General features: G+C 36.2%; 2 protein-coding genes, 1 long non-coding RNA gene and 1 pseudogene across 9 annotated transcripts; 1 reads left to right on the plus strand and 3 right to left on the minus strand.

Annotated features, from left to right (window-relative positions):
- Positions 1-15,383: 15,383 nt before the first annotated feature.
- Positions 15,384-26,314, minus strand: LOC140711488 (uncharacterized). 2 transcript variants are annotated; one of them, XR_012092716.1, is made up of 3 exons: positions 23,104-26,314; positions 16,473-16,729; positions 15,384-16,377 (listed from the first exon to the last, which is right to left on the minus strand). It is a non-coding gene; the product is annotated as an uncharacterized lncRNA (long non-coding RNA). The 2 variants fall into 2 exon arrangements; XR_012092715.1 differs by lacking the exon at positions 23,104-26,314 and having other exon boundaries at positions 16,473-19,420.
- A 19,273-nt stretch (positions 26,315-45,587) lies between these two features.
- TMEM161B (transmembrane protein 161B) lies at positions 45,588-118,730 on the plus strand. 6 transcript variants are annotated; one of them, XM_007977722.3, is made up of 12 exons: positions 45,589-45,743; positions 73,531-73,634; positions 86,132-86,215; positions 88,747-88,844; positions 93,785-93,941; positions 107,402-107,553; positions 108,082-108,142; positions 108,622-108,762; positions 111,529-111,642; positions 115,673-115,847; positions 117,046-117,142; positions 118,328-118,730. In XM_007977722.3, exons 1-12 carry the CDS (start codon positions 45,741-45,743, stop codon positions 118,603-118,605), a joined length of 1,464 nt encoding a protein of 487 aa, XP_007975913.2. In that variant the 5' UTR covers positions 45,589-45,740; the 3' UTR covers positions 118,606-118,730. The 6 variants fall into 6 exon arrangements, with proteins under 6 accessions (XP_037838117.1, XP_007975913.2, XP_037838121.1 ...); XM_037982189.2 differs by lacking the exon at positions 117,046-117,142 and having other exon boundaries at positions 45,588-45,743; XM_037982193.2 differs by lacking the exons at positions 73,531-73,634; positions 88,747-88,844.
- A 15,097-nt stretch (positions 118,731-133,827) lies between these two features.
- On the minus strand, positions 133,828-134,292 carry LOC103224271 (large ribosomal subunit protein eL31-like; annotated as a pseudogene).
- Positions 134,293-135,413: 1,121 nt separating this feature from the next.
- On the minus strand, positions 135,414-136,730 carry LOC103224264 (gem-associated protein 8). The gene has a single exon (XM_037982187.2). The coding sequence runs from the start codon at positions 136,382-136,384 to the stop codon at positions 135,656-135,658; it is 729 nt and encodes a 242-aa protein (XP_037838115.2). The 5' UTR covers positions 136,385-136,730; the 3' UTR covers positions 135,414-135,655.
- Positions 136,731-144,179: the final 7,449 nt, after the last annotated feature.

Below are 144,179 nucleotides of genomic sequence, written 5' to 3' on the forward strand. Positions count from 1 at the left end.
CATTAATTAATACATGTAAGATTTACATTGGTTCAATATGGAAGAGCAGGACAACTGGAGGCAGTGAGGGGTGGGATGGGAGGGCTTCCAGGTCATAGACAGATTTAAATATATTCTGATTGGTTGAAAGAGTTACCACTAGAAAGGAATCTCTGGGTTAAGATAAGTCTTGATTCAATCACGACTGAACTGTGTAACCCTTGCCAACCCCTCATTCGGGGCCCAAATCTTGTCTCTTGAATCACTAATTCCTCATCATGTGGTAGATTACTCAGAACCAAGATTCTTCCCCCTGCCCTAATGAAAAATGACCACACTGGAGATTTCCAGTGCTGCAGTTCACCTATCAACTGATTGAAGTCTCCTGAGGCAAGACATCACCCTGAGTTTGCTAAGCTCTATGATTTAAACGATGCCACCGTCTTTGAGGCCAATCCTTACAGCTAAGATTATTTCTGAGATCCTTCTGCCATTTCCGAGCTTGCTTTCTGACAGCTGCTGAGTTTCCTGCATGCCTCGCAAGTAAGCCTGCACAATATTTTGCAGATGCGCAGAATCAGTATTTATTTAGAGCTGTGTTTGATAGTGAGATTTGGGTAAACTGAACCGCTTCTCTGAGTCTCATTTTAAAATCTGTAACATGAGGAAGTTAAAAAGTTTCTGAGTCCTAAAGTTTAACATGTTAAAAATTATCCTAACCAATGATTTAAATATACTGACAAAGATCAAGATGAGCTCATCAATCCGCTTATCTCTTCAGAAAAAAATATTCCTCAGAAAAAAAAAATAAAGAAAAACAAAATGAATCTCATAACTTTACTTAAATCAGAATAGGTACGATTGGCAGACTAGAATTTTAAGGAATCCATACAAGCACAAAAGATAGAAGCCAGAGAGGATCAGACTGATACTCAAAAAAGAATTCCTACAAAGTTGAGAGTAGACTTGGAATTTTTCATTCATTCATTCATTCACTCATTCATGTATGTATTGATTTAGATATTATGTAAAAAGTGCCTACTACATGCCAGGCACTGTTTTTAGCACTAAGGATAACATAGTGAACAAAACAGAGTCCCTCTCTTCATGAAGATTTCAATCTTGTAAGGAAAACACACAAGAAGCAAGCAAATAAACAATAAGCGATATATGCTTGGTAATGATGGTAAGTACTATGAAGAATAAAATAAAGCCGTGTAAGGAATTAGAGTGTGAAGTGGGGCCAGAAGATGCTATTTTTCAATGGGTTGGTCAGCGAAAGCCTCTCTAAGGAGGTGACATTTGAACGAAGAACTGAAAGAAGTATGTGAGCATGCCAAGTGCTCATCTGAGGGAAGAGCATTTCAGGCAGAGTGAACAGTAAGTGTAAAGACCATGATCCAGGAGTGTGTTCGGTGAATTGAGGACTGAGAAGGTCCCAGTGGCCAAAGCAGAGTAAACACCAAAGGCAGAAGGGACAGATCATTAAAGCCTTCTAGGAAGGCAGGGTAAGGACTAAGGGACATGGAATTTTGTTCTAAATGTGATGGCATGCCAAAAGAAAGTTTTAAGGCACAATTGGATTTGTAGATTTTTTTTTTAAATATATATATAAGAGACAGGGTCTCGATGTGTTGCCCAGGTGGGAGTACAGTGGATTATCTACAGGAGTGATCATAGCACACTACAGTCTCCAACTCTTGAGCTCAAACAACGCTCTTGCTTCAGCCTCCAGAGTAGTAGCTGGGGTTACAGGAGTGTGCTACCACAATTTGCATTTTTTTTAAAAAAAGGATGACTCTTGCTTTTATCTGGAAAATAAAGAACATGAGGGAAGGGGTACAGAAGGAAAGAACCAAAGTAAACAAGCCAGTCAGAGGTTACAGGAAAGGTCCAATCAGAGATGGTGATGGTTTGTTCTAGGGCAGTAGCCACAGAGGTTATGTACAAAAAAAAAAAAAATATATCAGAAATACCTACAATTAATTCTAAACAATTATTTGAACTGGAAATAAAATTAATAAAGTAAATTCCAGATTATTATCACCTGGAATGATACAACATGGCAGTAGTAGGAGAAAGAGGACCAAAGGGAGTGAAATTGATCAAGGGCAAGACACAGATGCTGTTTAATTATAGGAGTTGAAGAATAATATAAGTAAAATGGTGGTTAAAATTGAAATATTTGTGCGCAGAAGAAAAATCAGATGTATAATTTCTACGCTACTAAAATAAAGAAGAAAGCAACTTAATTTCACAAATGGCAAAAAAAGAAAAAAGTAGTAAATCGTATAAAATGGCAGGAATAAATAAAATCACAATTAATACAAATAAATTAAATCCTTCTAATGAAATAAAGCCCATATATAATTGGGCTTTAAAAATCCAGCTATAGGGCACAGTGGCTCATGCCTGAAATCACAAAGCACTTTAGGAGGCCAAGGCAGGCAGATCACTTGAGGCCAGGAGTTCAATGCCAGTTTGACTAACATGGAAAAACCCTGTCTCTACCAAAACACAAAAATTAGGTGTCGCGGCACATGCCTGTAATGCAGCTACTCCAGTGGCTGAGGCACTAGAATCTCTTGAACCCAGGAGGCAGATGGAGGTTGCAGTGAACCAATATCTCACTACTGCACTCCAGCCTGGGTAACAGAGCAAGACTCTGTCTCAAAAGAAAAAAAAAAAATACAGCTATATTGGAATACAGTATCAGAACCACCTGGAAACTCATTGTCAGAATCAATATTTCATAAGAATCAAGGAGTAGACTTTTGGATAAAGGGCTTTTTCTTTTAGGACCCTAGAAAGTTAAGCAGGGATGTTTGGCATATCTGGGCCCTGACACTTGTGATTTCTCCTGGAGAAAAGAAACGAGGGCTGAAGAACAGGCTAGAAGGTACGCTTATTTCTACTCCTCAGGATATAGATTTTGTGCCTTTTTGAACTTAGTTTTTCCTTGTATTTATTTTTTGCTTATTTTTAAAAAAAGGCAGTTGAGTAAATTGTTCACTCAAATAATATGTTTAAAATAACATTTTGGGGAGATTATCACACATATAAAATTATGTGATTTTTGACAAAGGTGAAATTCAGTAGCGAATGGATGAGTTTTTGAATAGATGGTTCTGGATCAATTGGATATCTATTTGGAAAAAATGAACCCTGACCCCTTCCTCACATTATTCACAATATTAATTAAAAATAGATCAAAGACCTAAATGTGAAGAGTAAAATAATGAAACTCTAGAAGAAAACAGAATATCTTCATGTCCTTAAGATAGGCAATGTTTTCTGGCTGGGCACGGTGGGGCCTATAATCCCAGTACTTTAGGAGGCCGGGGTGGGCGGATCATGAGGTCAGGAGATTGAGACCATCCTGGCTAACACGGTGAAACCCCATCTCTACTAAAAAATACAAAAAAATTAGCCGGGCATAGTGGCTGGTACCTGTAGTCCCAGCTACTCGGGAGGCTGAGGCAGGAGAATGGCATGAACCCCAGAAGCGGAGCTTGCAGTGAGTGGAGATCGCTCCACTGCACTCCAGCCTGGGTGACAGAGCGAGACTCCGTCAAAAAAAAAAAAAAAAGGATAGCCAATGTTTTCATTATTATTATTATTATTATTGTTATTATATTCGAAGTTCTAGAGTACAGGTGCACAACGTGCAGGTTTGATATGTAGGTATACATGTGCCATTTTGGCTTGCTGCACCCATCAACTCAGCACTTACATTAGGTATTTCTCCTAATGCTACCCCTCCCCCAGACCCCCACCCCCAACAGGCCCCAATGTGTGATGTTCCCCGCCCTGTGTTCAAGTGTTCTCATTGTTCAGTTCCCACCTATAAGTGAGAACATGAGGTGTTTGGTTTTCTGTCCTTGTGATAGTTTGCTGAGAATGATGGTTTCCAGTTTCATCCATGTCCCTACAAAGGACACGAACTCATCCTGTTTTATGGCTGCATAGTATTCCATGATGTATATGTGCCGCATTTTCTTAATCCAGACTATCATTGATGGACATTTGGGTTGGTTCCAAGTCTTTGCTATTGTGAATAGTGCCACAATAAACATATGTGTGCATGTGTCTTTATAGTAGCATGATTTATAATCCTTTGGGTATATACCCAGTAATGGGATGGCTGGGTCAAATGGTAATTCTAGTTCATGATCCTTAAGGAATCACCACACTGTCTTCCACAATGCTTGTACCAATTTACACTCCCACCAACAGTGTAAAAGCATTCCTATTTCTCCACATCCTCTCCAGCATCTGTTGTTTCCTGACATTTTAATGATTGCCATTCTAACTGGCATGAGATGGTATCTCATTATGGTTTTTGATTTGCATTTCTCTGATAACTAGTGATGATAAGCATTTTTTCATGTGTTTCTTGGCTGCATAAATGTCTTCTTTTGAGAAGTGTCTGTTATATCCTTTGCCCACTTTTTGATGGGGTTGTTTTTTTTCTTGTAAATTTGTTGGGAGTTCTTTGTAGATTCTGGATATTAGTCCTTTGTCAGATGGGTGGATTGCAAAAATTTTCTCCCATTCTGTAGGTTGTCTGTCCACTCTGATGGTAGTTTCTTTTGCCGTGCAGAAGCTCTTTAGTTTAATTGGATCCCATTTGTCTATTTTGGCTTTTGTTGCCATTGTTTTTGGTGTTTTAGTCATGAAGTCCTTGCCCATGCCTATGTCCTAAATGGTATTGCCTAGGTTTTCTTCTAGGGCTTTTATAGTTTTAGGTCTAACATTTAAGTCTTTAATCCATCTTGCATTAATTTTTATATAAGATGTAAGGAAGGGATCCAGTTTCAGCTTTTTACATATGGCTAGCCAGTTTTCCCAGCACCATTTATTAAATAGGGAATCCTTTCCCCATTTCCTTTTTTTTGGTGTGTGTGTGTGTGGTTTGTCAAAGATCAGATGGTTGTAGATGCGTGGCATTATTTCTGAGGGTTCCATTGGTCTATATATCTGTTTTGATACCAGTACCATGATGTTTTGGTTACTGTAGACTTGTAATACACTTTGAAGTCAGGTAGCGTGATGCCTCTAGTTTTGTTCTTTTGACTTAGGATTGTCTAGGCAATGCAGACTCTTTTTTGGTTCCATATGAACTTTAAAGTAGTTTTTTCCAATTCTGTGAAGAAAGTCATTGGTAGCTTGATGGGGATGGCATTGAATCCATAAATTACTTTGGGCAGTATGGCCATTTTCACGATATTGATTCTTCCTATCCAAGAGCATGGAATACTCTTCCATTTGTTTGTCTCCTCTTTTATTTCCTTGGGCAGTGGTTTGTAGTCTCCTTGAAAAGGTCCTGCACATCCTTTGTAAGTTGGATTCCTAGGTATTTTATTCTCTTTGTAGCAATTGTGAATGGGAGTTCACTCATGATTTGGCTCTCTGTCTGTTACTGGTGTATAGGAATGTTTGTCAATTTTGCACATTGATTTTGTATCTAGAATTTGCTGAAGTTGCTTACCAGCTAAAGGAGATTTTGGGCTGAGAGGATGGGGTTTTCTAAATACACAATCATGTCATCTGCAAACAGGGACAATTTGACTTCTTCTTTTCCTAACTGAATACCGTTTATTTCTTCCTCTTGCCTGATTGCCCTAGCCAGGACTTCCAACACTATGTTGAATAGGAGTGGTGAGATAGGGCACCCTTGTCTTGTGCTGGTTTTCAAAGGGAATGCTTCCAGTTTTTACCCATTCAGTATGATATTGGCTGTGAGTTTGTCATAAATAGCTTATTATTTTGAGGTATGTGCCATCAATACCTAGTTTATTGAGAGTTTTTGTCATGAAGGGCTGTTGAATTTTGTCAAAGGCCTTTTCTGCATCTATTGAGATAATCATGTGGTTTTTGTCATTGGTTCTGTGTATGTGATGGATTACTTTTATTGATTTGCATATGTTGAACCAGCCTTGCATCCCAGTGCTGAAGCCGACTTGATCATGGTGGATAAGCTTTTTGATGTGCTGCTGGATTTGGTTTGCCAGTATTTTATTGATGATTTTCGCATCGATGTTCATCAGGGACATTGGTCTAAAATTCTCTTCTTTTGTTGTGACTCTGCCAGGCTTTGGTATTAGAATGATGTTGGCCTCATAAAATGAGTTAGGGAGGATTCCCTCTTTTTCTTTTCATTGGAATAGTTTCAGAGGGAATGGTACCAGCTCCTCTTTGTACCTCTCATAGAATTCAGTCGTGAATCCATCTGGTCCTGGACTTCTTTTGTTTTATAGGCTATTAGTTATTGCCTCAATTTCAGAGCCTGCTATTGGTCTATTCAGAGATTCACCTTCTTCCTGGTTTAGTCTTGGGAGAGTGTATGTGTCCAGGAATTTATCCATTTCTTCTAGATTTTCTAGTTTATTGGCATAGAGGTGTTTATAATATTCTCTGATGATAGTTTTCATTTCTGTGGGATCAGCAGTGATATCCCATTGATCATTTTTTATTGCATCTATTTGATTCTTCCCCCTTTTCTTCTTTATTAGTCTTGCTAGTGGTCTATCAATTTTGTTGATCTTTTCAAAAAACCGGCTCCTGGATTCATTATTTTTTTGAATGGTTTTTTGTGTCTCTATCTCTTTGAGTTATCTGATCTTAGTTATTTCTTGCCGTCTGTTAGCTTTTGAATTTGTTTTCTCTTGCTTCTCTAGTTATTTTAATTGAGATGTTAGGGTGTCAATTTTAGATCTTCCCTGCTTTCTCTTGTGGGTATTTAGTGCTATAAATTTCCCTCTACATATGGCTTTAAATGTGTCCCAGAGATTCAGGTATGTTGTGTCTTTGTTCTCATTGGTTTCAAAGAACATCTTTCTATCTGCCTTCATTTCGTTATTTACCCAGTAGTCATTCGGGAGCAAGTTGTTCAGTTTCCATGTAGTTGTGCGCTTTTGAGTGAGTTTCTTAATCCTGAGTTCTAATTTGATTGCACTGTCATCTGAGACACAGTTTGTTGTGATTTCTGTTTTTTACATTTGCTGAGGAGTGCTTTACTTCCAATTATGTGGTCAATTTTAGAATCAGTGTGATGTGGTGCTGAGAAGAATGTAAAGTCTGTTGATTTGGGGTGGAGAGCTCTGTAAATGTCTATTAGGTCTGCTTGTTGCAGAGCTGAGTTCAGGTCCGGGATATCCTTGTTAACTTTCTGTCTCATTGATCTGTCTAATATTGACAGTGGGGTGTTAACGTCTCCCAATATTATTGTGTGGGAGTCTAAGTTTCTTTGTAGGCCTTTAAGGACTTGCTGTATGAATCTAGGTGCTCCTGTATTAGGTGCATATACATTTAGGATAGTTAGCTCTTCTTGTTGAATTGATCCCTTTACCATTATGTAATGGCCTGCTTTGTCTCTTTTGATCTTTGTTGGTTTAAAGTCTGTTTTATCAGAGACTAGGATTCCAACCCCTGCCTTTTCTTTTGTTTTTCATTTGCTTGGTAGATCTTCCTCCATCCCTTTATTTTGAGCCTATGGTGTGTCGTTGCACGTGAGATGCGTCTCCTGAATACAGCACACTGATTGGTCCTGACTCTTTATCCAATTTGCCAGTCTGTGTCTTTTAATTGGGGCATTTAGCCCATTTACATTTAAAGTTAATATTGTTATGTGTGAATTTGATTCTGTCATTAATGTGTTCACGGGTTATTTTGCCCATTAATTGATGCAGTTTCTTCATAGCATGATGGTCTTTACTATTTGGCATATTTTTGAAGTGACTGGTACTGGTTGTTTCTTTCCATATTTAGTGCTTCCTTCAGGGCCTCTTGTAAGGCAGGCCTGGTGGTGACAAAATCTCCCAGCATTTGCTTGTCTGTAAAGGATTTTATTTCTCCTTTACTTATGAAGCTTAGTTTGGCTGGATACGAAATCTGGGTTGAAAATTGTTTTCTTTAAGAATGTTGAATATTGGCCCCCACTATCTTCTGGCTTGTAGAGTTTCTGCCAAGAGATCTGCTGTTAGTCTGATGGGCTGCCCTTTGTGGGTAACTCGACCTTTATCTCTGGCTGCCCTTAACACTTTTTCCTTCATTTCAACCTTGGTGAATCTGACAATTATGTGTCTTGGGATTGCTCTTCTTGAGGAGTATCTTTGTGTTGTTCTCCGTATTTCCTGAATTTGAATGTTGGCCTGCCTTACTAGCTTAGGGAAGTTCTCCTGGATAATATCCTGAAGAGTGTTTTCCAACTTGGTTCCATTCTCCCATCACATTCAGGTACACCAATCAAATGTAGGTTTGGTCTTTTCACATAGTCCCATATTTCTTGGAGGCTTTGTTCATTTCTTTTTACTGTTTTTTCTCTAATCTTGTCGTGTCACTTTTTTCATGAATTTGATCTTCAATCACTGATACCCTTTCTTCCACTTGATCAAATCAGCTATTGAAGCTTGTGCATGCATCACGAAGTTCTCATGCCATGGTTTTCAGCTCCATCAGGTCATTTAAGGTCTTCTCTACACTGTTTATTCTAGTTAACCATTCATCTAATCTTTTTTCAAGGTTTTTAGCTTCCTTGCAATGATTTTGAACATCCTCCTTTAGCTCGGAGAAGTCTGTTACTACCAACCTTCTGAAGCCTACTTCTGTCAACTTGTCAAAGTCATTCTTTGTCCAGCTTTCTTCTGCTGGTGGCGAGGAGCTGTGATCCTTTGGAGGAGAAGAGGTGCTCTGATTTTTAGAATTTTCAGCTTCTGCTCTGGTTTCTCCCCATCTTTGTGGTTTTATCTATCTTTGGTCTTTGATGTTGCTGACCTACAGATGGAGTTTTGATGTAGATGATCTTTTTGTTGATGTTGATGCTATTCCTTTCTGTTTGTTAGTTTTTCTTCTAACAGTCAGGTCCCTCAGCTGCACGTCTGTTGGAGTTTGTTGGAGTTCCACTCCAGACCCTGTTTCCCTGGGTATCACCAGCAGAGGCTGCAGAATAGCAAATGCTGAAGAACAGCAAATATTGCTGACTGATCCTTCCTCTGGAAGCTTCACCCCAGAAGGGCAGCTGCCTATATGAGGTGTCTGTCAGCCCCTACTGGGAGGTGTCTCCCAGTTAGGCTACACGGGGGTCAGGGATCCACTTGAGGAGGCAATCTGTCCATTCTCAGAGCTCAAATGCCGTGCTGGGAGAACCACTGCTTTCTTCAGAGTTGTCAGACAGGGACGTTTAAGTCTGCAGAAGTTGTCTGCTGCCTTTTGTTCAGCTATGCCTTGCCCACAAAGGTGGAGTCGAGAGGCAGTAGGCTTTGTTGAGCTGTGGTGGGCTCCACCCAGTTCGAGCTTCCCAGCCGCTTTGTTTACCTACTCAAGCCGCATCAATGGTGGACACCCCTCCCCCAGCCAGGCTGCTGCCTCATAGATCGATCTCAGACTGCTGTACTAGCAGTGAGCAAGGCTCCAGGGGCATGGGACCCAATAAGCCATGCACAGGAGAGAATCACCTTGTCTGCCAGTTGCTAAGACCTTGGGAAAAGTGCAGTATTTGGGCAGGGAGTGTCCCATTTTTCCAGGTAGCCTGTCATGGCTTCCCTTGGCTAGGAAAGGGAAATCCCCAGACCCCTTGCACTTCCTGGGTGAGGTGACGCCCCACCCTTCTTTAGCTCGCCCTCCCTGGGCTGCTCCCACTGTCCAACCAGTTCCAATGAGATGAACCAGGTACCTCAATTGGAAATGCAGAAATCACCCATCTTCTGTGTCTATCACGCTGGGAGCTGCAGACCTGAGCTGCTCCTATTTGGCCATCTTGGAATACTCCTGCCAATGTTTTCTTAAATACGAAAAGCACTAACCATGAAAGAACAGTTTGATCAAATAGATTTCATTAAAATTAAAAACTTCTGTTCATTGAAACACATCATTAAGAGAGTGAGCAATAATCTACAGATTAGGAGAAGAAAAATATAAAACAACTATTAACATATGACTTGCACCCAAAATACATAAAACTTGACTACAAATCAGTAAGAGAAAGAAAACTCAATGTTTTAAGAAATGAACAAAAGATTCAAGTAGGCCTTTCATAAATGTAGATATTTAAACAGCCAATAAGGAAATTAAAAAGAATTCAATATAATTGTTTATCAGGGAACTGAAAATTAAAACCATACTCAGATTCCATTACATACTTTCAAAATCAGCACTACTACTTCTATACATTGTTGGTGGGGTTTAAATGGGTACAACCACTCTGTTCCTCCCATTTCTAAATCCCCTATACCCATTAGCAAATTTTCATTCTGCAATAAAATTCCTTTGCCTAGCACAAGGTGATAGTTTTTTTTTGTTTTTTGGTTTTTTTTTTTTCGTACATAGCTTTTCCTTTCTAGTTCAACTGGCAAATACCAAGGACATAATAAAAACTAAACTTATAAATCTGTACCAGCCTCCTTCCTTGTCTATTCATCCTATCTTTACTTTCCTTGGTTCCTTACTACAAGACAAAGTGGCCTGTGTTTCCTCACTTATCATGGAGATACCCTTAATCTAGCATGTCTAGTTTAACAGGTACATGATCTGTGTATATTGATGAAATAATTACTAGTAGAGAGTACACATGGAGAGCTCCCCCAAAACTGAAAACTTAAATTTTTTTTATTACTTTCAAGGGACTTTGTATATACTAATCACTTTATAAACAGGGAATGAATTTGGCATAATAGTAATCAGACAAAAACTAAAGACCAGAATATTTAGGGAAGTAAAGTTGCTCTCACATTCTAGGTATGAAAAGATAATGACCCTCCAATTTTGTCTGAGTGTCCCTTCATTTTACCTCATCGTAGGTAACATGTTTCCTTTCTTCTATTATAGATGTTCAGAACAGCAAATTTAAAAAAAAAAAAAAAAATCCACTTCTTTTTCTCTTTTTCCTCATAGTCTTTACACATTGAAATCACTGTTTTCCATGGCCAGAGATTTCCTGCTAGCCTCTCTTCAAAAGTAGTCTGTGCTCTTCCAACCTTTTCTCTCCACAGCACACCTACAGTCAAATCTGAACTTCAGGAGCCAGTGTTACCTCTTAGTCTTAGTGCTTTCAGGAAATACACTTTCAGGAAAAGGATTTGATAGAGAATTCACTTTTTTTCCACAGGTGACTGCTTTAAGGAATTAGCTTTCAAAATCTTTTAAATTATGTTTTAAAATGAATTTCTGATGTTGGAATTTTAAAGTCTGACAAACTAGTAGAAGGATGGTGGTTGGATTTTTAGGTTAGTAACCTTCCCTCTAACCTTCCCTTTGCCCCTTATAGCTACAACACACAATCTTTTTTCCAGTAAAGCTAGTTCTGTTTTCAACAGACTACAAAGTATAGCTATCTGATCTGCCCTTAGTCCCATGTAACTTTGATCTATTTTCTTTCAGAGGTATCTCCTTCTCAAAAAGCCAGGAGGAACTGGCAAAGAGTTGAAAAGAGTTCTTTTTTTTTTCACCCAGACTGAAATGACCTAAGTTGCAAGGACTGGGTGATCTCAGTTTCTTTGCAAAGTACAAAGTGTTGTTTTTCGTGGTTGGTAGTAAACAAAGAACAGAATGCATCACTGGTAACACTTAACCAAAAACAACTCTTCAGTTTATGACCTATTGCCTAAATCAATGGCAGCTTACAATGGACATGTCTGTAAGTGGAGACCCTGAATATAATAAAATGCTAACATTCACGACTTCTGTAAAAAGCATTAGCAACTAAATAAATCCAACCATTGCTGCCTTTGCACTGAGCATGAAGAACATTTCTACTGTTTAATAAGAAAGAACATCATCTCAATAGCTTCTAATATATAATGTTCAAATTTATAAATCTATTGCTTTAGTATTTTAAAGTCAGGGCCTTAGTGTGGAAGGTCTATAGCCCAAAGAGATCAATAGCATTTTGTATGATGTTAATATGTTACCATTATTTGAGGTTCAAATAAAGATTAATAAGGGAATCCCAAAAATTAATAGCCAAAGCAAAAATTTATGGAGAGATGGTGGACTCAACTCTTTGTGATGCATTACTAAAAGGTAGGTATAGAACTCTTTGAGGCTCTCTCTCTTTAAATACAAAACCTGCTCCTTTGGTCTCTTTGTATAAATAGTAAATACCAAATAAACATCAGTGATGTGGGGGTTAACATTAGCATCCTTATACCTAAGTCAATATTGCACCACCTAAAAATAATTATATGCTCCCATCCTCAGTTTGTGTCTTTGACATATCTTCTTGTTTCTTACACAGACACTTGAAATTTGGCATCTACAAGTAAAGAATGAATTTACCCAAAACAGGTGGCCATGGCGTAAGGAACTAGTATGACAAATTGACTAGGGATGTTAATAATCATAATTGTAGCTATCATATATGCATAAAGTACTTGCTGTGTTAAGGATTGTTTTAAGCCCTTAATGTATACTAGCTCATTTAATCCTTTCAAAACTCTATAAACTAATTATTATTCCCAATTTACAGAGAACAAATAGAAGGAAAATGAGATAAAATTGTTCCTATCATTGCAGTTAGGAACTGCCAGAATGTGAAACTAGGCACTCTCACTCTGAAGCGACATTAGTAGCCACCTGAACTATTTAAATTTGTTAATCAGTTATTCATATTTTCATCAAATATGCACTACATTTTCAGCACTGTGGTAGACTCCATGGCATATATGAGTGAGTGATATGAGATATGGTACCTACTTTTATAGAATGTAAGGCCTAGCAGTCACCATGAATATTAATCAAATTGTTACACAAACAAATGTAAAATTGCAATGTTACTGGTACACAAAGGAGGGATGTATGATGCTATGAGAATCAATTAGAGAGATTAGGGAAAGTTTTGCTGAGGTACTCACATACGCACTAGATATGAAAGATAGGCAGATTTAAACTAGACGAAGAGGAAGAGGAGATTTCAAGGCAGAGGCAACACCGTGTACAAATTCTCTGTGGTAAGTGGCAACAGAAAGAGTACTAGTAATTGAAAAAAGGCCAGTGTGAGGTGGGATCACAGAGAGTGAGAGAAAGAAGAGTACGAGACAAGGCTGGAAAGGTTTTATAGGTCATGGTAACTTACATCTTTGCCTTATTTTTCAAGCACTGAAAGATTTTATATTATTTTATTATTGCTATTCTTAATTTTTTAGAGATAGAATCTCACTCTGTCACCCAGTCTGGAGTGTAGTGGCATGATCATGGCTCACTGCAGCTTTGAACTACTGGGCTCAAGCAATCCTTCCACCTCAACCTCCCTAGTAGCTAGGACTACAGGGCTGTGCCACCACACCCAGCTAAATATTTTATTTTTTTATTTTAATTTTTATTTTTTTTGAGACGGAGTCTTGCTCTGTTACCCAGGCTGGGGTGCAGTGGCATGATCTCGGCTCACTGCAAGCTCTGCCTCCCAGGTTCACGTCATTCTCCTGCCTCAGTCTTCCGAGTAGCTGGGGCTACAGGCGTCCACCACCATCCCTGGCTAATTTTTTTTTTTTTTTTTTTTTTTGTATATTTAGTAGAGACGGGGTTTCACTGTGTTAGCCAGAATGGTTTCAATCTCCTGACCTCGTGATCCACCCGCCTCAGCCTCCCAAAATGCTGGGATTACAGGCGTGAGCCACCGTGCTCGGCCTGAATCTTTTATTTTTTAGAGATGAGATCAGTCACTGTGCTGCCCAGGCTGGTCTCAAACTCCTGGGCTCAGGTGATTCTCCTGCCTTAGCCTCCCAAAGTGCTGGGATTACAGGTGTGAGCCACCATGCCCAGCCCGAGTACTGAAAGATTTTAAATGGGGGAAATTACATAAATAGGTTTGTATTTTTAAAAGACTCCTCTAACTTTAATGCTGACAATGGGATGGAAAAAGACCAATGAAAATGCATAAATCAGTTAAAAGGTTATTGTAATAGACCAAGTGACAGATGACTGGATTGGAGTGAAGAGGGTGATAAAGAGAAGTAGATTGAATCGAACTACCATAGGCTTGGCTTTTTATCATAGAAAAATCAATAGGGCTCTCTTGCAAAACGATCTAAGCAAGTTTGGTCACATACGACTCTTTTGTTCCTTTTTGACAGGTAAAGGTAGTCACCAACTGTTGAGTGAAAGGGTTGGCTACTAAGTTACGATAAAACAAGTCTTGGGCCAAATTGTGTTGTACACACAAATATTTAAAAACTATGGCCAAGTGTGGTGGCTCATGCCTATAATCCCAGCACTTTGGGAGGCTGAGGTGGGCAGATTACTTGAGGCCAGGAGTTCAAGACCAGCCCGATTAACATGACGAAACCCCGTCTCTGAAAAAAAACACAAAAATTAACTGGATGTCCTGGCCCATGCCTGTAATTCCAGCTACTCAGGAGGCTGAGGCAGATAATCGATTGAACCTGCAAGGCAGAGGTTGCAGTGAGCCGAGATCGTGCCACTGCACTCCAGCCTGGAAGACAGAATGAGACTCCTTGTCTGAAAATAAAAAATAAACAGTTATTGACAGGGAGTCATACACACAACAATTCATATAATCTCTTCAATAAACTCAATTAACATCGAACTCTCTCTTTCATGTATTAGTTATCCATTGATGCACAACAAATTACCTCAAAATTTAGTGACTTGAAACAACAATAAATATTTATTATATCAGAGTTTCTGTAGGTCAGGGATTTGAGAGTAGGTTGGCTGAGTAGTTTTGGTTCAGGGTCTCTCATGAATCAAGATATAGGCCAGAGATGTTGTTACCCAAGGCTTAACTGGGACTGGATGATCTGCTTCCAAGATGGCTCACTCACATGACTGACGAATTAATCTTCATGTTTCCAAAATATCTTATTGGTTACATAGACCAGCTCTATTTGATATGGGAAGAGACTATAAAAAGAGATGAACACTAAGGATCACTGGTGTTAGGTCACTGAGGGCCAAGGAGGCTGGCTATCATATATGACTACCACATGTATGATAGTTCATTTAAGGCAAACACGGCAATATTGAGGCAGGATGTAGTCAACCAGAATCCATAGAATCAATAGCTAGATACAGGACATTTTAGAATCAAACCTTGGATGCCATTCCTAAGGATAAAGATTATGATGCTTACTAGATTTTTACACCCCATTTTGCAAAGGCAGAATGTCTAAAATATATTAGCCAATGCACATACTTTGAACAACACTAATTTCACCAGTGAAAACACATTGCCACATCGCTTATATTAATTATGCTAATTAGAAAAATTATAGTGTTGTTCAAGACAAGTATGACTTGAGCCCTTGACATAGCTTCCTCTGGAATGTAGCCTTTTGATTAAATATCTTCTGACCACACATGGGAATGTGACTTCTTAATTATGGCAAGCAAGTGCACTTATAGCCTAAATTAACACATATAATATCACATACATATATATCCACAGAATATCATATTATCTATGATCATTTATTTGAAAGTAAATTAAAGACATCATAATACCATCCATTATTTAGAAGATGCAACCCATGAGCTAAAGTAACTATCTTGGCCAATGACTATCACCAAATGGGGCTGTTCATGCTGGATAAAACAACTTAAACAATGGAAATTACTGAATGGTCATTAGTAAAGCATTCTGGATTGGAATGTGTTACAGAAAAGGCACTTATACTGATTTTTATTTTTGAGGACAAAGCATTTAAGATTATATTATAGGGTTAACATGAGAATTACACAAGTTAATATATTATTTCAAAGCACTTAGGACAAGTGCCTGGCACATACTAAAGTTGTCAGTAAATGTGATGATGAAGACAATGATGATGATGATGGTGGTGGTGTGGTGGTGATCATCTAACAACTTCAGATAGATACATGTCTCTTTATGATTATCAGTTGTACTGAACACAGTTATACTACCCAGATTCCTTTTCAGGGCTGAAAGAGTTCTTTGCTCAGCTTCTGGGAATGACATTAGCTGACAGCTCTCAAAATATCAGCTCCATACAGGAACTGCTCTCAACCTTACTCAAGGTCACAATCATTTCCAGGAGTCAGCCATTAAATAAATGAGTGGGCACTGATGTACATACAGAGGTTCAACCCCCTGCTTTCATTTGGGATGCCTCTAAAGTGCCACTCTAGCTTTAGAGCCACCCTAGGGTCAGCTTAGGCTTTATTGTAAGTACATCACAGCCAACTTCTTCCTCTACTCAATCCTGCATTTCCCCAGTGTTGATTATAAGAGCATTCTCAAATAAATATTCCTGCATGCAAATCTCCATCTCAGGGTCTGTTTTCCAGGGAACATGATCAAGCACATCAACGTTATTTAGTAAATTAGAAAGCTGTAAAGCTGGGTGTGATGGCTCATGCTGTAATCCCAGTACTTTTGGAGGCTGAGGCAGAAGAATCGCTTGAGGCCAGAAGTTCAAGACCAGCCTGGGAAACAGAGCAAAACCTTGTCTCTACAAAATATTTTTTTAAATAATATATATTTTTTTAATTTAAAAAGAAGACTGCATACACAAACGTACCTGGCTGAGCGCAGTGGCTTACGCCTGTAATCCCAGCATTTTGGGAGGCCAAGGCGGGTGAATCACCTGAGATCAGGAGTTCGAGACCAGCCTGGCCAACATGGTGAAACTCCATCTCTACTAAAAATACAAAAATTAGTCAGGCGTGGTGGTGCGTGCCTGTAATCCCAGCTACTCAGGAGGCTGAGACAGGAGAATTGCTTGAACACAGGAGGCGGAGGTTGCAGTGAGCTGAGATCATGGCATGGAGCTCCAGCCTGGGTGACAAGAGTGAAACTCCATCTCAAAACAACAACAACAAAACAACAACAATAAAACAACAACAATAACAACAACAAAAATGTACCCTGTCTATTGCTTGGTACTGATTAACACAAGGTATAAGTTTGAGATAAAGTTATACACATAATTTAAAATATTATTGTTCACTTAGATTAGAAATTTGAGATCTTAAGTTGGTACTAGAGACTAATAGAAAAAGTTATTAATTGAAATGTTTATCACATTAAATACTTTCTTACTGGAAAATTTGAAAATGTACATACAAGTGTTCATCTAATGTATGAGAGCACAAAAGGCCATGACAACTTTTAACACAACAAACCAAGTTAGCATACGGGTTCTATTTGTCAGGATAGGCTAGGTAATAATGCTCCTAGTTATAAACTATACAAAAATCTGAGAGGCCTATCACATGACAGTTTCTTATTCAGGCAAATCTGCCAAGAGTGCAGGAGTTTCTCCATGTCAGCCCTTCACACAGTGACTCAACATTCCAGATTGCTCCCTTTTTCTGGTGTCTCCATTTCAATGTGATGTCTCAGGGCTCTTTGTTCCAGAAAAGACAGTATTGATGGGCAAATCATACACTGACTCTTACATGCTTTGGTATGGAAGTGATACATATCACCTTTGGTCACTGTCCATTGGTAGAACTAGTCACATGGCCCTGCTCAGCTTGCAGAACTAAGAAATGTAGAATTTTGTGTATCCAGAAAAGAGAGAAAGACTGAAAGTATTGGCAAATATTGGTAATATCATTGACAGGGGAAATTATACCGTCCAAGGAAAGCTAATATTTTAGTACCCATAAGGATTGTCTTATTAAAAATCTGCTTTTTATGTTGTTTTTGAGATAGGGTCTTACTCTGTCGCCCAAACTGGAGCACAGCAGTGTGATCAGAGATCACTACAGCCTCGACCTCCTGGGTTCAAGCAATCTTCCCACCTCAGCCTCCCTTGTAGCTGGGACTACAGGTGCATGCCAGCACACCCAGTTAATTTTTAAAAAATTTTTTGTAGATATGGAGTCTCACAATGTTGCCTAGGCTGATCTTGAACTCCTGGGCTCAAGGGATCCTCCCACCTCAGCCTCCCAAAGTGCTGGGATTACAGGCATGTGCCACCCCCCCAGCAAAAATTCCTCTCTTGAGACAAACTTTCTGCATAGATTTTATCCTAGAAAAGTAATTGTAAGCTCCTATGTTTATTATGTAATTTGCATGAAAGCAAATGTATTAAGTATATAGACAGACTCAGCAGCTAAAGTAGAATTTAGCAAGGCATGGATAGTCTCTTCAGTTGTAAGATAAACAGTAAAAATAGACCACTTTGAGTGGGGAGTGAAAATTTTGGTATAGTTTTTTTTCCAGAGGTTTCCTTGAAAAGATAATTGTAAAATTTAAAAATAAGAATAAAATACAGTCACATGTTGCTTAACAGACAGGAATATGTTCTGAGAAATGCATCATTAGGTGATTGTATGAAAATCTTAGAATATACTTACACACACCTAGATGGTATTGCCTACTACATACCTAGACTGTACAGTACAGCTCATTACTCTTAGATTATAGACATAGCATGTTACTGTACTGAATGCTGTAAGCAATTGTAACACAATGGGAAGTACTTTTGTATCTAAACATAGAAAAGATTCAGTAAAAATACAGTATAAAAGATTAAAAATAGAACACCTGTCTAGGGCACTTACCATGAACACAGCTTGCAGTACTAGAAGTTGTTTTGGGTGAGTCAGTGAGTGGTGAGTGAATGTGAAGGCTGAGGACATTACTGTCCAGGACTGTAGACTTTATAAACACTGTACACTTAGGCTATCCCAAATTTTTAAAAAAATATTTCTTAAATAATAAATTAATCTTAGCTTACTATAAATTTTTCATGGTTTTGTTCCTTTTTAACTTTTAAAATATTATTGATATCTAATAAATATACATATTTCTGGGGTACACGCATACAATGTATAAGGATCAAATCAATGTATTTAGGATATCCTCACCTCAAACGTTTATTATTTCTTTGTGTTGTGAACATTTCAAATATTCTCTTGCAGCTATTTTTAAATATATAATAAATTATTGTTAACTATAGCCATCCTCCATGCTATGGAACATTAGAACTTATCCCTTCTTTCTGTGTGTTTCTACCCTTTAACTAACCTTACTTTACTCACTCCACCACACCCTTCCTAATCTCCAGTAACTTTTTTTCTACTCTCTACCTCCATGAGATCAACTTTCTTAGCTCCCACACGAATGAGATCACGCAATATTTGTCTTTCTGTACCTGGCTAATTGCACTTAACATAACGACCTCCAGTTCTGTCCATATTGCTACAAATGATAGGATTTTATTCCCTTTTTGTTGCAGAATAGTATGCCATTGTGTATATATAGCACATTTTCTTTATCCATCTGTTGAGGGATGCTTAGTTTGATTTCATACCTTGACTATTGTGAATAGTGCTGCAATAAACAAGGGAGCGAAGATGTCTTTTTGATATACTGATTTCCCCTCTGGGGAGATAAATACCCAGTATTGGAATTGCTGGATCATATGAAAGTTGTATTTTCAGTTTTTTGAGAAACTTCCATACTGTTTTCCACAATGGCTGTATTTTTTTTTTTTTAATTTGTGTGTGTGTGTGTGTGTGTGTGTGTGTGTGTGTGTGTTTGAGATGGAGTCTCACTCTGTCACCCAGGCTGGAGTGCAGAGGCATGATCTCGGCTCACTGCAATCTCCACCTCCCAAGCTCAGATGACTCTCCCACCTCAACCTCCCAAGTAGCTGGGATTACAGGTGGGTCCCACCATGCCTGGCTAATTTTTGTATTTTTAGTAGAGATGGCCAGGCAGATCTTGAACTCCTGGCCTCAAGTGATCTGCCCACCTTGGCCTCCCAAAGTCGTGGGATTATAGGCATGAACCACTGCACCTGGCCAATAGCTGTACTAATTTACATTCTCTTCAACAGCGTATGTTTCCTTTGCTCTGCATCCTGGCCAGCATTTATTTCTTGTCTTCTTAAAATTGTTTAATTAGTAGTGTTTTTTTAGAGATGGGGTCTCATTATATTGTCCAGGCTAGAGTGCAGTGATCACAGGTGTGATCATAGCACGTTGCAGCTCAGATTCCTGGCCCCAACCTTCCGAGTAGCTGGGATCACAGACATATGCCACCACACCTGACTATTTTTTGCCTTTTTGATAATAGCCATTCTAACTGGGGTGAGATGATATCTCACTGTAGTTTTGATCTGCATTTCCCTGATGATTAGTAATGTTGGGCATTTTTTCATGTATTTGTTGGCTGTTTGCTTGTTTTCTTTTGAGACATGTCTATTCAGATCTTTCCCCCACTTTTTAATGGGATTATTTGTTTTTTTCCTGTTAAGTTTCTTACATATTCTGTATATTCGTTCTTTATCAGATCAATAGTTCGCAAATACTTTCCGTCACTCTACAAGTCGTCTCTTCACTCTGTTGATCATTTCCTTTGCTGTGCAGAAGTTTTTTAGTTTAATATAATCTATTTATTTATTTATTTTTGTTTCTGTTGCCTGTGCTTTTGAAGTCTTAGCCATAAAATCTTTGGCTAGACCAAGGTAGACTAATGTCCTGAAGTGTTTCTTCTGTGTTTTCTTTTAGTAGCTTTACAGTTGGTGTCTCATATTCAAGTTTTAAATTCATTTTGAATTGACACTTGTATACGGTGAGAGATAGGAATTTAGTGTCATTCTTCTGTATATGGATATCCAATTTTCTCAACATGATTTATTAAAAAGAATATCCTTTCCCCAATTTATATTCTTGGCATGTTCATCAAAAATCAGTTGGCTATAAATAGATGGATTATTCTTAGGTTCTCTATTCTGTTCCACTGGTATATGTGTCGTTTTTATACCAGGAATGTGTTGTTTGGGTTATTATAGCTTAGTATATTTTGAAGTCTGGTTGGGCAATGCCTCTCACTTTATAATTTTTGCTCAGGAATGCTTTGGCTACCCAGGGCCTTTTGTGGTTCCATACAAATTTTAGGGCTGTTTTTTCTATTTCTGTGAATAATTTTATTGGTGTTTTTATAGGGATTGCATTGAATCTGTAGATTACTTTGGGTAGTATGGTCATTTTAACAATATTAATTATTTCTATCCATGAACATGAGATATCTTTCTATTTGTGTCCTTTTCAATTTCTTTCATCAATGTTACGCTGTTTTTGGCATAGAGGTATTTTACTGTCTTGGTTACATTTATTTCTAAGTTTTTTTTTTTTGGTAGCTATTGTAAATGGAATTGCTTTCTTAATGTATGTTTCAGCTTGTTTGTTATTGGTGTATAGAAACACTACTGATTTTTGTATGTTGGTTTTGTATCCTGAAAATTTACTGAATTTGTTTATCAGTTTTTAGAGCTTTTTGGTGGAGTCTATTTTGTCTTGTTTTGCTTATTAACAGTGTCTTGCTCTGTCACAACCCAGGCTAGAGTGCAGTGGCATGATCATTGCTCACTGCAGCCTTGAACTCCAGGGCTCAAGTGATCCTCCCACCCCAGGTTCACAAGTAGCTAGGACAACAGGCATGTGCCACTGCATCTGGCTAAAATTTTAAAATTTTTTTAGAGATTGGGGTCTCACTATGTTGCCCAGGCTGGTCTTGAACCCCTGGGCTCAAGTGATCCTCCTGCCTCAGCCTCTCAAAGTGCTGAGATTACAGGTATGAGTCACCATGCTCATCCTTTTTGGTGGAGTCTTTAGGTTTTTCTAGATATCAGATTATGTTGTCTGCAAAGAGAAAATATATGACCTCCTTTTTTCCAGTTGGATGTCTTTTAATTCCTTCTCTTGCCTGATTGCTCTGGCAAGGACTTCCAGTACCATGTTGAATAAGAGTGGTGAAAGTGGTCATCCTTGTCTTGTTCCAGTTCTTCGCAGAAAGGTTTTCAGCTTTTGCCTGTTCAGTATGATTTTAGCTCCGGGCTAACCATATATGACCCTTAATATGTTGAGGTAAATTCCTTCTACACCTAACTTGTTGAGAGTTTTTATCATGAAGGAAGTTAAATTTTAACAAATGCTTTTCTGTATCTGTTGAGATGATCATAAAGTTTTTGTCCTTCATTCTGTTGATATCACACTTATTAATTTGCATATGTTGAACTATGCATGCATCCCTGGGTAAAGCCCACTTCATCATGGTGTATTATCTTTTGATGCGTTGTAACTTTTTTACTTTATAAACTTTTTATTTTTAAAAACTTTGTAACTCTTTTGTAATAACACAATTTAAAACACAAATGCAGTGTGCAGTTGTATAAAAATATTTGGTTTCTTTATATCCTTATGCTATATGCTTTTTTCTATTTAAAAAGTTTTTAATTTAAAAAAATGTTTTAAATACTGTAATCCCAGCACTTTGGGACGCCGAGGTAGGTGGACCACTTTGGGAGGCCGAGGTAGGTGGACCACGAGGTCAGGAGATCGAGAGCATCCTGGCTAACACGGTGAAACCCCGTCCCTATTAAAAGAACAAAATTTAGCTGGGTGTGGTGGCGGGCACCCATAGTCCCAGCTACTTGGGAGGCTGAGGCAGGAGAATGGCATGAACCCAGGAGGTGGAGCTTGCAGTGAGCTGAGATCACACTACTGCACTCCAGCCTGGGCAACAGTGCAAGACTCCGTCTCAAAAAAAAAAAAAAAGAATGAAGACACATACAAACACATCAGCCTAAGCCTACACAGGTTCAAGATCATCAATATCACCATCTTTCACCACCATATCTTGTCCCACTGGAAGTTCTTCAGGGGCAACAACACACAGGGAGCTGTCACCTCCTATGATAACAATGCCTTCTTCTGGAATGTCTCCTGAAAGACCTGCCCAAGGCTGCTTAACAGTTAACTTTTTATAAATATAAGTATAGGAAATATACTCTACAATAATAAAAAGTATAGTATAGCAAATACATAAGCCAGTGACAGTTGTTTATTATTATTATCAAGTATTATATACTGTGGATAATTGTGTGTGCTAGACTTTTATACTAGACTGGCAATGCAGTAGGTTTGTTTACACCAGCATGACTACAAACATGTGCAATGTGTTGTGCTACATTATGATTACTACAATGTCACTAGGTAATATAAATTTTTCAGCTTCATTATAATCGTACGGGACAACCATTGTACAAAAGGTCAGACATTGACCCAAATACTGTTATGAGGTACATGGCTGAAGTTGTTGTATGTATAATAAAAGTGAGCTTTGCCTAAATTTAATTCCACATTTAAGCATTCACTTCTTAAAAAGGACTCTCAGGGCACTGTAGCTCATACCTGTAATCCCAGAACTTTGGGAGGTCAAGCAGAAGGATTGAGTCCACGGGTTCAAGACCAGCCTGGACAACACAGCAGGACTCCCATCTCAAAAATAAATAAGTAAATAAAAAGGAGTAAAATTCCCCTGTCAAGTAAGTACACCTCACACCCTTATTTCTATGGCATTCTTCAATAAGAAAAACATTCATATGAGAAACATTCCATATTATAGATTATAAGAAACCGCATACCATGAAAAGTTCAAACATGAAAATAGTCCATGAAAACAAAAGTGAATGAAGATACAAATTTCCATGCTTTCCAGACCTTAAAAATAAACATACTAATTTATTTTTGGCTTACAGTCCTATATAATTTTATCACATGCAATTGTTTAATATAATGATCACTACAATCAAGATATAAAACTATTCCATCACTCCAAAGAAATTCTCTTATGCTGCCCATTCATGGTCACACCCTCCCCACAACCCTAACCCCTGGCACTACTGATCAGTTCTTCATTGCTGTGATTTTATCATTTTGAGAATGTTATATAAACAGAATCACATAATAGATAACCTTTTGAGATTAGCTTTTATTTCAGTCAGCATAACAGCCTTGAGATGCACTCAAGTTGTTGTATGTATCAATAGTGTTTTCCTTTTTATTGCTCAGATTTCATGATAGGGTTATGCCAGTTTGTTCATTCATCAATTGGAGGACATCTGTTTCATTTTGGGCTATTGCAAATAAAGCTGATATGAACATTTATGTACATGGTTTTGTGTGTAAGTTTTGATCTCTCTAGAATGAATATCCAGTAGTTGTATTATTGGGTTGTACATTAAGTGTATGCTTAACTTTATAAGAAACTGCCAAACTGTTTTCTAGTGTGATGGTATCATTTTACATTAGCATCAGCAATGTATGAGAGATCTAGTTACTCTGCATTTTGTCAGCACTTGATATTATCAGTACTTTTTATTTTAACCATTCTAACAGGTGTGTGGTGATAGCTCACTGAGGTGTTAATTTGAATTTTTCTAATGGTCAATTATATTGATATATAATAATGCTTTACACTTACATCATGTTTCGCATTTTTGCAAATAATGTTTTAAACATCTCAATTAATCTTCACAAATACGGTGTGGCTATTTTATTTTATTTCATTTCATTTCATTTTGAGACAGAGTCTCACTCTGTCATCCAGACTGGAGTGCAGTGGCTCAGTTTCGACTCACTGCAACCTCCACCTCCTAGGTTCAAGCAATTCTTGTGCCTCAGCCTCCTGAGTAGCTGGGATTGCAGGTGCCTGCCACAATGCTGGGCTAATTTATGTATTTTTAGTAGAGATGGGGTTTCACCATGTTGGTCAGGCTGGCCTTGAACTCCTGACCTCAAGTGATCTACCTGCCTCAGCCTCCCAAAGTGCTAGGATTACAGGATTACAGGTGTGAGCCACTGCACCCGGCTCAGGGTGGTTTATTTCAATTGACAAAAAGCTGATATATAAATCTGGAAGAGAGCAAAATGTTGTCACTCCAAAGCAGAATCAAAAGAGTTTAAAACTCAAAAAGAAATGAGGCACTTTAGTCAAAATTCCCCATTTTACAGAGAACTAAGTTCCAGAAGGATTAAATGGTTTCTCGCACAGCTGGAATCACACCCAAAAACCACACTTCCGATTCTTGAATTTCTTCCATAATGTCCTATCAAGGAATTGATAATTTACGCTTGAATCTTTCAAGTGACTGGGAAGCCACTCATTTTTTTGCTCTATTCTTTTTGGATGTGTTTCCTGATATTGAACTGAAATGACATATAAGCAAGTGACTGTCGGCAAGTATTTTGACATCGAGTTGAAATGGCTTGCTATAGCTCCTGTCAATGGGTCTAGTTCCATCCTCCAAGACCTTCCAGTGGAAGCATGATCACTTTTTAACATGGCAAGATGTCAGATGCCTGAAGACAGTCATCATGATCTCATATATATATATTCCAGGCTAAGCATTTACATTTTCATTTAACTGTTCTTAAGGTGAGCTGCTTCTTCATTCTGCTTGCTTTTATGTAAACCAGTCCTAGATATCTTATGGTGCAAAATACTGAAGAAAATATTCCTAGTAATATAGCCAGAGTATATACATTTTCCAATTATTCATATCTACTGCAAGAAATAATGTAATGTCCTTGCCTTTCACTTAGTATGAGTATTTCTTTATATCGTTAAAAACTATCTGTAAATGTATTCTTAAAATTTTAAGTTGAATCTTTTATTTTTAAATTATATTTATTTTTTGAATGTGTTACATGCACATGGCACAAAATTCAAAACATTCAAGAGGTTTTACAGTAAAAAATCATTTTTCCCAGACTTCTAGTTGACTATAACATGCTACTCTATAATGTGACATAATATTTCAGACACCCATTTTTTAGAGACATAACTCTTTATGATTATGACACTATCATATGGCTATACTGTCTTTTTAATCATCTGTGCTAAACTTTTTTGCCATTATAATTTTTTATAAACTTCCTTTTATATATATAACATTATGAATGTATTTTAGATTTTTTTTTAAAGTAGATTCTTAGGAGAAAATTGCTGCATTAAATAGTATGGCTTGTGCATAATAACTTTCCACAAAATTACTATTTTATGTTTGCAACAGTAGTATATGTTTATGGTAAATATTATTTTTTCCAGCTTATTAAATGTCTAAAGGTGTTTCACACATGCTGGTGCCTGTCGATATCACACAATTAAATGTGGTTTTTATTTTTTACCAAATATAATGCCTTACAATTAATATTTGTTATATTTTATCTGTTTATGTTTGTTTTATTCAACAGATTTTAAACTCCTGCAGTCCAACATACCTTATTCATATTCTAAAGCCTAACATAGACATTTACCCAGGTAGATATTCCATAAATTTTTGACATCTAAATGAGTGGATAAACTTAAAATTCCTACTAGTTTGTTGGACTCTGCCTATATTGTTATAGACTCTCAAAATTTTATTGATTCTAATTATGCCTATATAGAATTTAGCCCAGAGCCAACATCAAGCTGTTCCAAAGTTTGGGAAAAATACTATCCTTCCTGATTTTGTGAATCAGGTAAAAATTTGATAAATATGGATTCTATGTTTTCATTTAAGTCAATGAAACACAGATGACCCAGGACTGTAATTCTATACTAAAAACCTCTGGAGAGGCTGACTGCCAACTAGGAGTCAGTATCCTTTGGATGCTAAGTCCTTCTCTGACAGTACTACCATCTAACCTCCCCAGCCCCTCCAACTTACTCACAAGGATATGATTAAAAAAAAAAAAAAAAAAAAAAAAAAAAAGGTAACTAATACCTCATTGGCCCAGATAAATATTACTTACTGAATTTTATTGGCTGACTAGTCTAGTAACTCTATCAGGAATCAGGAAGAAAATTAAATTAGACTGAAATAAAATGTTATAGATAAACCCGTGCTGTTGCTCCCAAAGCATCCTTTAATTATTCCTTTTAGATTGTTGTCTAGGATCAGCATGGTCCTGGCTGGTTATCAGGGGTGTTAAGAGAATCTCAGTTGAATGAATAAAGTCTTAGTCAAATAAAGATTGATTATTTATTTGGGAGGGTTTCCATGTGATATGGGTTATCATTTTATATCACTGGCACTCCTGTAGATGTCCATAATCTTTTCCGTATTTCTGAGAGTTTGTGACTACTTAGATTACTGAAAAATACTTTTTCCTATTAGTAGTCTGGATAGGGTCGAGTAAAGTATCTGCATACAGACACCTGTGACTCCTGCTACACATGAAGGGGATGGGAAGTGGGAAGCAGTTGTCAATTAAACAAAGACTCTCTCTGATCACATGAAATAATCTCTGGGGGATCTTTGGATATTAGCTTGGCTGCCACATGACTTCCCGGTTCTGGTAACCTGTAGTAACCCTATCAGGTCTATTTCAAACTCTGGCAATCTCTGTCAGAGCAGAGACTGTGGGGTCTGTCATTTGCTCATTCCATTCTGGTTCACATAGTCCAACCAAGAAGTCCCTCAGACTTCCTCTACCCTCCAGCACCCATTTCATTATCTCCCATTCCCTCCAAGCCAGGAAAACCTAACTGTGATGGTTAATTTTACGTGTCAACTTGACTGTGTTAAGGGATATCCAGATAGATGATAAAACAGTATTTCTGTGTGCCTCTGTGAAGAAATTAGCATTTGAATCAAGACTGACTAAAAATCTGCTCTACCAATGTGGGTGGGCATCATCCAATTCACTGGAGGCCTGCCCAAATAGAACAAAAAGGGCAGAGAAAAAGTGAATTTGCTTTCTTCTTGAATTGGGACCTCCATCTTCTCCTACCCTTGGACATCAGAGCTCCTGGTTCTGCAGTCGTCAGACTCTAGGACTTATACTAGCATCCCTACCCCACATTCTCAGGCCTTACATTGGGTGTTAAGTTATTGGTTCTCCTGGTTCTCAGCCCTTTGAACTTGAACTTAATTACACCATTGGCTTTCCTGGTTCTCCAGCTTGCAGATGGCAGATCTTAGGTTTCTGTGATTGAGACATTCCCATAATAAATTATCTATCTATCTATCTATCTATCTATCTATCTATCTGAAAAAGATAAGCGGAGGTACAATAAAATTTTAAAGTTTATTTGAGCGAACAGTGATTCACAAATTGGGCAACTCTAAACCAGAAGTGGTTTGGGAGCTCTGCTGAAGGAATGCAGTGGGGAGGATTTTATAGGAGGAACATGAAAGCAAAGACAATATTTGATTGGTCACAGTTATATCATTTCCGTCTTTGGTCATCCTCTTGGAAAGTCCCTAGCTACATAATTATAAAGCTGCTTCTGACTGATTGAGCTTAAGTTCTGTGTTATATTCATTTACCATAAATAGCTCAAGTTAAGTTTTAGATTATGTTTGCAAATCAAGCAAGGTTAACTTATGAGGCCTAACTGGGTTGGTCTGCACAGAGATTCGTCAGGCTTGGTCTCCATTTTTAATTTGCTTTAACAACATGTATCATTCTACTGGCTTTGCTTCTCTGGAGAACCCTAATACACAAGTCTCTTAAGAGATATTACTGTATTCTCTTTGAACTCTTGTGTATTAACTTTATAGGGCTTCTGTAACAAATTACCACAAACCGATGGCTTAAAACAATAGAAATTTATTCTCTTAGTTCTGAGGCCAGAAGTCCAAAATCAATGCATTAGCAAGGCTGTACTTCTGCGGGAGGATCAAAAATCTGTTCTTGGCTTTCTCCAGCTTTAGTGGCTGTCAGCATTCCTTGATTTATGATCACATTACTCCATTCTCTGCCTCCAGGGTCACAACTACCCCCTCCTCTTCTCCATGTCTTCTCTTCTGTCATATATGAATACATGTCATTGGCTTTACAGTCCACCAGATAATCCAGGATGAACTCCTCATCTCAAGGTTCTTAATTACATCTGCAAAGACCTTTTTATCCAAATAAGGTACCATTCACAGATTCCAGGATTAGGAGGCAGGCTTACCTTTTGCAGGGGCCACCATTCTACCCCTACATCTTACCTAAGAATACAGGTTTTTCTTCTTTCAAGCTTTGCCTCTTGAAGCTCTGAAGAAATTTAAGACTTGTTCTTCTCTCATCACCTTAGCTTTGAAGACTTATGTCTCCATTTTAAGCATGCCTTTGGCAAATTCAGTGTATTCTTTTGTTTCAGGTGATTTTTTTATTTTTTTTATTTTTTTGGAATTTCTTCTTCTTTTGGTTAAATGACACCAATGGGCAAAAAAGTTACTTAGTAAAAAAAATAATAATAATAATTCAGGGATTGAGATTTCCACTTTTCAACCTGAAGGCAGATGTTTTCCCATGTTTAGTGTTCTATTACATTTTCCATAATTCCTCAAAGATGAGTACCACTGTTCTCAGATCTCACTTGTACTTTTTTTTTTTTTTTTTCTGAGACAGAGTCTCGTTCTGTTGCCCAGGCTGGAGTGCAGTGGCCAGATCTCAGCTCACTGCAAGCTCCGCCTCCTGGGTTTAGGCCATTCTCCTGCCTCAGCCTCCCGAGTAGCTGGGACTACAGGCGCCTGCCACCATGCCCGGCTAGTTTTTTGTATTTTTTTAGTAGAGATGGGGTTTCACCGTGTTAGCCAGGATGGTCTCGATCTCCTGATCATTTGTACTTTTTACCCCAAAGCCTGTAATGTAAAACACTCAGAGCAAATGTTATAATCTAAATTCAAACTGTTAAGTACTCTCTTAGAAAATTTTTTCCCCTAATTAGGAACAGTATTGCTTTCTGTCAATATCTATATGCTTTTGAGTAATATTAACAGGTTGCTATTTGTTGTGAGCCTGGCTCAGTGTTTTGAATATGTTACTTCTATTAATGAGAAAAATCCTATGGGAAAGGCATCGCTATGTCTATTTTACAGATGGGGAAAAGGATACCCAGAATAATGTAACTAGTAATGTTGTCAAAGACAAAATTTCAACAAATGTAAAGATCTAATTGGTTTTTATTAGTGATTCTAGAATTGGGCAGCATCTCATTCTATAAAATAGAATAGTGCTTCAGTAAGTTGAGCAGAGGAAGTGGACTTTATAGGGAGAAAGGGGCTAAAGAAAGCAGAACTAAGGAATAAAAAGTGTACTGATCATTTCAAAACGTTACTTTCCTTACAGGGTTAAAAAAGAGGGGACTTCCTTATCACACTGATTAAAATTGGCCTGTTTGGAGATTTGGTTGTTTTTTCCCTCCTGATTTCTTGGAAGGTCAGATAAACAACTTAGTTTTGGTTTGGTGACCTGGAGTTTTAGTATGAGTGACTCCATTTTGGTTTGGTCTGGAGGGGCCTAGTGCAGGAGCCCAATCCAAAACAATAGCCTCCCATAAATTTTGTTAAACACTGCTGAAACAGAATTAAACCTAGGTTTGCCTGGCCCCACAAACACATGTTCTTTCTATGATGTTAACCCACTTCTCTAGTTTCCTTTGTAGAAAATGAAGCAAATAGTAGTTAAGGAGTTCTTTCTCTGTCAGCTCTAACCTTACAGTAGAAGCTGCTAGTGGGCGTTTCCCTTTCTTGATCTTCTGGTTCTGAACAGAATTTTAAAAGGCCTGTTCTTTGTCCTTCCTTAGCATTTTTTTGCAAGTCTCACCTCATTTGGGGGTTTCAGGTTTCTTGACACTATCCTTTAGGGCCCATGTTACCTTCTTATAATTATCCTTGGTATGTGGTTGCTTTCTCCCAAGGTTTCTGTCACTTCCAATTAGCCAAGCAATTCCTCCTTGTTGGTCAGAATTAGGTTCCCAGTTGCTCTGCTGGGACGTTAAATCATGAGTAAGGCAAGTCAAAAACTTGTCAGATGTTTTTGATTTTAGCCCAATAAAACTTTTAACGTGGTCCAGCTATTTAAATTTTTTTTGTTTGTTGCATTGCTATAGTTATTGACAAATAGTATACTGAGGGCATTGTGTTATCAACAACTAATTCCTTTATGGAGAATTGCAATGTAGCAATATATATATTTGAAACCAGTTTTTGTTGTTTTTGGAAACGGTCTCACTTTGTTGCCCAAGCTGGAGTGCAGTGGCACGATCATGGCTCATTACAGCCTCAACTTCCCAGGCTCAAGCCATCCTCCTGTCTCAGCCTTCCAAGTAGCTGGTACCACAGGTGTGAGCCACTATGCCTAGTTAATTTTGTAATTTTTTTGTACTGGTGGGAGTCTCACTATGTTGCCCAGGCTGGTCTTGAACTCCTGGCCTCAAGCAATCCTCTCACTTTGGCCTCCCAAAGTGCTGGGATTACAGGCCCGAGCCACAGTGCCCAGCTGAAATTAGTTTTAAGTCTTTTGTATAAAACACTAAAGCAGTTCCAAGCTTCCCATTGTCTATATGTACACATGGCTATTTTAGCACATTCCCATTTGTTAGCCTCCACTCAAGTTCACCATGTGGAAAAATATTTTCTAATAAACTAATCTATTTGTATATCACATCTTGAGTGTAATCCCAAACCAGAAAATAGGAAATGGGATGGGGAATATGACCTCTTTGAAGCAAAACATGTCAGAAAGCCTATGAATAAGATCATAAAGTAGAGGGCCATGAATTGAGATGGGAAAAATATTATAATTCTTGCTAACTTCTAAGTAAGATTTAGGATTTCTTTCCATTGTGAACATATGCAAAAAACCACAGTGTTATTACAACTATTTTGGTGACTTTTTCACTTACAAAAATCACAAACATTTTTCTATCACATTACTATCTTTGTAGATATCTCAAGATAAAATTAGTATTATTTCAAAATTATACATTAGACCTGCTAGATTTTATTTAATGCAATAATAAAAAGTACATGTATAGTATACATTTATTAAATATTTTGATTACCATATTTTAGTATAATTGATTTATAATCCTGTGCATTATATTTGACGTACAAAAAACATTACTCTAAAAAGGACTCTCTAGGCTTCACTAGACTGTCAAAGGGATCTGTGGCATAAAAAAAGGTTAAGAATATCTGTTACAGACTCTGGCATGGTAGTTAAGAGCATGTAGTCTGATGTCACACTGCTTGGGTTCAAATTCTGCCCTGTCACATATGATATGACTTTGGTTATATTATGTATAATCTTTGTGTCTTAGATTCTTCATGTGTAAAATGGAGATAATAATGCCTACCTAAGTCTTACTATGAATATGAATATCAGTAACAAACTTAATACAATGCCAGCATATAGTATGTTATTTATCCTTGTATCCACCCAGATGAAGAGTTTCATTTGGATCCTATTTACATTTATTTATCTTACATACTAATTTTTTTTTACTGTGTTGTCACTAACACAGTTACTAACGCTGACTGAAGTTTTTAATTATATTTTAAAATACTGACTAGTTCTAAATTATATTTTAAAAATACATGTATAAGGAAGAATGATAAAGTCCCACATGCCCTCCATCCAGTTTAAGGAGAAAAAAGTTACTTTTACTCTAAAAAGGATGCATATAATTTATTATCCAAACAGTGACAATTTGGGGAGTGACAATGCTATTAATCATTACACCAGAAAATCAGCAAACCAGAACTGTGCTAGGTAAACCAGGACTGTTTGGCCAAACCAACACGTATAATTATCATACTCTTAAGCTCTTTGTTCACCTATTCCTTACTTCATTCCCTTCCCTCTGTAGCTAGAGGAAATCACTGTCTTGAATTCAGGCTTATCATTCTTTTGCTTTCATTTATAGATTTACTTCCTATGTTTGTACTCTTATGCTATTTACTTTCATTGGTTCTTTATATAAGTGGAATCCTACTGTAAAATTCTTTTGTGAATTGTTTTTTTGCTCAACATTTTGTTAGAGATTTATCTATGTCCACGAATTTGTAATTCATTTTTTCCACCACTATATTCTACTGTATGAGCATATACAATGTATTTAATCACTCTACTGTTGATGGACAGTGGATTTTTTTTCCATGTTTTACTGTTATAAATGCCGTTATGAATTTTCTTGCTCATGTCTCCATTTTTCCCGGGTCACAGAAGATGTGCATCTTCAGTTACTAGATAACACCATATTGTTTCCCAAATTGATTATATCAATTCATACTCCAACCAGCAATTATAAGAATTGTAATGATATTGCCAGACTTTTACATTTTTGTTCATCTGGTGGGTGTGAAATGGTATTTCCTTGTGGTTGGGTATCTTTTCAGGTTTTCTCCTGTATGAATTGCCTGTTTGGGGTGGAGAGCATTATCTTCATTTTTATTGAATTGTAGTGGTTCTTTACACAGTGTGAATACTGATCCTTTCGATAGTCATATGTGTTGCAAAGATCTTTTCTCAATTTGTGACTTGTCTTTTATTTTCCTATGGTGTCTTTTTCTTTTTTAACTATTTATTATGGAAAATGAAAACATACCATAGTCTCCTTTTATTTATGGTTTTGCTTTCCACAGTTTTAGTTACCTGCAGTTACCTCCTGTCCAAAAATACTGAAAAATTCCGGAAATAATTCATTCGTTTTAAATTACACATCATTTTGAGCAGCATGATGAAACCTGCCATTCTGCTCCATCTTGCCCAGGATGTGAGTCTTCCCTTTGTCCAGTGTATCAGTGCTGTATATGCTACCCACCTGTTAGTCACTTAGTAGACTTCTTGGTTATCAGATCAAGTGTAGCGGTATCTCAGTGTTTGTGTTCTTTATTTTACTTAATGGTTCACAGCGTAAGAGTGGTGATGCTGGCAATTTTGGATATGCCAAAGAGAAGCTGTAAAGTGCTTCCTTTAAGTGAAAACATAAAAGTTCTCAATAAGGAAAGAAAAAACACAGTATATATAGGGTCCAGTACTATCCTCAGTTTCAGGCCTCCCCTGGGGGTCTTGGAACATATTCCCTGAAGTGGGGACTACTGCGTGTAAAAGTATGCAGAACAGAATACTAAATCCCCATATACTTATTATTCAACAATTCTCAACTCATAACCAATCTTGATTTATACTACCACCCACTTTCCACATCTCTTATCTTGAAGCATATCCCAGACATTGTATCACTACATCTCTAAATATTTCGATATGTATTTCTAAAAGGAATCTTTAAAAATTACTATGATCACACAAAAATGGTTAATTCCTTAATATCATAAATTAAACAAGCATTCAAATTTCTATCATAAATGTGCCCTTACAAAATTTTTCAAAAAAGCAATTTGAATAATACAGATAAAATCCTGTGGTAGACAACCTCCAAAATGGCACCCAATAATCCCTTCTCATACTGTACTTGGTTAGTTTGTGTGTCTGTGTTAGTCTGTTCTGCACTGCTATAAAACAATACCTGAGGCTGGGTAATTTATAAAGAAAATAACTTTACTTGGCTCACAGTTCTGCAGGCTGTAGAAGCATGGCACCAGCATCTGCTTCTGGTGAGGGCCTCAGGAAGCTTTTTGTCATGGCAGAACGGAAGGAGAGCAGCATTTCATATGGTGAGAAAGGGAGCAAAAGAGATGACAGGCTCTTTTAAACAACCAGCTCTTGTGTGAACTCACATAGCGAGAACTCATTGTCGCAAGGACAGCACCAAGCCATTCATAAGGGATCTACCCTCATGAACCAAACCAGCCCTACTTTCAACATTGAGAATCGAATTTCAACACGAGATTTGGAGGGTACACACATCCAAACCATGTCAGTGACCCACAGTTTGGCCACATATCTGTGTAATATGTCACTTTGGGGGCTAGGTCAAAAAAGGCATTAAAAAACATGGTGGCTTCTGCTTCTTTCTCTCTCAGATTACTTGTTTTAGGGGAAGCCAGGAAGCTCTATGAAGGGGTACATGTGGGGAGGAAGTGCGGTATTCAGCTAAATAGCTAGTGAAGAACTAAAGTGTCCTGCCAATAGCATGTGAAAGTGAATCCTCTAGTACTAGTTAAAACATCAGATGATTACAGTCTCAGCTGATGGTTTGATAACTTCACAAGAGACAATAAACCAGAGCCACTCAGCTATTCTGCTTCTGGATTTTTGACCTTCAAACACTACATGAGATAATGAATGTTTATTGCTTTACATGTTGTATTTTGGGGTAGTTTGTTGTGCAGCAAGAGAAAATTAGTAGACATTCTGGTACTCGGAAGTGGGATGTTATCAAAAACCTAAAATGTAAGTGTGGTTTTGGAACTGGCAGTGAGCAGAAGGTAGAACTTGGAGGAGTTAATGAAAGTTTGAAGAGCTTTGAAGAAATTTTTTTTATAGAAGCATAATAGATAACCTTTGAGGAGGCTGCAGGTGACATCTTAACAGATTTGAAATCTCTTGTTGGAAAGTAGAGGGAAGGAGATCCTTGTTACATAATGGCAGAAAGTTTAGCAAATTTGTTACCCACAGATATGTACAAAGTAGAAAATATGCCTAATTAACTGACTGATCTAGCAAAGGAGATTGCCAGCCAAATGTTAAATATTTCATGTGTATTTTTTCTTGTTGCTTATAGTAAAATGTGTGAGGAGAGAGACAGTCAAAGGAAGAACTGTTAAACAAAAAGGAGCCACGGCTAGGCATGGTGGCTTATGCCTAAAATCCCAGAACTTTGGGAGGCTGAAGTGGGAGGAATGCTTGAAGCCAGGAGTCCAAGATCACCTGGCCAATACAGCAAAAACCAGACTCTATTACAAACAAACAAACAAGTCAAAACTTGCTGGATTTGAAGATTCCTAGCCTGTGCAGATGACAAATGATGCTAAAATTGGGGAATGTCTCCGAGCAAAAAGCAAATCCAGGACACTGCCAAACATAAAGTTGAGGGTGTACTTATAAAGTCCTTTAATAGCTCACAAAGATCTTAAGTTGTGCCTCAGAGTATTTTCATCAAACAACGTGTCTCAGAAAAATCTCTGAATAACATCACAGGTTTTAAAAAAGTTTAAGGGTGTTTTCATCAGCAAAAGCCCGAGGTACAGGAGTTTATGTGGAAGAGATGTGTGGTTGTTGCTTTTGTCTAATGGAGTGAACTCAAAATTCACAAGTGAGCCACAAAGTTTTTAAGAGAAGTCTTTTAGCAGAAACACAGCCAGCCTGGACTGAAAGGCACAGAGAAGACCAAATGGAAAGAAGCTTGTGGGACATTCAAGCTTCTATAGGCAGAAAGCAGGCAGAACTGTAAACAAGAAAAAGAAAGGGTGACTCAGTGAGTAGATCCAAGATCTACTCACTAAGATAATTCTAGCCTTGAAACTTGACCAAGGAACTACCACTGTGCCCAGGTGGGTTTCAGAATTTCCGTGAACCTATGTACCTCCAATGTTCCCTCTTTTTAAATATACATGTCCACATTTATTATTTGATTCATTTTCTATTACATGTGGAAGCAGAGACTATGTCTTTAGTGTATGGGTCTTCACATAAAAAAGAACTCTTCTTGAGGAGCTGTACTTAAGTGCACCTATGAGTGGCATCCACAATTGGAACTGATTTAGATTTCTAGACTTTGAACTAATGGTGTAATAAGATGAGAGCTTTGGAGAGCTTTTGGAGGGGATGAATATATTTTGCAAATCAAGAACTATCAATCATTGGGGCCAAATTGTGACAGCCAGCTTCCCAGTATTCATGCTCTTGTGTAATCTCCTCCCATATATTGTCAGGGAAATGTCTGTGTGACTAACAGTATAAAGTAGAAGTAATGGTTTATCACTTTGAGTGATCACGGTTTCTCTCTTGGATCACCTGTTCTGGAGAAAGCCAGCTGCCACGTTGTGAGAAAACAAGGCAGCTCTAGGAATGAGCCCTCCAGGAAGTGGATCCTCTAACACCAGTCAAACTTTCAGACTACAGCCCAGCCAACATCTTGACTGCAAATTCATGAGACCTTGTGCCAGAATATATGGCTAAGACACCCATGGATCCCAAATCCTAAGAAAGTGTATAAATATTTTTAGATTTAAGCTAGGGTGATTTGTTATACAGTAAGATAACTAATGCAAGTTCACAGGCTGTTTCATATTGAACTAAGTCTCTTGCAATCTACAGTTTTCTCCACTTGTCCTTCTCCCTCTCCCTTTCTCCTGCAACATATTTGTTGAAATTAATTTGTCCCAATATTCTCCAAAATTGGATTTTTCATTTATATTTTCCATTCCAAAATATTACGTTGCGGTAGGTCTCATTGGCTTAAGGTTTTATTGGTGTTTATATTTCCTGCAAATTGGATGGATCTAAATACCTGATTAGTATCAGGGTCAAATTTTTGATAAGATTTTAAAATCAGTAGTGGTGTTTTTCCATTAAGAAGTATATGTTTTCTTGTCATGTTAGCAGCTGTTGAAATGCAATAAATAAATCCATGTGTTCATTAGGAATTTCAAAATGGCAATTTTCTATCACTCCTCCATTTATTAGCTGGAATACGTGTATAAAGAGAACCCTCCCCTCCTCTACTATGTGGTTACCTACAGTTCACATAGAAAAGGCAGGACAAATGCCTACTGAAAAAAAAAACAAACTGGTTTTCAAAATAATGAATTGATGCAACAGCATCTTCTACTGTCGACCAACTAAACGCTGTTTTACAATCATTACGTACTCATAGATTTAAAGACGCTTGATATGTTCCAATCAATTGGCATTTACTGTCCTTATTGACACTCAAATGGTCTCATCTATGGCCAGAAGGATGCTTTTCAGTTGTCTCCTGAGTCCATTTGATATGACACCCTCATAGTCTATAATAGCTTCCTTGCTATCTAGCACAACACCAGGCTCATCTTGTACATTTCCTGTGCATGACTGAAATTAACCGCTATTCCAAGGGATTATGGAGTCTTTTGAACAGGGGTTTTTAACTTTAACGTTTTGGACATACACATTTCCCTTTATACATATTACATTTCCCTACTATAAGATCATAAAAATATTTTGCAATCTTTCTTTTGAAGGTTTAATGTTTTCCTTTCACACTTACATCTTAGTCACCTGAAACTACTTTTTCTGTATGGTATTAGGTAGGGAGGACCAACTTCATTTTTCCCCCTATGAATATCCAGCATTTAAATGCTCTAGCTTTTCCTGCTGGTACGCAATGCCATCTCTGCCATAAGTCAAGATTCCTTACAATCAGGATTCCTTATAAATCAATTTTTCCATCTCTAAGTAGTATTACAATATCCTAATTACTATGGTTTTAACAGATTTATTGAGGTACAATTCACATACCAATTTACTCATTTAAAGTGCACAACTGAATTCATTTTAGTATATCTACAGAAACGTGCAACTACACATTTTAGAACTCTATTGCCTCAAAAAGAAACCGCACCCTTTAGCTATCACTACCTTGGGCCCCCATCACCCCAAACTTTGCAAGCCCTAAACAACCACAATCTATTGTCTCAATACATTTCCTACTTTATACATTTTATTTAAATGGAATCATACATGGTCTTTTGTGACTGGCTTCATTTCAGCATGCTTTCAAGGTTTATCCACATTACAGCAGGTATTAGTACTTCATTCCTTTTGCGGCCAAATATATCCCATTATATAAATGCGTCACTTTTTGAGTATCTTTTCATGGATAAACATTTTATCTTTTGATGGATATTTGAGTTGTTTTTATGTTTTTGCTGTTATGAATATCTACAAGTCAATTCCATCTTAAATTTGCTTCTGAAATATCCTGAATTCTGCTCTTTGTCATAGAGACTTTAGAATCAGTTTGTCAAGCTCCTTGATAAACTCATTTGGGATTTCTATTGCAATTATCTTCATTGTGTAGGGGAGCATTGCCATCTTAACTTGAGTCTTTTAATAATTGAACATGGCAATTTTAAAATTAGATATTTTTAAATGTCTGCCAATAGTTTTGTAATTTTCTACAGACGTCTTCTATACCTTTTGTTAATTACCTTTAGATAATTTATATTTTCAAAGCAATATAGTAAATGGTATGTCACAAAAATCATTTTCTAACAGTTCATTTCTGCTGGAGAGAAATGCAATTCACTTTTGTATACTGATAGTCATATCAGTCTGTTTTCACACTGCTATACATACTGAAGACTAATTTATAAAGAAAAGGGGTTTAATTGGCTCATGGTTCTGCAAGCTGTACAGGAAGCACAGTGGCTTCTGCTTCTGAGGCAGCTTCAGGAAGCTTCCAATCATGGTGGAAGGCAAAGGGGGAGCAAGAGCAAGAGACGGGGAGAGATACCACACAATTCTAAATTACCAGATCTCCTGAGAACTATTTCAGTTCTCAGAACTATTTAGTACCAACAGGATGGTACTAAACCACTAATAAGAAACCCATTCCCATGATACAATCTTCCACTAGGCCTCACCTCCAACATTGGGGATTACAATTCAACATGAGATTTGGGTAGGGACACAGATCCACATCATATCAATAGTATATTCAGAATCCTTGCAAAGCTCTTAAATAATTTATCTGTAGACTAAGTTATGTTTATTTCCAATTTTTAATCTTTTATTTTTCTTGCCTTATAATGCTGGCTAGGATCTCCAACATAGCACCTGTTCCTGATTCTAATGGACTGCTTCAAATACTTCATCTTAAAATATTGTTGCTGTAGTTTTATTGGCTTAAGGAAGTTCTACACAATTCTAATTTGCCCAAAGGTTTATCCATGTCTGTTAATTTTTGCAAATAGTTTTCTTTTCCTGCATCTGTTTAGATAGCCAGATAGTTTTTCTAATCTTTTAATAAAATACATTCCTGGGTTAAATTCAACCTGACCATGTTTTATTGTCTTTTCTTAAAAACAAATTTTCTGAGGTCTGTTTTATTCAGGATTTTTGTCTTTGTGAATATGACAGGGTTCTAATTCTTACTGCCCTTATCAAATCATTACTGCCCTAATAAAATCATTTTATTAGGCTTCTGTGACCTTGATGTTAAATTTGATAAGGGCAGTAAGGGCTAATTCCACAGTATATAAGTGGAATATACTATGTATGGAAGTAGAATATACTGTGGAATGGTTTGTGTAAAATTGAAATGATCTGTCCTTTGAAGGTTTCACAAAAGTCTCTGGGCATCATGATTTCTTACATCAACATCCCATCATTTATATTTTCCATTACTTGTTAGCTTTTGAAAAGTTACATTTTTCTGGAACTGTCTACCTCATTGATATTTTCCCATTATAAAGTTGTTCGTAATTTCTCACCAATCTCTACAGCATTTGTAACAATGTCCCCATTTTCACTTCTAATATTTATTTATTTATTTGCTTTTTCCAAGAGACAAAGGTCTCATTATGTTGCCTAGGCTAGTCTCAAATTCCTGGCCTCAAGGGATGCTCCTGCCTTGGCCTCCCAATGTGCTGAAATTACAGACGTGAGCTACCACACTCAGCTTGGACAAAATATAAAACAAACATCTGAGAGCGTTAGAGACAATAAAGTATTCAAAAGGAAAAAACAGAGTTGTTGAATCCAGCATTTATATTAGCTTTTCCTCTGGAGTATCTTCTGATTCCTGAGATGATGGCTGAAAAGTTGAACAGAGCTGCTCACCCATAGAATTAAAAAGACAAAAACTGAAGTTTAGGGCCTGGTCTGGTAAACTCTGCATGCTTGAGTTAGAACTTTAGAGGTCTACATTCTGAGAGAAAGTATGAACAGTAAGTAGACCTGCCTATATTCTAATTGTCTCTATCACTAACTGGATTAAGATGATCTTGGATTACTACTGTCCAAAGGTCTTGCCAGGAGACATAAATTCTTTCTTTAGAAAACATTATCATATTGGACTTCAAAGTATAGTTTCCCCATAAACAATTCAATCAAAACAACTCTGACATTCAATTAAAACATAGCCTAAACCAAGTTTTATATATTTATAATGTTTATAAAATAAATAATATAAAATAACATAAAAATAAGGGACATAAAAACAAGAAAATGTGATAACAACAACAAGAAAAGTGTCAGATAATAGCAGACACCATAGTTATTAGATACAGATTTTAAAGTAATTATGATTAGTATGTTTGAGGAAATAAAAGATGAGATATTGGGTAAACAACTGGAAACAATAAAACAGAATCAAGTAGAAATGTTTGAACTGATAACCAAAAATATAACTAAAATAAATGCTTCAAGAGAGATTTTTTTTTTTTTTTTTAAACAGATTAGAGACTACTAAAAGAAAGTAGTGAACTGAAAGTTAAGAAGAAATATCCAGGATGAAACAGAGAGGAAAATAAATGGATACAAGGGACAAAGTGAACTCTCAAATACACATGTAAGGGGAATATCAAAAGAAGAGGAGAAAGGAGAGTGAAGGCAGAAGCAATGTCTGATGAAACATACCTAAGAATTTTCTCAAACAGCCTAAGGACATCACATCCAGATTCAAGAAACATTACAAATCTCAAAGAGGGGGAAAAAAAACACACACACACACACACACACACACACAAACAAACACAAAACACATGTGGGCACATCAAACTTAAGACAAACCTCTTAAAAGTAGCCATTCAAAAAAAGAGATTATACTGTGGCATATACTTTGAAGAGAAAAAAACAAAATGGACATCATGTCTCAGAGGACATAATGGAAACCAGAAGGAATAAAATATATCTCCAAAATGATAAAATAGCTGCTAATTCAGCAAAAAGGTTCTTAAAAAATAAAAGTAAAATAAGACAGTTTCAGGACAGAAAATCTGAATGGAATTGCTACCAGTAGACATTCAAAGAAATATGAAAGTACGTCCTTCAAGAAGAAAAAAGATCTTAGATGGAAGCTCAGAATCCAGGAACCACAAAACACAAGAGAAAAAGTTAATGTTTGGGAAATGTAAATTCATACCGTATAAAAAAAAGTCTTGAGAATTTAGGAAATACATATCAAGAATATATAATATATATAACATGAGGTGGGGCAGTAAATGAAGTTGATGTGTTCTCAGGTCCTTTCATTGTCCCAGAAGAAGTACAATACCAAATTATCTTAAAGATGATAAACAAAGGTTCCATGTTTTAATACCTGAGGTGAACAGTAAAAAGATACTGAAAGATATCTGTCAAGCTTATGAGGTAGAAAAAATGGAATAATTAAAAATAATCTAAAAGGTCTATATCCATACCACCCTGAATATGCCTGTTCTCATCTGATCTGGGAAGCTAAGTAAGGTTGGGGCTGATTGGCACTTGGATAAGAGTCTGCCTGGGAATATCAGGTGCTATGGCCTAAGGAAAAAAAAAAAAAAATCAAAAAAGCAAAAGAGAGAAAATGAAAATAGGAGAGGTGGGATAGATAAAATAAGAATAATGACAAACTTAAATCCAAATATGTTAGTAATTATGTAACATGTAAGCAGACTCTTTACTCCAATTAACAAATTACCAAAGTAGACTTTAAAAATATATTATCTATCACTCTTTGCATTAAAACCAAACTACCATAAACTGGGTGACTTAAACAACAGAAATTTATTTCTCACAGTTCTGGAGGCTGGGCAGTTAGAGAAGAGTGCCAGCATGGTTGGCACAAATCAGGCCCTCTTCCTGATTTGTAGTTGTCTGTTTTCTTGCTGTGTCCTCACATGGTGAAGAGCAAAGAAAGAGGGGAAGCAAGCTGTCTAGTGTCTCCTGTAGTAAAGGCACTAATCCCATGGAGGGCTTCGCCCTCATTATTTAATCACCCCCCAAAGGCCCCATCTACTAATATCATGTCATTGGAGATTAGGGTTTCAATATAAGAATTTTGGTGTGGAGGGAGAGGGGACACAAACATGCAGTCTATAAAATGCCTGTAAATTTTTTGAGACAGGATCTTGCTCTGTGGCCCAGGCTGGAGTGCAGTGGCATGATCTTGGTTTACTGCAATGTCTATCTCTTGGGTCCAAGTGATCCTTCCACCTCAGCCTCCTGAGTAGCTGGAACTGTGGGCACACACCATCACACTCAGGTAATTTTTAAATTGTTTAGAGAAGAGGTCTCTCTATATTGCCTAGGCTAGTCTCTAACTCTTGTGCTCTAGTGATCCTCCCGCCTCAGCCTCCCAAAGTGCTGCAATAACAGGAGTGAGCCACTGTGCCAGGCCTAAAATGCTGTTTTAACTTAGACAATAAACATTTCCATTAGAAAGACTAGTCTAATGACTCTTTAGAAGAGCTAGATAAAATTCCACTAAGCATATATAACAATTGATCAATCTTATTGTATGTAAGACTGCAACAAACTTTTTACCATTATAGGTATTACTACAAATAAGTATTTGTCATAAAGCATTTTAAGGGCAATTTAAATGATGTAACTTTTGCAACATTCACTTAAATGATATTTCTTAAGGGGAAGGCGGGAAAACAAAACAAGGTCCCAGCCTTGGAGGAATTTATAGTCTAATTAGGAGAACAGTATACATTAGGAAAAAAAAAACTACAATGAAAGCATACGACACTTATACTTCTTCAGAAACAGCAGAAATTTCTTAGCAGAAAAACTAATCAGAACATGTTGCAAAAAATATGGACTGAACTATGAAAAAGTGATATATCTTAATGGCTGAAAGAGTTCCAGGTCAGTGTGGGTATCATAACTTTTTGTTGGTCTTGAAAGCATTTGAGAACAGTTCTCACTCAGGATATTTCAACTCATCACAAAGCCGGAATGGTAAGCAACCAAGACTTTTCTCAAAGATTATGCTCCTAATTCCCTTGCTGAAACTACTGAATTTCTTTTCATCTCCATCATCTATCTTTTCTTTCCTTTCATAACCGTGCCCTTTCTCTGTATCTTCGTCAAAGACACCCACCTATTTTAAATAATGGAAACACGAAAATTATTGTACTTCAAGGCAGGCAACCAACAGATAATATTATTATTCTACAAAATAAAAAAGACTGGGTGGCACTTCCTTAAAACATATGTCCATTTTAATCATTAAATAGCATTACTTATATTACAGATTTTTCACATGTAATTGAGAGAACTGTGTGAAATAGAACATTAAAGGATATTAATCAAGTTATTTATCAATTTGATTAAATAAGGAACATTGAACTCCATGATCTATTAAAAATGATAAGCAGATAATCAAAACTACGATTTCTTTTTATGGTTTTACTATGGCAGGAATGGATTCCATTCTGATAGTAATCCCAGTTTTACTGTCACATAGAAGATACTTTGTGAACTTCAATGACTGCCAGGTTTAGGACAGATATTAAGGACCACAGTGTCAGAAATGAAAGAACACAATTTCACAGAATGTGTTGTTTCTGACAGGTTGATAGCCACTTACCTTCTCCATCTTTTCCTCATGGATAGCAGCTACTTCCCACAGATACACCAACAGACAATTCCAGCCCCTCTCTACCACACTTACCAGTTGCAAGTGCCCTGTGGCTTGTCTATTTACAACCCTGTCCCTACACAGCAGAAGCGGAACCCTTCAGGAAGTTCTGGATTCATCCTCAGCAGGATCTGTTTCACAAACTATTCTCCAGTCTCACCTCCCCTCCAGCTATTCTGTCAGTACTTACGATTCCTAGATCTTCTTTAATTGTCACGCTGTTCGTCCCCTCACAAAACCAAATTTAAACAACAAATCCCTCATACACTCAGTCTGTGTCCCTTTCCTGACATAAAGCAACTGACCCTGTGCATGCTTCTTTTGGATGGCTGAGAACTCCGATTCCTTTGGGTCATTTACAGCTTGGATACCATACCCTCCAGGTACTTTGATAAGGAGGGTGAAATTTAGTATCTATACACCTGCCTACTCAACCTTCTTAACTTTCCTCAAAATTTCCTAGTTTCCCTTCCCAATTTCAACTTTATAAAAAACGTCACACTATGGCACAAAGTGAATTCATGGATGAAATTACTAACAGCTATAACTTAAGTAAGGATCCCCAAGTCGTGAGACAAATTTCTGGGTTGAAAGTGCTCTGTATATCCATTTCAAGCCTGCCTCCAGTACGACGTCTCATTATAATCAAATAAAAAGGCAGAAAAAGTTGACTGGAATAGAGTTTGGGAAAAACACAAAATTAAAAGGTGTATGAGAGTTTCACTTATTTGCATCTGATATAGATATATATCTATATATCGATAGATATCTAGGTATCTATCGATATATCTATAGAAAAAGAAAACCCCTCATACATTGTCTGTATCCCCTTTCCTGACATAAAGCAACTGGCCCTGTGCATGCTTCTTTTGGATGGCTGAGAACCCCGATATATCGATACATATCTGTCTATATCATAGATATAGATCACAGATATAGACAGATATCTATATGGAAAACGTCCATATTGGAACGTATTAAACAGGCAGAATTTTCTTCCTGGTTTCTCTGCTCTTGGTAGATGTTCTTCCGACTTCAATTGCCACCTGTGAATAGTGAAGAAACTTCTCACTATGAGATTCCATTGCCCTGAGGGAGGGAGAGCTACGGTACCCACTAAAGCAGGGAACAGAAGCAACTGAGGGGCAGGTCTGTGGAAATGAGGATATGCTAATAAGGGACCGAGTCGGGAAAGCTAGAGGGTAAAAAGAGGGCGTCAGTTAAGCTGAGACAAAACGACGGCCAAACGCGGTCTTTACACTCTAAATCACCTGGGTCTGGAGTCGACTCCCTTCGCGCACCCTCACTCCCAATCCCGGCCCCCTCCCGCCCCTCTCCCGCTCCCCACACCAACGTGTGCCTCCGTCACCTCTCAGACAGCGGATGCGTTCCTGCTGAAACCACCTAACCTACCTCAGGGTCCTCGCAAGCGCAGCCACTGCGCTCCGCCCGCCGACGTACCTGTGCTGCGCCTGCGCCTCCTCAGCGCTCTCAAGGTCAGCACCGCCCCCAGCCCATAACCTGGCACCCACGGAAGTTGCTTTAGAGGACGTCCTGCGTATCTTCACCTCTGCGTGGCGTGGGGTCGACGGAGCTCTGGAGAAGGGAGGAACTTCCTGTCCCGCGCGCGCACAACTTCCGGCAGAGCCGGAAGACCCTCTCTTTCGCTGTTTGAGAGGCTCCCGGCTCAAGGACCGGGAGGTGAGAGGTTTGGGAGTGTCCCGACGACTCCGGGGTGTCTGGTCCACGACCTATCCTAGGCGCCATGGTGAGTTCTTCTGTGAGGGCAGGAGTGACAACGGTCGGGCGAAAAGGGTGGGGAGGTCAGTCCTGTGAAAAGAGCCATCAGGTGCTCTGCTCAGAATGGAGTGAGTTGAGACGTTGGGATGAGCTGCTGGGCAGGACCCACCACCTGTCCTAGGGTGTCTGAGCCCCTGAGGAAGCACCGTTACGCCTGCCTGGCTGGGAAACTAGCGGGCCGGAGGTAGGGGCGTATCTGTCAGGGAGTATGGACTGGGTAGCCTGCCTGTTAATGGCCCATTTACTGTGTATGGCCTGTGGCGCCAGGTGATCCCAGAGTTGACCTTGCCGGGTCAATCACCTTTTCTGCGCCCCCTTCCCCAGCCGCAGAACAGTGGCCAAGAACTTCAGATCTTAGAAATGCGTTTAGCCTCTCCAGGTGGACACAGCGGGTCTCCTTCTTGTACAGGATCAACACCTGTCATTTAAAGAAACGGCAGTCCCCTTATTCTTTACACTTAGCCATTTCATAATTGAAAAGGATGTCAAATAGAAAACCCGAATTAGTAAGGACAGACTTTATTCGAAAAGAATATTGCAAGGGTGTGGAGGAGGTTGAAGGAACTGTTGCAGTAGGGAAAAGGACCATAAGATTTGCATGCCCCTTAAAGATTAGGCAGAAAGGGTTTGTCTTTTATAGGGAGGGGTAAGTAAGACGTCAGGAATTGGGGTAAAAAGGTGGGTATGATCCGACAGTAACCAGATAATGTTTTACCCTGAGCCCATCTATTCTGAGGAGGAGCTGTTAAGAGAGGTTTGTATATGTTGTTTCAGACTGAGGGAAGGACAAAATTCAGGTACCCCACGGAAGAGAATCTTGAAGTTTGGCTAAGAAGTACTTTGTTCCGATTGATCTGTGGGACAGGTACTTCAGCAAGTCATTTACGGAGCAAAGGATGGGAATTAGAAGGGTCTGGTTATGGCCTTGTTTTAGGTAAACAAGGGGTAGGGGAGGTATGGATCGACCCTTAGGCTTATCTGAGTTCTACAGGAAAGGTGATTCTTCGCAGCAAGCCAATTTCTCAGAACACAAACAGGGGCAAGGGGTTTCTTACCGTTTGCTGTTTTTCCAAGATCACAGGGCTCTGGTGAAGTTCATTATTGTCATTTTCTTCACTGTATACAAGATTTCAGACTCTCGCCTGCAGAGGCATCTGTCCTGGAATTTAACTTCAGTTTGCTATGTATTTTCAGGGCCAAATATTGCCAACGAACGTTATTGTGTGTGGTGATTGGCTTTTGAATGACTTAGAAACTTAACTGAGTGTAGAACAAAGACCTTCAAAATAATGTAGTTCCTGGTCCACTTTAACAGATAACCTCTCTCTTTAAAGTGTTGTTTTTTTTTTGTTTTTTTTTTTGTTTTTTACCTCAGTGGATAATATGGTTTTTATTGAGTTGTTTTTCTTTTGTATCAGTGAAATTAGACAAGGATAGGGAAAACAGAACTGGGAGGAACCAAAGCCTAGTAATCACTCTTCCATCCCCATTTTTACAGAAGAAAGAATCTGGAGTCTAGAAATTGACAGTGATTTATCTAAAGCAACAGTAGTTTGGCAGTCTGGACTAAAACTCATATTTTCATTTTTAAAATTTTAGATTAACTTTTGACTTGTTGGTCTGAAAAGTTGAAGATAAAGTATAATTAAAATACTTAAACTCATCGTAGTCACAGAAAAGCTGAATGTGAGCTTGTTCTCAGTGTTTTGGAATACTAGAAGTAGAACTCTTCTTATCCTGTCAGTTCAGAAGAGGTAGTTAATGTTTGGAACTAATGTAATCTTACGCTGTTTTTCTGAATGCCATTTTAGAGCTAACTAGTTGGCTCTCTTCCTTCTGAAATTGCTTATATTTCTGAGTTAATTATCTTGGCTGAGTTTTATCTTTCCCAGCTATGAAATTGATAATGTCTGTATATGCAAGTGGGGTTAATGCTTGGAATTTTTCAAAAGAAAGAGTTTAACCATTAAATGAAGTGAACATGGGCTGAATTTATTGAGGTTTCAGCTCGTTGAAATCAGAACTTGTTTTGCATTGCTGGGGCCCAATGATATTATGGAAAGAATATTAGTATTGAACCCAGAGGACCCAGATTCTGCTCATTGTTAGTTATATAGATTTGGAAAAGTCACTCAATTTTGATAAGAGTTCCAAATTCCTCCCAGATAAGAGAAGTGGGACTTGATGGGTACTAAAGCACCTTCTTACATTTGTGATTCTGTGACTACTCAGAACATTTTTCAGGATAGTTATGTGTTTCAGATTAAATAAAAGTTAGTCTGATTTCCACTGTTTTGTTTCCGTGCCATTTTGGTTTAAGTTTGATTTCTTTTATCATTCTCTTTTTCATTTTTTTCGTAAGTCACATAGATAATACTTGGAATCTATGTGTGTTTGGCCAAGTCTTTCACTACTGTCTTAAATACTGCTCCAGAATGGAACGCAACTCTTGGAATGTTTTGATTTAATTCTTGTTTTAATTAATGATAAACTAATTCTGTGCTCTCATTCTCTGACACATTATGTAAACCAAAACTCAATAGATACCTGCGTCTATAATAAGGTTTTTGTATTATGAATACAGGAGAATAGGATTATGATACAGACTTAAAATACTGAACCCACCCTTAATTTTTATGCTTTCAAGTTGTGAAGACAAGTCTATGGGAAATTTCCTAATGGAATAAAGCCATTTGCTCTATTGCACTTTCCTTTTTGAAAATTACAGACCAACTTTGATCAAATAGAAATCTTTCTACCATTCAAGCTACTTTGTGGGAGATAGGTAGATTAGAGCTAGCTCCTGGAATTGCAGATATCATGGCTTGCATTTGTGTATCATCCTGTAGTAACTTACTGCTGGAATTGAACAATGGTTTGTGGGCAGGTGTGGGAGAGGGGGCCGTGGGGAGGTTGTAAACCTTTGTCATAATCAAGTGGATTTAATGAGAAGCTTTCTTTTTGAGGGTAGTGGAGGGGAGTGTTGGGAAGAGTGTAGTAAATGCTATAAGAGAAACACATATAATAATCTCAAAGAGTACAGCGGAAATAAATTAATTCTAACTGAGAGCAGGTTGGGTCATGTAGTAGGTCACAGGTTCCCAACCCCTGGGACTGTGGACTCCTACTGGTCCATGGGCTGTTAGGAACTGGGCTGCACAGCAGGAGGTTAGTGGTGGGCAAGTGAGTATTAATGCCTGAGGTCCATCTCCTGTCAGATCAGTGGTAGCATTATATTCTCATAGGAGCGCAAACCCTGTTGTGAACTGTGCATGCAAGGGATATGGGTTGGATGACCCTTATGAGAATCTAATGCCTGCTGATCTGAGGTGGAACAATTTCATCCCGAAACCATCCTCCCTCCACACTGCCCCCACCATGTGTGAAAAAATTTGTCTTCCATGAAACTGATTCCTGACGCCAAAAAGGTTGGGGACTGCTGTAGTAGGTGACTTCAACTGAGTTTTTAAAGTGGGTTAATATACTAGTTTTCAAGCTTGAGTTTGCATAGGAATCATCTGTACTACTTTATAAAAACACTTCTCTGGGCTCATAATTTGTGGTAGCATGAAGTTTTAGAATTGTATTTTTAAATTTTAAAAAAATTTTTACTTTAAGTTCTGGGATATATGAGCAGAACATGCAGGTTTGTTACATAGGTATAAATGTGCCATGCTGGTTTGCTGCATTTATCAACCCATCATCTATGTTTTAAACTCTGGATGCATTAGGTGTTTGTCCTGATGCTCTCCCTCCCCTTGCCCCCAACTCCCTGACAGGCCCCGGTGTGTGATGTTCACCACTCTGTGTCCATGTGTTCTCTTTGTTTAACTCCCACTTATGAGTGAGAACATGGTTTGTTTTTCTGTTCCTGTGTTAGTTTGCTGAGAATGATGGCTTTAAACTTCATCCATGTCCCTGAAAAGGGCTTAAACTCATTCTTTTTTTGTGGCTGCATAGTATTCCATGGAGTATATGTGCCACATTTTTGTGATCTAGTCTACCATTGATGGGCATTTCAGTTGGTTCCAAGTCTTTGCTATTGTAAATAGTGCTGCAATAAACATATGTGTGCATGTATCTTTAGAGCAGAATGATTTATAGTCCTTTGGGTATATACCCAGTAATGGGATTGCTGGGTCAAATGTTATTTCTGGTTCTAGATCCTTGAGAAATTGCCACACTGTCTTCCACAATGGTTGAACTAATTTACCCTACCACCAGCAGTGTAAAAGCGTTCCTGTTTCTACACAGCCTCGCCAGCATCTGTTGTTTGCTGACTTTTAAAGTAATTGTCATTCTCACTGGCACAAGATGGTATCTCATTGTGGTTTTGATTTGTATTTCTCTAATGACCAATGATGATGACCTTTTTTTTTGTATTTCTTGGCCACATGAATGTCTTCTTTTGAGAAGTGTCTGTTTATATCCTTTGCCCACTTTTTGATGGGGGGTTGTTTTTTTTCTTGTAAATTTGTTTCTCATAGATTCTGGATATTAGAATTGCATTTTTAATAAGTTCTGCAATTAAGTTTTTTTTTTTTTTTTTTTTTTTTTAATCCTTACTCTAGTACTGGATGCAGTTCAGAGTTAAGTTGGTGGACCTTAAACCCCCACTAGAGAGAAATGCAAGTATAAGAGACTTTGATGGAAATACTGGAGGTCCTTTTGCTAGCTCAGTGGTAATTTGACATGTACAGTTTGAAGGATGGATTCGGTCAGGTATTAGCAGTTAACTACTAAGGCTAACTTTTAGGTTTAAAACATTCAGGTTTCTTCTCAGTTCTCTGACTTTATTTTCTTCTGACTGCTTTCCTTCACTACTTTCTTACTACAGAGGCCTAGTTGAAATAATGTTATAGACTGACTTTTCTCTTGGTTAGTATTTGGTTGGTTCAAGGTTGGTTTTTAAGATTAGTTGATACTTTGGGCTTTGATCCTCTTAGAAAAAAAAGTTGTTTCTTTTGTTTTCTCTGGGACAAAAGCCTAAAGTGCATTAAGTTGATTTCAGAAAACCAGAAGATATTCTGAAGTGTTCATTTCTAAGAGAGAAGTTATTATTTTCTTACTGTCGTTAACATGGTTTTGCCCATGTTAATAAGAATGAATACAGCTTGTCTCAAAGGAACTTTTTAGAAATAAACAAGTGTAAACTGCCTTTCTACTCTTTGTATACCACTTACCTTTGAGTTATAGAAAAAAAGAAATCCTTACAGTCATGGTGAAATGAATCTTCTCTTGACTTCGAAATGACTGTACCTTTTGTTTCACCAAACTTTAAAAAAAGTTCTTAAATCATTCATTTGTTATGTATTCACCATCTGTATGCCAGGCACTGTTCTTGGCAACAGGGATATAACTGCTTAAAAGCAGAGACAGTCTCGACCCTCATTTATTGGGAGAGGCTGATGATAATCTCATGATGAAATGGGCATGTAATATGTCAGTCGTGATACATTTAACAAAGATAGAGTAAGGGGATAGAAAATACCTGTTTTAGATAGGGCATGTAGGGAAAGCTTCAATGAGGAGGTGACATTGTGGCAAATTTGAATGCATAGATATTCAGCCTATGTGACTGGTACCTATGCGTACATATTTATTAACTGCTCCTGAAAAATTATTGTAGTGCAGTGTATCTAAAAATCAAGCACAAAGCTCATACTATTTTCAATTGTATAAATCTTTCCATAAATTTATTTACTGTCAACTTTCCAAACAGTAAACAAAAAATAATAGAAGTATGTGTTTTTAAAGATAGTAATCGATTATGTGAAATTTCATGTAATATATTTTATTTTTGTGTCACATTAAAATTTTTTTGCAGACTTTTTAAAGAGTAGTTTTAGGTTCACAGCAATTTTAAGAGGAAGATACAAGAGATTTCCTAGATATTCCCTGCTCCCACATATGCATGTCCTCTACTATTATCAACATCCTTCTCCAGACTGGTAAATTTCTTACAACTGATGAATCTATATTGACACACCATAATTGCCCAAAGTCCATAGTGTACTTTGTGGTTCATTCTTGGTGTTGTACATTCTATGGGTTTGGATATAGTTGGAATCTTACAGTATGTAGACTTTTCAGATTGACTTCTTTCACTTGGGAATATGCATTTAAGGTTCCTCTCTGTCTTTTCATGGCTTAATAGTCCATTTCTTTATAGGGTTTAATAATATTCCATTGTCTGATGTACCACAGTTTATTCACCTACTGAGGGATATCTTGGTTGCTTCCAGATTTTGGCAATTATGAATAAAGTTGATATAAACATCTATGTACAGTTTTTTGTGCGGACAAAAGTTTTCTGCTCCTTTGGGTAAAAACCAGCAAGTGCAATTACTGGATGATATGGTAGGACTGTAAGGAACCACAAACTGTCTTCCATAAAGGTTATATCATTTTGCATTACTACCATCAATGAATCAGCGTTTCCATTGCTCTACATCCTTGCCAGCATTCGGTGTTGTCAGTGTTCTGGATTTTGGCCATTCTAATAAGTGTGTAATGGTATTTCCTTATTTTAATTTGTATTTTCCTAATGACATGATGTGGAACATCTTTTCATTTTCTTACTTTCTGTCTGTATGTGTTTGGCAAGGTGTCTTTTAAGGTCTTTGATGCATTTTTTAAATAAGGTTGTTTTCTTGTTGAGTTTAATTAAGAGTTGGTTATATTTTGTATAACAGTCCTTATCAGATATGTCTTTTGCAAATATTTTCCCCTGGTCTGGTTTGCTTTCTCATTTCCTTGGCATTGTCTTTTACAGAGCAGATTTTAATTGTAATGAAGTCCAGCTTTTCAGCTCTTTCTTTCATGGATCATGCCTTTGGTTTTTTGTCTAAAAAGTTGTTGCCTTGTCCACAGCCATCTATGTTATCTAACAGGACTTTTATAACTTTGAGTTTTACATTTAGGTCTATGTTCTATTTGAGTTAACTTTTGTGAAGAGTGTAAGGTGTGTGTCTAGAGTCTTTTTTTTTTTTTTTTTTTTTTTTGCACATGAATGTCTAGTTGTTTCAGTACCACTTGTTGAAATGTTTTTTTTTTCCTCCATTGTATTGCCTGTGTCCTTTTGTCAAAGATCATTTGACTATATGTGGGTCTATTTCTGACCCCTCTATTCTATTCTGTTGATCTGTTTATTTCTTCTTTCATCCATAACAGAGTCTTTATTATTCTAGCTTTCTAGTGAATCTTGAAGTTGGTTCATGTCAGTCCCTCCAACTTTGTTCTTCAGTATTGTGTTGGCTTTTCTGGGTCTTTTGCCTCTTCAGGTAAACTTTAGAACATTTCTTTTTCTTTTTCGTTTTTCTTCTTCCTTTTTTTTTTTTTTTTTTTTTTTTTTTTTGATATCCTTAAAGTAACTTGCTTGGATTTTGATCGTAATTGCATTGAATCTGTAGATTAAGTTGAGAAGGACTGCCTCCTTGGTAATATCCTTTTCATGAACATGGAATATCTCTCCATTTATTTAGTTCTTTGATTTCAGTCATCAGAGTTTTGTAGTTTTCTTCATACAGATCTTGGCATGTTTTGTTAGATTTATCCATTAGTATTCATTTTTTTCTGGGTGCTAATGTAAGTAGTATTTTTAATTTCAAATTCCACTTGTTTATTGCTAGTATGTAGGAAAGTGATTGACTTGTATATTAACTTTGTATCCTGCAACCTTGCTATAATTGCTTATTAGTTCCGGGATATGTCACCTATTTTTAGTTTTTTAAGTTATTGCAGTTTTTAGAGAATACAATTACAACTCACTTACCCAATGATTTTTATGTTCACATCTTTTAATTGTATAAAACAGGCATAGTAGTTCTGTTGTTAAAGTAGGTTAAATATCTTTTGCGTTTTGGCTATAAACTGTCAGATTTAGAAAACCTAAAACAGTTTAAACTTTTGCTACTTTGATACTGAGACTTGGGATCTTAGTATCTTATTTTAAATTAAAAACATTCTTAATCATTATGAAAATCGATGTGTGTGAGGTGTGCTGGCAAGCACCTGTAGTTCCAGCTACTTGGGAGGCTGAGGTAGGTAGATCACTTGAGCCCAGGAGTTTGAGATTGCAGTGAGCTGTAATCACGCTGCTGCGTTCCAGCCAGAGAAACAGAGTGAGACCCTGTTGTAAAACACAAAACAAAAACTAAAAATGACTATTTGAAAAGTAAAAATAAATACATGGCATTAAAAGTGTGCTTGAACTAGAATTCTATGATTTTTATAGTTTGATTCAAGTTTCTGTGATTCTGATTGTGTAAATTTGGAAATACTGTTGATGAACATTTAGCTGAATGTACATTATAGGATACAGAGAGGGGAATATTCAGTTTCTATGAAATTCGAGAAGGGTTTCATAAAGAAAGGTTTGGGTAAGATTTTTAAGGGTGAGTAGCAATATGTCTGGTGGGTAAGAAATTAAATTTTATTTTTCCTCAGTAACGATAGCAGCTGCATTTATTTTGCATTTAATATTTACCAGGTATTATTCTACATTCCACTTATACTGACTCATTTACATCTTTATGAAGTAGTTAAATTCTGTTTTTTTAAACCTCTATCTTACAGATATAGAAATGGAGGCACAGCAAGATTAGATTAACTTGTCCAAAATCACACAGCTAGTGATGACAGAATTTGACTTTTAACCCAGGCTTCTTGTCCATTGTGGTGTTGTGCCAGTCTGACTATTGTTTATCTTGAATAAGATTCAACTTATGAAAAGATTGAATTTCACAAGTTCAATCTCGTGTTTGAAATGCAAAAACATTTTCCTATAGAAATCATAATTAGTAATGATATTTTTAGAAAATGTTTCCCAAACCTAGTTAATACCTAATATATCTCTATAATATTCAAGCAATTAATCATTACTATCCGGCATAGCAGTACTGATTGACATTTCTAACTAGGTGTCAAACGTATGTGCCACTGCTGCAGTAAGTCAAAAGATTCTTTCATATTTCTTCTACCTTAACTGCATCCACTTAAGGCACTGCTTTACACCAAAGCTTTAATTTCTCTTAGGCCTGAAGATGCACTTCTAGTAACACTGATGAGTTGAAGAGCAATTTGAGAAATTGGGGATGAGAAGTTCTCCTGAACTTGAATTTCTTATAAGTGTAAGCATTTAGTGAGTTGCACTTGTTCCAAGCCTATCTCACAGTTATCCCAGTTCTTTTCCTGAGGACTCTTCTTTCCACTTGGGCTATTTGCAACTAGAACTTTCTTTCTTCTTCAGGTTGCAAAGAAGAACGTAATCTTGTAGAGTACCTTGCCTTTCCTTCCATACATTCAGCAGACATAGTTCCTTTAAGGGATTTTACTGCTAGGAGAATTTCATAGGTCATATTCCCATGTTACTGCTTCACAGGTGTTTACTAATTTACTTGCTTATCACAGAAATCCTCCAGGGGAAAAAGAGACAATAATGATGGGATATTCTAGTAAATTTTTGGAAGTAGAGAGGTTCGGATTGTGAAGAGGAGATGAGATAAATAGTAAGTGGCACTGCAGAGAGAAAGGGAGATTTTTCTCTACTGGTAGAAGTGGCTTATGAAGAAGGAACTTCAACAAGCTGTTCTGCTCCATTTTATAAATATATGATTATAGACTGCCAATAGTTAATGCCGTGAGTACTTGATACCATAAGGCTATGGCTGTTTTTAAAGTAAGATTAATACTTTTATCTTTGTGATAAGTAATTAGAAGCTCTTTGAAATACTAATCTAAATTATTTGTTTATATAGCTATCTTATGTCTGCCCTTTACACAGCGCCTAGCTGATTTTTGTTATCTTTTACCTGGTGATTGCCACCATTTGCCCCAATGTACTGAACCACTTAGAAAAAGCAATGTCATAGTTTCCTGCTTTCTTTTTCTAAAAGAAAAAGTCATACAGCAAGGTTCTGTTACTGAAGCCAAGACTTCATTACCTTTACTATTATGGAGTATTTTTATTATTTCTGGAGATTTGGGGCCTTTTTACAATGAACATAAATGATCAAATTCTTATGGTTTATGGGGATATGTATTTAAGTATTCGTGTTCCATAACTAGAACCATTTGTTTCTGCATTCGCCCTTGGTCAAGAGAGAAAGCATGACATTTTTTCCTTGAAAGATTTGTTTTTATAGATAGTTAAATTTATTACTAGAATTTTACTTATGTTTAAATTAATGCTTACTTCCTCCTTCCTCTCTTCCTCTGAGAAGATTAATTAACATCAGGACAATGAAGCTTCATTGTATCAGTTATTACTAGACAGTTTAGTTGTTTGGGTAGGATATTGCATGTCGAATATAACGGTCTTTTCTTATCACAGTCTTCAAGAAAAAGTAGAAAAGAGCCTGGATAACGGGAATTAAAACTAATTACCAACAAAATATGTTTTCTAGTCAGTAGGGACAGATAAGCAAGCTTTAAAAACATTCATTGTACTGCAGGTCATAACTTTAATTGAGGCATTTAGTTCTTGATGATTCAAACTATTTTCTAATTTGATTTCAACTAACATTTACTGAATGCTTATTCTTGATTTTAATAGAGAGCTTCCCACTTAATCATTCTTATCAGAAGTGTTTAATGTCATCATAGTTCTTTCTCTTGATAACCACTAGAAAGAAAACGTTTGGATTATAAAGAAAATGAATCATTTAAAAAGAGAGAATTGGCCACGTATCTGAGAGATAGATTTTTTTTTAAACTATAGAACTGTTGGCATTCACAGGTCTTTCCTGAGAGAAATACCCACAAACTACTAATTGAGGTGAATATAATGGGTGGTGGGCTAGGTGTACTCCTTTAATTTGGAACTCGGATTTTCTTTCAGGTCTTATAAATATTAGCTCATTTAATCTTTATGAGAAAGAATTATTCCTTGCCATTAGCAATAATTACACAGGCTTTTTTGGTGGTTTAGAAATGTTAAATCTGTGAATGCCAGTGATTAATTGTGTATTTAGCTAAAATATTGCAATCATAGACAATATGATCTGTTTGGTATTTTGGAGATCATTTGCCAGCCTTGTCATTTTGTAGATAAGGAATGAATCCCAGGGAGAGCTTTTCTAATTGCTGTGTAGCTAGTTATTGACAGAACTACTTCGATCCTAGCGTGTTTAATTATTTAATGCATTAAAAATATTTACAATGAATGCATTTACCTAACAGTTAACATTAGGAGTACACATTAAATTTTCTTGGCTTTTGTGTATGGCTTAAAATTTAGTTAAGCTGAAATTTTTATATTAAATTTGTTTAATGAAGCTTTATCAGTACACTTTGAGCAAAGTTTTGATTTTTTGTTTGTTTAAAGGAAAAATTTTGTTTGTTTGTTTGTTTGTTTGTTTTTTGAGACAAATTCTCGCTCTGTTGCCCAGGCTGGAGTGCAGTGGTGTGATCTCGGCTCACTGCAAACTGCGCCTCCTGGGTTCAAGTGATTCTTGCGATTCTCGTGCCTCAGTCTCCCGTGTAGCTGGGATTACAGGCTGTCGCTGCTACTCCTGTCTAATTTTCGTATTTTTACTAGTGAGGAGGTTTCACCATGTTGGCCAGTCTGGTCTGGAATTCCTGACCTCGAGTGATCTGCCTGACTCAGGCTTCCAAAGCCCTGAGATTACAGGCCTTAGCCACAGCACCTGGCCTTGAAAGGAAAGTATTTGTAACACAAAGCTATTGCATTAAACTGAGAAGATTGTCTTGTAAAAACAGATATACTCCTTCCTTTGAGAAAGGAGAAAGCACAATATATTGTATGTAGAAAGCACAATTTATTATCTTTTAAAGTTAATTTTCCTTATGCTAAAGCTTGTGTGTGACACACAGTAGGAACCTGAATGCAGTGAAGAACAGTGGGAAAAATTTATGTTTTATCCATTTATTTTATCAAAAGGTAAAGATTTATTCAACTTGTGTTGAATATCTGTCATCTCCCACCATCCTGGGAGTGGAGGCTGAAGAAATGAGATGAATGCCGTTTTAGAGGGGGAGAGATCCTTAAATTAGTGGTCACAATTGAGCATGATACAGGTTATTTTGGAGTTATGCATATGTTCTTTAGTAGAAGTTGGAAAATCAACGAACGTTTTATAGTGCACATGAATGTTGAAGACTGAGTAGCAGTTGGTCTAAACAAGCTGGTTTGTACATGTCAAGCATGTCTTTTCATTAATTGATTTTGGCTAATGACTTCTTTGAATATATACCTGTAGAGATATTTTCTATAATGTTAGAAAATACTCTTAAAGAAGAGTGGCAGAATTTAGGAGGCTTTCTTCCATTGAACCTTTTATTTGTTACTTTTTAGTACTATAGTGAAACATTTATGCATGTCTTGGCTAGAGATGAAGTGGGTTGTTAATATGTTTAAGAATATTTTCTGGCCGGGCGTGGTGGCTCAAGCCTGTAATCCCAGCACTTTGGGAGGCCGAGACGGGCGGATCACGAGGTCAGGAGATCGAGACCATCCTGGCTAACACAGTGAAACCCCGTCTCTACTAAAAAATACAAAAAAAAAAAAATAGCCGGGTGAGGTGGCGGGCGCCTGTAGTCCCAGCTACTCGGGAGGCTGAGGCAGGAGAATGGCGAAAACCCGGGAGGCAGAGCTTGCAGTGAGCTGAGATCCGGCCACTGCACTCCAGCCTGGGCGACAGAACAAGACTCCGTCTCAAAAAAAAAAAAAAAAAAAAAAAGAATATTTTCTTACTTGTCAACATTTTAATGACTATGGCATTGCTTTATTTGAGATATTACATTATTTATTCAACCTCTTTTAACGGTGGAAAGTTATATTTTAAACAATTTAATTTGAACACCAATATGTTAAAATGGTTTATGTCTTATATTTAATTAGAATGCCTTCTATTCTTATGAAAAAGTATCTTTTTCCTTGCCTTCTTTGTTGTTGGTTTTCCATTTGCCTTATCATTTGTACTACGGAAAATATCTTTTTATTTCTAAATTTAATCAAAATCTGATAAATGATTTTGTATCGTCATCTTTATCTGAAAGTCTAGAGCTAGTATTTTTTAAGATAGTTACGTCAAGTTCACGCATTCTACTTATAGTTCTAATCTTTAAAAAATTTAGAATGTATCTAGGCATTGAGGATTTATGCTTTTTGACCTTTGAAAGGACATTAAATTTCTTGTTTTTCTGATTTAGAAAATGGCAAAAAAAATATGCTTTCACTTCTTAGGGAAATTAAAAATGTATTTTATGCTGTAAAACATTAGTGCTGACAAACCGAATTAATTCTGTAAACAATTACATTTGGAAATTTATCTGAGTTCAAATTATAGTTGTTGAAAATTACGTTATGTAATTCTAGTTGTAATATTAAGGTGAACTATATGAAATTGCCATTTTGTAGGTCAAGACAATTAAGTATTAGCAATTTCATAGGATTCAACCAATAAATGTATATTAGATATCAATAGGTGATCTTATTCTTTAGCTGCTTTTCTACCAAATCTTTCTGTTCTTTCATTTCATATTTAGTATAGCCCCCCACCCCTAGTTTTTACTTCCAGTCCAGTTTACAGTCTGTAAGGGCTGCAGGTATGTTAGAAAACCAGTAAAGGCCACGGTAGTGGGATACTAGAGAACCTTTATGGGAAGGAAGTCTGCTGGTCTCTTCATGATTGTTTTATGCTGCTTTTATCAGCTTTGGCATTATATGGGAGAATTTCTCTTCTGGATTAAATATAGACAGTCTTCAGACGTACTAAAGAACTATTGGAAATAACCATCTTTAAAAACCCAGTTTGGGTCCATCAGTTCCACATACGTAGTTTCATCACACTTTTCTTCTCAAGTTTCTAGACCTCTTAGTCATATTGCCAGAGTGGTAATCCTGGTTTTTATCTTATGACATGACATTTTTTTCCTCCTTTGAAGACCCTGATCTTGGTGTGATTGTTTTTCAAGTTTTTCTTTCAAACTTTGTCCATTTTGGTGCTTTCTTTGGTTCTTTTGATTACCCACTTAATCATCCTGGATTTTCCTATTCTTGTAACCTGTATAAGGTCCCATGATAATCAATCTTTTTTTTTTTTCCCCCCCCTTAAATTTTTTTTTATGGATACAGAGGGTCTCACTTTGTCAGGCTGGAGTACAGTGGTGTGCTCATGGCTCACTGCAATCTCAACCTACTGGGCTCAAGTGATTCACCTCAGCCTTCATGAATAGCTGGGATTACAAGCACATGCCACCATACCCAGCTAGTTTTTTTGTTTTTATTTCTGGTAAAGGGGTGTTTTGCTGTGTTGCCCAGGCTGGTCTTGAACTTATTCCCTCAAGTAATCCTCCTGCCTTGGCCTCCCAAAGTGTTGAGATTGTGGACATGAGCCACCACATCCTGCTAAATAAATCATTTTTCTGATGCTTTTACCTAATATGCTGAATCGTGCAGATTTGCAGGTGCTTGACAATCATTCAATCAATTCTGTATTCCTCTTTTGTCAACATTTTCACAAATTTTAGCTGTCCCTTCCCCTCCTTTCTTTAACAGCTCAACTCCTTACCCCATTGTGATTCTTAGGAGATGATCTGAGAATTTTGAATTTTGAAATAATCTATAATAAGTTCTTAAGATAACTTCCTATCTGCTGGAAGGTAGGAGATCTAGAACCTTGACCTGGTTTTTCCACTACCCTGATCAAATTCATATAAACTGCGAGACCTCTGTTTTCAGAATTAATACATCTCCATACCTATTTGTGCTTTCAATTCAGTAGGATGTATGAGATCTTGTAATAGATAAACTTCTTTATGTTTTTGATCTCATCTATTTCTGACCCTTAAGCAATTAAATTCCCACATTTAACTCTTCAGCACCTACCTAACATTGGTTCCTTCCCTTTTGCTTTAAGCATGTGCATTTCTCTCTTATAATAAATATATTTACATAATCACCTAAGTCTTACTGAAACTTGCAGAGATAATTACTAATCACATGCCTAATTTATTTTTTCTCTAAAAGTTTTAATTTTAAAAATTTTGCTTTTGATTTAGAAACTGTTTTTGTTTAAGCTTTTATGGTATTGCTTGGACTATTTCAGTGGATTTCTAATATAGTTCCTTGCTTCCAATTACTTTTACCACTTCAATTTTTTTTTTTCCCATTATAGTTGCAAAGTCATTTCTCCAAAACATGTTTGATTTGGTTACTTCCAGGCTTTATATCCTGGGATTATTTCCAAGTACTTGCAGAATAATCCATTATGTGCAATCCATACCAAAGTCTAGCCATGTGGAACTTCACATTATTTCTGGATTGTGCCCTTTGTTCTCTTTGTCTTTGTACAGGTAGGTATAACTGCCTGACCTTCTCTTCCTTTCCTGTTCTGATAGTGGAATACTCTTTTAAACCTTATCAAACTGATTCAGATGTCACCTCTGTGAACCAGTATTTCCCAGACCTCCTTTGTATATTTAATCACTCTTTTGGAGTGTTCCCATAACATTAGAGATTGATCTCTACCATACCACTTATATTTTATTTGTAGGTGGCAGTGAGGAGTGATTAACACTGTGTTTGATAAAATCCACATATGATGAAAGAAATGAGTTAAGTATTCCTTCCAGGACCCATGGTAGACTAGATTGTAGCCAAATTAATGGTATTTACATATCCAAAGAGAGTAATTTTTCGATAGGCTTTATCTAAAGAAAGAGTATATCAATAAAAATAGCTAGAAATGAACGTAATTTACCCCAAATCATTTGGGGGTTGAGAGTATTCTACACTCTAGAGTGGTATTTTGTATATTTCATCAGACTTTCATCACTCCTTGAATGAAATATCGTTTAATGATATTTGCTCCTTTCTGCCCTAAATCACTACTCACCAAGCATCTTGTTTCTAATTTGTCTTTCAGTATATCATTAAGACAGTAATCGAATGGAGCACTTAGTAAACCTGAATATCTGATCCACTTCATAGTTTGTTTCACTGTATATTAAGTGACAAAACTCTCACAAATCTTATTACAACCAGTGTGTCAATACATAAAAATTGATCATCCTTTGTATTTGCTGTGTGTTCGGAAAAGCTGAGGATGCACCCAGGTGCTTTCCTTGGGAGGCCTGTCTGAAGCTTGTCAGCCTTCTTTGTGAGTTTCGTTCAGTCTACAACTTTTCCTGTCAGTGGTTCTAGTATTCTACCGATCATCCAAACTAAAACATCTTGAAATAACCTTTGAAGCATTCCTCAGTTTTATTCTACAGTTGTTTTATACTTTATGTTCAGTCACATTCAGAGTTTGATTTTCTTCTGAAGTAGCTTTTTTGTTCTTTCCTTTTGTTTCAACTACGTTTATCTTATTCTTAGTTTTTATCTTTAATAGATGAATATATCACTATGTCTAATTTTCATCATGTGTTACTTGAATTATTTCAGCTCCCTACTCCTGCCTGTTTAGAAGTCCTAGGTGATCTTTCTATTAAACATTTCAGCTAAATACCTTCTCTTGGTTTTAAAGACTCAAGGAGCTAAAATTCAGTCTTCATCCTATTTTCCACAGTTCCTTTTTATTTACTAAGTTTGGTTGAGCTAGGTGTTTTGCTATTGCATGTACCTTCTGTGTTCATGCTTGTCATTTAGCCTGAAATTCCCTTCTCTTTACTTTTCTATGTGATTTTAGTTTCTATCTTTAGGTTTCATCTACCCTATGAAACTTTATCCAATTTAAAACATTTCTACAACCCATATTCATGGTACTGTGCAATTTTGTGCTCAAATATTATTTTAATATGTATGTTTATTGTTACATAATATGTTAATCTTGGGTTTTAAGCTCTGTTAAGACAAATTCTTTTATAGTAGCCGTATTCATTCATTGAATTTTCGATGCTTTTTCTATTTATAGATATAATTTTTGTAGCGACATAATTTGAATTTACAGTGATTTTTAACATTAAGATCATAAATCATTTGTTATATAATTTATATTGATATGTAGTTCTTTTTGAAACCACCTTTGTGAAATTATGACAGTAAGAGAAATCTGACATAGGTGACTCCATCTTGCTTCTAACCTCCAAGCTGTCCTAGGTCATTTTTGGGCATAGGCCAGGCTAGCCTTGTGAGGCATTTACTTTATAGTTTAACTTTGAAGCTAGGGTGATAATAGTTCCTGCCTAAAACTAATCCCTCCCTTACCTGAAACTGCCGTTTAAGACTAGTGAAAGACCACAAGATTAGAATTATGGGAGGAGCTTGAGTTCTATTAAGATGTAGGTGTAGTTTTTATAATCCCTTATTGCTCAGGAGTCATGTGGCCAGAAGTCATAAGATTTGTGACTTCCCCAATTACTCCTATAGATAACATCACTATTATAGTACCTAAGGTTGTTTTTTTTTGAGATGTTTTTCAGACTGACCACATGCAGACTGTGACTCATGACTCATCTGGTCCTGTGTCCCAGTTGAGTGTATGAAGCAGACTCCCGTTTTCTATACCCCTATGATTTCATCTCCAACCAAGCAGCAGTCCCCATTCCCTAGCCCCATTGTCCACCAAATTGTCCACAAAATCTTTTAGCCTCTGAGACTTCGGGCGTGATCAGTCTCACTCAAATCAGTCACTTCTCACTCAAATCAGTCTCACTCAGTCAGTTGAGCCATTTCTTCCATGTGACTGGCCTTGCATTAAGTAAACTCTTTATTGCAGTGCCGTGATCTCTGTAAATTGATATTGTCTATGCAGCAGTCAGGAAGAGCCCATCAGGCAATTATAAATTTAGGGGCTTGTCTGGGGTCTGCGCTTCTGGGTGCCTGTCTGCTATTCGTCAGCTTTCCACTGCTACGGTGGAACTGGGGGTGAGCTCGGGCAGTTGCTTATTTGTCTTGAACTGAGGGCCATCTCTGATAGGTCTCTGCCAATGAGATGCGGTCAACCCTTTGTGCTTGGGCCTAATTGCAGTGAAGAAACAGTTCCTGGAAGATGTCTTTAAATTGGCTGGTAAGCTTACAAAGCACTACCAATGTCCTCTTCCTTCTCCTGTTCTGGTTGGCCCCTTTTGGGCCAACTTAGCTCTCCCTAGATTGTACAGAGAGTCTTGGTTTAGCGAGATTTCTCTCCAGTTGGGTGGATAGCAAGGGCTTTTTTGGAAAAACACTCTTCTGGTCTGTATTCTGGTTCTGAGAGGCTTCTTGTCTGTCTTTGTCTGTGTTTTCTTACATGTATATCACTCTGGCTGGAATGGGAAATGTTAATGGGAGACTTTTGCCTATAGTTCTATGAAATGGAAAAAGATGATTTTTCTTTTGTAACATGTCTTGGCCCCCTCACCAAAGCCACTCAGAAAGAGGGAACCTAGAAACCCGGCAAGCTAACAAAAGGGTAAGAATTTCTTACCAACCAGACTTCTGGTCTCGGTCTCTCTCTCTTTCTCTCTCTCTTTCTCTCTCTCTTTCTCTCTCTCTGTGTGTATATGTGTGTGCGCGCATGTGCGTGCGCAAATTGGCAGAGTGGATGGTAAAAATCACTGTTTGTCTCCTTTGCAAGATTTTGATTAATGGGAAAAAAGATTTATGAGTCTAGTCTTAGGCTGTAATGAATCTGGTGTCTTTCTGTGTTGTTCTATCATGGTGAAGGATACCATAGGATAGAACATAGATATAGGACCCCTGCAAGCCTTCTGGTCCAGCTGGCCCTGCAGATTGGTTAGTTAAAACTTTGTTGTGGGTTCCTGAGGCAAAAATGGGATGAGGTTTCCCTCTTGTCTTCTTTTGTGTCCATGGAGCTTGACTTTGTGACCACGTGGGGATACTCTCTCTTGGTCTCTGCCATCTGGAGTTACGAGTTTTAAGGTTCATGTGAGGCAGCTGATCTGAAAGGACTGAAAGTCTGAGAAAGGCCAGCACACTTTTTGGCCCCAGTGTGTCGAGTCCTTCAGTGAGTTTTGTCTTAAGAGGTCCCATCCCTATGGGCCTTTTACTGTTTTTTTGCTATCTTAAGCCCATTCTTTCTGAGAAAGAATTATCAGGGATAATTCTGGGGAGTAGGGATGCTTCTTCTACTCCTCTGGAAAAACCTCTTGCTTATATGGTAAAAACCTGGAAAATTACGATCTGAGTTTTAAAAAAAGTTTTTGGGTTGAGTTGTCATTGGAACTAAGTACACGATTGAAAGAAAAGAAGATTTTTGAAATTTTTTATTCTAAACAATTGAAAAGAGGTTAAATAATAGTGTCATGACTAGCCTTGAGAATCCCCTTGTTCAGTTAGAAATGCTTTGCAAGCTCAAAAATGACTGTGCTAGGCTCCTTCTGGGAAGAGTAATGGTGACTGCCCAGCACTGTAGCTCAGTAGCTAAGGATTTTGCCTTTCATGGTGATGGATTGGATTCAATATCTGGCTTAGGGATTGAGTCCTTTCTGGTTTGACGTTTGTGAGACATTTTGCCTCTTATTGACCCTTTTCCCTTCCATGGACAGCTTTCCATTTCCTGCTTTCTTTCTGTGGAGGGCATATAGGGCTTTGAGGCCTTTGTATGTAGATGATTAGCTGGGAAACTGAGACTTTATAGAATGTGGCCAGACAGAAATGTGAGTTGTACCCAGTTTGCGTCACCAAACTTTCCTTTCTTTGTGCCACTTTGCCATTTATAAAACCACTTTTCGTTTCTTTGGAAATACCTGGTGTGTCTGTGGTTAAGTCATGATCTTAGTTAAGGCTTACTGGGTGGCAGAGGGGAGCGGAAGGCTTAAAAGCCAGAGGTGTCATCTGTTTGTCCTGGCTGGAGTCTGGTAATAAGAGATTTAAAAGAGCTCTATGGTTAAAAGGTGAATTAAAAGCTGGTAGGTAAGCTATACATATATTTAAAAGGCCTTTATAAACCTTTTTTGTCTTCTTGGATCTTGTTTTTTTGAGGAAGTTTTTTTTTTTTTTTCCTCAGTCAACTGAATTGTTTCTTCATTTGCTTCTGTCTGTCCTCTTACTACCCTTGATGCCCACATGAGATGACCTAAGGCAGTTTCTGGCAGCCTGGGTCTCCTTGGGAAAAACAGAGGTACCACGATTTTGGGAGAAACCTCTCTTTTCCTCATGGAACCGCAAGAATTGTAAGCAGAGCAATCCCTCTCAGAATCGAAGTTGATGCTCTGTTTTGTGTAGTGTTACCTGACTTTTTTTTTTTACTTTTGGAGACATCAGAAATTATTTGGCATTATGAGAGAACTTTTAGCCTTGGTGTGTAATAAGAGATATACTTTTAGGGCTGGCTAATGGCAGTTACGGAGGGGATATTCAGGTTTTTGCATGTTTAGATAAGAAAAGCATGCTTTTGACCACCTGGAAGGTATGGAAACATCCTACCTCCCACTGAGAAGTGAGACTCCTGTGGGAAGAATGGGCTTATTGACTTTGAGTTGTCCACCAGCCTTGGAAAAATGTCCTTACAGTGAAATTCACTATTTTGTCCTGTAGTGTTTCTGTCTTTTGGGGACCCAGGATTTGGTGTAAAAATGGAATCCTTTATTTTTATCTAGATCTTTCCATGTGAGGCAGACATCACTGATGATTCACAAAACTTCAGTCCACTGGGTCTTGACTCATACATTACCTTCCAAATGCCCTTTTACACCTTTTTGCTGTCAATAGTTTCTCTCTTCTTTTGCTGTGTTCTCATAGAATCCTCTTCCTGTCTTCTTATTACATTGTATTGTAAGCAATTACAATTGAAGTACCATTACAATTGTATTGTAATGGTCCATTTACTCTCCTAGTGAACTGGCTGCTTATTGATGGCAGGGACTGTGCTTTTCCCCCATTGTTAGTGGTCCAGTGCCCCACACATGTAGTTTGTTGTTCAATAAATGTTCACTAAATACACCAAATAGACTGGTGAAAAAAGCATTGAGTTGGAAATTGTCTGGGTGCCAGATACATCAGTAACCGGGTAGTTGAGTAATGTTTGTTGTTTGGACCCTGTTTTCCTTATACATAAATTTTCAAAGATGGCTTGTTTAAATATGTCTAGTGTGAATTCTAAATTTTATGTGAACCTGAGTTGAAATGACAGTTTACATATTCTTTTGTAGTATAAATTATATGAGCATCCCTAAGAAGCCTGTCTCAACGTATCATGCTGTCACTAAAACATGTAAACAGTCAAGAAACAAATGAATAGGAAGGTCATTGGGATATAATATCCTCTTTTTTATTTTCTCTTTTCTAACTTATTTAGGGAGATAACTGAAACCATTTGGTATGGTCTGAGTCCCAAGTATATATGCAAGTATGCCTTTCAGTAGTAAACAATGTATGCTTTGTTTCGATCTGTCAGCAGGAAAGCTAGTTTAATGAAACATAAATGTCAACTCCTGAGGTTGACACAATACTCAAGGTTTGAATTTATAAATTGCAGCATGTTTGTATTTAAGTTTTTAGAGTTTTATTTTCAGTATTAATAAAGCAAGACAAAATACTGTTATTTGGTACATTTTATTTATTGGATAATTGTTTAATTTTTCTTGGTAAGAATTTTTGTAACCTTCCAAGAAACTATTACAAAAATTATAAGGATCATTCTTTTAGAGACTAAAGGCGGATAAGTTTTTCTTGCTCTTCATGGCCTTAGGTTAATAGATGTGGAAAGGTTGGAATCTAAGTTACCCCAATGTTTCACCCTTCTTGGGGCTTATGAGCTATTTTTTAAATGGCTTTCCCCAGTTCCAGTTATCAAGAAAATCAGTGCCTAGAGGCATTGAATCCAGACAGAAACCATCTCTTTGATCAGTTATTGTTTTGAAGTTTTAATAAAACCATTAAGGCTACTTGAATCAATGACCCATATGGTTGTGTGTTTGAGACCTCAGCCATGATAGACTTGGTATTTTCATTGTATCTCTGCTCATTTGACCAGTTTTCTATTGTGAAATTTATGTTTAAGATTATGGATAAATTTATTTAAGCATTCTCCTTTAATTAAAAATTATGAAGAATATTCAGGATATTTGATTTTTGAACATTTCGAAGTTCTGCTTTTGTATAAACTTACACAGTGACACTAAATTGGTTGGTGAAGACAGGTTATTGGAATGGTTTGTTTTTGAATTTTAAATGATTGTGTTTCTTAGTTAATGAACTGAGTACTTTATACATTAATACATTAATCCCTGGCATGTACACTGTAATTGTCAATTGCATAGTAATATCTTAAAAGTTGATTTTAAGTTCAACATTAATAATATATTAAATTGATAATACGTGTAATTCTCTAAAATGATTGCTATTTGGAAAGTATATTCTGAGGATTCGTTTTTAAATGTACATGAAAAGGAGCAACTGTGGCGAACTGTTTTCCACATAATTTAAAAATTCTCTCTCCAGAAGCTTGTGTAGATTCCTGTATTGGAATAAAAGTTACTTTTTTTTTTTTTTTTCAGTAGCACATATTTAGTCACCTACGAGCAGATACATTGTAGGATAGATCTGTTGACTTATATAGAAGAATATAATAATATATTTTTTTTAGCACAGTATTCAGGTGATGTTTTGGGAAATTATTTTCAGCCTCATTTAAGAAGACAGAAATGGCATAGTAAAGAGAGTGAGGTTACATTTTTGTATTGAACATTATTTTAGTCAAACATTAACACTGAGAATGTACCAACTATAGTATGATGTTTGCCTTTCTTAGGGCCAGCCTCTTTAATTTCTCCTTTGCTTTTATGTTTGATCAGTCTCTGAATTCTTCAACAATGTCTCTAAAGTGTATTTCTCTTCTGGGTACTGAAGATACCACTATAATTTAAAGTTTCATCATTTCTTGTCTGGAATATTACAGAAAGCTAGTTGGTATTTCCTAATTCTAGTCAATCCAGCTCACTGATTTTTGCTTGTTTGTTTTTGCCTTGATATAATTTACGTCTTTAAAGGTAGATCTGTCAGCAGTATCTCATCATGTTTGGTGATTTGGAGGAAGGGGAGAGTTGGGCAAGATGCCCTCTTCCCCAGTTTATACACTGCCTCATATGTATCTTCTAGGTCAGTCTTTCTGAAATACCATTTAACAACTGTGACTTGTAGTTATGACAGACATAATTTTTGCTGTTAAGGAGCAGAAATCACATACTCTTAATAAATTATTATATATGTTTGTGAGAGATTTTACTGAATTATTACCTTGAAGATTCTGTGTAGTGCTGTCACTTCTTTCAAAACTAGACTGATGTTCACTTTGTCCACAAAACTTTCCATGACTACAAAATGGTCTCTTGCTTTTAAGTCTATAATCTCAAATAGACCAACCTTCTGGCATACTTACTAATGTATTTCTTGGTCTTGTTCTGCCCGAAAGAGTTCTTTGTAATGACGTTCATTGTATGGAGATTGTAGAACTTCTATCACAAACTACTCAGAAAATAGGATAGTAAATTCAAATGATAGGAAATATGAAAGAAAAGGGTGAAAAATGCAACCTTTGATGTTAGGTCAGTAGAAAAATGAACTGAACTTTAACCTAGTTGATAGAGTTTAAGACATTAAAATATCCACAAATAAAACCATAGTTGAGTCAGGTTTGGTAGACATTTTAAAAACAATTGGGTAACATGATACCTCTAGTTTTGTTCTTTTTATCCCTGTTTGCAGATGACATGATTCTGTATCTAGAAAACCCCATAGTCTGTGCCCAAAAGCTCCTTAATCTGGCACACAACTTGAGGAAAGCTTCAGGACACAAAATCAATGTATAAAAATCAGTAGCATTCGTATACATCAACACCAAGTTGACAGCCAGGTCAAGAATGCAATCTGACTCACAATAGCCACAAAAAGAGTAAAATACCTAGGATTACAGCTAACTAAGGAAGTGAAAGACCTGTATAACCGGAATTACAAAATACTGCTCAAAGAAATCAGAGATAACGTCAACAAATGGAAAAGCATTCCATGCTCATGGATAGAAAGAATTAATATTGTCCAAATGGCCATAGTACCCAAAGCAGTGTACAGATTCAATGCTATTCCTATCAAAACTACCAGTGACGTTCTTCACAGAATTAGAAAAAACTATTTTAATTCATATGAAACCAGAAAAGCTCGTATGGAACCAAAAAAACTCAAATAGCCGAGGCAGTCCTAAGCAAAACAAAAAAACAAAGCTTCGACTTCACATTGTACCACAAGACTATAGTAACCAAAACGTCATGGTAGTGGTACAAAAACAGACACATAGACAAATGGAGCAGCATAGGGAACTCAGAAATAATGCCCCACACCTACAACCATGTGATGTTTGACAAAATCAATAGAAACAAGCAATGGGGAAAGATTTCTTGTTCAGTGAATCGTGCTGGGATAACTGCAAGCCATATACAGAATATTAAAGCTGGACCCCTTCCTTATACCATGTACAAAAATCAACTTAAAATGAATTAAAAACTTAAACCTAAAATAAAAAACCAATAAAAACCCTGGAAGATAACCTAAGAAATACTATCCTGGACACAGGACCTGGGAAAGACTTCCTGACAAATATGCCAAAAACAATTACAACAATAACAAAAATTGGCAGATGGGACCTAATTATACTCTTTTAAAGAGCTTCTGCACAGTAAAACTATCAACAGAGTAAACAGACAACGTGCAGAATGGGAGAAAATATTTGCAAACTGTGGATCTGGCAAAGGTGTAATATTCTGAATGTATAAGGCACTTAAACAAATTTGCAAGCAAAAACCAGACAACCCATTCAAAAAGTGGGCAAAGGACATGAACAGACACTTTTCAGAAAAAGTGGGCAAGGGACACTTTTCAAACGAAGACATTTATGTGGCCAACAAGCATATGAAAAAAAATGCTCAACATCACTAATCATTAGAGAAATGTAAATCAAAACCACAGTGAGACAGTGTCTCTCAACCAGTCAGAATGGCTGTTAATAAAAAGTCAAAATATTACAGATGCTGGTGAGGTTATGGAGATAAGGAATCACTTATGCACTGCTGGTGGAAATGTAATTTAGTTCAGCCATTGTGCAAAGCAGTTTGGCGACTTCTCAAATAACTTAAAACAGATTACCATTTGACCCAGCAATCCCATTATTGGATATACATTCAAAGGACTGTAAATCATTCTACTGTAAACACACATGCATGCGTATGTTCATTGCAGCACTGTTCACAATAGCAAAGACATGAAATCAACCTAATGCCCGTCAATGGTAGACTAGTTAAAGAAAATGTGGTGTTAAATACATATATACCATGGAATACTATGCAACCTTTAAAAGAATGGGATCATGTCCATTGAAGCAACATGGATGGAGTTTGAGGCCTTTATCCTGAGCAAACTTACGCAAAAACAGAAAACCAAATACTACATAGTCTCATTTATAAGTGAGAGCTAAACACTGAGTTTACATTAACACAAAGAAGGGAACAACATACACTAGGGCCTACTTGAGGATGGAGGGTAGGAGGAGGGTGATGATTGAAAAACTACCTATCAGGTACTATGCTCATTACCTAGGTGATGAAATAATTTGTACCCCAAACTACTGTGACATGCAATTTACCTGTATAACAAACCTGCACATGTACCCCTGAACCTAAAATAAAAGTTAAATAAATAAATAAAATGGTCCTGTTTAAGAACCATTTTTAATTTCTTTTTTGAGAACTGTCTGGACATATTTTTTTCTTTTTTAAATTAGGCAATTGATCTTTGACTATAATTTATAATCTCTATAATATCCAATAAGTAAATGTATCTCTTTGTGATGAGTTATACTTTTCCCCAGTTAATGTTTTTACATTGTTTATATTATAGTTTCTTCATGCAGAAATTTTATTTTATTTTTTCAACTTGTTTTGGTCTTTATCATTTAGGAGACTGCTGTCTCTTTTTGAAAGTCTTTATTCTTGACATCGTAAGAAAAATTTTTTCTTCTAGTAGTGATAATAACAATGACAATAAAAACAAATAGTACTAACATAACTCTGTACCAGGCACAGTTTCTAACCACAGCTTGATGAAGTAGATGGAATTTCTAACTCCATATTATAGAAGGGGAACTAGACTTGCAGAATGTTTAATTAAATAACATGTCCAAAGTCATATAGCTAATAGGTGATGGAGACCAGCTTATAACTGAGGCAGTTTGGGTTCAGAATCCATTTTCTTAAACCAATAGGCCATACTGGTTTTTCTTCTTAAATTTTTTAACATTTTTAGGTGCTTTTTTGGTATATTAGGTTTGAGGTAGGAATTCAGCTTTGTTTTTGGAGTGCTTGGCTAGAGGAGGAGCCAGCAAAGGGGAGGGTAAAGGATTGATCATCAATGTAGTAATAAAGCAAGGAACGTGGTGTACCATGAAGTATACTACTGAGATTTAAGTTGAGGAAAAATAATTTGTCAAGATGGAGTGATCTTCCTTTATGGTATATGATTCAGTGGAATATGCTGAAGTAGAAGTCAGATGGATACTGTGTGGGAGATAGGAGAAAATGGAAACAGTGAGAACAAGTCTTGAAAAGTGGCTGTGAATATGAGGTTGAGAGAAGGCTGTCAAATGGGGAAATTATTGTTATTCTTTAGAAAAAAATGAAAGAGACTTACAGGTGTTACACAATGCTGATAGGAAGGATTCAAAATAGAAAAGAGATTAAAGAAGATAGAGGAAGACTATTAAATGGCAGAAATTCCTGAAAATCAAAGAGAGTGGGCTATAAAGCATAGATACAGAGATTTGCTTTCTATAGAAGATGCTCTATTATTTCTGGGGTATAAGAAAAGACAGATGTAGATACAAGTGACTTTGTGAACTTATTGGTGGAAAGTGAGAGGGTTCCCATTTGATTGTATCTGTTTTTCCTGTAAAGTAGATGTCCTCTACCGAGTGGAGAGTTAGACGTTTGAAGGGAGTTGGAGGGGTGAGGAGAGGAAAGAAGGTTCAAATTAGCCATCATGGAGAATATGGGAGGGATTGATGAGAGTAAACTAAGAGGATTGTTGGACATTAAGACTCATTCACTGGTAGTGGGTGGTAACAGCATGAGTTCAGTTTTCTTTATTACTGACTTTCAGGCCAGTTCTGTCATCACATTTAGTACAGTTAATGGTTTATGATCACTACCACCTAGGATTAAAAATAGGCATATTACTTATAAAGCTTGTCAAGCTAATGTTTTTAGTGTGTTGAGTAAATTGGAGAAGGATGAAGAAATCACTTTCTACTTCATTTTGATATCCTTAATTTATGCAGAACATTTCTTGAGAATAGATTATAGATGTGTATGCTAATTCATTTTAAGTTTATATTAAACTATGTGATCTTGAATACCTAATTGCCAGAATTTAACAGTTGTCCCTCAGTATCCACAGGGAATTTGTCCCAGGACCACCCCATACCAAAATCTGAGGATGCTCAAGTCCCTTATATAAAATGACATAGTATTTGCATATAACCTATGCACTTCCTCCTCTATACTTGAAATCATCTCTAGATTACTTATAATACCTAATACAATGTAAATGCTATGTTAATAGTTATACTCTATTTTTAAAATTTGTAATATATTTTTAATTGTATTATTTTTTACTGTATTTTTTTCCTGCATATTTTTGATCTGCAGTTGTGGAGCCTGCAGATATGGAGGGCTGAGAGTAATGTATTTTAATAGTAAACTCATTTTTCTTAAAATGTAATTTTCAAAATGTACAGAAAGTTTTCCAGCAATGTTCCCAAATCCAAATTCACTCATTATTAAACTTGTTTGTTTTTTTTACACAGGGTGTGATAGGTATACAGCTGGTTGTTACCATGGTGATGGCCAGTGTCATGCAGAAGATTATACCTCACTATTCTCTTGCTCGATGGCTACTCTGTAATGGCAGGTAAGGCAAGGATAGGCTGATTTCACCTGGCACTTTCAATCTCTAGTTTACCAAACTGATTAACTTCCTAGTTATTGTTTCTAAAAGTATAACAAAGGGAAGTCAAAAGAAAAATCTAGCTTTCTTATTTCTCTTAAAAAATTATTATTATTATTTTTTTCTGTGGAGACAAGACCTTGCTATGTTGCCCAGGCTATTCTTCAACTCCTGGCCTCAAGCGATCCTCCCACCTCAGCTTCCCAAAGTTCTGGGATTGTCTTGCTATAGCTTCCTTATTACTCTTAGTTTGAGATATTAGTAGTTTATCTGTTTAGCACAAAGGTAATAGGGTCGTGGACAAGAATTCAGTCCTCTCACCACTGCCTTTTTTTTTTTTTCTGTCTGTGGGCACTGAAAACACCACATATTTTTCTAATTACCTTAAAAAAATTTTGGTCAACAAGGGGGTGAGAAATTGTAAATCCAAGTGCTTAAATATTTTTACCATTGTTCGAAGAAAATATTGAAAGCATATATTCTATTGGTGACTCAGTCCAGAATTTATTATAATACAGATGTTAGGAGGTCTCAGTTTTACTGCAAAGAATTTTAAACTGTTTAATTTAGCAAGGAAGGAGATGAAGTTGTGTTGTGGGATTTTAATTTTGTCTACTACACTATAAGCTCACAATCCCTACTCCTTCCTCGAAGGAGCTAAGTAGACTTGCTGAAACATGTACCTCCTACCCCCAAAAAAATTAGATTTAAAAAGTATAGGTATAGATACAGTGGGGCAAAATCAAAGAAAGTCTGCACACAGAAAAACATACCAAAATCCTGTGTAATTGTGAAAGGTAAGTGATAAATTTAGTACTGTGACTATTTACTTCAATTATTCATTTCAGTTAAATAACCAAATTTTGTTACTGCTTTGTATGTCCATTTTCTTTTGGTTAGGCCTATTAAAGTTAGAAAAACAATGGATACCTGTCCTAGTAATGATTTTATGTTCTACATGACAAATACACTTTTCATTCAGGGTCTTCCCATTTACAAAGCTTAAATTTCCTTCACAGAATTTATTTTCTGTTTTAAATTATTTATATTCTTCTCTATGCTTTCTACTTTTTCCATATTGATGTTTAATATTGAAAAATATTATTCAGACTGCATTAAAATTTGTTTGGAACAATGTGATACACAGGTGTGTGTATGTATAATGAATGTGTGAGAGCGGTTCACAAATGCACATTTTTAGGAGAAAAATAAATAATGACTAAAGTTTTGGTGACGTGTAAAATAAATGAAAATCAATAATCTTTATTTATTTATTTTTTACCGTGTAGGCTTAATATGCCTGTGCTATCGTGTTTACTGATTTCACTTATCTAAACCATTTTCGAAGACCAGGAAAAGATAAACATCAGCTGAGCAAATTATCATTAATTTGAAGTAAAAAGGGTCTCAGGAAACTACATAACGTACTTTAAGGTAGCTTATTTTCTCCTGAGAATTGTGTGTTTCTAAACTATGTTTATGATGTAATGTCACTTCTATATCTCCTTTGTCTGTAAAGACCTTGACAATTTTGTCCCATTTTAGTGTACATGCATTTTCATCTTGTTACATGTTCTACTTTCTATCTATTTCTATAAAATTTATGCTCACTAGTGAAAACTAAAGCCTGAGAGATCAAAAACCTGATTATCTTTATTAATATTGGAAGATTTATATTTAAAATCTTTTTCTGATAAGAATGTTTCATAAGTATACATAGATAATTTGAGGGTAAGCTCAGCCTTTAAAAAGCAACACGAAGTTGGTTTTCTTTGTGATCTTGACTTGCTTTTGTAAATAGATTAACTTTTATGTTAATTAATGCTGCCTTTAATGCCATATCAGGGTCTAAGGATATCGAGACAGTCTAGTAATGGTTACTTTTCTGCTACAGGTAGTTTCATTTCCTCTCAATTTTGTTTTGTTTTTAAGATTATTTACCTTTTTTAATGTTAAATCCTGAAATTTTGAGGTCATGTTGTCATTTATCTCAATTGAATAAAATTATTGATTTTATCCTTTTGGCATAATTATTGTTTTATGAGCCTTTTGTAATATATAATGATTCTGTTTTAACAGAAAAAAATCTAAAATTATAAATTGCCTATGTAAAAATATTACTGATCAGAAATGACAGTTTGCATTTTAAATCATATGAGGCAGTTGGGTTGAGAAATCTGAGGGCATTCTTTAGGGTCCATAAATGCTTAAAGGAATTAAAGGAATTTAAGGAGAGGATCATGAATTTTTTTTTTACAACGATGAATAGTGTAGGATGGCTTCGGAGTGACTATATTGAATAGGCTGGCTTGGGAGTGATTATATTGAATAGAACTATTTAAAAGAACTATTCAAGTAAATAGATGTGTAGATAACAGAGATTAATCATGAGTATGACAGAAGAAATTTGTTCCTGTATATATCATGTTAATATTCATGTATTCCATTGGTATCCTAAATTGTAAATAAATGTTCTTTTTTTTTTTTAGTTATGGCTTCTCTTTTGGTGTCAATCTGTCGCTGTCTCTCATTGACCAGCCAATCGTGGATCAAAAATATTCAGAAAAAAAATACAAATTTAAGTTTAAAAAAACACTATAAAAACTATTTATATAGCATCTACGTTGTATTAGGTATTATAAGAAACCTAGATATTATTTAATGTATAAAGGAGAATATATAGTTTATATGCAAATAAAAACTTTCATTTTCATTATATAAGGAGTTTTAGCATCTTTGGATTTTGGTATCCTGGAAGGGGTGTTGTGGGTATTGGATGGTCCCCCACCTAGCCTCAATTTCCCTCAGATACCTGGGGACAGTTGTATGTTGACTTAATGAGTAAGCCATTTTCCTTGATGAAATAAGCAATTATATTTGATGGAATAAGCAGCTTTTACTTACAAATTAGCAGTTTGTTGATTTTAATATTAAAAAATTGACTTATTTTCTAGCTCTTGTTAAATAACACATATTGCTATTAGTATTTTTTTAGACTGTTCTTTTAAACTTTTTTTTTTTTAAAGAAACTATGTATAGTCTTTAGTCTGGTTTAACTCCGTTAATATTACCCTTATAATTGTTTAAAACTTCTTTATACTGATACAATTTTTAAATGTTTTGTTTCATTTAGATCTGTTCATTGAGCTAGGGAGATGTGGTGATATGTTGCAACTTCCAAAATCTCAGTGTTATAAAATTAATGAAAGTTTCTCAGTTTCTTCAGATAGGAAGCAGGGTCAAATGGGGAATTAGAAAGGGATTGGGCAGCTCTCCAGGTAGGTCCTTCACAAAATGATGACTCAAGGGCTCAGCTATCCTCTGAGCTATCCTTCTTCCCTTATGGCTCCTCTGTTCCCCCTGCTACCTTAGAGTCCCCTGCTAGATTGCTGTGCCAGTTGGTGAGTGAAGAGAGATTAAGCTGTGGATCTTTCAGGATATTCTAAAGTGTCAAACTTAGAAGTAGATACATCATTTTTGCCCACATTGCATAGGTTGGGGCCCTGTGACTAGTTCTGGCCAAAGTGCAGGGGAGGCTGGGAAATAATACTTATGATATAAAAAACAAGATTGGTGAGTACCTAGTTGCTTTCTGCCATAGGGGATATTATCTCCATTTTTACAAATGACAAAACAAGTTTTAAATGATTTACTCAGTTTCACTCACTGATAAATGAAACTGAAAGTCTGATTCACAGTCTAGTATTTATGTGATTTATGGCTGCTCATCAGTTCCACATCTTGTCCTGGAGCTGTCATACTTGAACAGAGTTTTAAATTTGGTCAGGGAGACATATACAACTTTTTTACAATCACTGTGACTTTTGTTGGCAGTTTACAGGGTAATTTATTTAAATTATTTTCCTTTTCTATTTTGTTTTTCGAGCCATACTTTGTCTTTTAGAATATATCCTTCAGGTTATAAGTAGTTTGCAGTTCACTTGCTGTATTCTTATGGATTCTTCACGACAACATAATCAGCTTTTATTTAAAGTAAATTAAAAGGCACATCAGCATTTGATTACCAAAAGCATGCTAAGTATTAAGTAGAGTTTAAGAACCTAATGCCCTCACACTATCTCTTTCTCTTTCCTTCCTAAAAGGGAATAAAAATCCTAAGAAGTTGCTTCTCTGTTGTGAACTGCTTTCCCTCATATAAGGAACACTTGTTCTAACAGTTGGTCATATCAGTTAAAGACGTTCTTATCATGTCCCACATACCACTGATTTGTAGCCAAAGTATTCACTACTTTGTATTGTAATAAAAGTTCCTTTTTGTTTTGAAGTTTGCTTGGCCCCTCTTTTCTTGGAGAGGTAAGTGTTAGGTTATATTCTTTGTACATTTGAATAGTGGGTTTTGCATGAGGAGTAGGATACTGCTTTTTCTCTGTGATAGCTTCCTTGCTGAACCTGCTTTCTGTTTTTTCTAATTGCTTCGCTCAGACCTCATGCATTTTTCTCTACCCCTTTATCTTCCTAAAACTACTTTGGTCTGCTGTTTCCCTTCATATGTCCCTCACTGAAAATATATTATGGTCAGATTTATTGTGATTTTTATCTCATCCTGTATCGATTAAAGAGGATGTTATATCACCTTCATATTCAATTGCTCAATTGCTCTAATTCTTTGTGCCTGCTCTTTGTTTATTGCATGTTGCCTGATCCAGTAATCTGCAAGTTCCCTTTGGTGAGAGAAACCTACTATTCAAATGCACAGTAGGTGGGACCTATGACCTAAGGGAAAGGTTTAAACCTTCAGCTAGCACCCTTATGGAATGCCTGAGTCCTTGCTCTCCTCGCCTTAGCTTTTCCAACTTCCAGTTCCAGAATGTTCATGATATTCTATCAAAATTTCCAACAAGTGTATATAATGTGTATAACAAATAGTATTTTAGCTACTTATGCTGAAAGATTATCTAGGTTTTAAGTGGTATTTGTTTTCGCTTAAGCCTCCCCGCCACTGGTCAAAATTATAGAGATTTAGAATGGAGACTAAAACTGTCATTAGTGACTGTTTTAGTAGGTTAGGACTGCTATTACAAAGTACCATAGACTGGGTGGCTTATCAACAGCAGAAATGTATTTCTCAGTTCTGAAGGCTGGAAGTCTGAGGTCAGCATGCTAGTATGGTCAGGTTCTGGTAAGGACCCTGTCTCAGGTTGAAGACTGCTTACTTCTTGTATCATCACCTGGTGGAAAGAGAACAAGCTAGTTCTCTGACCTCCTTTTAAAAGGGCAGTAATCCTATTAATGAGGGCTCCACTCTCACGAACTAGTAACTCCTGAAAGTTCCCACCTCCAAATATCATCAAATTGGGGGTTAGATTTCAACACAAAAATTTGGGGGGGTGGGGACCATAAACATTCAGCAGTGACCTGTGTTGTATATCATGAAATAGAGTTTTATATGATTATGTATTAAAGCTTATTTAGCTTGTGCTATTAAAACTATGCTTTTCTGTGTTTGCTCACATTTAGGTTTCTATTTTAAATCTCTAAAAGTTTTATTTTTTCAAATTTCTAAAACACTATAAATGCTACTTAAATTTTAAAAATAAAGTCTAGGTCAGGACATTATTTTCTGCTACATATTTTTTCAGTGGTGTTGAACTGTTTTAGTATGAGTTGTAGTCTGATAATGTTTTACATTAGAGGTTTATGTAAGAATGATCATTGAAAAATTATTTTAATTATTTAGTACAGTACAATATCAGATTGGCTTTATTATCAGAGTCACTGCAGATAATCTGAGCATAAGTGAAAAAAGCCACCAAGTAGCCAAGGTAAAAGCTATGTACTGAAAAGTTGTATATTTAACTTAAATATGAGAGACTTATTTATTTTAGAGACAGGATCTTGCTGTGTTGCCCAGGCTGGTTTCAGACTCCTAGGCTCAAGCAATCCTCCTGCCTTAGCCTCCCAAAGTTCTGGGATTACAGGTGTGAGCCACCACACCCAACTGAGTTTTTAAGTGAGATTCTGTTAATACTTTCTATTTTCTAAGAAATATATATTTTTCCTGTTTCAAAAACAGTACATATCTATAATATGGAAAAATATAGTAAATTGATGAGTAAAATTAAAAGACAATGAACTATATTCCCATCATTCAAAGACAGTTACTTTGTAAATTTTTTTTGTATTTCTAATTGTTTCTGTTCATATTTTCCCCTCATGCTTGTGATATATTTTATGTCTAATTTTACATCATGTTCTTTGCTTAACATATTATCTTAAAGCATTTTTCTCTAATTGTATTTTTGTGACCATTGACTTGCTGCATTCTAATGACTTTTATATCTGTATCTGTCTTCCAAGCCCATATTAGAAAGGCACGCATAGTGCAGCAGTTGCAAGCAGGCAGTCATTTTACTGAGATAGACATACCACCTAATAGCAAAGGAAAAGACTAGAAATTGAGACCAGAATACAAAGTGTAGTAGCTGGGAACCATAGCATATGGAATCAAACTGTATATGCAGCACTGACTGCTAAAGAAAATTGTGAAACTGTACTTCTGGATTTTACTTGGAATCTGTGATCACAGACCTTAGATGGCTCCTTTATACTGCCTGACAGAGTTTGTATGCTGTACTTCTCAGACAACTTTTTCAACCTAAATCCTTTCTCTCGAAAACTTAAGCATCCCTACCTCAGCCTCACCCTAAGCTCTTGAAACCAGAGGCCATCACTCTCATCTGTATACTACCAAACCACAACTCTGGTTAAATGTGCAGCCTGTCTTCTTTATCTTTAAATTTGTAAAATATATTTTATCACCTGCTCCATTTCAGTTGGATTATTCCTGTTACCACACACACTTTTTTTTAAAAAAAGTTCTCCCATTTAAAGTAACAACAACAAATAAAGAAGTCACAGCTCTACCTTTCTCCTCCTTAAAAAACAAAGCCCCTCCATATCCATTTCTTAGTTTTGGGCCATTTCTTTATTTCCCTTTGTAGCCAAATTAGTTCATATGTTGTCTACATAAACTTTACTTTTTCACTTTCTCAGTAACTAGTGTTACACTATCTTTTAGTTCCTTTTTAGTTGGTTTTATTAATCCCTATGGATTTAGATATCACAATTATATAATCACCTCAAATTACCTCTGAACTACAGATTCTAATATGCAGTTGCCCTCTTGTCATTTTTACTTGATGTCTCGTGGGTACTTAAAACTCAGCATTTTTAAGTTCGTGATTTCTTCCTGATCTCTTCCATATCAGAAAATGTACCATCATCTTCAAATCAGAAATGTAGATATTATCCTTTATTACTTACTTTTGTTCACTCTCTACCTTTAGTCCATCAGCAAGACCTGTTGATTCACTGCCCTTGTCTCCTTCTAATTCACAGAACAAGGAAAGGGATCTTAAAATGTGAATCGAATTATTTATCTACATTGCTTTGAGACCATTATTTTGCATAAAATCTAAAGTCCATACTATGACCTATTAGCCTTTGCATGATCTGTTCCCGTCTTACCTCTTCAGCCCCCTCTTATGTTTCTCTTTGAAGCTCTTGCCTCATTGGCTTTTAGTTACTGCAGCGTCTTATGTTCTTTCATGTCTCTGTGCTTTTGGACTTGGTGTCCTCTGCCTGGAATGCTCTTCCTCTGTTTTCTCATTCTTAAGGTTGCTGGTTAAATGTCTCAGAGAAGTTCGTCCTCACCTAGTATCTAAGGCTGTCTCTCACCTTTTCACCACTTGTTTCATTCTTTCATGTGGGATTAAAATTTATTTTTCACTATTTAATTGATTAAATTTTACCCCCCAACTGGAATATAACCATCAAAAAGGCAAGGACTTTGGCATTAATTGGTTGTGATTATATCTCCTCTGCCTAGCAGAGTATCTGAATACAGAAGATTCTCCCTAAGTGACTGATAAATGAATGAATGGGTAGGTGAGTTACAGACTATAAGTGACCCTAAAAGTATCACGCATCCTTAGATTCCAACTTTGAACACTTTGAACAATAATTCTCACTAATAACGATAACCCTGAGTTATCCCATAGGAAATGTAATAAATCTAAGCCATTTTAGAGAAATGAGTTTACAAAATAAGATGTAACAAGCATGAGTATATTTAAAAAGAAAATGTGTCTTAAGGCCGGGCGCGGTGGCTCACACCTGTAATCCCAGCACTTTGGGAGACCAAGGTGGGCAGATCACGAGGTCAGGAGATTGAGACCATCCTGGCTAATATGGTGAAACCCCATCTTTACTAAAAATAAAAAACATTAGCCGGGCGTGGTGGCGGGCGCCTGCAGTTCCAGCCACTCGGGAGGCTGAGGCAGGAGAATGGCATGAACCTGGAAGGCGGAGCTTGCAGTGAGCCGAGATTGCCCCACTGTACTCCAGCATGGGCAACAGAGCGAGACTGTCTCAAAAAAAAAAAAGTAGAGAATGTGTCTTAAAATATTTCATTACTATAGGGCTCTAAATAAAACCTAATTTTTCCTATACTGAGAGTTCTTTCACTAATTACTATTTCTCAAAGCTGAACAACTGATTTTAATCTTTATACGTGAGTTATTCTGGATCATGTTCTTTTATATGAGTTATTTCTTATAAGTGTTCTTCTAAATGTTATGCACTCATCCTCATTATTTGTGGATTTCGTTTTGGGATTTGCCTACTTGCTAAAATGTATTTGTAATTCCAAAATCAGTGCTTTTTGTGGTCATTCATGAACATAGACGGTGATGAAAAATTTGAGTGGTCTATACGTGCATGCTCCTGGTTGAGGTCTAACAAGGCTACAGTCTGCCTTATTGTTTTGGCTGTCATACTGTAAACAAATCTCTTTTTTATCATCTGTTTAGGGCCACATTTTTTTTACAATTTTGCTTTTCATTGGTGATCTTGCTGTTTAAAATGACCCCCAAGCATAGTGCTGGTGGTAGTGTCTAGTATTCCTAAGCACAAGAAGGCTGCCTTATGGGAAAAAATTGCTGGAATGACGCACAGAACTCAAAAAAATGCTATACTTAATGATTACTAGTATTAGATAAGCTTTGCTCAGGGATGAATTATGCTTTTGGCTGTGAATTCAATGTTAGCGAATCAATGATATATATTAAATAAGGTATATTTAAACAGAAACACACATAAAACAAGCTTGGGTATTGATCAGTTTATGAAAATGTTATGACCGGAAGCTCACAGGAGCCTAACCCTGTATTTGCCCTAGGAGCAATGGTTCAGTGTTCGCGGCGACTTTATAAAACATAACTACCATGAATAATGAGAATCAATTCTGTAAGTTAAAATTCTGGACTTCAGTATAAATTCAGGAAGTGCCTCCTTACCTGTTTATTGTAATTTAGGGACTTTTAGGTTGGGATATATATATTTGTTATATTAAATTCATTAAGCAAAGAACTGAGTTCATTTTGGTTCAGTTATCCTTTTTGAGCACTTACTATATGCCAATAACTACTAGCTTTGAAGTATACAAAAAGCAAGAAAGCCATAAAATCTTTTCTCCAAGAATCTTTCACTTAGGGTAACATTCCATTTTAATATTAATCCAACTTATCTGAAACCACCTGGGTATGCTACGCTTGTATTCTGACAGTAATTACCTGGAGTTAGTACAAATCCCACAGGTTAAAGGCCAAATTCTCCATAAGACTGCCCCTACTTCAGATACCAGCTTCAAGTTTTCAGGGTACCCAGGCTACCTGCACTTCTGACTTATTAATAGGTTACAAATCTGAGGATTCCCATGATCCCCTCAGGTCCAGTAATCTGCTAGAATGATTCATAGAACTTAGGAAACTGCTTTATCTATTATTACAGTTTTATTTAAAGGAAGCACATAGGGTAAAGTCTGGGAAAGAGAAGAGTTTCCATGCCCTTTCTTTCCCTCTGGAGTCTGAGGATGTCACCCTCTGGGCATATCAATGTGTTAACCAACAGGAAGTTCCTCTGAGCTTTGATGTCCGGAGTTTTTTTGAGTTTCATTATATAGGTACAATTTTAAGTCATTGATACAGAATTGATTTCAGTGATGCAACTCAATTTCCAGGACCCATCCCTGGAGGTCAAGTTCCTGAAAGTCCTGACCCTCTAATCTTGTGCTTGGTGTTTCTGATAATCAGCTCCATCCTGCAGCTATCTGGGGCCCGCCTTGACCTACTTCATTAGCATAACAGAGATACTTCTACCACTCTTGTGTTTATAAGGACTTTTAAAACTCTGTGTCAAGAACTGGGGACAAAGAGCAGATGTATTTTTTTTATTACACCACAAGAAGACTGCTTGTAAACACTAAGAGAGAAATTAAGAGTTTGCCAAGTAGGGAAATAGGTGTTTACAAGGAGAGAAGAATATATGCAGAAAGCACCAAGGGATGAAAGAATTTGTGAGGAAGAAAATGTCACTTCGTCAAGCCAGAAAGTGTCACCTTCAAATGAAAATGGTTGAAGGTGAACCTGGAAAAGTAGGCATCGGTCAGATCATGAAAGGCTGTAGAAGCAAGAGATACTGCATGACTCCCATACAGATGTGGGCCTTGTAATATATGTTTTAATGGAAATTTTCAAGTATGCAAGGAGTAGATAGAATGATGAATTCCTGTGTACTCATCACAGTTAATAGCTGGTGGCCAAACTTGTTTCATCTGTACTTACCCCACTTTACATTTCAGTGTATGTATCAAAAATAATGAGTTTTTTAAAATTACCACAATCTCATTATCGTACCTAAACTTGTTTAATAATAATTTTTTAATATCACCAAATATTCAATACTCAGATTGTCAATTCTACAGTTGTTGGGTTTTTTTGTGTGTTTTTTTGTTTTTGTTTTTGTTTGAGATAGGGTCTTACTTTGTTTCCCAGAGTGGAGGGCTGGGGCACAATGATGGCTCATTACAGCCTTGACCTCTCATGCTCAAGCAGTCCTCCTACCTCATCCTCTTCCCCGACCACAGGTGCATGCCACCAGGCCTGGCTAATTTTTTAATGTTTTATAGAGGTAGGGTCTCACTGTGTTGCCCAGGTTGGTCTCAAACTCCTGGCTTCAGACAATCCTGCAGCCTTCTAAAGTTCTGGAATTACCAGTATGAGCCACCACGCCTGGCCTGCAGTGTTCTTAAAACAGCAAATCAAAGAGACCATGTGCCATGACTAATGTTTGTAATCCCAGCATTTTGGAAAGCTGAGGAGGGAGGATCCTTTGAAGCAAGGAGTTTGCGACTCCTCTGGGCAACCAAGTGAGCCCCTATCTCTATTTGGGCGGTGGGGGGGTAACAGCAATTGGGAAATTTCAAATTTAAAAATTCTAGATTTTTGTAATTGAAGAATTGGGAGGTCTAGCATACTAGATGGATTTCTTCCTCTATAATAATAGGGCCTTTGTCAAAGTTTTTGCCTAGCTGCCTTATTCATTGCTTTTCTCTGTGAGGAGCCTTGGAAGTGATTTAAACAGACATGGGTCTTGATAAGATTTGTATTATGGAAAAATAAATAAAGGTGGTCTACCTTTCTATAAGGTGAAAAAACAAGAAAACAATAACTAGAGGTAAGCTCAGATGGATTTAATGAGTAATGTGTCCACAGGAAGGCAGGGAGGATACCAGTGAGAGAATTTTGCAGTAGTCAGATGTTCAGAGGAAGATACACTGAAGTAAGGTCTCTGCAGTAGGGCAGAGTTTAGAATTTTAAGAGATGAGGAACAGAATTAATAATAACATGTGGAGAGGGCACATTGAAAATAAGATATAAATATCAAATTTAAGTGATTGGTAGATAGTTGGTACGACTAGGCAAGCCATGAAATTCAGGATGAGCCACTTGGTGCTTGGGAGGGAATAACTGTTTACTTTGGATCTTGAGTATTCACTTCAGATTAAAGTATTTTGACTGTGGTAGAGAGTAATACAACCAGTTGTTGGATCCTTACCCGAGGAAGGTTAGATACAGCTAAAAGTAAAGTGTTTTGTAATACAATGATTTTCTCTAATTATTCTACATGTAAAGTTTGAGAATTCTCGAACTAAATTAAAAAAGCAAAAGAAAGGAAAGACTACCTGTAAACATGAGAGTTCATTCAAACAACTCTCTTTTTAAGATAATTCTCAGTTCCTTCAAATGAGGGATTAGTAGAGAATTAATGTGCTCCTGCCCACTTGGCTACAGACTTCATTTACTTTTAATAATAAGCTTGTATAATCTTAATATGTATTAATACATTGTCATTTGTAAGAAATATAAATACAAATGGCATTGCTGGACCTGGCATCTAGTAAGTGGTTGGTAAGTGTCTGCTGGATGTTTATCTAAACCCTTTTAAAGTTTAAGAGGTAGTATTTGTTTCAGATTACAGTTTTCACCTGGTATTTCTCAACAGTGTCTTCACAAATATGAAACTTGATAAATATTTATAGGATAAAGAATAATTCTGGTGATTTTAAGCACTTTATTTAAAAGGATTCTTTTTTTGCTTAGTTTGAGGTGGTATCAACATCCTACAGAAGAAGAATTAAGAATTCTTGCAGGGAAACAGCAAAAAGGGAAAAGCAAAAAAGATAGGTAAGTTATACTGAGCTTGTAAAGTGTTAAATATTTAACACAATTTATATAAATATATTTTATGCTTTGAGTAAAGAAACATACCAGTTATGTTGTAAGTAGTTGATAAATTTGAGATTAAAACCCATGAAAATCTAATCTGTAGTAATATATACACACAAAATAGTGATTATTTTACTCGAGAATGGTTAACTTTATTCTTTGTTTAAATCATGAAAACAATATAGCCATCATACTAAAGAAAATGTAGTTGGGGTTGATTGGGGAGAGACTTATTACCCGTATCTTTATCCTGCAATTCATCAAAGATGTCAGTTGGTCTGGGTTATTTTCCAGTTTTTGCTGCTACTGTGTATTATGACATTGGGGAAATTAACCTGCTCTTGGCCTCAGTTTCCTCATTTTAAAATTAAAAGGGATGGACAATGTAACTGTGTAGGTGCCATCAGCTCTTGAATGTTCTTTTCATGTTTAAAGTTTATGAAGAGAACTGCCTACTAATAAACCTCACAGAAGAGACCATAGTAGCCTCATCTGTGAGATGGAAAGAGTAAACAAAACAATGTTTTGAATAATGCTTCCAACTTTAAAATTTTATATCTCTATTTAAATAGAATTCTTAGGGAGCGTGCATATTAATTACCTCTCTGAATGGACCGTAGTTTTCTCAACTGGGGATCCAAGAGGACGTCTTAGGTCCCCTGTGACTCTGAAATCATGATTGATTGACAACAAATTATAACCATGTTTCTCATGTATATCATAAAAATGCTAACCTAGCCTAATACATTTATAGACGCTAAAAAATAATTAAACATTAATGATTATTTGGCATGAAATTGGAAATTTGAAAAGACTGTCTTTTTTAATCTTACTACCATCCTTTTTCACTTATCATTACAAATATACCTGGAAGCTCATTGGAATATTAATAGTAAACCTTCCTTCTTTTTAGTCCAGTAGTTAAGTTCTTTAATAAAATAGTCCTTCCTAACATTATAGTTTCCGGAGCACTTTTATACACAGTTCTACTTAATCCACAAAACAACCAAGAGTGTTAGCTAATAATTTAATTTAGTCTTTATTAATGAGAAGCTATTGATCAGGGATGTTAAATGAGTTGCCCAAGTTCATATAACTAGTAAGGTTACGTACTGGTAACCAGGATTTGAATCCAGGTTAGTTTTTAGTTTCTGTTTCTTTTTAACTATTCCACTTCCACCTATTTGTAGCTACCATGTTCAACATTTATAAAATTTAGTTATGTAGAAAGAGTCTCACTCTGTCACTCAGGCCAAAGTGCGGTGGCAGAATTCTGGCTCATTGTGGCTTCAACCTCCTAGGCTCAAATGATCTTCCCACCTCAGCCTCCCAAGTAGCTGGGACCAGATGCATGCAACACCATGCCCAGCTAGTTTTTTTTTTTTTTAATTTGTAGACACAGGGTCTCCCAGTGTTACCCAGGCTGGTCTCCCTGAGATTAAGCAGTCCTCCCGCCTCGATCTTCCTGGCTTCTCAAAGTGTTGGAATTACAGGTGTGAGCCACTGCACCTGGCCTGAATCCTTATTATAATGCCTTGTAATGAATAATTATGTTCTAGAGTAATTTTTAATAGGTTGAACATGCCTTATAGTTACAAAAAGATACATCAACATTGCTGTCTTATTCCTAGTAACAAGAATTATTTTTTGGTTTATTGACATGAAATTATTTTTTCCTGAGGCTTCCCAGTTTTTTATTCAAGGATAAATGCAAAATTGTTTTTCAATATTGAGATTAATAGTATTAAAACTTAGTTGAAGCTGGCCATGGGGGTGTGTACCTGTAGTCCCAGCTACCCAGAGGCTGAAGCAGGAAAATTGTTTGAGCCCAGGAATTTTGAGTCCAGCCTGGGCAACTGTGTGTCTAAAGAAATACATAAAATAATAAATTGAAACCTTAGTTTATTACTTTCTATATGTTTGTCTTTAAAAATTAAATTTGGAAATCATACAGATACACCAGAAGAATTTGTTTTCCTTCATCTGTGATTTTTAGTAAAAACTATTGCAAGTTAGTCTTTCATGTTTCTGAATTTCTCATACACATAAATCTTAATATAATTCTTCAACTCTGATTTGCATATGGTTCCGGGTCTGTTTATATGTATGTATGTGTGTGTGTTTATACATGTCACTTCAAGGAGAAGTGCACTTTGTCTTCATTTTTATTTACTCTTGTGCTTAAAGAAAAAAGAGAACAGGAGAAATGGGTGTGAAATGCTAAGCTAGAAAAAAAGGTTTTGTTGCAGTAACTAATTTAGGTAATTATTTCCCTGGTAATCTGTATATTCACATGATAATTTACATTCAAATTTTTTAGTACCCTTTTTAAAACTACCTTTGAGTACTTACATCCTTACTGATGAAATATTAGGAATTCTGCCTTTACACTGTGAAATTTAAAACTTCATTTGTAATTAGTTTGAAACAAGCACTTGGATAACAGCGTAGGTAACTTGTTTTTTGTGTCACTTGTCTGATTTTTATAGGAAATATAATGGTCACATTGAAAGTAAGCCATTAACCATTCCAAAGGATATTGACCTTCATCTAGAAACAAAATCAGTTACAGAAGTGGATACTTTAGGTAAGGGAAATCTTGGTAAAATGTTCTGTGAATCTCAGTTTTATATTATGGTAGTGAAAGTACTTTCATTTTAATCATTAAGTCCATTATACAGAATAAGGAATCTTTCTAAGAACTTAGATGCTCAAATGACTTCATTTGAATTGAATTTCTTTTTTTGTTCACCTAACTTGTATTATTTTTCCTATTTTCGGAAGAGGCTAACTTACACAAGTTTATTATGCAGTTTCTGTTTGTTAGATTGAGATCACAGTCAAATTTTATTATCTGGAATTCTAGACTTCCTTTTACTCTTTGATTCAGCCTGCCCTTTTCTAATGTGGCTTGCAAAACTGCATTTGAAATGTCTGGCCATGAGCAGCCCAGGGGTTGGGGTGCCTACTTTTATGCAGTTGAAAAATCGAATACAACTTTTTACTACTCATGAACCTAATTACTAACAGCCTACTCCTGAGACTTACCAATAACATAAAAAATCAACACATATTTTTTGTGTTATATGTATTATATACTGTATTATAACAATAAAGTAAGCTAGAGAAAAGAAAATTACTAAGAAAATCATAAGGGAGAAAAAATATATTTCCTGTTAAGTGGAAGTGGATCATCATAAAAGTCTTCATCACTGTGATATTCACTTTCAGTAGGCCGAGGAGGAGAAGAAAGAGGAGGGGTTGGTCTTGCTGGTCAGAGGTGGCAGAGATGGAAGAGAATCTGCATATAAGTAGATGTGCACAGTTCAAACTGTATTGTTCAAGGGTCAACTGTATTTCTATTGATTTACCCATATTTAGAGTAATTCAATTTTATTCTCACATGTATTAGAAAGGAAAATGGTTTTAGAATAATGAACTGGATTAGAAATCAGAAAAATTTACTTATTCAGGATTTACTTTCATCCATTTGTTATTTCCAAATAGGTCATTTAGTTTTCCTCCTATAAATTATAGAACTGTAGTGTCTCAATTATTGTAATTATATAATGACTACAATGATTCTAGTTTAAAATGATATTAATATGAAATTGTTTGAATCCTAGAAGGAAGAGGCATCTAAGGTGATATAATTTAAAACACTGGTTTTTAAACTTTGGGATATATCAAAATCACTTGATGAGTTCTTTGAAATGGATTCTCTACTCCCATCCTTGAAGATTCAGTAAATGTAGAGTAAGTTTTGGGAATTTACATTTTTAAAAGTGCTCCAAGTGATTTTGATTTTTGACTAGGTTTGACAACCACTGGTTTATGTGATAAATGAAATGATACGTGTTTTTTAAAAATAATTTTGATAATGTCAAATAAGGTATCATCATGTAATTTGACCCTTCTTGGGTTAAATCATACCACCATCAAAAAATCTTAAGAGGTCTAACATCTCAAATAGGATTATTTTATGATACAAGGTGGCTTCGAAATACGCGAAGGTTTATTATTACATCTGTAAAGGTTGTATGTGTATGTAAAGCATGTCCTAGAACTAAAAAATATCAGTGAAGAGCAATGTAAATCACTTGTCTAATATCATTTAGACTCTTTTTTTTTTTTTGAGACGGATCGCTCTGTCACCCAGGCTGGAGTGCAGTGGCGCGATCTTGGCTCACTGCAAGCCGCACCTCCCAGGTTTATGCCATTCTCCTGCCTCAGCCTCCCAAGTAGCTGGGACTACAGGTGCCCGCCACCATGCCCAACTAATTTTTTTGTATTTTTTAGTGGAGACGGGGTTTCACCATGTTAGCCAGGATGGTCTCAATCTCCTGACCTCGTGATCTGCCCACCTCAGCCTCCCAAAGTGCTAGGATTACAGGCGTGAGCCACCGCACCGGACCCCTTTAGACTTTTAAGACTGGTTATGTCTTCCTCTTTTTTCTTTTTAACTATTTTACATTCAACATTTAAAACATTTAAAGGCACTTTGACTTTTTGATTAGTAGTTGTCACATATGTTTCACTACTCTTAAATGTTTCACCATGTTAGCCAGGATGGTCTCAATCTCCTGACCTCGTGATCTGCCCACCTCAGCCTCCCAAAGTGCTAGGATTACAGGTGTGAGCCACCGCACCGGACCCCTTTAGACTTTTAAGACTGGTTATGTCTTCCTCTTTTTTCTTTTTAACTATTTTACATTCAGCATTTAAAACATTTAAAGGCACTTTGACTTTTTGATTAGTAGTTGTCACATATGTTTCACTACTCTTAAATGTGCTTACTTGTATAAACTGTTCATAGATACGTATAAATACAATAATATATAAACGTTCTTCCTGATTTTTAGTAGTTTTGACATTTTTACAAATAATGTTTATTGAATAATTTGTCAGCTAGCTTTAATAAGATCTTAAAATTGTTGAGTATCAGACATTGTTATAATATTTTACTTGTATTACCCCATCCTCACAATTCTGAAGTAGGTAACTGTTATCAGTTTTTGTTTTTGTTTTTTTAATTCATTAGGAAGAAGAGTTAAATAACTTGGACAGGGTTACACACTGAATGTAGTACAGCCACTCAATGAGAACTAGGCTATTTTAATGAACTAAAAAAAAAAAAAAAAAAAAAAAAATTGAATTTAGGGTATTGTAGCTTTAGCATGTAGTTTATGGAGTATTTGGTTTCACTTTTAGGATTTTTAGAACTAGTCGCAAATGATACTCGTTTATCAACTGGTCATGTAATATCAAGAGCATTTCCAGTTAACCAGAATAGCAGGGAGATGTTCATATATGTTTGTAAGTTTTCATAGTCATTTGTGAATGCATGTTGTATATGTGTGTTTAGGTGAAAGTACAGGGTTTTCTGTCTTCTTTTGACTTCAATATTTTATTAAAAGGCATATATATAATTGTATTATTGATTACACAAAGAATGTAACACTTGAATTAAATAGCCAAGAATATATATAATTTGTACTTTCATGGAATGTATATATTATTGATGTCCCAATAATTATCATAAAAGTCTATCTTAATTTGTATTAACTATGTATTATAAGAACCTCTTAAAGAACATTAGAACTTTGGAATGTCACTTCACTGTTTGCTATGAGTGAGTTCCATGGAGGAAGTCCCTATGAGTATGGGTAGGTTTGGAGAATTAGAATGCTTATTTAAATTATTGATAATAAAACTGAAAACCTTAAATGGATTTTGGTCTGTCCTTTCCATCCACTTCCCTGACCTCCTTCCAGATAGAAAGCTCAGTATGGGTGATTTTTTTTTTTCTTAGCAGGAGGAAGGGATTGAGGGTAAGCATCCTGTAACTGCATCAGGATCTTTCAGGCTTATGTTCAGAAGCTGTAGGTAAATCGCAATAGAAGACCTAAAGCAGGGCTGTGGTTCATGCCTGTAATCCCACCTCTTTTGGAGGCTGAGGTGGGAGGATGGCTTGAGCCCAAGAGTTTGAGAACAGCCTGGGCAATATAGTGAAACCATGTCTGTACAAAAAATTTAAAAATTAGCCAAGTTTGATGGTGTGCATCTGTAGTCTCAGCTACTAGGAAAGCTGAGGTGGGAAGATTGTTTGAGCGCCAGAAGCTAAGGCTGCAGTGAGCTATGATCACACCGCTGCACTCTCAGAAAACCTAAAGCAGTTAACCTAAAAGTTAAAGTACATTGAAGCAGATTAAGAGTGTTACAATAACTTGATGCAAATTTAAAAATCATAAATGGATTTTGGATTATTAAAATGTTATGTTCATCTTATAGAAATGGTATAAAATTTGGTTAGTTTTGATACTACTTTTAATAGGTCTTACTGTATGTGATATTTTCAAAATACTTTTTCTATAAGAATGTTGTATCTTCAAGTGTAATTGTATTATATTTTATCACTAAAAACTGTCCAAAGCAATGCAGATCATTTTATTATGTGCCATAAGAACATCTGAATTGATGGTTATGTACGTGATTTACTTCCACATTTTTAGGAGGCCTTCTAAAAAATGATGTTGATGTTTTGGACTACACTCTGGTAGAAGTAAACCAGAATACCTATGCCAACTGAGATGCGAAGGGTGATGGAATTATATTTACTTTCAAAGAATGTTAATTTCAATGTAAACTCTTAAGAATGGAATAGTTTGTTGAAAGGGTATGGTTTTATGGAAAATCAACAGACATTTTATAAACTTTTCTTGCAGAACAAAGTAGGGTATAAGAGTTATATTTAGTTGATTATTTTTCTTGAGACAGAGTCTTGCTCTGTCATTCAGGTTGGAATGCCGTGGCGTGAACTCAGCTCACTGCAACCTCCTCCTCCCAGGTTCAAGCTCTTCTACCTTGGCCTCCCAAGTAGCTGGGACTACAGGTGCCTGCCACAACGCCCAGCTAATTTTTGTATTTTTAGTAAAAATGGGGTTTTGCCGTGTTGGCCAGGCGAGTTTCGAACTCCTGACCTCAGGTGATCCGCCTGCGTTGGCCTCCCAAAGTGCTGGGATTACTGGCGTGAGCCACCGCGTCCAGCCTTGTTTATTATTTTAATCTGTAGTATTTCATAGAATTACTAGTTTACAATTAGTACAGCCAATAATTGTAACATAAAGTTAACTCTTACTTCACAGAAGTGAACAGTATAACTAAATTGTTGTGTTCTAGACTAAGTTGTTTTCTGAAGTGAAGGTATCATAGCTAGATATTTAAAAGAAAACACTTATAATTTCTGTAAAAAATAGCTAATCAGTTAATACCAATAAATTTGCAATCATACTTTACCAGCAACTTAAATAACTTTGGTAATCTTTTAAGGTTTATTTTAATTTGTGAGGTATTAAAATTTAGTTTTGGATGCTAACATCCTCAGTCTATTTCCTGCATTTTTAGATTCATATATTTGTAAATCTTACATTGCAAATGAACAAATAAAGGCTAGCATATTTTAATTATAAATAAGTCCTCATAAGTTATTTACGAAAATTTAAGTGAAACCTTTTTTTTTTTTTCCAGCATTGCATTACTTTCCAGAATACCAATGGCTGGTGGATTTCACAGTGGCTGCTACAGTTGTGTATCTGGTAACTGAAGTCTACTACAATTTTATGAAGCCTACACAGGAAATGAATATCAGCTTAGTCTGGTGCCTGCTTGTTTTGTCTTTTGCAATGTATCCTTCAAAACATCATTAATATTAATTTATTTTGCAGATAACACCATTAGGTCTCATCTCTGATTTGAGAAAGATTTTATGTCATTAGATAACTTTTCTTTATTGAAATCTTTTTTATGTAATTGAAAATATTTTCAAAGTAATAGAGTTAAATAATTTAAAAAGCTAAATGTAAGAAAAATGCCAGTGCCCTGCTTTTCCTTTTTATGCAAGTCTAATGTCAGAGACAGCCACGTTCACCCCTTTTAGGCATTTATTTTGGGAATTCCTTCCTTGTGTTTAAATATTATGTGATAATGGTACTATTTATATATTACTGCACCTTTCTCCCTCTTCTCTTTTCTTCCCTTCTTTCATTCTCCCAAAATAGTTAGAGATAACATTTTATTAAATTTATAGTCAGTTTTACCATGTTATGCCTATGAAAATGTTATTTACAGCCGGGCATTATAGTGTATTATTACCTTCTGTAAATAATTTTTTATTTTTGTAATTGTGGAAACTATAAACTCTTCCACAGAATTGGTAGAACCTCAGTAGTTCAGATACTTCATTTCTGTTTTTTTTTTTTTTTTCTCATAGAAATATCCTCCTGGAGCCCTCAGTTTTCTAAACTTCAGTGTAACTAATATCCTGTGACTTTCTTCACTGTCTTCCAAAAATTCCCTCTACCCCTTTCTGGATCTCATGATTTCCTCTTCCTTGGTTTATTCTTTTTTTTTTTTTTTTGCAGAGCACATTCTCCTATGGTGTCCTTAGAAAGGGTGCTAAATTTTTATTTTTAAATCTTGCTTTCCTGGAATTATCTTTATTTTTCCCCTCATACTTGATTGATAGATTGGCTCAGTAGAAAATTCTAAGAAAGAAATAGGTTTGCTTGAGAATCTTGAAGTCTCTTGAGAAATTGAATGTCCTTTTGTTTTTCATATATACCTATCCTTCCCCTAGTACATACACCCTCTGGAAGCTTTTTCTTTTATTCTTCTGGTTTCTGATGTTTTATCATTGATAGTGCTAAGTTCTAGATTTACCCTTTAAATCTGAAAACTCATGTCTTTTACTACTATTTTTGTTTTCTTATTTTTATTAAAATTAAATATGTTCCCTGCTCTTTTCTTTATTTCCATCTCTCCAGCGGCAACTTCTTCTAGCTCTTCTCTGTTTGATACTTACTTTTATATTTCCATGTACTTCCAAGGCTGTTCCTTGATTTTATTTTTAAGCTTAACTATTGCCATTTCACTTTGGAAATAAGGATTAAGCACATATCTTTGGGCTGCCAGTTAACCACTGATCATTTTCTATTCATCTTCCACATATAGTAATGTCATGTTTTTAGAACAGTATTCAGTGTTTATGCCATGATCATGTAAACACCACTCACAGATGAATAGTTAGTTGCCTTAATGTATTCAGAAGTATCAAGTAATATGTCAATTTCATCTTGAGTAGAGTTCCTCCTGGAGCCCTCAGATAAGCCCCAGTCTAGATTGGTTGACCTTCCCACCTGATGTGTACCTGTTCCCCTGGTATCACTCATTATCATCATCTTAGAGATTCTCTTTGCATCTCCCTCAAATTGGAGCTCTTTTTAAAGATATTCTATGTCTACCTCCTGCTCGGTTTACTTTCTGATTTTGGTGGAGCATATTCTTCAGTATCATCTTCAAAAAGGTTGCATGGGAACTACATTTTTTGTGACCTTGCTGTTTTGAAAATATTTTACATTTTCCCTAAAAATTAATTTTTCCTTTGACTGAGAATGTAATTCCATGCTGAAAATTATTCCCTTGATAATTTTGAAGGCATTATGTTTTTGTCTTTGAAGTTCCATTCTTACTCTTAAGAACTGAGCTGTCAATCCAATTTCTGATTTATTTTCTTTTTCTTTTGAGACAGGGTCTCACTGTGTTGCCTAGGCTGGAGTACAGTGGTGCAGTCACATCTCTCTTTATTTTTTGTAGAGACAGGGTCTCCCCAGCTTGCCCAAGCTGGTGTTAACTCCTGGCCTCAAGGCTTCTCCTGCCTTGGCCTTCCAGAGTGCTGAGATTACAGGTGTGATCTATTGCGCCCAGGAATCTGATTTTTTTTATAAGTTCTGTTTTTTTCTTTGTGTTATCATTACCATCTTTTTTTAGCTAGCCATCTGGTGTGCTAAAATTTTATGATGATGTGCCATATTTAGGGTCTGTTTTCATCCCGTGTTGGGACTTTACCAGTCTGTGAACTCATGTTCTTGAGTTCTAGAAAATTATTTTGAATTATTTTATTCGTATCTACAGCCATACCATCCTGGACACACCCAATCTCATCTGAATTATTTTATTGGTGATTTTTCTCTTCTCTATTTTCTCTCTTTCTGGAATGCTTATTATTCAGATATTCGATCTCCTAGACTGGTTTCCCAAGAATGTTATCCTCTTTCTTGCATGTATATGTTTATGTTTATATTTTTATATTATTTGTTTTTCTGGGACATGTTCTTAACTTTCTTAACTTTTTATTGAGTTTATTATTTTGAATTTCTGCTATAATTTTTAATTTTCACAACCTCTTTTTCTTCTGTACCACTACCCCTTTAATGGAATTCTGCTCATTTTATGGTTACATTATCTTCCCGTGTCTGTTTAAGATATTAATGATAGATTTTGTTAAGGTTTTTTTCTTTTGTCTGCCTAGTATCTTTTTACTCTGAGTTGCTTTTGTTTGGTTGCTGTCTTTCACATTGAAGGCTCTTAGAGAGCTCTAGTGACTGATGTTTGCCTGTCCGTAATTAAGTGTGAGACACTAAAAAACTGAATGGAAGCTCTGAGCACATGGTGAGGTAAGTTGCTGAATCATCTGGATAGGCCAGAGATTATCTTTTTACCCTCTCGAAAGCATAAATCTCCATATTTGCTTCAGATGTGGGCAGATTGAACTGGTTACTTTTAAAAAGTACTGATTTCATTAGTACTTATTTTTAATACCTCCTATTATTACCGCCCCACCCCCACCCCCGCCGCTGCCGCCACCACACACACATTCAGTAACCAGCACTTTCACCCTAGTGTAGAGAATTATTTGTCATTCTAACCAATTTCCTTATCCTTTTGGGGAGTTTTGCAGGAAAAAGGCAAATTTATTCTTGGGTGTCCGATTGAACTTCTTCATTCTGTTGAGCCTGCTTTCTAGCTTCCACAATTTTTTTGCTTTTTCTCTTACTTTATTCATGTTTCTTAAAACCGGATTCCTTTACCATCATTTTGGTGGGATTTAGGAAGAGATAAAAAGTAACTGATTTGCTTAATCTGTCTTAAAGACTTTTTTTTTTTAGAGACATGGTCTTGCTCTGTTGCCCCGGCTGTGGTGCAGTGGTGTGATCATAGTTCACTGCAGCCTGTAACTCCTGAGCTCAAATGTTTCTCCCACCCCAGCCCTCCGAGTAACTGAGAGTACAGGCACGTGCCATCACAACTGGCTAGGTCTGGGAAGTCTTAATAACTGCAGTACAGACTTTTAATCTTCCTGTTTTATCCATTCATCAACCCTGTGGTTGAAAGTACCTCGTATTTCCAGTACTTTTCCCAGGTTTCTGATGAACGAATTGGCTTTCTTCTTACTGAGTTTCTCCCCTTGCAGATCAAGTATAGCAGAGAAAGCTGAAACCTAATTGCTTTTCTCTATCCACTTAACATCTTCCAAAATTTTGTTGATTTCTTATTTATTTACTTACTAATTTTTGTCTCTTTTTCTATTCTCTATTCTTGAGGTTTTTGACTTTTTTTTGTGCCTTGCTGAGTTAGATTGTGACAATGAGCAGAGGAAATGCATGTCTTACGTCTTAATATTTAACCGGAGACTGTAGCACCATCTTTTAAACTTGTTAAGTGGATACCATTTAAAATATGTGACATAATTTGACAGTTCATCACCAGCGTACTACCCTTCCGTTGCCTCTTTTGGATTCATTTAGGTATAATTTAGACTAGGAGAGCCAGAAAAAAGTCTTAAGAGTCAATATCCACAAAGTATGTAGTATACTGGGTAGAAATACTAATCATGTGTGTCAGTTGAGAAACATCCTTAGATATCCAGTGTTACAGTAACTCCAAGAGCAGTTTTTAAATTCAAGCTCATAAAATATTCCTGTTTAATTCTGTGGTATTAAATACGTGAAAATAACAATCAGAATAAAGACCTATCCCTAGACATCAAGTCATATAAAACACATGAAAAATATTTTCCCATGATGATTAACACAAGCTGATTATATGTCATGTTACTTTTTTTATACTTCAGTGAGTTCTCATGTTCTCCAAAATACTGCCCTTTCTTTTTTTTCCCCCAGAGACAAGGTCTCACTCTGTCACCCAAGCTGTGGTGCAGTTGCACAGTCCTAACTCACCGTATCCTTGAGCTCCTGGGCTCAAGTAATCCTCCTGCCTCAGCCTCCAGAGTAGCTAGGACTACAGTTGCACCCAGCTAATTTTTGATTTTTATAGAGATGGGATCTCACTATGTTGTCCAGGCTAGTCTTAAACTCCTGGCCTCAAGCCATCCTCCTGCCTCGGCCTCCCAAGAGTCTCTGTTCCCTGCCAGTATTGCTTATTATTGAATATTCTTTTCTTCACTTTCTTCATGGCTAACACCTATGTGGGAACACATATACTTGATTTGCAGTTTTATTTTAATGTGATTGAGCCCTTGATAGATACCTACCAGATAAATTAGAAAAATATGCTTTTTAATAGTTATTCATATTGTTTATGTGAGTAAATTTTATGTTTCAGTTTACTCTCTAACACCTAATAATGCAGGAGCAAAGGTCCCACACAGCCTTTAGCACTGGAACTGACTTTGCTTCGTTTTAAGTAATGCATTTGTGAAAGGCATCAAACAGTAACATCTCTGCAGGAATCCTGTAGCTGTCTGTCTCCCTATCCCAGAGAGGACAGAAAGTGCTGAAGAGCTTACAGGCCAAGCTACTTTCTGCTAGCTTTGATACTCCACAAAGAGGGTGGGGAAGGAGGCAGTAAAATTGTGTGTATGCTTGGGTATGTGATTTTTTTTTTTTATTCAAACCTGTAGCATGTGATGAAGTTACCTACCACCTTTAAAGGCATATAGGAGACCAGAATTAAATTCCAGATATCCAGATTAACGCCAGAAAGAAATAAGTTTACAGCCTATCTTTTATCTTTAGATAGACTGGAATATAGCTGAAGTAACCCCTGTCTGGCTTCTCTTTGTTTTCTTATTGTATGTGCCTACTTATTAGTCAAACACATGTCTCCATTGATTACATAGGACAATAGCATTGCTTAATTCCCTAGTCATACATACCTCAGTTAATTCAGAAATTCTCTGCAGTTGTTACTGATGAAATGTTCTTTGTTAAAATGGTCCCCAAATTAAATGGTCCCCAAAATTAAAATGGTCCCCAAATTAGACACATAAAACTTTAAAAATCAGTTCACTTTAAGGAAGAAAATTATTTAATTTCCATGATTTTTTTTTTCTTTCCCCCATCACTTATATGTGACATACATAGGACAGCAAATTATGCTTTCTACAGAATCTTAAAAGTTCTAAAAGCACAGGAATGACTTTGTAAAATTTGACACTAAAACCTTGAACCCTGAAACCTAGAACTGAGTCTTCTCTTGTCATCAGCTCTGCTTTCTGCTTCACCTGAGGTGTTCAGGCATCTCAGCCATCAGAGCTGCTTTGAATCTCACTCCTAAAGCCAAGCTAATTCTCAGCTCTACTCTACTTCCTTTCTCATTTGTAATTCTAACCATTTTCTCTGACCAAGTCTGTGTGTTCCCCTTCTATTTATGCCAAGTTACATGTTATGGGGAAGGAAAAAGGTAAAGAAACCCTTGCAGTGAGGATGGAGTATTTCTAGTAAATGTCTTTCCTGTATGATGGCCCATGAAGTCTTAGAGTCACTGTAGAAATGTGTACTGATTTTATGGATATGAAGGGTATCGTTTTCACTTATGAAAAAATGAAAAGTAAAAAGGTAAAAATGTGGCTTGCAAAGCCTGAGGTCCTTCGGTGGAAGTAAAACTTTAAAGAATGAAAATATTCTACAATGTATAGATTTTTTTTTCCCAAGAACCTTTCTTAGAAATAAGCTGTAGCACAGAGAGTAATACTGAGTCAATTATGTGAATTTGAGTGAGAAGAAAGCTATTCTACAAAGAGTGATAAAGCTTCTCAGTAGTCCTATTATATTTGGTTAAAGGCCTGGATCATTAGTCACATTTCCACAGTGCTTGTATTTTACAATGTGGAGGTTTAAGGTACAAAACCCTATTATGTATGTTTTCATGGCTACGTTAAAATTTTAATTTTCTTTCATGGCCAGGCATACAAATTTTACGCAAAGCTAAAAACTGTGACTAGTTTAAGTTAAAATAAATTCTAAAGTTTTCTGGTTTAATATTCAGTTCTGTATGTAGATTTGTATATTAAAGGTCTACAAATGTTGCATTTATTTGCTGTGGGAAATAGACAACTACAACAAACTAGTACAACTTAGTCACCATTTCTAAATTCCTTCAAAGGCTCTAAGTTACTGTATTCTTTTATTTACAAAAGTGTTCTGCTTTAGATTAATAAGGAAAAACAAAACATTTAATCCTGAAGTAAACTGTGTAAGATTTCAGTTCTAGTGAGAAAAAGAATGAAACTCAGAGTTATTGAATCCGAGCCAAGGTACTTGTTTTGTGTTGAAAACTTGTATATGGCATGTTATATCAAAGCCTGTTTGTTGTATGAACATGGAGATTTTTTCGTGACATTAATGCTGTAGTATTACTCAGATTTCAAGACAAAAAACTAGAATTAAATAGGGATTTGGGGTAATGGGACATTATTTCTGTGTATTAATTTATAATTGAGTCTGACTTTGCTCTTTTAGCTGCAAAGTGGTATTTTTTTTTTCTGAAACTAAAATTTTGTTCTGAAAATAAAAATTTTTCTGAAACTAAAAGATAGTTTTATTTTGTATTTTAAATAAAGGTTGTATATTATGCTTTTAGAAATTTTTGGCTATTATTTCTCTTTACAGTCTGGTTAGGTTGAGGCTGGCTCTAAGCTTTTTTTATGAAATGGCGTTTTAAACATGCACGATACTTTTTTGCATATATCTAAGGGAATTTTAGGTTCTTTTTCTCTATAATTAAAGTAATGGAACTTGCATATCTAAGAAAGTATGAACAATATTTTAGTTTAAAATTACTTTTGTTAAAAAAATTTTTTTACCATTGGAAGATACAATCATATTATTTTTAAGACTTTTACTTAATAGGTCATTAGGATTAATGTACTTAGTTTTCAGTGTATATGTGTAATAAGTTCTTGGTATAGTTTGTAGGTTTCTTTGCAATGTAGAATGTGAAGTATAATGTATTTTGAGTATTTTAGTTGCCTTTTCTTATGGAAAAACAAATGTGGAAGATTTAATTATTTGAATAGAAAAAAAATTAAGGATTTTATTTAGTAGCAATGGTCAGAAAAACAATATAATCTTTTTTCACAGAACAGAAAAACTCAGTATGCATAAAAATCACTTAGTTGAGTGGAAATATGTTCTGTTTTAAAGAGATAATCATAAATTTGTGAAAGTTTTTTGAGAAATCTCTGTTTATTCTTTAGGATACTATTTATCATATTTGTGTATTTGCAACAAAATATTTCTTCTTGGAATATGAGTCTATTTCTTTTCTTCTCAAAAGAGCATTGATAAAATATCTTTGAACAATCTCGGGATGTTAGCGTATAGACTGTTTTCTTAATTTGAGAATTGGGCCTTTAAAGCAGTTTATAAACTAAGTTGAAACATAATGGTACTTTTTTTTTTTTGTTTTGTTTTGTTTTTTGTTTTTTGTGTGAGATAGTCTCGCTCCATCGCCCAGGCTGAAGTGAAGTCATGATCTTGGCTTATTGCAGCCTCAGCTTCCTGAGTTCAAGTGAGTCTCGTGCCTCAGCCTCCTGGGTAGCTGGAACTATAGGCCACCACACTTGGCTAATTTTTTGTATTTTTAGTAGAGACGGTGTTTCACCACATTGCCCAGGCTGGTCATGAATTCCTGAGCTCAGGCAATTTGCTCACCTCGACCTCCCAAGGTGCTAGGATTACAAGTGTGAGCCACTGGACCTGGCCTATAATAGTACTTTTATAAGTATATGTTATTTAAGTTGTTATTCTAAATCTGAGAGAAATTTGCCATTTTAGACCTAAAAATTGAACCTGTTTATCATTTGGAAGCTTATCTTCAGCTTGAAGGTAAACCTCCTGAGGAAATTGTACTACCTGTCCTTGACTTTTCTTTCCTATTACAATTTAGTGTTTTTATTTCTTGATTTGTTGAAATGTTTTGGTGGCGCTTTCTGCTAAAGCATGCCTGTGGGGTAGGTAGCTATTTTTAGACTTTGCAGTTTTGAAAGTTAATTTTATACTCATTCTGTTGTTGGCATTTGGTTGGTTATAGAATTCTAGGTTATCTGTATTTTTCTTCATAATTTTGAAGGCATTGCTCCATTGTCCTCAACCTTGAAAAATGCTATTAAGAATTACTTATGGTGGGCCGGGCTTGGTGGCTCAAGCCTGTAATCCCCGCACTTTGGGAGGCCAAGACGGGTGGATCACGAGGTCAGGAGATCAAGACCATCCTGGCTAACACGGTGAAAACCCGTCTCTATTTTAAAAATAGGAAAAACTAGCCGGGCGAGGTGGCGGACACCTGTAGTACCAGCTACTCGGGAGGCTGAGGCAGGAGAATGACATAAACACGGGAGGCGGAGCTTGCAGTGAGCTGAGATCCGGCCACTGCACTCCAGCCTGGGTGACAGAGTGAGACTCCGTCTCAAAAAGAAAAAAAAAAAAAAGGTTTACTTATGGTGATATTTAATCTTTTGCATATACCTAATTTTGCTTTATTGTTCTTCTGAGGAAACTTTTACAGTTGTCTCTTAGTTGGTCTTGTTTCTGAAGGTTCATGATGATGTACCTCATGAGGATCTTTTTTACTTCTTTGTGGTGAGCTTTTGGTAGGCTCTTTAATTTGGAAACATCAAGTTTAGAAAATTTCTTTGATTATGTCTTTGAGAATTTCTTCTCTCTGTCCCTCCACTCCCATTTTCTTTCTCTGTCTCACTTTTGTTAGTCAGATGTATGTTCTGGATTAACCTCTCATTAGCTTTTGTCTTTTTTTTTTCTTTTTTTTTCTTTTCTGACGGAATCTTGCTCTGTTACCAGGCTGGCGTGCAGTGGTGCGATCTTGGCTCACTGCAGTGTCCATGTCCTGGATTCAAGGAATTCTCCTTCCTCAGCCTCCCGAGTTAGCTGGAATTACAGGCGCCCACCACCATGCCCGGCTAATTTTTATATGTTCAGTAGAGACAGGATTTTGCCCTGTTGGCCAGGCTGGTCTTGAACTCCTAACCCCAGGTGATCTGCCCACCTCAGCCTCCCAAAGTGCTGGGATTACAGGTGTGAGCCACCATGCCTGGCTTTGTCTCACTTTTCATTTTGTCTTTTTGTTCTGCTTGATGGAACTTTTAATTTTTTTTTCTTATTTTTCCTGTCCTATTTCTTGTTGTTGCCTTACCATTCCTTTTTCATAGCATCCTGCTCTTATTTCAAAGATGCATTTATCTTTGTCTAGCTTTATGAAATATACATATCCTATGTTTATAAATATCTCTAAATAAAAATGTGTGTATCTGTTTCTGTATATATAGTTATATATCTAAACTTCATTCTGCTGCCTTTATCATCTCTTTTTTTCTTGAAGTTACATTTTTTTGTGTTGCTGATTTAAGCTCTTTCTTTTTTTAAATAAGATGTGATGCTCTAATACAGATATTGCCTAACTATGACTTGCAGTATCTGGGTTGCAGCCTGTTTTTGTACAGCTCTTGAGCTAAGAATGGCTTTTTAACATTGTTAAAGTATTAGGGGAACAAAGTAGGCAGAAGAATATGCTACAGAGACTGCATATGGACCACAAAGCCTAAAGTATTTACTGTCTGGTCTTTTATAGAAAATGTTTTCCAATTCCTTTTTTAATGTCTGAGGATTCCTTTCATTTTTAAGAGATGGCCATTAAAAGCTGATTGGAAGCTCTGTATATAATTAGGGCTTGGTTAGTTTCACTAAGGAATAACTTGGTAATACTAAAGCCAGCTTTATTTTAGGTAGCCCAAAGTGTCATTGTTTATTGGTCTTTTCCTTGAGGCTTTTCAGTTTCTCTAGAGGAGAATCTCTTAATCTCCTGCCTGGAGTGTACAAACCTGCTACACATGTTTCCAAGGTGAGTACTACCTTTGAGTGTAGACTTTCACCTGATCATCCTGTTTTTGATGCAGTTGACTAAATCTGTACTCTCCTGTGCCTCAGGTTCAGTTTCTTCAGAGGCAAAAATCTTAGTCTTCTGCTGGAGTCAGAGTGGTCTGGCTGCATAGAAAGAAAATCAGTGGAGAGTTGTGAGCCCAGTTGCCACTTACATAGAAGTCAGTGCACACCACATCACTGCCTGTATACTTCTTAATCTTGTACCTCTTAAATTAAATTATCGAATTTTAAAGATTTAAACACAATCAGGTATTATCTGTTTGTATTGTATTGATCCATATGTTTTTGTATACATTCCCATAGTTTTGGTATTACATGTTAAATATTTAATTCAGTTATCTAGAAAACATTTAAGTTGTTGCTGAGAACTAGGATGACTTAATCTTTGATTTTCAAAATAACCCTGTGAGGTTGTGGATTGTGGTGGCGGCATTTTACAAATGAAGAAACAGACACGGAGAAATTAATTTTCATGTAGAAGATCACGTAGTTTAGTAAGAGTAGAACGAGGATTAAGCCAAACACTCTAGGTCTAGAGAATGCTTTCTTTACAACTTGGTCACACTATAGTTTAAAATAGTATATTGATTACATGGCAAGTGAATTATATTAGTAAGTGATACAATAAGTTCCAAAGAGGAAAAGAATGGCCTCAGCTGAGAAGGTAATGGTAAGTATCATGAAAGATGTGGAGCTTTTGTTGAGTCTTGGATTAGGTAGGAGGAGGGAAGAGGGCAGTTCAGATGATAGATTATGATCGAAGACAGTGTAGTGATGACACTCAGGAGATGGTAGGTACACTATTCTGATTAAGGTGAAGATTTGGGGACTATGGAATGAAAACCTGAACATGTGGATGTGGCCAGATCATAGTATTACATATGGGTTATTGGGAGATGGTGTTCTAATATGGAACTCAATAAATAATTTGGTTTTTAAGATTTATCCTGTATGCAATATGAAGTGAGGATGCAGTGATTATACCATTTTAGGCATTTGTGGTGTGGGACTGTAAAGCATTAGTGATAAGTGCAAGATCATGCTTCATGTCTGGATCAGACTGCATATAATTTTGTTTTCCTTTAGTGTTGACATATTTTGTAATTTCAGTATTCTAGGATAACAAAGTGCAGTGGTAGGTGTAATTTTTGGGAAATTTTATTCTGATGATTTGGTACCACTTTTGGCCAAAGATACTATTTTGTTTTTCGGTGTAAGCAAAGAAGTTGGAAATTGTCTCCTTATAGATTCTAGTAAACATTTTCAGTAAAAATAAAACAGTGTTTTTCAAACCTGGGTTTAAGGCATTTAGGCTATTAGAGATCATCGCTGTATCTTAAAAGCAGTTCAGTTGTGGTTTTGCAGCTTGACTATATTCATCTTTCTTTGTCCTCTTCTAATATGTAAGCTCTTCATTATAATGCCAAGAAAGAGATGGATGGACCTGTATTGTTTGATACAGGTTGAACATTACAGTCCAAAATCCAAAATGCTCCAAAATCTGAAATTTTTCCAGTACTGGCATGACACCAGAAGTAGAAAACTTTACACCTGGCCTCAAGTGAGAGATTGCAGTTAAAATGCAGTCAAAATTTTCTTCATGCATAAAATTATTAAATATATTGTATAAAATTACCTTCAGACTGTATGTATAAGATACATATGAAAGGATTCTTCTGATGATGAGAATGTTTTAATTCTTTACTTCTGTCAGGGCGTTCTATTCTGAAAAGATTTTATGTGTTACTGCTATAAGTACCACATTGCCTTAGGTGCTATGTACAGTTTTTTAGAGGCAATATAATCAATTGTTAAGTGCGCAGATTCTAGATCCAGACTGTCTAGTTTTAAATCTCAACTTTCTCTAATCTAGCTGTGATTTTGAGGTTTTTACTTTTACCTCTCTGCCACAGTTGTTTTTTGTTGTTGTTGTTTGTTTGATTGTTTTCTGAGACAGAGTTTTACTCTTGTTGCCCAGGCTGGAGTGCAATAGTGCTATCTCGACTCACTGCAACTTCCATCTCCTGGATTCAAGCAATTCTCCTGCCTCAGCCTCCCGAGTAGCTGGGACTGCAGGCATGTGCCACCATGCCTGGCTAATTTTTGCATTTTAGGTAGAGATGGGGTTTCGCCATGTTTGCCAGGCTGGTCTCAAACTCCTGACTTCAGGCGATCTGCTCACCTAGACCTCCCAAAGTGTTGGGAGTTTACAGGCGTGAGCCAGTGCGCCTGGCCCACAGTTTGTTTTGTTTTGTTTTTTTAAATGTCTGTAAAGTAGCAATAATAATGTGGTTAATGTGAGAATTAAAAGTTAATTGGTATTGCCCGGCACATGGCAAGTACTAAATGATAGCTGTTATTTTCCATGCTTGACATAAAGTTTACGTAAAGGTTGCTTTTCTAGGTTTGTTTGCCAAGCACCTTATTTTGTTTGTTTTGCGATTTCAAGGAGAACAATTTGGTGTATAATGGAGATCTGAGTTCTAGCTTTGGGCCACGCACTGATTTAACCTTGATTAAATCAATTTGTGTTTGTGTCGGGGTGGTTCAGATAAGATGATCTCTTCAGCCTATTTTAATAGATGAGCATGTTGAAACTTTGGCTGTGTTTGAATACTCAGTTGAAACTTGTTTTCTCTAAAGATTTTCGCTTAATACTAATGTGAAGTGGTGATCCCAGACATTTAGTTTTCATACTACAGATCAACAATAGCTACTAGTAAAATTCTCAAGTTTTAACTTGTTGAATTATTATGGATGATTCCTGTGTTATGTGTTTAATTATAAATATAAACTGGTTTAACAGACATGCCTAATAAAGACAGTTCTGTAGAATAACCTCTACCCTGGCTTTTCATGTCACTGAGAACGTATTGCATAAAAATCTTGAAATAATCTTCCAGTAAAATTTGAGTGAGATAAACTGGAAATACATTCCCTAGCTATAACTTAGTATGTGGGTGCTCTTTTCCTTAATTTAAAAATGTTATAAACTCCACTTAGAAATAAATGTTGTAGCCAGATTTTATTGGAATCAAGTCCTATCAAGATCGTTGTGTATAGTTCCCATAAAGTTATTGTGGTTTTTCCTGAACTTTTCCTTCTGCAGCAAAGTTCTATTTTCATTAACTACACACTATTTTAAAGTAGAAGATGGTGGTGAAAGATCTGTTTGTGTCACCTTTGGATTTTTTTTCTTTGTCAAAGCAATGGCAGTATTGATTGTAACAGAAAATTATCTGGAATTTGGACTTGAAACAGGTAATAGTTTCATTCAACTTTAAAAATCAATTTTGCTTTATCTAATGCTAATATTTTTGACCTCAGTATTTAAGTTTTATATCTGATAAATATTTAAAATTAAATTTAAAGTGTATACTCTGTAATGTTCTAAATAATTAACCTTTATTATTCTTAATTAAGATCTTCTTTTTTTGCTTTTGTTTTAGCTAAGTTTTTAATATGTTTTCCAAAAATACTGTCTCATTTTTTTCCTTACAGTTAAATAAGTTTCTGTAATGCTAAAGTTTACTCACATAGTTAAAGAATTAATGCAAATTTTATGCACACTCATGGAATGTACAAATATCAAAGGGATGTTTTCAAAGCCTGTTCCTGCTAATAACCAAATTTTATTGCGTTATGGCATACTAATTAACACATGAAAGAGCTAAGCTAGTCACTTCAACATTTAAGATGCTCTGTTTTCTAGCATTTTATTTCCACAGAAAGATTCTATATTTCACATCTGTGATAAGAGTAATCTGTTTTTTTTTTTTTTTCCTACAGGGTTTACAAATTTTTCAGACAGTGCGATGCAGTTTCTTGAAAAGCAGGGTTTAGAATCTCAGTAAGTCTTTGAGAAATTAAGCATTATTTAAATTTAACATTTATATTTTTAATAAAGCAGTATTTACTATAGCTGTTTTAAATTAGTAAAGAGTTTTAAGTTGGACTGTCACTTCTAGAAACATCCTTATTCATAATTTTTATGACTATATAAAGTTAGTATCTTTCATAGAATTCTTATATAAATTTGCATTTCTTAAATTCATCTCCCTCAAAAGATTAAATTTCTATCCAAGTTATATATCAATTCCTTGTTGAATATGTAAGTTAGGTTGTTGTGACTACGACTAAAGAGATACCTCATTTAGTTTACAGTTCACCAGAATCCATTATAGGTACTTGAATAATAGCAATCTTTTTGTAGAAATTTGCTTTGTTTTACTGTTATTGTTGTTTGTAACATAATTGATTAGAAGAAAAGAAATTCTTTGAAAGCTAATTATAAAAATTTATCAGCTTCTTTAAAAATTTTATTTTTAGGAGTCCTGTTTCAAAACTTACTTTCAAATTTTTCCTGGCTATTTTCTGTTCACTCATTGGGGCTTTTTTGACATTTCCTGGATTACGGCTGGCTCAAATGCATCTGGATGCCCTGAATTTGGCAACAGAAAAAATTACACAGTAAGCGGAAAATGTACATAAGCACATGCAGATAAATATATGTTTTCCATCTTAATGAAGGTATAATATTGTAATGTAATCATAAATTACTGTATTGAAAATTAATAAATAACTATTTGATGTCACATTACTTCCTCTTTCAACTATAAGCAAGTTTCTTTTATTTGCTTCTAAATTTTAAGTCTTGTATTTAAAAAGATACACCATCAATTACTAAATTTGTCTTGCCTGTTAAAATGAAAATCTCAAAATTTATGTTCTTTCTAATTCAGGGGCTTACACTGCAATCTCTACAACTAAACTGAGGCTCCATAGAAATTTCCCTTAAAAAATAAGATCATTTTACTTTAAAATATTGTTTTAAGTTTTTATATGAATCTATTTATATTAACTTTTTAATGTAAAATTTTATTTAAAAACATTTTAAAACTTAAAGTTGTATGTAAGAGATGTTTGTTTTCCTTAAGTTATTGACCTGCTTATTGACTCTTATTAAAATAATACATTATTTTGGGATTGTTAATACTCTACAATGTTATATGTTGTACATTACTTCTAACTACCAAATTCTATTTTAGTTCTGAAATTCTACGTTAGTTTGAACAAGTCATATTTCATCTTTATATGTAGTTCAAAGCCCATTTACTGTATTCTTTGTGGTTGTCACAGATTTTTTTTGTTGTTGATGTAGACATCTTGGCAGAAAGATAGGCTTATATCTACTTCAACTCATATTCAGATCAAAGTTCCTGTCTCATCGTTTTGTTTTGCAGTAGAAGCCCAACTTGAGAATATTTCATTTTGATATGTGTATTTATAATCATTAAGTTTCTCTGGGTGATCTTATTTCTTAACATTTCTATTCTTTAAAACCTATTTTTAATGAGGCTGAGTCTTTAGTCTTTGCACATTCTTGTCTCTGTTACCTATGTCATTTCCCTTTAATTTAATTTTGACTGTCTTTTTTTTTTAACCTCACTTCCATTTTTCTACATATGCTTTATACGTGTGTTTACCTATTGTCACCTTCCACTACACACTCCTTCATCCTTCTTTTTTTTTTTTTTTTTTCCTTCTTTTACTCAGCGTGCTTTTGGCTACATCCTGCCTTTCTCCCACCACCCGTCTCCCTAATGGCTTCTTTTAAGACAAAACCTGGTTCTCCCCCTCCTCTCTACACACACACTTCAGTCCACTAACCCCAGTGTTATGATTTAAATAAGCTGAAAAGGGTGGGTGGAGGGGAGCCCTTCACAAGCTACTGAAACCGCTGTGGGCTGCTCCTTGATACTAGAGTGTTCCCTAGCAACACTGCATACCTAATACTGCTTCTTTCTTCCCCACATCCGATGGTTTACCCAGGCTGTGGGATGAAAGAATCACTTTATAAAAACATTTAAAGCATTTAGTGGTGGTTGGGGGTGGAGCACACATTTTAGTGCCCTTTTTAGTAAAATGTGGCTTCGTTTTAAGATTTTTTCCCTTTGGGGATTTGGGGTTTTATTTTCAGTTATTGCAGCCCCTCATTGTGTTGTAGCACTCTGCCTTGATATAAGGGTGTGGGCAAGCTAGTTCTGTTGTGAGAATAACATGACTGGCACAAAGAGCAGCATTCTCTTCACCCCCATGGCCAGGCACTAGGACCTGTTTTCATATCAGAGGTTAGAGCGAGAGTTCTGCCTTTCCCTGTCAGGTGTTCATGGCTTCCTGACCCAGCCCTGTTCACTCACACAGATCCCTGTCATTTGCCTATGTAGTAATACTTTAAAATGTGGTGTTTGTGTGTATTTTGAATCCTCCAGTTTAGCTCTTAAGTGTGGTTGATAATGAAAGCAGTTTATGGTAATAAAATGTGTGAAGAATTTGCCTTTTTTCTAAAATAAGAAAAATGTTCATCAGCCATCTGTCCCTGTAGGGTACAAACTTGGACAATTAATAATGAAGTTATAGTGCAGACCTGAAACCTTTGCTGTATTAGGTATATTGCCTTGTCAGGAGTAATGCAAATTTTTTTGAGAGAGAGATAGATATATATATACACATGTGTGTGTGTGTGTGTGTGTATATATATATATATATATGTGGGATAGGGAAATTATTTCAAGTGTGTTCATACTCATTCAAAAAGAAATTAAAATGTGGAATCACTTACGATTTTAACAATGGAAATTAAAAATTATACATGATCATTACACATTGAAAAGTTCCTCAGTTGCAGGTTGTTGGAGTAGGTTCCATCTGCCATATGCCTTCTAGTCATATGGACCTGGCTAATCACTATCATTTACTTGTAGATAATGAGGAGACACTTTGTTTCATTTGCACTAGAAATTTTCAGATGACTCTTCTGTACTGAAAATCCATTAGATTCATTGACTATCTAAAGTTAGAATCATTAAATACCTGCTTATTAAATCAGGAATAAAGTATGGGATTACTAAAGAATGCTAGAATAGAAGTGAACAAATCTGAATTTTAGTCCTATATTTACCTCTGGTCTGTTATTGCCAAGAGCAAGTCATTTAACTTTTCTGCATCTAAATGTTCTCATTTGAAAAATTAAGATAATGACATAATTTCTCACAGGCTCAAATCAGTGTTAAATCATAATGATAAATATAAAATGGTAGTGACAGTAGTACCTACCGTAAGTAGTAGAATATTGCAAATAAGTTCCTACCTCCATTTTAGTAAGACTCAAGCTTCTGTAGTTTATTAGCACATGTTGTTTCTGAATTTTTATATTTATTTCTTACATATTTTCAGAACATTACTTCATATCAACTTCCTGGCGCCTTTATTTATGGTTCTGCTCTGGGTAAAACCAATCACCAAAGACTACATTATGAACCCACCACTGGGTAAAGAAAGTATCCCTTTGTAAGTATGGGCATTTGAAAGCTGATTTTTATCACCAAAACTGCTTTACTAAATGTTATTTACTGTATTTGTTTTTCAGTGATAAAATCAGGACACTGTATTTTTCAGACATGAATAGGAATGCTAAAAGATGTGTTAGAAAATTGAAACTACAGAGCATCATTTAACATTTTTGTGATCTTTATTAGTTTATGTTAATGATTATTACTTTGCACTAATATTATCTTATACACTGTTTTTTTTCTCCTCTTTACGTCCAGTCATCATCATTTTTCTGTTGTCATTGTGCCTATTGTTTAGATACTTTCTGGAGTTCTTTTGTTTTAATTGTGAAAATTATGGAGAAAAAAGTAATGTAAATGGAAACTCATATACTCAACCCCTATATTTGACAGTTGTTAACATTTTCCATATTTGCTTCATCCATTTTTTATTTTGTTTTTTGATGAAGCATTTTTGAATTAAATTAGAGACATAGCAGTTTTATCCCTTATACTTTAGCTTGCACCTCTAAAAAAGATAAGGATATTTTCCTATATAACAATAATATCATCGTACCTAACAAAATTATCTAATACTAATACCTTAACATTATTATCTAATACTAGTTTATAGTTCTATAGTTAGGCAACTATATTTTAGCAGAAGATGGTGAGGAAACAAACAGTTTATTAATAGGCATTAATAACTAGACTTGATATGTTAGCCTTGTAGAACTGTTAGAGTAATAGAAAGTTTCAGACAGAACTGGTTCAAACGCCAGCTCTCCTCCTCACTAAAATCTTTGCTTGAGGCAGATTACTTAACTTCACTGAGCCTCTGTTTCCCCATGTGGAAGATGAAGATAATAGTATCTACCTCACAAGGTTGTCATTGGAGTAAATGAAAGAGCACATGTAATGCAACCAGCTGGAATTAAGTGCTTAATAAATGTTCTTTTCACTGCTTTGCCTCATCAGAATTAAAATAGAAATACTTGACTAGTCATTGACTCTGCAGTGTACCTTTTATATTGTGTACTTCTTTTAGATCCTGGTACCAGTTTTTCTTGGAGTATGTATAAAATCAGTGATGACCATGATAATTTTTCTTTTTAGATTTAATCCTGTTGAACCCGGGAAATAGCCACTGAAAAAGTAATGCTTCCCCCCCGCCGATATACACTAATTACCTTAATGGTAATTTTAACTTGACAGATTCCTTAAGTATTGAAGAGTAATTCTAAGGATCCTAGGGTTCTAGAAAAATCTCAGAAACTGCTAATTCATATCTTTGATACTGAAAGCATTCCCAATCCTTCCTTGAAATTTGGTCGTGGAAACTGGATTTCATACTCCTGTCATTATGTTCTCTGATTTTATATTTGCCTTAGTTAAATTGAGAAAATAAGGAAACTAGCATTTATGATACACTTATACCAGTTATTATGTGAGATATTGATACTTTACATATTGTATCTTTTTATGGTAATTGTGCATATGTTGTTCTCATCCTGTTTTATAAATGAAATAACAGGCTCAGAGGTTAAATAATTTGACTAAGGTTATTCAGCCAAATCGTGTGTACATAAAACACTTGGTAGTTATACCAACATTCACTTCCCACTTCCAGTCTGATTAAATTACATGTGGATTCATTAGTAGTGAATACTTTATTTAATGGAAATGGGAATAAGGAACTTTTCCCTTGTGTGTATATTAAATTATAGGAAAAATGTGGTTTGTACATAAAGACCTGAGGTTCTCTTTCTATGGTTTTACCTCTGCTCTCTTTTATTATTCTTTAATTTGAATTCATGGTTATTAGAGGCAGTTTTTAATTTTTGTTAAAAATCTAAAGTGCATATGGTAGATTGTGAAAAATGGCTTCCCATCAAAGAGGGTAGGATGAAGGAAAAATGAAGTGACAGGTTCTTCTTCTGTCACAGACAAATTGATTTGTGGAAAGGTCTTTGTAATCAGAAGCAAAAAATATGGTATAATGTAGTTTCAACCCAGAAATGTATTTGAGTCCATCATGTGTTCTGATAAAGCATTGAAAAAAAATAAAATATTGGTAAACAGAGTCCATGTGTGCTTATAACCTCATAAAAAGAACACAGCATATCCCGGGAAGCTCAGAATGGCATCAGGAATTTAGGGTGATTTCTTCTGCCTGTGCTTTACCTGTGTACTTTAAGCCCCTCCTCATGCTCCTTCTTGAGATACTCTATCAGATCAATTTTTCAGATATTTATGATGATACTGAATAATCTAACTAGAAAGTACTATTTAATGACTATTATCCTAAATCCTGAACCCATAAACTGAGCAAATAATTTTCTAGTTCACTACCTTCTATTCCTTTCATTCACATTACCTGTTATCCTCAAAGGCTGTGAAATAGCTGTCTTCAGGCTGCTCCCAGTTAGTTGTCCTTGTTGCACAACTGGAGGGAGCACAGTATTGTTTATAGGTCCCCAGGAAAGGGTCAAGGCTGTGGGTAGGCTTGTGTCTTATGTACTGTTTCCCTCACATGATGGCTCCCTAATCTCATTGTTCATTGTAGTGGAAACGTTGATAAAATGTTATGCCTTTATCTTTCTTAGCCAACAGTGCATTTCCATTGGAATTTTATGTCCATGTCCCCTCATGACTTAATAAAAAGAGAGAGTATATAAAGTAAAGCCTTTGTCCCATCCCCATTTCTTAACTCCATTTCATAAACAGTTCAGCAAAATATTACACTTCAAAATTTTCCTATATTATAGTTTTAGTTATGAGGTTTTTGTTTTTTTTTTTTTGTAAATCTTTTCTCGTTTGTTCTTCTTTATATGCATCCATTCTACCCTCATGTTCTTACGAATTTCAGGGAGACCCTTCTCAGTTCCAGGTTTTACCTGGCAAATCAGTCTGTGCATTACAACGGTCATATTAAGTGCCTGATAGGTACTAGATATAAGACTAGATGCCAAGGGTGGTCTAGTCACTACATTCAAATTACTTGCAATGTATTTCTTCATCAGAGCAGAAACCCATAGTCTTTTAAAAACATTAAACACCAAAAGGACATCAGAAGTTATCTCTTCTTTCTAAAATTCTTTAAGCAACCTTCATCAGTGATCTGGTTTCTGAAACGATGTCTTTTTTTTTTTTTTTTTTTTTTCTTTTTTTTGAGACGGAGTCTCGCTCTGTTGCCCAGGCTGGAGTGCAGTGGCCGGATCTCAGCTCGCTGCAAGTTCCGCCTCCCGGGTTTACACCATTCTCCTGCCTCAGCCTCCCGAGTAGCTGGGACTACAGGTGCCCGCCACCTCACCCGGCTAGTTTTTTGTATTTTTTTTTTTTTAGTAGAGACGGGGTTTCATCATGTTAGCCAGGATGGTCTCAATCTGCTGACCTCGTGATCTGCCCGTCTCGGCCTCCCAAAGTGCGAAATGATGTCTTTATGTTATGTGTTTTCACCTAGAATCCTAACCTTAAGTTTGAGGAATTGCTTAGAACCGAGCCAGCTTCAATGCATAACAAGTTAAATGAATTGTTGTAGAGGAATTTCAGGCATCTGATATCTTCATAATATATCAGAAGTTTTGATTTTCCAGTGGTCCCAAATGAAGGCTCAGCAGAGTGGAAGATCCCATCCAGATAGGTGTATGATCAGGCAAAGCTGTACCCAATGATGTTTGGTGATTGACTTGATTAGTCCCACAGGCAATCCCTGCAGTTTTCTTGCTTTCCCCAACTTCTCTTTTCATGTCACAGCCAGTTTTTATCCATGGAGGAGGGTATATAGAGAAAAGGGTATCATGTATTGCTCTACTTTTTTCTTCTAGATACCTGTTAACTTCTTATACTTTCATAATACATTTATCTAGTTCTGTTATTCAAGTGAAAGTATTATACAGATAAGTCTATGGCAGAGTCAGATTCTTTTGTGTGTCTAACTGTTACTAAGTATAGACTTCTTATATTTTATATGGTGAGCATTAACATACAACGAGCATGCTAGCATATTGTTGTCTTTGAGAGCACTATATCAACTTTTTGATCTGTAGAATGACAGAAGCCACATTTGATACTCTGCGACTCTGGTTAATAATCCTGCTGTGTGCTTTGCGGTTGGCCATGATGCGTAGTCACCTGCAAGCTTATTTAAATTTAGCCCAAAAATGTGTGGATCAGATGAAGAAAGAAGCAGGGCGAATAAGTACGGTTGAGCTACAGAAAATGGTAAGTTTTATACCCTAGTCAAAATGAAAAATAGCAAAAACCACACTTTTAAGGAAAAAGAAAAATATTGGTTTCCTTTAGTAGATAGTACTTCAACCCGTCTTATTCTTATTGTAAATAAACAAAACAATCTTAAGCTAACAGATATCAAAGAGACCTTTTTCTGATTTTGGTGCCACGTGAAGGAAGGGGTCTTAATTCTTCTTCCTGCCTTAAGTGCTTGGTGTCATACAGTGGATAGTACAAAGCTGTTTTATGCCTAAAATTGCTAAATGGGACCCTTCTAATTGATTTGAAAGACGTTATAACATATTGTCCAGACTTTAAGACTTAAAGAGTAGGAAATACTACTTTTAGTGGCTACATTTATTCATTTTAAATGTACTTGAATATGAAATGTAAGTATTTAATTTATTTGAGGCTTCCACAGAAGAAAAGGACAAGGAATCCATCTGCCACTATAATGGACCAATAACTTGATTGTATCTTTCTTTAAGAGAGGTAGTTTTAGCTACCTCCTTTTATTATTATGATTGTTATTTTATTTTTTTGTAGAAACAGCATCTCTCTGTATAGCCCAGGCTTGTCTTGAACTCCTGAGCTCAAGCAATCCTCCTGCATCACCTCCCAAAGGATTGGGATTACAGGCTGAGCCACCACGCCCAACCAGCTCCAGTTTTTTATTCACCTCCATAGTTAGAGACATTTATTAAGATTTAGACAACTTTTTTTCTGTTTTACCTTTTATATATTTTTATATTTTCCATAGTTTGACTTCAAATATGTTCATGTAGAATGGGGACTTAATTTTTTATTTATGAGGGATTTATGCTCATATGTGACTGCCTACTATTGTTATTTAGTTGGATATTTTAGGTAGATGCCCTTACATTTTGTTTTATCTTTGAAATATGAGTAAATGTATACCATTTGAATCTTAGTCATTATTTTCTCCAATATATATACATCATTTAAGAATTATTTTTAAGGAATCTATTTTAATGTTCTCACATTCTAAAAACTTGTCTTCAAATTGAGCCTTTCCAGAGTCATTTTGGGGACATTTAGCATTGACATTTAGCTTCCTTCTTGGGAAAGGATTATCTCTTAAACATTTTGGTATGACAATTATATGAAAGTTTAATTCACTCCTAACATGTCAGTTGTATTAGACACTTAAGAATGTTGTTGGTTGCAGGTGGCTCGAGTCTTTTATTATCTTTGTGTCATTGCACTGCAGTATGTGGCGCCTCTGGTAATGCTGCTTCACACAACTCTGCTTTTGAAAACACTAGGTAGGCATGCCCTGGCAACTAGGAAGCATCTTTTACTTTCTACCTATAATTAATAAGGCTTTTTGTCACCAACAAAGAAATGCAACTCTTAAAATTGTTTCTCTTTTTAAAAGCTGTAAAAACGATCCATGGGAAAGTTTTAGCTGTGGAAGGTGATTTATCATTTTCATTTTGAAAACTCAGACCCATGGTTTTATAACTTTATGCTTTGTCTTCAAGAATTGTTTACTAAAGATTTAGTCTCAGATTTACCCAGTAACTTTAGTAAGCACTGTTGATCTTAGTTACTTTTGTGTTATAAGAGAATGATTTAAGGTTTTGTTATTGCCTAACATTTACATTATTACAAGGCAATTGTAAACTTACATAAATTACAGAATGCTATGGTAAGTTCTAGTTTAGATAACTTAACATTGAAAGGGTGAAGATTTCCAGTACAAAATTCTACAAGTCTCTTCATTAAGCTATCAAGTCCCCATGTGGTGTTATTTAAGAAGTATCTATTACTGCATTAATTATTTCCCCTTTTTTTGGATCAGGCAATCAGCCACTGTTAGGGTTTAAGAAACCCAAAGGAACTAAAAGTATTATTTGGCTTCATGGGCTTAGTGGGTGTCATAGACCTGATGATAGGTGTAGGTGCCCTGTAAGAATCTATGGAATGTAGAGGGATAAGTAGTTCAGTTGTAAATTAAGTGACTCATATCCTGTCCACTATAGGAAAGTATATGATGAAAAAAATTTCTGGAAGCTATTAATAGGTTTTCACATTGAAATCATAGATAATTTCTGAGAAAGGAATTTATTTTGATATTCTAGAAGTAGAAAATATTTCTCAGAAGTTATTGAATCTGTCCTTGTCACTCCAGTAGAGTTAGCTGATTCATTTCTTATACAATGAGAAAATTGTTTTTGTTATTTTACCCATTTTTAGTGCAATTAATTAAAAGTATATCAGACTTTCTGCTTTTATGTGTACCTTTACTGATGAGGCCAGATAGTCTCCAGTCACGTTAATTTTTTAGGGATCTAGAAGGATTATTATTTTACTTTATTTTCAACATAAAATGATGTACTGTGCCTCTAAACTTATTGTTAATTTCAAATATAGTAAAGATTTTTTTTTAGTGAAAAGCTTTGTAATTAGTTACTCTTCAAATTGTATTTGTGTCTTCGATTTTCTAGGTAATCATTCCTGGGGTATTTATCCAGAATCTATCTCTACCTTACCAGCGGATAATAGTCTACTTTCCAATTCTGTTTACTCTGAATTGCCATCAGCTGAAGGGAAGATGAAGGTAACTGTTACGCAAATAACAGTGGCACTGAGCAGCTTAAAAAATATTTTTACTCCTCTTCTTTTTCGAGGACTTCTGTCTTTTCTGACCTGGTGGATTGCTGCTTGCCTCTTTTCTACAAGCCTTTTTGGGCTTTTCTATCACCAGTATCTGACTGTGGCATGAATCTCAGTTAACAAAAAAGCATATCCAAATCACACTTTAAATTCAAATATTTGTGCCCTTAAAGGGCTGATGAAAACCAGAAGAAAGCAAATATAATGGGAAAAAAAAAAAAAAACATATCAGAATGTCTTGTATTAAATGTTTCCTCTGTATTCTCAGGGTGAATTAATGTTGTAATATTTAAAATTACAAAATAGATTGTTAACTGTTACACTGTGGCATTGGAATTTTAACTCTTTGTATTTACTGGTAGGAGAGGGCTATCTACAAGGGTAATATTTCTGATTACCCTGGTTTACAGAAACCTCCAGCTGTCTTTGAAACATCTCACATGACTCTAGTTACTGATTGCTTTTAATGGTATTATGGTACTGTTGATAGTCATAGTGGCTGCCTATAGAACAATCTTCAAACTGAGCCATGCTTTAGGGGAGGGAAAGGGGCTAAAGTCTCTTCTGTTGGTAATATATTAGTTACTCTTGAAACAATAAAATCCAACAGAAAGGAAGAGATAGCTACTGTATATTACAGTAAAGAAAGCTGCATAGTTATTTTAAATTTAATGGAGATGAATATGGTTAAAATATATAACTACTGCTGCTTGAGAATAGCAAGAGTATTGTTTTAAAACATATTCTACCCAACTTGAGAGTTCTTTTAAAATGACTGGCCATATGAACATTTGTAATCTTGCCATTAGGCTTGGACCTGCCATATTTTATTTTATTCTACGATCCTAAATAGTTCCTTTTAATAGGCTAAAAATATTTATCAATACTGATCAGACTTTAAAGAAATTACTTTGTAAACCTGCTGACTACCTGTATGTATTGTATATATATTATATATTAAATATATAATATATTGAGATTATAAAAGATGAAAATATTGAATCCTTATAATATTTTAAGTTGCAGAATGTATGTTAAAAAGTGACTTGAATGAGATGTATTTGTATCTAGAAATTTTATTTCTTTTTGGAATGAGATTAAAATACATTTTGAAAGTTCAGCAGAGTAAGCAATTTATTTGTATTGCCTATGTGTGAGTGTATTTAAAGTTTGATGGACGGCTTAATAATTTCTCCCAAATTAAAATTCTTTTTCTGTCATTTCTGAAAATCAGAATCTTTCCCTCCCAAATCAAGTCTACAGGTATCATGTATGCCTTGGTTAAATAGGACTCATTTTAAATTTGTAGTTTCTAGAATAAGAAATATTTTTGTTTTACTGGCCAAAGTTGAGATAATTTGAATGAAACATTCAAGGGAAATGAAAAAAAAATAAAACTCTTTGATTCTTTTTACATCTGAAGTTTAAAATGAAGGGTCAAGATTGTAAAATGTATAAGAAATAAACAAAGGTAGTTTTCTTCTCTCTCTTTTTTTTTTTTTTTTTTTTTTTTTTTGAGACGGAGTCTCGCTCTGTCGCCCAGGCTGGAGTGCAGTGGCCGGATCTCAGCTCACTGCAAGCTCCACCTCCCGGGTTCACGTCATTCTCCTGCCTCAGCCTCCCAAGTAGCTAGGACTACAGGCGCCCACCACCTCGCCCGGCTAGTTTTTTGTATTTTTAAGTAGAGACGAGGTTTCACCGTTTTAGCCAGGATGGTCTTGATCTCCTGACCTTGTGATCCGCCCATCTCGGCCTCCCAAAGTGCTGGGATTACAGGCTTGAGCCACCGCGCCCGGCCTTCTCTTTTTAAATAAATGAATAAATACTTTTCCATATAACTCTTAGGAGGCTGTCTTTATGTTTCAGTGCTGTTACCACTGTTGAAAGCAAGTTTGAAACCTTTCTTTTGGAATAACTTTCAGGGCTTAAGGTTCACATTCATTTGAAAATTTTAATATAGCAAATTCCTGTCTTTGGGTGTAGATTTAAATATTTTGGAAATAGTCATGTTTTAAAAGAAAAGGAATGCTTATACACTGCTGGGGATGTAAATTACTTCCACTCCTATGGAAAACAGTATGGAGATTTCTCAAAGAACTAAAAATAGAGCTACCACTTGACTGAGCAGTTTCAGTATTAGATATCAATCCAAATGACAGGGAATCATTTTATCAAAAAGAGACCTGCACTTATCTGTTATTGAAGCAGTATTCACAGTAGCAAAGTCATGGGGTCAACCTAAGTGGCCATCAATGGTTGATTGGATAAAGAATATGTGGTATGTATGCACCATAGAATACCATGCAGCCGTAAAAATAGAATGAAACCATGTTCTTTGCAGCAACATGGATGAAGCTGGAGGCCATTGTCCTAAGTGAACTAACTCAGAAATAGAAAATGAAATACCAGATGTTCTTTTATAAGCGGGAGCTGAACAATGAGTACTCATGGACATAAAAACGGAAATAATAGACACTAGGGATTCCAAAAGAGGGGAAGTGGGAAGGAGACAAGGGTTGAAACACTACCTGTTGGATACTGTGTTCACTATTTGATTATGGGTTCACTAGAAGTCCAAACCTCAGCATTGTGTAGTACACCTATATAGCAAACCTGCACATGTACGCCCTGAAACTAAAATAAAACATTTTAAAAATTGAGTAGTAAGTACTTAAACTGGATAAAACTCTTTGAAATGAATTGTGAAGATATCCTAATGACGCTTCATGTGTACTTCCAAAGAAAGCATTTCAAATATATTTTGAGAGATATCAGCATCATCAAAATGTGTTTGTTTTATAATAAGATGACACCAAAATTTAACATTTGTTTCTGAAAGTTCGCACATGTTGGTCTAGAAAAGAATCTCACCTGGTATTTATAATCATTCTTACCAAAGAGCTACATTTTAAAAAGTAAAATTGAAGTTATTCTTTTGAGTTTCAAAGATTGTACAGTGGAGTAATATGGGGTAAAAGACATAGAATTCATTATTGGATGGAATAATGTGTATTCCTTAAGTTCTGTTAGTTCATTCTTTTTAAACTTAAACTCAAAGTATACTCTGGCTTGGGCAAACCAAGTATTATTTTAACAGGTTTAGTTTAGTGTTTTTAGCCTTTCAAAGCAAATTTGAAATAATTGGTTTATTTATGCATTTTGTCTTTGAACCAAGAGTTATGTTCTCTAAATGCAAAAGGGTTTGTACTTTATGTAAACCCAATAATGTTTTAATATCCCCAAATTAGACCAATATAGTTCTTTTATTTTGTATTTTATACTTTAGTCAATATAATATGCTTCAAAGCATATAGTTATTTTTATTATATGTGTTTGCCCTTCTAATCTTGCTTTTGTATGATTAGTAGGATTGTGACAATTTATTGGTTCATGTCTTTCCTACTCTACCACTTGCTAGCAATTGCACTATAAGATCAGAGCTGTATTCTTCCTGCTACCCCCATTGATTTGTCTGTAATGAAAAGCATATAATTTTATCTTAATATCCATGTGCATTTTTATTATATTGGTATTTCTCCCAGAATCCCAATTGATGTGCCTAAAATGACCAATGCATGCAAGCAGAATGGGCTCATTGTCTTATTGTTTCTGATACAAATATCATTGGTAAAATAGTGGCATTTCTTCCTCAGTTGTGATTCAGAAGAGATATTCATCCATTAATGGAATTGACAGCTCCAAGAAGCAATAAATAGAATTCATTATGAAATCTATAATTGGAACTTCACTGAATAGATTTTATTCTTTCAAATGAAAGATTAAATTCTCAGTATTATGAAGCCTAAGGTCTCAACATTCTCTGAATTCATACACAGTTTCTGAACCATCACGTAATCGAAAATGGTCTATCAAGGTGTATGGCATTATTCAGCAAAATAAAACTAAGTGATTTTTAAATGCAGATCATCCTGTGTCTTTGCAAAGATTTAGGTGGCTTAAGGAATCAGATTTAAAGACACTAGTGATACTAGAGCTTGAACCCAGTGTCTCGAATAGTTGTACCATCTCATCTTTTAACTCCTATCCATCGTATTATGTTTGCACCTCGGCTTTAGAACTGAGCTCGTTATGTGCTGTGAAGACTCTGACATGGACACCAAGGATGATCAAAAAGCTAATGTCTTGCTTGATATCTTGGGATTAAAATAAACGCTAATGTCAAACTTTTCTTTTTTAAAGTGGTAAACATTTTCACATATTTTTGTTTTCTTCCTAAGTTGGGGAACAAAAATAGGTCGAGCCTTTTTATATGTTTGTCTTCTATTTCCACTGGACTCCTTTTTTAGCTATGAACTCTTCTTGTTGGACAGGCCTATTTTTAATGGATCAGAGTGTGTATTTTTCCATCCTATTGTTTTTTGTTTTGTTTTCTTTTGTTTTCCTCCTATCACTCCCTGCATGCGGGTACTGTTCTTTCTCCCGTTTGGGAAAAGACAATTTATTTTCTTAAATAAAGTAGTAGCATAATTTTGTAGGTAGAATGCTAATCTAAGAATCAGAAAACATCCCATTTCTTTAAAATGAAGAATTTACATTAAATGTGTGGCTATATATTTCTTTTTTTTTTTTTTTTTTTTTTTTTTTGGTGAGATGGAGTCTCTTTCTGTCACCCAGGCTGGATACAGTGGCGCGATTTCGGTTCACTGCAAGCTCCACCTCCCGGATTCACGCCATTCTCCTGCCTCAGCCTCCCAAGTAACTGGGGACTACAGGTGTTTGCCACCACGGCTAGCTTTTTTTTTTTTTTTAGACAGAATCTCGCTCTGTCGCACAGGCCGGAGTGCAGTGGCACAATCCCTGGCCACTGCTAGCTCTGCCTCCCAGGTTCACGCCATTCTTCTGCCTCAGCCTCCCGAGTGACTGGAACTACTCACCACGCCCTGCTAATTTTTTTTTGTATTTTTAGTAGAGACGGGGTTTCACCATGTTAGCCAGCATGGTCTCGATCTCCTGACCTCATGATCCACCCGCCTTAGCCTCCCAAAGTGCTGGGATTACAGGCATGAGCCACCACGCCCAGCCGGCTATATATTTCTAAATGTGGTAACTGATTTATCTGTGTTATGAGAAAAACATAACAGCTATGTTTGATTTTAGGAATGGTTACAGATCATGTTGGAGGGCATTCATTTATTGTTATTTGAAAATGACTTCACAAAGAGTGTTTTCTCTGGAATAATTTGGTTTGTACCCATTTAATTATTTTTCAATAAATATCTGTTCAGTGCCAGTAATGTGCCATAGGCTGTTCCACGTACCCTAGCTACAGCAGTGAACAAAACAGCAAAATCGCTTCCCTCCAAGAGCTTAGCATCTAATGGGGAGAATGCAGACAGTAAATTAAGATGAAGAGTCTAATATGGCATATCTGTATGTATATTGTTGAGCTGATGTCCCTGTTGGGGGAAGGAGGGTCTAGGACTTTCTCTTCTGCCATCTTGCTGACGTCATTCTCCGTTTGGAATTACATCTTTAATATGCTAAAAGAAAATAGCCACTAATGTAAGATTCCATGGCTTTTAATAGAAAGACTTTAAAAATAAAAACTAAGGAGATTTGTGGTCAGGATGAAGGGCAGTAATCATAGATGAAGACATGGAAATGGACAAGGAAGGCATTTTAAATATTTGCAAATGGACAAAAAACATTTATTGAATGCCTCGTGTTATTTTAAAATTCAGCATATCTAAAGTTCACAATAACAATGGAAAAGGAAAGGATAAATGAAGTTAAAATAATGTTTTTAGCAGTATCATGAAAGTGTGAATGTAATTTGTATTGTGATAAAAGATTAATGTACATTGTAATCTCTAAGATAATCCATAAAAGAATCCATAACAAGTAAATAGAAGAAGGAAATGGAATAATATTTAAAAGATGAAAACAAACCATATAGGACTGCAATCAAAAGTAGTGGAAATGAGCACAACTATATCAGAAATTAGATTAAATGTAAATGGACTAAATACCCCAAATAAAAGTATTTTCAGATTACTTAAAAACAAAACTGTATGACTATATGGCACTTTTAAGAGTCAAATCTAAAGTTAAAAAGGCACAAAATTGAAAGTAGTAAAGTGAAATACTAAAGGAAACCTAATTTAATTACTCTAATAGAACAAAGTATGCATTAAGACAAGAAGCATTACTAAAGAGATACATTTCATCATAACGGAGGTCATTCACCTTTAATACATTTCAGTGGCTGAAAACTCACATGCACACACAAGACCATAGAAATTCTAAACAATGTTGGACCCATAATCACGAAGCAGTAACAATCACGTTCAAGATTACATGGAACTTTATCAATATGACCACTGTATTAGGATTTTCTAGAGGGACACAACTAATAGGATATATGTATATATGTAGAGGAATTTACTAAGGAGAATTGACTCAGACAATCACAAGGTGAAATATCACAATAGGCTCTCTGCAAACTGAGGAGCAAGGAAGCCAGTCCGAGTCCCAAAACCTCAAAAGTCGGGAAGCCCAGCCTGCAGTCTGTTTCTGAATGCCCAAGAGCCCCTGGTAAATGAACTGGTGTAAGTCCAAGAGTCCAAAAACTGAAGAACTTGGAGTCTGATGTTCAAGGAAGGGCAGGAAACATCCAACACAGGAGAAAGATGACTACCAGCAGACTCAGCAAGTGCAAGTCTCCACTTTCTTCTGCCTGCTTTATTATATCCTTTATACTTTTTGTATCCTTCAGTCCAATCAAGTTGACACTCAATCATCACAACCACAGTCTGGGCCATTCAAATAAAAAATAGATTAAGAAATATAAAAATACTGAAATTATTTGTAATGTTTTTCTGACCACGATGGAATTAAGCTAGAAATGATCTAAAAGATAGCCAGGCACAGTGGCTTATTCTTGTAATCCCAGCACTTTGGGAGACGGGTGGATCATCTGAGGTCAGGAGTTTGAAACCAGCCTGGCCAACATGGTGAAACCCTGTCCCTACTAAAATATACATGTGTATGTATATGTGTGTGTGTATGTATGTGTGTGTGTGTATATATATACACACACAAAAATTAGCTGGACATGGTGGTGCACACCTGGAATCCCAGATACTCAGGAGGCTGAGACAGGAGAATCGCTTGAACCTGGGAGGCGGAGGTTGCAGTGAGCTGAGATCACGCCACTCTACTCCAGCCTGGGCAACAAGAGTGAAACTGTGTCTCCAAAAAAAAAAGTAAAAATAATGAAATCATTTGTAATGTTTTCTGACCATCATGGAATTAAGCTAGAAATGATCAAAAAGACAACAAAATTTCAGCTGCCTTAACTTTAAGCATTCTATTTCTACATAATTCATTGGTTAAAGAGCAAATAAAAAGAAACTCAAGTATTTTGAACGGAAAGGTAAAGAACGTGACATCAAATTTTGATGCTATTTAACCCATTGTAGAACAAAATTTATAAAGTTTCCCATTCAAGAAGCTATAAGAGGTCATCAAATCTAAGGAAAGTAGAATTAAAGGAATAAAAGCAAAAACCAATGAAATACTACACAAACGTATAATAGAGAAAATTAATAAAGCTAAAAATGATTGTTCCAAAAGATTAATGAAGTTGATTATATTCTTACCAGAAATGGCTCAAGGAGAAATAAAGTTAAAAACGGTAACCCATATCAATGCTAATTAAAAAACAGTAATCAAAATATGACATGACTACAGACATTTAAAAAGACAGTAAGAATACAAGCAATGAATACTTGAAAAAGTAGTAATTCTTGTTACAATAGTGTCAAAAAGCAAGTTAGAAGTAGCTTTTTACCAACATATATAAGACCTGTACACTGAAATCTACAAAACAGTAAAAGAAATTAAAATAGACGTAAGTAAATGATATCTTTCACATGAATGTATTGGAAGACTCAAAATGTTACATAAATGTTATATAAATTAACACAAATTTTATATAAATTCAACACAATCCAAGTAATAGTTTCACCGAACTCTTTTAAATAAAAATGTTCTATCTGATCGTAAATTTATATGGAAATGTAAAGTACCTAGATTGTCCAAAGTATTTTGCAATGGAAAAATTTAGAGGATTTGAAATTTACTATAAAGTGACATTGTGATTTTGCCATAAAGACAAACAAATGGATCAATGAAAGAGAGCTCAGAAATAGACTCATACTTACACACTCACTTAATTTTTGACAAAGATGTCAAAGCAATACAATGGGGAAAGGAGAGTCATTGCAGCAATCGGTGCTAGATTAATTGGATGTCCACAATTAAAAATAAATGAACCTCAATCCCTACCTCATACACAAGAATCAATTCAAGAGCCAAATGTAAAAGCTACAACATAGTTTGGCAATTAGTCATGGGTATAGATTTCTTAGGACACAAAGTATTAATCATAAAATTGGTTTTTTTGTGGGTTTTTTTTGAGACGGAATCTCACTTTGTTGCCCAGGCTGGAGTGCAGTGGCACGATCTCAGCTCACGGCAACCTCTGCCTCCCGGGTTCAAGCAATTCTCCTGCCTTAGCCTGCTGAGTACAGGCGTGTGGCTAATTTTTTTTTTTAGTAGACACATTTCGCCATTTTGGCCAGGCTGGTCTCGAATTCCTGATCTCAGCTAATCCACCTGCCTCGGCCTCCCAAATTGCTGGGATTACAGGTGTGAGCCACCGTGCTCGGCCCCCATAAAATTGTTTTTAATAATGAAAGATTTCATAGAAATTAAAAACTTAGGCTCATCAAAAAACTTAAGGAAATAGACATGCTACAACTTGAAATAAAATACTTGCAAAACAAGACGAAAGACGAATCAGGATATAAAAGTAATTTTAAAAATTAGGAGATGGATGAGAAATTTGAATAGGCACTTCACCGTTGACAGTTAAGCACATGAAAAAGTGTTCAACTTCTAGCAATTTGATTACGATGATCCTTGGTATCGTTTTATGTTTCTTATTACTTGGTTCATTCAGGTTCTTTGATCATTGGCATTTTATTTCAGGCCGTGTTAAAGGCTGACTAGTTTTTCCTCCTGAGAAAAGAGGAGAAATTTGATTGCAATGCTTTGTTGGATTTTACAATTTTCTTGACATCTCTTTCTGCAAAAGAATGTGTTTAAAGGGTGTTATATTCTTAAGTGTCAGGATGGCTACATAAAATGTTTAGTAAAAGCACTACCTGTATAAAAACATGTAAGACCTTTCAGTTACATACTCAGATGTACAGAGTAAACTTGATGCTATTAAAAGTTTTCTTTGACTCTTTATAGGTGTCGATTTTGCTTGAGAATATTGAAGGTCTTGACAGAAGTTGTGGATTTCAGTTTTAACAAATGCGTTTTAAGTGGAAGAGCATTTTCCTGGTCTTGTCCTTCCAATGTGAGAATTAGAAGTGCCATGTTTATGATTATTCAGCTGTATTTGTTGCTAACTTGTAAAGCAATACAAACATTTTTTGGTCCGTTTGACTGAATTTGTCCCACAGCTCCTTGTTGCCCTGTTCATTTTTTCCAGGTTTCTTTTTTCTTTCTGTGTTTCATTTTAGATAGTTTTTATTGCTATGCTATGTTTTCAATTTGTCTTTTTATTTTTGGCAGCATCCTGTCTAATATTTAATTCAGTGAATTTTTCAATCTCAGACATTTTTAAAAACGTTTAGAACTAAATTCAAATTGAGTCTTTAAAGGTATGTTTATGCTTTCCTCTACTTTCTTGAACATATAAAATATCGTTATGATAGCAGATTCAATGTTCTTGTCTACTAATTTTATCTTGTGTCTGTTGACTGATTTTTCTTTTCATTGTGGGTCATGTTTTCCTGCTTGTTTGCATCACTGAAAATCATCAACTGGATTCCAGATATTATGAGTTTTGCCTGTTGAGTACGGGATATTTTTTTCCTTAAATAGAGTCATGTACTACATAATGACTTTTTGGTCAACAATGAACTGGGTACGTAGCGGTGGTCCCATAAGATTATAATGGAGTTGAAAAATTTCTATCACCTAGTGATGTCGTAGCCATAATAACATCGTAGTGCATTGCATTGCTCATGTTTGTGGTGATGCTGGCATAAACCTGCTGCCCTGGAAGTCATATAAAAGCTTAGCACACAATTATGCACAGTACATTGTACTTAATAACAATAATAAGCTACTATGTTACTGATTCATATATTTGTTATACTTTTTATTATTATTTTAGAGTATAGTTCTACTTATTAGAAGAAAAAAGCAGGTCCTTCAGAAGGTATTCCAGAAGAAGGCGTTGTTATCATGGGAGATGACAGTGCCATGCTTGTTACTGCCCCTGAAGACCTTCCAGTGGTATAAGATGTAGAGGGTAAGACAGGGATATTGAGGATTCTGACACTGTGCAGGCCTAGGCTAATGCAGGTGTGTCTTGTTTTATAACAAAAAGTTTAAAAAATAAAAAATAAAAATAAAAAGCTTTGAAAATAGTAAAAAGCATATAGAATATGCATATAAAGAAAGTAAATATTTTTGTACAGTTCTGTGTATTTGTGTTTTAGGTTAAGCTATTACAAGAACCCAAAATTAAAAAATAAAAACTTTATAAAGTAATAAGTTACAGTAAGCTAACTTTAATTATTGAAGAAAGAAATATCTTTGTAAATTTAGTGTGGCCTATGTATACAGTGTTTGTAAGTCCACAGTAGTGTACAGTAATGTCCTAGGCCTTCACTTTGCCTCACCACTCACTGATTCATCCAAAGAAACTTCCAGTACTACAAGTTCCATTCATGGTAAGTACCCTAGACAGTTATACTATTTTTAATCTTTTATACTGTATTTTTACTGTACCTCTTCTGTTTAGCTATGGTGAGATACACAAATACTTAAAATTGTGTTACAATTGCCTGCAGTATTCAGGACAGTAACAAACTGCACAGGTTTGTAGCACAGGAACAATAGGCCATGCCATATAACATAGATGTGTAGTAGGCTGCACTATCTTGGTTTGTGTAAGTCCACCCTGTGATGTTTGCACGATGATTAAATTGCCTAAGGACACATTTCTCAAAACCTATCTCCATCATTAACTAGTGCATAATTGTATTCTTGAGCTTTGTGCTGGGATCCAACTAAGTCAATAGGAAACCAAGGAGGCAGTTTTGATTCTTTTAAGGCTTGTATTTAAGGTGAGATCAGACTTTAATTTCATGCTAATTTTTACCCATACTGAGGCAATACCCTTTTGAGTACTCTACCAGTGCCTCATGTATTAAAAGGTTTTCCTACTTTGGCTAATGGAAACAGGAATTACGCTATTCCTATCCTTGTATGAGTTCAGAGGATTGTTCTGCCTGTCCTTTTTGGTGATTCTTTCCCCAACACTTAGAAATTTCCTCAAATGCATGCATTGGGCAGAACTTGGCTGAAGATGTGAGGGAACTCTCAACCTCTGTAGAGCTTTCTCACCCCGCAGCTTTCCTTTCTGGTACTCTTCTGTCAATTGTAGTTCCCTTAGCCTTACCAGATTCTCAACTCAGGAAGACCATTGGGCTCTGTTTAGTTTTTCACCTGTGCTGTGACTGGACAATCAAGTCAGTAAGCTGGAACAATCAAGGTTTCATGTAGAATTTCTTTAGTTATATAGTTTTGTAAAATACAGGAGTGGATCTGGTCCCTATTAATTTCACCTTAATTGGAAGAGGAAGTCCCCAGCTTATGATTTTAATTTCTTACTAGAGAATTTTTATTCCCCCAGTAATATTCCTTTCAGAGACAGGCTTCCATTCACGTACAATTTTAAAAGATGTGTAACTCAACATTATTGGTCATCAGGGATATTCTAATTAAAATCAAAATGAAATACCACTATACCAAATGTAGACAAGAATATGATGCAACTGGAAATCTGATACTTTGTGGTACAACTACTATGAAAATGACACGGCTACTTTACAAAAAAAGTTGTAATAGTTTCTTATAAAACTAAATTTACACCTGTCCTGTGACCCAGCAATTTTACATTTATGTGGTTACTCAGGAGAAAAACACATCTACAAAAAGGTCAAGAATGTTCATAGCAGCTTTATTCAAAGTAGTCTCAGACTAGAAAAAAGCCCAGGTGTCCATCAGTAGTAGAATATATACACACACTGGTATAAATAAACAATGGAATAATAGCAGTGAAAAAGTACAAACTGATGATTTATGCAAAACCTGGGTGAATCTTTAATATGCTGAAATAAGTCTTACACAACAGAGTACATACTGTAAATTCCATTTATGTAAGTTTCTAGAATAAACTAATGTACGGTGGAAAATATCAGAAGAATGGTTGACTTTTGGGAATGGTGGAGGTGGGGATTGACTGGGAAGAGGTATAAGGAAACTTTCTGAAATGAGAATGTTTTATATCTTGGTAGGATTTGGGTTCAATGGGTATATGCCTCTGTCAAAATTCAATGGATGGCCACTTAAAATTTGTACATTTCATGTAACGTGAATTTTACCCTAAAAGGAAAAAGCTATGAGGAAAAAAAACTAAACATACTGAACTCTAATAATATGCAAAGAATATTTAGGGGAAAGTGTATCTGTAATTTACTTAAAAATTCCCACCAAAATAAGATAAATGGCTAGAACTATGAGTCATGAGTTGATAGACATATACATTTTAAAACAAAATATTCATGGTGGCATCCAAGTGAAGCATACATGTGTGTTCATTGTAAAGTTCAACCTTCCAAGAATATTTATTACTTGAAATATTTATAATAAAATTTTGAAAAATGAAGAATATATAGGTTGAGCATTCTAAGTTTGATAATCTGAGATCTGAAATGCTCCAGAATCCAAAACTTTTGAGTGCCCACATGATGCTCAAAGGAAATACTAATTGGAGCATTTTGGGTTTCAGGCTTTTGGATTTGGAATGCTCAACTGGTAAGTATAATGCAAAAATATTCCAAAACCAGAAAACGCCCAAAATCTGCAAGACTTCTGATTGCAAGCATTTTGGATAAGAGATAATCTCTATTATGAACAGCCTTACATCAATAAATTTGACAAATGAAGTGAAACGTTTATTGGAAAAGGCAATTACCAAAGCAGCAAAAGAAGATATAGAAAAATCTTAATAGTCTACTAGCTATTAAATAAAGGAAATTCATTATTTAAAAACTTCTGTACAAGGGAAATTCATAGCCCAGATGGCTTTATCTGCGAATTTTGCCCAATAGTTGAGAAAGATATAATATCAATTTTGCACAAAGTCTTCCAGAGTGAATGGTTCCTTACTCTTTTTATAAGCCAAGGTAATATTGACTCCAGAACCTGTTAAGAAAGGAACAAATTAAAAACCAATCTCTCTCATAATTATAGATGTAAATACCCTTAGTAAAAACATTAGCTAATCCAATTTAGTGCTGTATGCATCAAAGCAAGTGAGATTTAATCCAGGTTCGCTTTACATCTAAAAGCCAATTAACATAATTTATCAGATTGAGAGGAAAAAATGCACAGAGCTAAACTAAATATTATGATTCAGGAAAAGCATTTGACAAAATGTAATAGCCGTTCACAATAAAGCCTTTCAGAAAATTAGGATGAGAGAGAAGCATCCTTAATTGGAGGAAGATTATCTACTAAAAACCAATGACAAATATTGATTATGAAGCATGTTATTGAAGACTTTTCTCTTGTGCTCAGAAAAAAGACAAGGATTCCTACTATGACCATTTCCATTTAATCTTGTACTGAAGGTCCTAGGCAGTAAAATAATGCAAGATCAAAACAAACAAACATTAAGATTAGAAGGGTCAAAACTGTCATTATTCACTATTGTGTATGTGTACCTAAAATATGTATTTGAAATTCTTCATCAAAATATAAAAACAAACTGTATTTGGCAAGGTTGCTGTACACAGGTCGGTATTAAAAAGTTAGTTGTATTTTCACATGCCAGCAACTGACTGAAAACAATATTTTAAAATGTTGCCATTGACTATAACATCGAAAACCCCCAAATGTATAAGACTAAATCTAATAAAAGATGTGCCAAGACCTCCTCACTAAAAAATTTCAAAACATTTTTGTAAGTGAAGAATTTCTAAATAAATGGAGAGATATATAAAGTATTATTGCACAGATGTCAATCCCTCAAATCTACAGTTTCAGTACAGTCTCAATAAAAAGCCCAGCAGGTATTTTTGTGGAAACTAGTAAGTTGATTTAAAAATTCATATGGAATACAAAAAGCTGAGATTCATCGATGCAATTTTGAAAAAGAAGAATCCAGAGAAAATGATACATTCTAAAGTTCTTCTGATAAAGTCAAAGTGCTATTGCTAAATGGTTTTAGAAAAATGTGACCAATAAAACAGACAAGAAATTCCAGGAACTGACCCATACATACACAAACACCTACTTTAATTGTTTTTAAACTTTTATTTTTCATGGCTACGTAGTAGGTGCATACATGAGATATTTTGATACAGGCATGCAATGCATAATCACATCAGAGTAAATGGAGTACCCATCACCTCAAGCATTTATCCTTTGTTACAAGTCATACTGCAAGTAAGTACAAGAAGTGATCTTTTCATTTAATGATGAATCAGTTGCATATCTATATCGAATAAAAGTGTATGTTGACCCTTTTCTCAGACCATACAAAAAATTACAGACAGATTGCAGGTTTAAGCTACACGTGATTTTAATTAGGCAAAATTGGGGAAACTGGACCAAAAAAACACCCTGCTAATAAAGAAAATTGGTTAAATGGACTATATTAAAATTAAAAACCCCTGTTCACAAGAGAAAAATACCACCAAGAAGGTAAAACAAGGCCTTATAATGAGATTTTTTAAAATACATTCCAAAAAACCTCATACCCAGAATCTACAAAGTGTACTTAAAATCAGTTATATTTATATATTTTTAAAAGACACCGAAAAAGAGAAAATGGCACAAATGAGAATATCCGAGTGGTCAATAACATGAAAACATGCGTGACTTCATTCATCATCAGGAAAATTAAAGTACAATGTGATACTACTATACATCTAACAAAAGGGCTAAGTTTGAAAAGGTGGAAAATATCTTCAACCTCATTGGTAAAATAAGAAACAAAAGATGGAAAGTATCAAGTATTGGCAAGAATGTGAAGAACTTTCACAATATGAATGAGGATTTAAACTGCTATACATTCTAAGCAATTCCTATGTATTGCTATGTATCCTAATTGCTATACATGTTAAATTGAAAAAACGTAGTCATTTTCTTCTAAGGCTTAGCATGTTTCCTTGTGACAATTTCACTAGTATTTACCCCCCAAATTCCATACATGTTTTTTTTTTCAATTTTATAACTTTATTTGATGTATTTGACGATCAGCGATTAGTTCTCATCCACATTGACTGTCTGTAGATTTTTGAAAGTGGTAACAGGTACGTAGGTAACCAAAGTATAGAGCTTATTTGGTGAATCTTCATCCTCATTACGTTTTCTGGACAGCCGCACACGGATTCAGTATGGGACATTCCTTATTCCTTTGGCCCAGACAGCTTTGTTGAGCCTGGTATCAATGCGCACATCTGGAGTTCCCATCTCCTTCATGGCAAATTTCCGAATCTCTTTGAGTGCCCGAGGGGCACGCTTCTTGAAGCCCACTCCATGGATGCGCTTGTGAATGTTGATGGTGTATTCTCGGGTCACCACCTCGTTGATGGTAGAACGGCCCTTTTTCTTCTCGCCACCCTTCTTTGCGGGAGCCATTCTGCCGGATCCAAGCTGGAAAGGAAGAGCGCGAAGTATTGTGCATACATGTTATTAAATGACATGTACTATACCATAGATAATAGCAGTTTAGTCCCAAATGGAGAAATATTCAAATGTCCTTCAACATTAGAATGAATAGATAAATTGTGGTACATTCACAATGAGTGACATCAAAATGGATAAATTGTGGTAGTCACAATGAAATACACAATATCCATCAAAATGGATAAATTATGGTAGAGTCACAATGAAATAATAGATGTAGTGTATAGCAATGGGAAGAAATAGTCTATAACAGAACACAACAACGTAGATGAATCTCACAAACATTGATACTAAGAAAACATGCAACAAAAGATACTTTGCAATTCCATTTATGCAAAGTACTAAAATAGACAAAACTAACATGCTGTTGGAAATCTGGATGTTGTAATTATTTCAAAGTAGCTTGAAGGGGGCTTCTGAGGTGCTGGAACTACCTTGCATCTTAATCTAGGTGCTAGTTACAGAATTGTGTTCTATTTGTGAAAATTCAAACTATGGAGTTATAATATGTGCAGTTTCCTATATGACTATCATACTTCTGAGAAAAAGCTAAAATTAGTGATGCTACTGATAAGTATATGATAGGCTGTTAATATAGTGTGGCTCCCCCCACCCAGCAAACATTATGAAATCATACATAAAAATATATTTATTTTAAAATCTCAATTTTACTCCTGCCCACTCCTGAAAGAAAAAACAAACATAATCTGATATCTATTTGCTGAATATGAAAGCCTAAAATGGCTACAATAAAGGTTTCTATAATTTTAGTAATAGTATTTTAGTATTTAAAATCTTAATCATACTGATTGGGATTACCAAATAGATATTGAAGAATGGAGTTGTAAATGTACAAACTTGTTTCAATCAGCATTTTTAAGAATTGTTTTCAACATTGTTAAATCAATCAGTTTAAACTTTGAAAATTATCTTGCTTGCTCTTGAATGTGGTGATGACTCTTATATGTTTGATAACTTTGACTTTAAGTCATGCCAACTGAATAATACAGCAACTGTAAGATCAAAGGTTAATTATTATTATTATTATTTTTTTTTCTAGGCAAGAACTTTAAAGAACCGAACTGTTACCAACAACATAAAAAACCAGTATAGTATATACAAAATTTTTTTATGTCAGGAGAAAATTTATCATGTTGGCAACAGAACATGTGCTGCAGACCTCCAAGCGGCTGGCATAGTACATCCACCCCGTGACAGGCCCACTGGGACTGTGGTGAACATGCCTGTGCCCCAGTACAAAGTCCCCTTTCCCTAAGAAATGTACAGAAGGAGAGATGAAGAGCATGCACCCAAAAGGAAGAGGGAGAGGCTGGGTGCCCTGTGCCCCGAGCTCAGAACTTCAGGGGGATGACCGGCCAGTACTTGGGTTGCTTTCGGTCACAGTGCTTGTCAAAGCTCAGCTGCACCGCAGCTTCCATGGCCTGGATCTTGGCAGCGCTGTCCCCGTACAAACGCTTCATCTCGGCCTGGCGCCGCTCACCAGGCCTCTCAGTTGGGGCTTCTATCGACCGGCGGGTGTTGCAGTACAGGTCGTGGTCAGCGTTTACGTAGCTGTTCAGGCGCTCTGCATCCAGCTGCTGCTGCCGCCGTCGTTCTTCTCTGTGCCTCTCAGTCTCTGCAAAGTATTGGCGGAGCTCTTTGGTGATTTCCATATTGCTCAGGTCACATTCTACCTCTGCATCTGACTCAGTCTCCATCTCTTCTTCTTTGGACAAAGCTTGGTCTTCTCTTGTGGATGCCTGGATCCTACTGCTGCAATGTGGATGCTGCCCAGACCTTCCGAAGTGTGAAGAACTGCAGGGGTAGTCCTGCCAGGCCAGATGATGGTCATAGAAGGACTGAGGATACGCAGCCTGGTTATCGTAAGAGCTTTGGGGAAGAAGTGCAGGAGGGAAGTACGATGGAAGACTGAAACAGGATTCCACGGCCTTCCTGTAGGCATTGTGATGGCTTTGCATCCAAGCCATTGCTTGATGATAATGTTGCCAGTATCTTGCATATACCGGATGAGAATACCAAGGCCTGGTAGCTTTCGATGTTGATGCCTTCACCGCTGCCATCTCTGATTGTGAAAGTCCAAATGGGTGCCGAAACTCCCTGGGAATGTCTCCCACTCTTTTATGGCACAAGCCTTCAGGGACTGAACAGTAACTTTTCTCCGAATGGGCTGGTGGAGCTCGTGGGCGCGCAGCTTGCGGATCCTGGGCGTTGGCCGAGCAGGGGCCTAGTTTTCCTTGGAGACACAGAGGGGAAATGGGGACACGAAGGGGGCGGCTGTTGCCGGGGCGACTGGAAGCGCGCTTCCGGTCGGTTAATAATTATTTTAACTTTCAGTTGGGTGATTGATCACATTATTTCTCTAAATACCACACAACCTGGTTCTTCTTAGCTCCTGCATGTCATGAACCAAAAGGAACATCATGTAATCCTTCAAAGCATAGCACCTAATCCTTGATTGATTACTTGGCACTGGGGAGTGTGTATGCTATTTTTAATAATAAAGAAGACAAATAGATTCTAAGAAGCTATTATTAGGTTCCTATTTATACCAATGTCTAATTATAGGATGGATTTGTTATTATTTGGCATTTGGCATTCATTTTTTGGATCAGGCTTTTAATAGTTTTAAATAGTATGTGAATATAAATAATATATGTATAAATGTTAAATATTCAGACTTATTATGTTGCTCTTGGACAAATTAAGAATTTTCAGTTCTTATGTGTATTCTAGACAGTGTAAAAACTGTCTTTTACTCTGGGTCATATTCCTACTGCCTTAACATATAAGCTTTTCAAGAGGAGTCAGGAGTTGGGAAGGAGTAGTAGTCTAAGGCTGCTTCTGCTAGTTTACTATGATGTTATTACATGTAATGATTCATTTATTCACTGAATCATATATTTATAAATAAAATACATACGTGTGTATATATAATATAGCAATGAGCCATCACTACATTATCATTTGGAATGGCTAACATCCAAAAACCCAGCAATACCAATTGCTGGCAAGGATGTGAAACAAGAACTCTCGTGTGTTCCCGGTGGAAATGTAAAATGGTACAATCACTTTGGAAGACAATTTAGCAGTGTCTTATATAGAAAAGTTTTTCACATATGAAAAAAAGCTCAACATCACTGATTGTTAGGAAATGCAAATCAAAACCACAATGAGATACCATCTCAAACCGGTCAGAATGGCTATTATTAAAAACTCAAAAAACAACAGATGCTGGCGAGGTTGTGGAGGAAAAGGAAGGCTTTTACACAGTTGATGGGAGTGTAAATTAGTTCAACCATTGTGGAAGACAATGTGGTGACTCCTCAAAGACCTAGAGGCAGAAATACCATTCAACTCAGCAATCCCATTACTGGGTATATACCCAAAGGAATAGAAATCGTTCTATTATTATTATTATTATTATTATTATTATTATTATTATTATTTTGAGACAGGGTCTGGCTCTGTCACCGAGGCTTGAGTGCAGTGGCATGATCTTGGCTTGCTGCAACCTCGGTCTCCTAGGCTGAAGCAATCCTCCCACCTCAGTCTCCCAAGTAGCTGAGACTATAGGCATGTGTCTCCACATCTGGCTAATTTTTGTATTTTTGTAAAGATGGGATTTCATCACTTTGCACAGGCTGGTCTCAAGCTCCTGAGCTCAAGCAATACGTCTGTGTTGGCCTCCCAAAGTGCTGAGATTCCAAGCATGAGCCACCATGCCGGGCCTAAATCATTTCTATTAATATTATAAAGATACATGCATGCATATATTCATTGCAGCACTATCCACAATAGCAAAGACATGGTATCAACCTCAATACCTATCAATGGTAGGCTAGATAAAGAAAATGTGGTACATATACACCATGGAATATTATGCAAGCCATAAAAAGGAATGAGATCATATCCTTTGCAGGGACATGGATGGGGCTACTAATGCAGGAACAGAAGACCAAAACCAAATACCACATATTCTCACTTATAAGTAGGAGCTAAATGATGAGAACACATGGACACATTGCGGGAAACAACACACACATAGGGGCCTGTTAGAGGGTGGGACATGGGAGCAGGGAGAGCATTAGGAAGAATAGCTAATGGAGGCTGGGCTTAGTACCTGGGTGATGGGATAATCTATGTAGCAAACTACCATGGCACATGTTTACCTATGTAACAAGCCTGCACATCCTGCACATGTACACCTGAACTTAAAAGTTGGAAATAAAAAAACAGTTTTTCCATACCATTCAGGAACCACGCTCCTAAGGTATTTGTTCAACTGCTTTGAAAACTTAGGTCAATACAAACCCCTGAATACAAGTGTTTGTATCAGTTTTATTCATAATCACCAAAAACTAGGAGTAACCAAGATGTTCTTCAATAGGTGAATGAATAGACAAACCATGGTACATCCATGCAATGGAGTTCTACTCAGCAATGAAAAAGAGTAAATTATGAAGTCAAGCAAAGACTTAGATGAATCTTAATTGCATATTACTAAGTGAAAGAAGCCAAACTGAAAAGACTACACAGTGCACACATATCTTGGTTCTTTCATTTTTGTGGGGGTGGGGGGCATGGGGTCTGACTCTGCCTGGCTAGAGTGCAGTTGTGCCATCTCGGCTTACTGTAACTTCCACCATATCTTGGTTTCTAATACCATTAGTCAGCAAATGAATCAGCACTCTTTGAAGAAATGGCCAATTCTAGAATTGGGGCAGTAAGTATACAAAATGAGCATAGAGCATCTTGTGCCAGAATGTACAAGTACTCAAAACAAAACCACCAACACTACCACCAACAGAAAAGCCAGAACCAAAGTCAAACCCAATAAAAATATAGGAAAAAAAAAAACATATTAAGACCATGTCAAAGGGACACAGGAGCCAACTTAAAAGTACTCCCAATGTTCAAACTGGAACAATTTGAGCAGCACAGTAAAGTGGTATTAAATTATAACCCAAAGCATAACGTGAACATCCATGAGTCCATACTGATGGAAATAAATGGTTGAATAAGTCAATAAGTAGGGCAGAATAGATAAATCTCCAACGCAGATCAGTTCCAAATAATTTGCATACATATTCCACCCTCAAGGAGGGTGAGCATAACTCCTTATTTATTTATTTATTTATTTATTTATTTATTTATTTATTTTTGAGACAGAGTTTTGCTCTTATTGCCTAGGCTAGAGTGCAGTGGTTCAATCTCGACTCACTGTAACCTCCGCCTTCCGGTTTCAAGCAATTCTCCTGCCTCAGCCTCCCAAGTCACTGGGATTACAGGCTCCTGCCACCACACCCAGCTAATTTTTTTGTATTTTTAGTAGAGATGAAGTTTCGCCATGTTGGTCAGGCTGGTCTTGAACTGCTGACCTCGTGATCCACCAACCTCGGCCTCCCAAAAAAGTGCTGGGATTACAGACATGAGCCACTGCACCCAGCTGAACTCCTCATTTCTTAAATGTGGGAAATGCAAAGCGACTTTCCTAGGAAAAGTACAGTATGAAAAGGAGAAAAAGAATGACCTGATAATGAAGAAACCTGAAAAACATCATCTTAGCCAAGTGATCAAGGTTGACATCAACAATGATAAGTTATGTTAATAGTTTGTACCCTAGATATGATGGGATGAGAATGGCATTTTGCCTCTGTGGTGTTTCTCCCACAAACCCATAATACCAGTCAAATCATGAAAGAAATATCAGAAAAATCCCAACAGAGGAACATTTTACAAAATACCTGATCAGTACTACTCAGAAATTTCAAGAATACCCAAAACGAGGAAATTCAGAGAAACTTAAAGCCAAGAAGTGACTAAGGAGACATGACAACTAAATGTAATGTGGTGTACTATACATGGTCCTGGAAAAGAAAAGGGACATTAGATAAAAACTAAGGAAATGTGAATGAGGTATGGACATCAGGTAATGTGTCAAAAGTGGTTTATTAGTTATAGTAAATGTACCGTACTAATGTAAGATGTTGCTAATATGGGTACCTGGGCTTAGGGGATGTGGAGCTCTCTGTACTCTCTTTGCTATTTTTCTGTATGATAGTTCTCCCTTATCTGCAGTTTTGCTTTCTGTGATTTCAATGATCAACCTATGATCAACCATTGAAAATACTAAATGAAAAATTCCAGAAATACACAATTTACAAGTTTTAAATTGCACACTATTCTGAGCAGCAGGATGAAATCTCTTGCTGTCCCACTCCAAGACATGAATCATCCCTTTGTCCAGTGTACCCATGCTGTATATGCTACCCACTCAATGGTCACTTAGTAGTCGCCTTGGTAATCAGATTGACAGATCACAAGAAGGGTGAGTACAGTACAATAAGCTATTGTGAGAGAGAGAGAGACCACATTCACATAACTTTTATTAGTATGGTGTTATAATGGTTTCATTTTATTGTTAATCTCTTACTGTGCCAAACTTATAAATTAATTTATCAATTAAACCTTATTATATATATAGGAAAAAACAGTATGTATAAGGTTTGGCACTAGCTGTGGTTTCGGGCATCCACTGGGGTTTTAGAACATACTCCCAGAGGGTTGCTGGCAAGTTGAATAAGAACAGCTCTGGTCGCAGCTCCCAGAGAGATTGACGAAGAAGGCGGGTGATTTCTGCATTTTCAACTGAGGTACCCAATTCATCTCACTGGGACTGGTTTAACAGTGGGTGCAACCCAAGGAGGGTGAGCCAAAGCAGGGTGGGGTGTCGCCTCACCCGGGAAGCACAAGGGGTCGGGGAACTCCCTCTCCCAGCCAAGGGAAGCCATTACGGACTGCACCGTGCACTCCAGCCCAGATACTGCGCTTACCCCACGGGTCTCTGCAACCCCTAGACTAGGAGATTCTTTCCAGTGTCTACACCACCAGGACCCTGGGTGGCCTGGGCGGTCTTTTGGGCAGACACTAAATTAGCCGCAGGAGTTTTTTTTTTTCATACTGCAGTGGTGCCTGGAACGTCAGCGAGACAGAACCATTCACTCCCCTGCAAAGGGTGCTGAAGCCAGGGAGCCAAGTAGTCTGGCTCCGCGGGTCCCATCCCCAGGGAGCCCAACAAGCTAAGATCCCCTGGCTTGAAGTTCTTTCTGCCAGCACAGCAGCAGTCTGAGCTCGATCTGGGACACTGGAGCTTGGTGTGGTGAGGGGCATCTGCCATTGCTGGGGCTTAAGTAGGCGATTTCACCCTCACAATGTAAACAAAGCCTCCAGGAAGTTAGAACTGGGCGGAGCCCACCTCAGCTCAGCAAGGCCACTGTGGCCAGACTGTCTCCTCTCTGGGCAGGGCATCTCTGAAAAAAAGGCAGCAGCTCCACCTTATAGATATAACCCCCACCTGCCTGGGACAGAGCACCATGGGGAAGTAGTGGTTGTAGGAGCAGCTTCAGCAGACTTAAACATCCCTACTAGCAGCGGATCTACCAGCACAGCATTCGAGCTCTAATAAGGGACAGACTGCCTCCTTAGGTGGGTCCCTGACCCCCGTGCCTCCTGACTGGGAGACACCTCCCAGCAGGGGTTCACAGACACGTCATACAGGAGAGCTCTGGCTAGCATCTGGCAGGTGACCTTCTGGGACAAAGCTTCCAGAGGAAGGAAGAGGCAGCAGTCTTTGCTGGTCTGCAGCCTCCACCAGTGACACCCAGGCAAACAAGGTCTGGAGTGGACCTCCAGCAAACTCCAGCAGACTGCAGCACACGGGCCTGTTAGAAGGAAAACTAACAGAAAGGAATAGGATCAACATCAACAAAAAAGATCTCCACTCAGAGACCCCACCGAAGGTCACCGACTTCAAAGACAAAAGATAGATAAATCCGCAAAGATGGGGAGAAATCAGCGCAAAAAGACTGAAAATTCCGAAAACCAGAATTCCTCTTCTCCTCCAAAGGACCACAACACCTCGCCAGCAAGGGAACAAAACTGGATGGAGAATGAGTTTGACGAATTGACAGAAGTAGGCTTCAGAAAGTGGGTGTTAATAAACTCCTCCAAGCTAAAGGAGGATGTTTTAACAATGCAAGGAAGCTAAGAACCTTGAAAAACGGTTGGACAAATTGCTAACTAGAATAACCAGTTTAGAGAAGAACATAAGTGACCTGAAGGAGCTGAAAAATAGCACGACAACTTCATGAAGCATTACAAGTATCAATAGCCAAATTGATCAACTGGAAGAAAGGATATCAAAGATTGAAGATCAACTAAATGAAATAAAGTGAGAAAACAAGATTAGAGAAAATAAGAGTGAAAAGAAATGAACAAAGCCTCCAAGAAGTATGGGATTGTGTGAAAAGATCAAATCTGTTTGATTGGTGCACCTGAAAGTGACGGGGAAAATGGAACCAAGTTAGAAAACACTCTTCAGGATATTATTCAGGAGAACTACCCCAATCTAGCAAGGCAGGCCAACATTCAAATTCAGGAAATACAGAGAATGCCACAAAAATACTCCCAGAGAAGAACAACCCCAAGACACACAATTGTTATTATTAGACAGATAAATGAGACAGAAAATTAACAAGGATATCCAGACGTGAACTCAGATCTGGACCAGTGGACCTAATAGACATCTACAGAATACAGAACTCTCCACCCTAAATCAACAGAATATACATTCTTCTCAGCACCACATAGCAGTTATTCTAAAATTGACCACATAATTGGAAGTAAAACACTCCTCAGCAAATGCAAAAGAATGGAAATTAAACAGTCTCTCACACCACAGTGCAATCAAATTAGAACTCAGGATTAAGAAACTCACTCAAAACCACACAACTACATGGAAACTGAACAACCTGCTCCTGAATGACTACCGGGTAAATAAATAAATGAAGGTAGAAATAAAGATGTTCTTTGAAACCAATGAGAACAAAGACACAGCGTACCAGAATCTCTGGGATACAGCTAAAGTAATGTGTAGAGGGAAATTTGTAGCACTAAATGCCCACAAGAGGAAGCAGGAAAGATCTAAAATTGACACCCTAACATCACAATTAAAAGAACTAGAGAAATAAGAGCCAAAAAATTCAAAAGCTAGCAGAAGAGAAGAAATAACTAAGATGAGAGCAGAACAGAAGGACATAGAGAAAGGAAAAACCCTTAAAAAAAAAAAAAAAATCAATGAATCCAGGAGCTGGTTTTTTGAAAAGATCAACAAAATAGACCACTAACAAAACTAATAAAGAAGAAACAAGAGAAAAATAAAATAAATTCAATAAAAAATGATAAAAGGAATATCACCACAGATCCCACAGAAATACAAACTACAACCAGAGAATACTATAAACACCTCTACGCAAATAAACTAGAAAATCTAGAAGAATGGATAAATTCCTGTACACAGACACCCTCCCAAGACTAAACGAGGAAGAAGTTGAATCCCTGAATGGACCAATATCAAGTTTTGAAATTGAAGCAGCAATTAATAGCCTACCAACCAAAACAAAAGTCTAGGACCAGATAGATTCACAGCCAAATAATACCAGAGGTACAAAGAGGAGCTGGTACTATTCCTTCTGAAAGTATTCCAAACAATAGAAAAAGAGGGACTCCTTCCTAACTCATTTTATGAGGGCAGCATCATCCTGATACCAAAACCTGGCAGAGACACAACAGAAAAAGAAAATTTCAGGCCAATATCCCTGATGAACATTGATGTGAAAACCCTCAATAAAATACTGGCAAACTGAATCCAGCAGCACATCAAAAAGCTTATCCACCATAATCAAGTTGGCTTCATCCTGGGAGGCAAGGCTGGTTCAACATTCGCAAATCAATAAACATAATCCATCACATAAACAGAACCAATGACAAAAACCACATGATTATCTCAATAGAGGC

The sequence above is a fragment of the Chlorocebus sabaeus genome, chromosome 4 (genome assembly GCF_047675955.1).
Source record: "Chlorocebus sabaeus isolate Y175 chromosome 4, mChlSab1.0.hap1, whole genome shotgun sequence".
In the NCBI taxonomy this organism is placed as follows: domain Eukaryota; kingdom Metazoa; phylum Chordata; class Mammalia; order Primates; family Cercopithecidae; genus Chlorocebus; species Chlorocebus sabaeus.

Excerpts from the sequence above, each read along its gene's own strand:
- TMEM161B (XM_007977722.3), top strand. Across the intron at positions 93,942-107,401 it reads CTTGTTTTGTCTTTTGCAAT|CAAAGTTCTATTTTCATTAA; the intron begins GTATCCTTCAAA and ends TTCCTTCTGCAG. Across the intron at positions 108,763-111,528 it reads GCAACAGAAAAAATTACACA|AACATTACTTCATATCAACT; the intron begins GTAAGCGGAAAA and ends ACATATTTTCAG.
- LOC103224264 (XM_037982187.2), bottom strand. The coding sequence starts at position 136,384 with ATGGCAGCGGTGAAGGCATCAACATCGAAAGCTACCAGGCCTTGGTAT.